Source organism: Chenopodium album, chromosome 22 (genome assembly GCF_948465745.1).
Source record: "Chenopodium album chromosome 22, dcCheAlbu1.1, whole genome shotgun sequence".
NCBI lineage: Eukaryota > Viridiplantae > Streptophyta > Magnoliopsida > Caryophyllales > Amaranthaceae > Chenopodium > Chenopodium album.
Genome location: NC_137855.1, coordinates 41,012,475 through 41,121,647, shown reverse-complemented (window position 1 = coordinate 41,121,647; position 109,173 = coordinate 41,012,475). Strand labels below are relative to the sequence as shown.

Genomic DNA, 109,173 nt, shown 5'->3' with positions numbered 1-109,173 from the left:
TTTAATTTCAGTTCAATAAAATTAAGTTCAGTTTAGTAAAAATAAGTTCAGTTCAGTAAAAATAATTTCAGTTCAGCAAAATTAAGGTGAATCAAACAGGGCCTTATCTTTAAAAGACTTCACAGTTAAGAGTATTAAGTAAGTATTAGACAATAGTAATAATAATAAAGATATTTGCGTTAAGTTAGACGGGGAAATGATTTTGGCACACCCTAAAGTGATTTTGGCACACCTCTATGTGAGAGCATAATTTTCTATGCTCTTCTCATATAGGGATGTGCTTAAATCAATTTAGGATGTGCCAAAATCAATTCCCGTTAGACAGCTTAGACCAAAAAAGAATCTGCGAGTACGGGGGACTCGAGAATCAAAACAATCAATCAATCAGATTTATTTCTATTTAATTATGTATTTGTATACTGAGACGTGACACTGTGAATAATCCTCAATAAAATAGTGAATAAAAATTGGTCGTAAGAAATTGGACGGACCAAATGATATAGTTATTGCTTAATGGGACCGTGGGAATGAGTAAAAGACTAAAGAGCAGTAATGCTGCCTGCCATACACCATTTTTCAATACAGGTGTTCGGTGGATATTTGGAATATGGTTCTTAAACAAAATTATTATTATTATTATTTTTATTATTATTATTATTATTATTATTATTATTTTCATTATTATTATTCCTTATTATTATACCATACCCCCAATAATAAGATGATATTTATGATTTGTCATCCTGATTTTGTACTCAATTGTCGTGTCTCCACGTCAGATTCATCTACATAGCAATCTAGTATAACTTACTAGTATTTGGTATAGCTAAAGCCTAATTGAAACTACTTATTCTAAACTCAATTTATGCTACTCAATCATGCTTGATTGTAATGTGCTTATGCCGCATGATAGATAATATTACCTTGTAGCTAGTGTCTATCATACCATAACCTAAGAAAAATATGGATACCCTTTGAAACATAAGACTAGTTTCTTAAGTAGCTTTTAAGGATCTTCATGTCTTCCGATACATTGTTTTCAACTATTGCAAGAGAAAATGATCGAATACGCGTATGTATAATTGGCTTATAGCTAAAGCTAGCCTTGTCAATTACTACATCTAACTCACATTAACGACATTTTGTGATAATACTAACGATTTTAATAATTGTTAGTTTGCTTTACAGTTTTTAAGTTAGGTTTCGAGTTAATCTAGTTTAAGTTGGCATATGTTGTTGGTCCTGTTGGACTTGGAGTTTGCTTTCTTGTGAGATAATTGGAACATATCATGGTATGACCAATAAATAATCTACATAGTCTATTAGTATTCATTATTCAATGATAGATCCTATTAGTACTCTCGTCAGTCTCTTGCATATTGACACATTATCTTTTGGGTTACAATTATCATGGGGCAAGACTCATCCTTTCTGGCCCATTAGGCCAATGCATGGGCCATATTAACATCAGACCAATATGACAATGTCCAGGCCCATATAGATGTTCACACAATTTGCAAAGTCGCCCTCTCATATTTAATTTCAAATTATTGATTGCCTATTGGGCTGATAGAATACTCCAAAGGAGTCCAAGCCCCCTCTTTTTCATGCTTGTGCATCATCAGATTCGTCCTTTTTTTTTATTTTTTTTTTTTATGTTCAATTTATTTTTATTGATTCTTTTGATATAAGAAGTGGGGTGTACATTATGTTTTTTTTTTTTTTTTTACTCCATATATTTGAGCACTTGGCCAAAAAACTATCTACTAGTACTACTTTCATTGCGAATTATGACAAAATAATACAATACTCTAAGAATCTTTTTGGAAATTTTAACTGATGAAAGGGTGCATAACAAAATATACTCAAATGGTAATTTGTATCTAATACCTAGTGGTTAAGTCTTCAAAAAAAAAAAAAAACCTAGTGGTTAAAATTGAGGGCATGTATATAATAGATCACAGGTATCAATTTCCCCTATCAGCTTGCACCTATTTATAATTTATATTGCCTTTATGGCTCGTTTGCACCAAAGAAAAATAATACAGAGTAGTAGAGTACTGATAATAATAAAATTTAAAAAAATAATACTTGCAGCTGCTTTTAGCGTATGTAAAAGTAGGCAATTACTAAGAGTGGATAAAGGAATGATTGTTATTTCATGTGGAGTGTTAGTCTGCTTTTTAAGAGATGCATGCACAATTCATGATATAATTATGAATGAAATTATATTATGAGTTTGGCAGCGGACCTTATCAATGTCATCCAGTTTTAAGCAATAAAAGAGTGATAAGATGAGACATAAAATCGAGCTGGAGAAACACTTGAACAGTAGGCCACATGCCATGCTAGCTTACATCCCCTGCCTAATTACATTATCCATCTATGATCTATCCCCTCAAATTATTAATATGTACGTTCATCAGTTATACATCTACATCATTTTATTTCTTATCTATTTACGTTATCATCTTTAACATTAGAGTACATGGAAATACAAATACGCGCATGCATTTGCTTTTTTCTTTTATATCATAAGTCATCTACAATATATTAAATCCTTGTGAAAACTAATTATTGTGATTGAAGCAAGTTAAATATAATTCATTTATTTTTTTTTTTGACAAAAGTTAAATATAATTAATAAGACTATGCATATATATTTATCTTATATATATGATAAAGGAAATTAAAGGGGTAATGATGTACAAGTAGTATATGATCTAGAAGACTGAAACAGGTGAAGGAGGAGTGGACCTACCAAAATGACATTAAGATGGAATGAAATAGAATAAGGCCAATAAGCTTAATTCCTTAAATGGAATTTGGGGTTCGTTGGATGATTACATTTAGATTATTGCTCCCAAGCTAAGCCAGCCAGCCAGCCAGCCTCAACCTGATCCAACTCATATTCAAGCATGGGCCCTTCTCCCCTGCCCCATTACTATGTATAATCCCATCAACACCCCTACCATTTACTTCTCTTCTACGATCTACTTTATATTATGGTCAATTTTAATCTATCCCTATTTATATTACCTCTATACTCTAGTTCAGCCATCTTCTTCACTCAACAGATACTCTAATTTTATGCATGTCATTTTATTTTCAACAATAATTCTTTGTTTTCTTTTGATACAAAATGAGGTATATATATATATATATGATATATCATCATATTGTTGGAATGATGATTTTCGCTAGTGGTCTTTCCTTATCATGATACAACTTTTTTATTTTAAACCTTGATAATCCCTTAAAATCGAAGTATGTAACAAGTCTTGCTCGCTAGTTATAAGTAAGAGTGCCTCATTTAGTATTTCCGTTTTGGTATAGATATTATGGTAAGCCGTAAGCCCGTAAACACACTTTCAATTTTTTTTATTTTTTTTTTAAAAAATTGTCATGATCAATGAAAATATGGAATATTCAACCTTGCGTGGCCCTGGGATTTTGAAAGAAGCTAGGTTTGGAATTAACTTCATTCCAATCAATGAGGCAATAAGAGTACGTGTAACCTAGCTACTCGATTAATATACTTGAATTATATACCATCCACAAATATATTTACAGAATATATATCTCCTTAGTCTTGATTATTAATTGTAATGAGCCCTTTTCCGTTAGAAATTAGAATAATGCAAGGCTCTAAATCAAAGAGCTAAAGTCATTGTGAAACTGCCCCATTCATACTACAATATTGCCACACTTGTCCTGTTGTCCATAGTCACTCTCATTATCATTAGGAATGCTACATACATTGCTTTTATTTAACCCTTTTCACTGTATTGTGTTGTTTTAAAAAATTTATATGTCCCTCACAATAAATACAATTCAAAAATTTAATTTTATTCTTGTTGTATATGTTTAGTAACATCCTTAAAAAATTCAGATAGGTCGGTGTATTTATTTATTAAACTCAATCCCTGATTAATCCACAAGTAAAGGTTTTAACGTTGATGCCAGGAAAAGAAGGATAAATTAAAATATTAATGTAAGTTGATTCTTTTTAAATAAAAAAGTAATACTTGTAGTTTTTTATTCCATAAACTTTAAGCCATAACTTACAATTCTTACTATTAAACAAACCTGGCCTATTAAATACCACTAGATTGTAAGGTTTAATTTGTAGCTCCTTAAAATTATTTAAAAAAGAAAAGTGACCGTCTTCAATTCATTAGTTTTCATATGGTATAAGCAGCAGTAGTATAATACTAATTGACATAAAGTACAATCATTTCGTAAGAAAAATGATCACTAGATGTAAAAGGGACAATACAAATAATTGTAGCTAAGATAGTGAGACTATTGTATTAGTGATCCAAATTAAAGTGATCCCAAATATCCCAATCGCAATCTGACAACGAATGGTAATCGAGGGACATGTATTTTTAAGGAATACATTTCAGTCAATTATAGCTCTTCTAGAACACCTTAAGGACCAGTGGACCAGACATACACACTCACACAAAACAAAAATGAATGTCGACCTAATTTTCAACTTGGCTACCAAAGTAAGCCCATTTTTTAGATTTATGTTTTTGACATCGATATTAATGTTCCATGTATAGTGGATGTCTCCTAACTGAATTTATCATAGATACGAGTATTGTATATCTGTAACTGTGATTTGCATTGTATTATTTAGAGATAATTATGTTTTACAGGTTATATCATTTTCACTTATATTAGGTGTAGCTCTAAAAAAAAGGATGAAACCATTATGCGAGAAATATTTAGATTACAATATATTTCATGATAAAATTTATTTTATAAGTTACAAAAAACAAAAAAAAAAAAAAAAAACAAAAAAAAAAAAAAAAAAAAATTATTCAAGCGTGTCAATTATTTATCAAGAGCAAAAGGAGTAATAAAGGAACACTTGATTATCTTTATATTCCTCTTTCATTACTAATTTTTTTTTTTTCATTACTAATTAAACTCACTTCGGGTCTGTTCACATTTACTGAACTGAGCTGAACTGAACTGCATGGAGCTGAACTGAACTGATTGGAGCTGAACTGAACTGAATTGAGCTGAAATGAATATTTTATGAGAGAGGGAAATTAGGAGCTGAACTGAACTGATTGGAGCTGAACTGAACTGAACTGAACTGAACTGATTGGAGCTGAACTGAACTGAAAATAAGTAAATATGAACAGGCCCTTTGTTCTCCATCTGACAAAGTATAATTTCTTATCTTAAGCAATAAGCTACGCATATGAGTCAATCCTATTATTGTTGATATAAAATATAGACCTACGGAGTAAAAATAAATAAATAAAAATAAAAAATCACATAAATACAAAGTCTTAGCTTGGTTCTGCAATTGGAGATTCTGGCTATACTGGAGGAATTCTAGGACTCTAGCTAAATGATTCTAATAACACACGTTGGTGTTTCACATGATACCAACAACAAACTACTTGTATATCGCTAAAAATAAAACATTTTTGCATTCGTTAGTTCATTGAATAAGGTTGTTGGTATTACGATGATACCATTTAAAGTATAATGAAATATCAACACATGTTATGATATTTTTTTTTTTCCCAAGTGCGTTAAAATGAATGGACGGATAGGTCCTTATTAGAGTAATTTATGACTCTAATAGCTAGTCCTAGAATTCCTCGGCTATACTGAGCTGGAGTTACGGAAGTATGGAAGATGATAAATGCAAGAGAACCATACACGTGAGTAATGTTGGTGGGGCCCATGGCCTTCTAGAAACCATTTACAAAACAGAAAAAGCCCGGAATTCCGCTTTAAAAATAATTGGCGCCGGTTGTTTAGCAATTAAAGCTCATGGATTTTATAAGCCTTATACTGTATCAGTATGATCATATGATGTATCCCATTTGTTGCCACTCTTGCCATTTGCCAAGCTTTATCTGCCTAATAAACTCTCATTTTGCCCCCTTTTCTTTTTGCCATACTAATAACTTTTACTGTATAATTTTTTATTATTTGACTTCTTTCGCCTTTTTAACAAGACTTCATTAAGACTTTCTACTTTGTAAGGAAATGATGTTTTATCATCCCTTTTTTTTTTTTTTTTTTTTCTAATAATTATAGAGCATGTCTGAGTGTCTTTTCATTAGAGCTGTTAATTGATTTGATATTAAATTGAATCAAATTGGGTTATTGTTAATTAGAGAACTTAATTTACTAGACCCAATCAGACAATATATCATTTTTCAAACTTTAATCTTTAAACATAAAATTATTCTATTTCAAAATAAAATGAGCATGTATTTAATAAATTGTGTTGCAATATAAGCTGTGTAATAGTAAAAAGTTGTCAAATTTTAATAAGCATAATGATTAAGACAATAGAGATAAAATTTAGTATGAAGTGGTTAGGGATAAGAAAGAGAAAGATGAGAAGATAATCCATGATTTCAAGAATTTTTTTAGTAACATCGTGGATGCGCCGTGAGAGCCGCCTTGAAGTACAATTTCTACCGAGCGGCGGGTTGAATCCGTTGTAGACTACTTAAATACTCGACGGGGTATTGCAAGTGGCAGAGTGGCCTTGCTGCCACGATCCATAGAGATTCAGCCGTATGTCGCTTCGATTCGTCCCTTCCCCAACCATATTCCCTAAAACACCTATATTTTGGAAAACGAGGTTAGCGATGCATCTCGTATGCTAAAAATGCCAAGTACAGGATTAAGACAAGTCACAAAGCATAAGTGTTGGGATGTTGGATGGTACAAAGGACCATATTGTTTTATGTGCACAAGACATGTGCACTTAAGGACAAGGCATACCGGATTCCGGGCACTATGTACGACTCCCAAGTCCCTTAAGGCATAATGATTAAGGATGAATAGGATGGTTCCAGGCACTATTTACGACTCCCAAGGCCATTTGGAAACCCATGGAAGTACTTGGATGCATAATCCCGCTATGTAAAAAAATAATATCCGGAAGCCAGATACTCCCTCCGTGTTTTTTTAAGTGTTACAGTTTGACCGGCACATAGTTTAGGCAATTTAATTGACGTAAATCAAATAAGAGGTAAGTGGGGTAGTCGGAGTATTAAAAATTTGTAAAAAAAGATAGTGGGGTTAATAGTTTATTAAAAAGTATTAAATGTGAAAATATATATATATATATATATATATATATATATATATATATATATATATATATATATATATATATATATATATATATATATATATATATATATAGTAGTGGGTTTAGGTGGGGACCATGAGAGGAGAGCGATATAATATTTTAATGTAGCTTTTTGCCAAAAAAGAAAGTGTAACACTTATTAAAACACGGCCGGATTTGGTAAATGTAACACTTATTAAAACACGGAGGGAGTATGAAGCCTATAATACGCGAAATCAGAGCAATTTAGAAGTTCTCGAGACCCGGTGTCGGAATTTCACGGGACATTACGGGATACATCATTAGGTCATATAATATTGTAGCGACCCATATATGACCATTATTCGGCTACGAACAGGCCCCTGTGAAATCTTATAGCCAATATAAGAGTCATGTACGAAAACGGGTAAATTGACCGTTTTAAGGCAAATTGGATGGTTCTACCCACCAAATTGGACTCCCGGAGGATATAAGGGACCATGGTTAACATCTCGGTAATTTTTATTTCCGGGCGAAAAAAAGGTCAAAAAATTCCCAAATTGAAGGTTATTAACCACGCATTTTGAGGAATTTTTTATGTTACGACGCTCAATGGCGAAAAGTCTTGAGATCCTAGGGATACATTTTAGGGTCATATAATAACTTTAAGAACAAAAAGGTCAAAAATAATCCATGTTTTTTGAGGAATTTTTGATGTTACGGGGCTTGGTGGCGAAAAGTCTTAAGATCCTAGGTGATACATTTTAGGGACATATAATGACGTTTGGAACCATAAATGACCATTATATATTGTCAAAAATGTCCGTGGTAGGCTTGAGTTCATGAAATCGGTGCAAGTACGAAAACGGGTAAATTGACCGTTTTAAGGCAAATTGGATGGTTCCACCCACCCAATTGAACTCCCGGAGGGTATTAAGGACCATGATTAAGATCTCGACAATTTTTATTTCCAGAATAAAAGTCAAAAAATTCCAAAATTGAAGGCTATTATTCACGCTTTTTGAGGAAATTTTTTATGTTACGGGGCTTGGTGGCGAAAAGTCATGAGATCCTAGGGGATACATCTTAGGGTCATATAATAAGATTTGGAGCCATATATGACCATTATATGTTGCCAAAAAAATGTCCGTGGTAGGCTTGAGTTCACGAAATCAGTGCAAGTATGAAAACGGGTAAATTGACCGTTTTAAGGCAAATTACATGGTTCCATCCACCAAATTGGACTTCCGGAGGATATAAGGGATCATGGTTAACATCTCGGCAACTTTTATTTTCGGGCGAAAAAAGGTCAAAAAATTCCCAAATTGAAGGCTATTATTCACGCATTTTGAGAAATTTTTTATGTTACGACGCTCGGTGACAAAAAACCTTGAGATCTTAGGGGATACATCTTAAAGTCATATAATGACGTTTGGATCCATATATGACCATTATATGTTTTCAAAAATGTTCGTGGCAGGCTTGAGTTCTCGAAATCGGTGCAAGTACGAAAACGAGTAAATTGACCATTTTAAGGCAAATTAGATGATTCCACCCAGCCAATTGTACTCCCGGAGGGTATTGACAGGGTAAAGTCGTATCCCCTAATCAAAAGTAATTACCTAAGTCCTCTAACTAAAGTAGATAGGGAAGTAGGGTCGAATCCACAGGGAAACTGGTCTTTCTACTCCTAATTAATTAATTTAATCTAAATTATTAAGGTAACCAATGTTGTTGTAATTAAAGACTATACTACGGAGAATATGAGTAGGGAAAATAAAGTAGGGAGAAATTAAATATTAAAAGGTCTAGGGCATAGGTTCACCAATAAACAATATTCCAGGGTAAAACATAATAATCAATCATCAATGCATCAATTAACCAGATTATAAAGGACTTTCGCTACGTATTACAATCACAGAATTAATCTACCGGTATTAAATCTCATCTCTCGAATCTCGACTTAACCATTTATAGATTAACCTGCCTATTAAATCTAGACCTAAACATCAATTCTCATCTCTCGAATCTCGAATCAATATTGTCAAACTCATGCATAAAAGATCAGGCCTAATCTAGTCACAGAGCATTAAATCAATCAATAGGAAATTAATATAGCATTGATAGTTAACAACAATAAATTACCCCTTCATATTATTCATGGATCCCCACAAACCCTAGAAAGAGAACTACTCACGCATAATTAAATCTAAACTAATCAAAACAATAAAAGAAGACATGATAGAAGAAAGAAAATAAATAACTGAAATTAAACCAAGAGTTGTAGAGAGAGAAACAAGAGAGAAAATAATACTAAGAGTTTAATTAAGAGGAGAGAGAGAAAAGTTAGAGAGAGAAAGAGAAAAGAAAACTAAATTAAAAACTAAAACTAAAACTAATTAATAAAATAAAACTAAACTAAAAGAAAACTAAAACTACCTAACCTACGGTACTACTACCTCCTTTTATAAGGAAATTATGGAGTTTGATTCCCCATAAATTACTACTCCTAAACCGACAAACATCAACAAACCAAAACCCGAAATTAGCGAGCCCAAGGTAGGCAGCCCATTCGTTGAAGCAGCCTAACGTCAATCGGGCCCATCTAAACTCGTGGCCTCCTTCTCTCGATTGGGCCCGGTTAGCTGAGTAATGAGATGGATCTTGACAGCTTCTTTTTCTTGAGCCCAAATCTTCATTCTTTCTCACTTGATCGACAACACTAGTTTGATCTGTGATAATACTTTAATATTGAAACTTTGGATCTCACTTGATCGAGCCCTTAATCATCAAACTAAACTTAATTAGCTTAATCTTGGGCAAATAATATTTGGTCATAAAATACGATCCGACTCCAATGTCTTTATAGTGTGGCTTAATAAGCTCGGGAATCGTCATAAATCTGCAAATTCCTACAAAATAATACCAACTCTACAAAAACACTAGAAAACGTATATTAGTAATAAAAATAGCTCCGTAGAGCTCAAATAAGCACAAATATGACCATGGGACGAGGAATAAAATATATATAAAATAGACTTATCAGGTATTAGGGCACATGGTTAACATCTAAGCAATTTTTATATCCGGGCCATAAAAGGTAAAAAAATCCAAAATTGAAGGCTATTATCCACGCTTTTTAAGCGAAATTTTTTATGTTACAGGGCTCGGTGGCGAAAGGTTTTAAGATTCTAAGGAATACATCTTAGAGACACATAATGACGTTTGGAACCATATATGACCATTATATGTTGTCAAAAATGTCCGTGGTAGGCTTGTTTTCCCAAAATCGGTGAAAGTATGAAAACGGGTAAATTGACCGTTTTAAGGAAAATTGGATGGTTCCACCCATCCAATTGGACTCCCGGAGGGTATAGGGACCATGGTTAAAATCTCGGAAATTTTTATTTCTTGGCGAAAAAAAAATCAAACAATTCCAAAATTGAATTCTATTGCTTTTTAAAGAAAATTTGATGTTACGGGGCTTGGTGGCGAAAAGTCTTGCTTTTTGAGGAAATTTTGATGTTATGGGGCTTGGTGGCGAAAAGTCTTTAGATCATAGGGGATACCTCGTAAGGTCATATAATAACGTTTGGAGCCATATATGACCATTATATGTTGTCAAAAATGTCCGTGGTAAGCGTGAGTTCAAGAAATCGGTGAAAGTATGAAAACGGGTAAATTGACCATTTAAAGGCAAATTGAATGGTTCCACCCACCAAATTGGACTCCCAGAAGATATAAGGACCGGTGGTTAACATCTCGAAAATTTTTATTTTCGGGCGAATAAAGGTCAAAAAAATCTCAAATTGAAAGCTATTATCCACGCTTTTGAGGAATTTTTCATATTGTGGCGTTTAGTGACGAAAAGCCTTGAGATCTTAGGGGATACATCTTAGGGTCATATATAATGACGTTTGGAACCATATATGACCATTATATGTTTTCAAAAATGTTCGTGATCGGCTTGAGTTCACGAAATCGGTTTAAGTACGAAAACGGGTAAATTGACCGTTTTAAGGCAAATTGGATGGTTCCACCCACCCAATTGTACTCCCGGACGGTATTAGGGCACATGGTTAACATCTCGGCAATTTTTTTTCTGGACAAAAAGCGGTAAAAAAAAGTTCAAAATTGTAAGCTATAATCCACGCTTTTTGTGCAATTTTTGATGTTTTGGGGCTCGGTGGCTAAAAGTCTTAAGATCCTATGGAATACATCTTAGAGTCATATAATGACATTTGGAACCATATGTGACCATTATATGTTGTCAAAAATGTTCGTGACAGGCATGAGTTCACGAAATCGGTGCAAGTAAGAAATGGGTAAATTGACAGTTTTAAAGAAAATAGGATGGTTCCACCCACTCAATTGGACTCACATAGGTTATAGGGACCATGGTTACCATCTCAACAATTTTTATTTCCGGGCAAAAAAAGGTAAAAAAAAGCTAAAATTCAAGGCTATTATCCACACTTTTTAAGGAATTTTTGATGTAACGAGACTCGGTGGCGAAAAGTCTTGAGATCCTAGGGGAAACATCTTAGGTTCATATAATGATGTTTAGATCCGTATATGACCATTATATGTTGTCAAAAATGTTTGTGGTAGACTAAAGTTCACAAAATCGGCGCAAGTTTGAAAACAGGTAAATTGACCGTTTTAAAGCAAATGGGATGGTTTTACCCAATCAAATGGACTCCCAGAGGGTATTAGGGACCATAATTAACATCTCGAAAATTTTTATTTTCGGACGAAAATAGGTCAAAAAATTCCAAAATTGAAGGCTATTATCCAGGTTTTTTGAGAAATTTTTAATGTCACGAGGCTCGGTGGCGAAAAGTCTTGAGATCCTATGGGATACATTTCAGGGTTATATAATGACGTTTTGAACCATATATGACCATTATATGTCAAATATGTTCGTGGTAGGCTTGAGTTCACGAAATCGGTAGAAGTACGAAAACGGGTAAATTGACTGTTTTAAGGCAAATAGGATGGTTCTGCCACCCAATTGGACTCCCAGAGGATAATAAGGACCATGGTTAACATCTAGGCTATTTTTATTTCCAGGCGAAAAAAAGTCAAAAAATTCCAAATTTGAAGGTTATTATCCACGATTTTTGAGGAATTTATGATGTAACGGGACTCGGTGGCGAAAGGTCTTGAGATCATAGAGATACATCTTAGGGTCATATAATAACATTTAGAACCATATATGACCATTAGATGTTGTCAAAAATGTCCGTGGTAGGCTTGAGTTCACGAAATCGGTTGAAGTACAAAAATGGGTAAATTGACAGTTTTAAGGCAAATTAGATGGTTCAATCCACTTAATTGGACTCTCGGGGGGTATTAGAGACCATGGTTAACATTTCGGCAATTTTTATTTCCGGTCGAAAAAAGGTCAAAACATTCCAAAATTGAAGGCTATTATCCATGCTTTTTGAGGAATTTTTTATGCTACGGGGCTGGGTGGCGAAAAATCTTAATATCCTAACATATACATCTTAGGGTCATATAAAAACGTTTGGAACCATATATGACCATTACATGTTGTCAAAAATGTCCTTGGTAGGCTTAAGTTCACGAAATCGGTGGAAGTTTATAAAAAACGGGTAAGTTGACCGTTTAAAGGCAAATTAGATGGTTCCACTAACCTAGTTAGAATCCTGGAGGGTATTGGAGACCATGGTTTACATCTCGGCAGTTTTTATTTCCGGGTGAAAAAGGTAAAAAATTCGAAATTTGAAGGCTATTATCCACACTTTTTAAGAAATTTTTAATATTACGGTGCTCGGTGGCGAAAAGTATTGAGATCCTATGGGATACATCTTATGTTTATATAATGACGTTTGGAACCATATATCACCATTATATATTGTAAAAAATGTCCGTGATAGGCTTAAGTTCACAAAATCGGTGCATATACGAAAACGGGTAAATTGACCGTTTTAAGGCAAATTGGATGGTTTCACCCACCCAATTGGACTCCCGGAGGGTAATAGAGACCATAGTTAACATCTCGGCAATTTTTATTTTCGAGCGAAAAAGGTTAAAAAATTCCAAAATTGCACGCTATTATTTACGCTTTTTGAGGAATTTTTGATGTTTCGGGGCTAGGTTGCGAAAAGTCTTGAGATCCTATGGATACATCTTAGGGTCATATAATGACGTTTGGAACCATAAATGACCATTATATGTTTTTAAAAATGTTCGTGGTAGGCTTAAATTCACGAATTCGGTGCAAGTATGAAATCAGGTAAAATGACCGTTTTAAGGCAAATTGGATGGTTCCACCCACCTAATTAAACTCCCGAGGGGTATTCCGGACCATGATTAACATTTCGGAAATTTTTATTTTCCGGAGAAAAAGGTCAAAACATTCCAAAATTGAAGGCTATTATCCACGCTTCTTAAGGAATTTTTGATGTTACGGGGCTCGGTGGCGAAAAATCTTGAGATCCTAGGAGATATATCTTAGGGTCATATAATAACGTTTAGAACTATATATGATCATTATATGTTTTCAAAAGTGTTCATGGTAGGCTTGAGTTCACGAAATCGGTACAAGTACGAAAACGGGTAAGTTGACCGTTTTAATGCAAATTGGATGGTTCCATCCACCCAATTGGACTCCCGGTGGGTATTAGGGACCATGATTAACATCTCGACAATTTTTATTTTCGGGCGAAAAAAGGTCAAAAAAATTTAAAATTGAAGGCTATAATCCACGCTTTTTGAGGAATTTTTGATATTACAAGGTTCGATGGTGAAAAGTCTTACGATCCTAGAGGATACAATTTAGGATCATATAATGACATTTGGAGCTGTATATGACCAGTATATGTCATCAAAAAAGTCTGTGGTAGGCTTGAGTTCATGAAATCGGTGCAAGTACAAAAACGGGTAAATTAACCGTTTTAAGGCAAATTAGATGGTTCCACCCACCCAATTGGACTCTTGGAGGGTATAGGGACCATGGTTAACATCTCAACAATTTTTATTTCTTGTCAAAAAAAGGTAAAAAAAAAACTCCAAAATTGAAGGCTATTATCCACGCTTTTTGAGGAATTTTTGATGTAACGGGACTCGGTGGCGAAAAGTCTTGAGATCCTACGAGACATAATGAGATCCTAGGGGATACATTTTAGGTTCATATAATGACATTTGGAACCGTATATGATCTGTATATGTTGTTTAAAATGTCTGTGATAGGCTTGAGTTCATGAAATCGGTGCAAGTACGAAAACGGGTAAATTAACAGTTTTAAAGCAAATAGGATGGTTCCACCTACCCAATTGGACTCCCGAAAGAAATTAGGGACCATGGTTAACATCTTGGCAATTTTTATTTTCGGGCAAAAAAAGGTAAAAAAAAAAAAGTCCAAAATAAAAGGCTATTATCCATGCTTTTTAAGAATTTTTTATATAATGAGGCTCGGTGGCGAAAAGTCTTGAGATCCTAAGGGAAAGATCTTAGGGTCATATAATAATGTTAGGAACCATATATGACCATTATCTGTTGTCAAAAATTTATGTGATAGGCTTTAGTTCACGAAACCAATGTAAGTATGAAAACGGGTAAATTGACCGTTCTAATGTAAATTGGATGGTTCCACCATCCCAATTGGACTCCCGGAGCCGGAGGGTATTAGGACTATGGTTAGCATCTCGGCAATTTCTATTTCCGGGCGAAAAAATTTCAAAATATTCCAAATTGAAGTCTTTTATCCACGCTTTTTGAGGAATTTTTGATGTTACGCGACTCGGTGGTGAAAAGTCTTGAGATCCTAGAGGATACATTTCAGGGTTATATAATGACTTTTGGAACCATATATGACCATTATATGTTGTCAAAAATATCCGTGGTAGGCTTGAGTTCACGAAATCGATGGAAGTACAAAAACGAGTAAAGTGACAGTTTTAAGGCAAATTGGATGGTTCAATCCACTTAATTGGACTCCCGAGGGATATTAGGGACCATGGTTAGCATCTCGGAATTTTTTATTTTCGGTCGGAAAAAGGTTAAAACATTCCAAAATTGAAGGCTATTATCCACGCTTTCTGAGGAATTTTTTATGCTACTAGTCTCGGTGGCGAAAAAACTTAATATCCTAGGAGATACATCTTAGGGTCATATAATAACGTTTGGAACCATATATGACCATTATATGTTGTCAAAAATGTCTGTGGTAGGCTTGAGTTCACGAAATCGGAGGAAGTACAAAAACGGGGAAGTTGATCGTTTAGATGGTTCCACTAACCTAGTTAGAATCCCGCAGGGTATTAGAGACCATGGTTTACATCTCGGCAATTTTTTTTCCGGTTGAAAAAGGTAAAAAAAAATTCCGAATTTGAAGGCTATTATCCACACTTTTAAAGGAATTTTTGATATTATGGTGCTCGATGGTGAAAAGTATTGAGATCCTTGGGGATACATCTTATGTTTATATAGTGACGTTTGGAACCATATATGACCATTATATATTTTCAAAAATGTCCGTGATAGGCTTGAGTTCACGAATCGGTGCAAATACGAAAACGGGTAAATTGATCGTTTTAAGGAAAATTGGATGGTTTCACCCACCCAATTGGACTCCCGGAGGGTAATAGGGACCATAGTTAACATCTCAACAATTTTTATTTTCGGGAGAAAAAAGGTCAAAAAATTCCAAAATTGCAGGCTATTATACACGCTTTTTGAGGAATTTTTGATGTTTCGGGACTCGATGGCGAAAAGTCTTGAGATCCTATGGATACATCTTAGGGTCATATAAGGCAAATTCAATGGTTCCATCCACCCAATAAGGCGGAAAATCTCACCCTAAGATCAATAATTCTGAACGCACATCCCTAGCCAACCCTGCTGGCCTTACTTCGTTATTAATAAATTGTTATCTATGATTTCAGGAATTTTTTTTAGTAATATCTTGATATGCCACAAACTTATACATACTAAAATTAGTTTTTCAATTAAAATCTTGCTAATCAATATGCATGTGAATTTCATGAATAGCAAATTTCACAGATTGTTGGTGTGACTTATGATTCACGAAAAAAAAAACTATAATATGAATAGCAGATTTAGATATTGAAAATAAAAAATAAATGAAAAAAAAAATATTCAACTTGAAACAAGAAAATCCATCATTTTAATTAGGGTGAAGTTTTTATTTTGATCGAAAGTTTTATAGAACTCGTTCCTGCAACTAAATATAAAGATATAAGTTGCTGTAAATGTACCTTTGAAAATGGTGTTTCCTTGCAGAGTTACAGTACCTCGCATATGGGTAATTGTCGTGGTGATAATACTACAAATGAAATTGTTGTTACTAAAAAATTAAAAAATTGTACAATGGAGTTCATGGCTGATTCTCCTCTGTTGGTGTTCATGGTGCATGGTTTTTTTTTAGTCGCCTAAAAGTTACCGAAGTTCATGGCTGATTCTCCTCTGTTGTTTTCACCAGTGTTCGTGGCTGATTCTCCTATGTTGATTCTCCGTTTTCAACGTTTTAACTTCACGTTTCTTTTCTTCTCAACCCTACAACACCACAACAATAATCTCTCTCTCTCTCTCCTCATTCAACTTTAATTCGCATCAATTTTTTTTCTCCAATTCCATTATTCCCTGTGTTTTCAGCTCATCTTCATGCCCAAATCCCTAATTTTCATGTTTTTCCACTTCCGATGTTTTCCTCTTTTTTCCAGACTCCGTCGCCAGGGCTACTGGCTAATTTTCCTATGTTGTCTTCACCGATGTTCATGGGTGTATGCTTTTTTTTTTTTAATTATAAATGTGAAGTTCATTGACAGTGTTGCCCAAATTTGATGGGAGGAGATGGCACCAAGAAGTTACCCGAGAATTCTCCCGCTTATTTTCTTCATGGCGCCAATTTGCCCACCTCCCCCCCTTTACCTATTTTCCCCCTTTTTTCGTTACTTTTGACGTGTCACACTCACAATAGTGTTGTATGTGGGCCTACACCATTGGACTCCTGGAGGATATTAGGGACTATGGTTAACATCTCGGCAATTTTATTTTCGGGCGAAAAAAGGTTAAAAAATTCCAAAATTAAAGGCTATTATCCACGCTTTTTGAGAAATTTTTGATGTTACGGGGCTCGGTGGCGAAAAGTCTTGAGATCCTATGGGATACATCAGAGGGTCATATAATGACGTTTGGAACTATATATGACCATTATGTGTTGTCAAAAATGTTCGTGATAGGCTTGAATTCACGAAATCGGTGCAAGTACAAAAACGGGTAAATTGACCGTTTTAAAGCAAATTGGATGGTTCCACTTACCCAATTGGACTCTCGGAGGATATTAGATACCATGGGTACCATCTCGACAATTTTTATTTTCGGGAGAAAAAAGGTCAAAAAATTCCAAAATTGCAGGCTATTATACACGCTTTTTGAGGAATTTTTGATGTTTCGGAACTCAGTGGGCCTACACATACTAGCATTGTATGTGTAGAATCACTCCTAGTTGTTTAGCAATTAAAGCTCATGGATTTTATAAGCCTTGTATAGTATGTATCATGTATCCCATTTGTTGCCACTCTTGCCATTTGCCAAGCTTCATCTGCCTAAACTCTCATTTTGCCCCCTTTTCTTTTTGCCATACTAATAACTTTAACTGTACAATTTTTTACCATTTCTTTCGCCTTTTTAACAAGACTTCATTAGGGTTTTCTACTTTGTAAGGAAATGATGTTTTATCACCCCTTTTTTTTGTTTCTAATAATTATAGAGCATATGTGAGTGTGTTTTCATTAAAGCTGTTAATTGATATGATATTAAATTGAATCAAATTGGGTTGATAATTAGAGAACTTAATTTGCTAGACCCAATCAAACAATATATCACATTTCAAACTTTAATCTTTAAACATATCCGTTACATATTATTTGCAACGATTTTACATAAAGTGGAGAGGAAAAATGTCTAATCATTGCAAATAATATGTAACGGAGGTAGTAAATTTATTCTATTTCAAAATAAAATAAGTATGTATTTACTAAATTGTGTTGCAATCTAAGCTATGTAATAGTAAAAAGTTGTCAAATTTTTATAAGCATAATGATTAAGACAATAGAGATAAAATTTAGTATGAAGTGGTTAGGGATAAGAAAGAGAAAGATGAGAAGATAATCCATGATCTAAGGTTGTGAAGGATGAGTATGAAATAAAGATGACAATGAAAATGAAAAGGACAATAGGTTCTAGAACACTTCCAATTTGAATTGAATACAATGAAAAACAATGACCCCACCACAAGCCAACATGGAAAAAGTTGCAAACCTATCCAATGACCTACACTACCCCTCCTTCATATTCTCAATTTAAAATAAAAATCAACTCCAATAAAAATATTCTTAATTCCTTGAAAAAAAAAAAAGGAAAAGAGAATCTGGCAAAGTCCTATAAATGTAAGAGAAGTCACACAAAAGAGGTTGCGACACACATCAATTGATATTTGATACACACAACATTTTCTCTCCTCGTTGTTCTCCGCCAATTTGGCTATTTCTCCTCCTTTCTAATTAAACCTCTCTTGTACTATTTCTATTTTCTATATATAGAATTACAGAGACTACTTCTCTTTCATATATTTACTTGCTCTTTTTCATTTTACTGGTATATGATATGATGCAAACCCTAAATTTCCCCTGCAATCCGCCTACGCCGACGCCATTGAATCATCGATTCCGATGTAGAGCCGCCGTCCAATCAGTATCTCCGCCGATTCGTAAATCCGGCAGCTTATACGAAGTTCTCCGCGTCAATCGCCACGCCTCCGCCGTTGAAATAAAGGCGGCGTATCGGAACTTAGCGAAGCTCTATCATCCAGATTCTTCTTCGTCTTCTTCTTCCAAATCGGACGGCGGTGATTTCATCCAGATCCATAACGCCTACGAAACTCTCTCTGATCCTGCTGCTCGAGCTCTCTACGACTTGTCGTTAGGGTTTGGAATTGGAATTGGAATTGGTATTGGAATTGGAATTGGAAATTCAAACTCGTCGTTTTATACAGTTGGTCGTCGCCCCACCAGAAGGTGGGAAACGGATCAGTGTTGGTAGGCATTACTTTTTTTTTTTTTTTTCTTTTTAAGACAATTGACAATTAGTATGAAATAGTAGTAGGTAGTATGAAATGAGCTATCAAGGAGTTGTATTATTAATTAATTACTCCTGTAAAAAAAGAAAATCAATGTATGATCTTTCTCTATGAAGAATGAAGATCAAACAAAAAAAATTGTAAAAACAAAAAACCATCAATGTACATTCTTCATCAATCATCATCTTTTCTTTTTTCTATAAAAGTTGTTAATTTTGTGGAATTCATGAATTGGCAATGATAGAGTGATTAAAGTTAGAAAATTTGGTTTGGTGGAGGTTAGGACTTTAGTTTAGGCCAATTTTTGGTGGATGACAAGATATTTATGGAAGTACAGTACTGTACTTGTTAGGAGTAGTACTAATTTCTAATTACTCGGATCATCAAATCACAATTGCCCATATAACTATAGCTGCCACCCAAATTTCCGGCTGCATTTTGTAATTATGGATTACTTGCTACGTTATTTTTAGATGCAATGTTTTAACTTGAAGTTGCAGCCTTATTAGTTACTCCGTGTTAGTTATTTTAGTTGTCAATGCACAACTTATGCCATAGATATCTTAAAATACCTCTTTGTAAATTTAAAAAAAAAAAAAAAAAAAAAAAAAAAAAAAAAAAAAAAAAAAAAACTACTCCGTGATATTTTAAAGTACACATTAAGATTTAAGACTTAGGGAAGTATTTCAATAAATATCTCTAGATAAGCATTATGAAAATCTCAGAATTAAAAAGTGCACAATGCAATATGCAACTACAAACAAGAGAGAAAATAATTGGCATTGGGACTACATGTTGGTAAGAAAGTAAATCAATGCGCCGCATGACCAAAGAAAAGTAATGCTGTAATGGAGCATTCTTTTAGGGACATCATAAAAACAAAAAATAGTGCAAGTTATTAGGGTTGAGGAAATATCTAAAACTGTATCAGCAAAACACCTATATTTTCTGACTAACATCCATGCAATTTTGGTGACCCAAAATCCTCGAAATATTGTTGTTGCGTGACTATTTTTATGGATCTACACAATAGATCGATCTAATGCACGCTCCTAAACAAAAGATACTGATTTTAATCTTCTCTCTTATAAGCTTTTGTCATTACTATTGTGTGATTTCAATCATAAACGAATCTCAGCTACATAACAACTAAAATCAATGCATAGGTGGCAATATGGCATAATTTTGCTGTGCTTCAGGTCCATGTACTGGTAAGGTTTTGTTCAGGACCGTTTATTTAGTAAGGTTATTAATTTATTGAGTAAATGTAAGAACAACTTTTATCAAATGGATAAAAAGATACTCCACTGAGAACTTCAATGAATAAAGATTCTGATGCAACTCTAATGAAGGCACAAAATCGGGATGGAGTTGTTTTCCATCTTACTTTTATTTCTCCAATTAATTATAAGCCTTAATCAGCAGCATCAAGTTCATCTTTTCATAGCATGTATAAAAAGTAAAAACTACTAAACCATACATCAATTCCAATTTCCAAGTTTCCAACCCTAGACAAAAGGGAGAAGATAAAACGCACCTATACATAATATCCACCTTCACAGTCAAAATCAACAGAATAACTTGAAACAACAGCTACATTGCATGGATCATTTACAGGTCAGCAACATGGCGTTGATGACATGCATGACAACCCGGATGCTCGACAACTCTGAGGATGAAGTAGTAGGAAGGCTACGTTGATGGTTCAATATCTGGTAAACCTGCTCCAAAATCGGACGCACATGCACTGCAATCATGGGGTCATGCGGATGTATGCATGCAGCGGCATCTGTCATCCACGCTAACTTCCTAGCTGTATCCTTTGTTATATCACAGGAAAGCTGCTGCAGAAGTGAAAGTAAGACACCTTGACTCAAAGGCAATGGCATCGTTGACAGAAGACGCTGTAGATCAACCTGGTAGCCACATTGAGCAAATAACTACATGAGCATCTGTCTTAATACAGTATCAAGCCAGCCAGTTAAGAGTCATACTGAACTGCAAATGATTAGGCAATTAATGAAAGCAATGACAGACTGCTGATAAAATATTTAAGATCAAGTTTCAAGCCACCACATTCAGCAATCCACCGAGATTATCGTCGAAACAAATAATCTAAGGTGCCTAAATGGTCTTAGCATAAAGCAAGAAAAACTAACAAATTACTCAATATTCATCCAACAAGGCAGAGTTCCCCAACCCCCCCCCCCCCCCCCCCCCTCTCTTATTTCTGCTTCCCAAAATATAGTGTAGAAAAGCGAACCCAGGTGCCATCTGACAAAATGCATCGGCCTCGTAAGGTGCAGTGCGTTCCAAAGACGCGCACCTTAGGCTGCTTTTTGTTATGATGCAAACGAAAGAATAAATCTATTTTGAGGGGAGAGGAAATCTGAATTTAAATGGAGGCGACACTTTTTTATTTGTTTAATACTGAGCAAAGTTCCCCTTCATGTGCCTCCAACTTTTTACCCCTTTCAGCCTCACTTCAGTCACCTTTTCTATTTGATTATTTTCCACCCTTATAGTTTCACTGTGGTGCCAGGTAGGAACCCCACCGCACTAATATTGATTGAAGTAGTCAAGTATCCTCTTTAAAGTTTTTAAAGTAATGTAACATTTTCATGTGCGCCTCACACCTTTTAAAACTAAGCCCATACTGTTATACACCCACAGTATAAAGAATTATATTGGGTATTAACAATTTTCCACATGGAAAGCAAACGCAGGAACCGTTTCTCCTATATAAATAGTACTAATTCACCCAATTATCATCTCCTATCAGGCTGAATTCAGCAGCAGCAAAAAGCTTTTCACATATTAGGTATTACAACATGGTATCAAACATAATGTCTAAAAAACAAATGAACAAAAACTAATACTACATTTCTCTGTATATGAAAAGAATCGGTATAAGATATATTTCTATAAATTTTTCCTTCCCCTCCTTTCTTTTTCTGTATCAAACTTTTAATCAACCCGTCCACTCAGGTTTCTCTCCCTCTTTCCACTCTACAGCCACCTCACTCAAATAGCCAATCAGAAATTTATAAGTGAAACCACAATTGAAGTCCCCTTTCATCAGGCAATTCACAGTCCTGTTACGCACTGTCAACATATATACTATATAAAGTACATCTAATATTCATTTTGTGGCATTTCCAAATCCCAAAAGCTAATTTTCAACCAAACATTTCCCCCTGAATAATTCCATGGTACCTAGACAGGGAAGCAGACACAGGACAATCAGAAATAATAGTACTCCGTATCTCACATCTAAAGTTGAATAACAACCTACATGCTCTATCGGCCAATCTTAACCAGAATAATGTATTAGATATGGAACTTCCAAGCTTTACTGGGATACTTGTGATGACAGTTAGTAGATATAGAAATTAACTCTCCAGACATCATTTGATATTAACTAATTTATAATCATTAATTTTCTAGTTTTACCATGCCTAATATCAGGAGTCAATTCAGCATTAACGTTGTTCCCGAAGATTGCATGAGATATTTGAGCTGTTTATGTTCAACTGATGGAGCAAAGCTTCGACCAAGATTCAATAACTAGTCCACAAATATATAAACCATACCTGTGAGCATAACCAGGAGACGATGGTTACATCACTTCTTTGCAAAGCTGCAGTAAATGCCTCCTCATACTTGTGTTCAGAGATGAGTCTAGATAGCTCTTTTGTTGGATCAAATGGCTGCTCAACCTATGACACACATGAGATTGTTCAATATCCAAAACAAAACAATCCTCTTAATAGACATACTTCTTCCTGTTTTTTTGTTCTAATTTGATATTTACGTTTGTCAAGCACAACTTTGACCATTAATATCTTTAATGGCATAATGTCAAGAAGTTGATGATTTGAAGATATATATTAAGGCAAAGTAACTCTTTGTAACAGTTTCCACAATAACAATTTCTTTTATATATAGTATAATAGCAAAAATAATATGGTCAAAGTGTGGTATGTGAACAGTGCAAAGGTCAAATGCAACAGATAAAAAGGCCAAAGTAAAAATTAAGATCTAAGAACCAACAAGGCCTAGAACTAGTAGTTAACCAATCCTTTAACAGGCATAAATTAATTAGCGGACCTTCTCATGTAGACCCGACAAAGGCCCATTGCTCAACTGGGTGACCAGCGTATTTCCTGCTTTGGAGTTTGCACCAGCAGCTGCAAGAGCAAACAACTTCCTCTGATTATCAGCCAATTCTCCGCTCAAGGTTTGAGTCAGCGATGAAGCTGAAGTTAGAGCGTCCTGCATAATAAAAAATGAGTGCAGTGTTAGCAACAATATGTACACAACATATCAAACAGAAAACAAAAACAAAAACAAAAAAATTTAAAAAATAATAATTAAAAATAAATCTTTTGACGGTCCTTCACCACCCTAAATTAGTGTTTTTAACCATTATAAAGTCCAAGTGAAACAGGAAAAATAAAGATGATACAGCAAGTGCAACATCCAACAAACATGAAACAGCGATATATAAATGCAATACAGTGCATAAACATTTACAGGTTGAACAGAAAATGAGAACAACGAATAGATTCGCCATCCATTCCTAAGAGATTTCTCACACGTGCCTATATGATTAGTTGAACAATCAGAGCATCACCTAACTGACAAACATCTCATAACACAATCATGTAAGATTATTTAGAACAGCTTCTATTGTCAATAATTAAAGAAAAGAAGATAAAACACAACAGAAAAGGCACTTCATAGCACTCCATAACTCAGAATTCTTCACCAAGAAAGATTGACAACATTCAGAAAAGAATTGTCAAAAAAAACAAAATATAAACGTAGCCATAAGCAAAATACCGGAGTTATTTTAATTATTATTAAAAGGAAGATAAAGCAAATTATTATTCTAAAGTCTAAACTTGAAAAACAGAATGATGCCACCTCAAACTCACAAATCAGACTTTGGACATCATTTGAAAGCTCATGACTCTATAGGGTTTTTTTTAGCAATTTTATATTGTATAATATACAAGCTAGCAGCATGGCAACTAACAGCACTATAAACCTTCATTCATTTTTATCAACACGACAAAAACATATTCCATGTCAAATAGTCATCATTAACAGTGTCAGATCATACCCTAAGGGTAAGGGCTAGCTGAGAATTTGTTGATTCAATTTGATGTTGTGCCGCTGCTGTATGTTCAGACATTCCCTTCTGGAATGCAGAATCAACTTGCTCAAACATTGCTTTGCAGGACATCTCAAAAGCAGGGATGATAGAAGCCTCCAAACAAGACCTCAATCCATCCTACAAACAATTACCATATTGTTATGCAGTCAAAGACAGCTGAAACAGTACACACCATATAAATTCCTTATATAGAGGAGTAGAGGACTATACATAAGTAAATCGACGAAGATAAGAATCCAAATATACCTGAAGTGCTTGTTTGCCAGAAGTCTGGAACTGAGCTTGGATTTGCCTTGCAACAGTAGTTTCAAGTTTTGAGGTTACAGATTTCTCCAATTGATTCACTGCCTTGTCACCCACCCCTCTCTGTGTAACAGTTAAAGAAAGCATTATCATTAGCAAATCGATATAATTAGTAAAATATACAAAGAAATAAATTGCTTAACCAAAACAAAGCTGTTTCAACCCAGCTCTGGCAGTAAGCAAACACATGCATAAATACTATTTGCAATTAGAGATCAAGAATTTGTAGGAACTGCATTGGGAATTGGTAGTGTTCATATAAGTCGACAAACATTATCATCAGCACCATTAAGACTTCAAAAATTAAAAATAATACACTGCTAGTCCTAGGGATTCATAACTTTCAATAACAACAAATTTTTTTAAAGATGGTACAAGGATAATTTGTATAAAAAATTGACATCAAATGGTGGAAATTGATACAGCCAATGCACTGCTTAATAAAATAGAACATGCAAGTTGTCATCGAATGAACATTCTATAATACAAGTAAGATCAACAATGGGCACAGAAAATGCATTTTGTACCGGAAGAAAAGATCACACCAATTTTCACCAGCCAAAAGTTATTATGTAAAAAATGAATTGTAAGCAACATATAACTGATCATTTAGACAATAACACAAAACTTTAAGTTAGGCTATCTGCAATAAGCCGAATACCTAAATGAGTATTAAAGAAACCTTTTACAATGTTTCGATGACTTGAAGGTATTCAATCTATCTCCTGAGTAACATTTAGGTCCATCCTCTCGTGTCTTACAATTTTTAATTCTTTTCCATTTCCTCCATTTATAATTGTTTTCAACTTCTTTTTTTATGTGGCCTGACCCACATGGCCCCACCTACCCCCATCATTACCACTAATTCAGATCTCCTTTTTCTTCCATATCGCTCAACAAACGACAGCTATTAGATGAAAGAGAGAAAGAAAGGGTTCGAATTCGAATGGAAAATGACATTTTCCCCTTCTGGTTTAACTTACTTAAACTCTTCAAATTTAGTGTCTTCTTTAACAATCCTCAATTTCATCTTTTTACGGTTTTTTTACTTATGTATTCAGATAGGGATACAAGCATACAGCAGAAAAATGAAAAATAAGGAGAAAGATATGAATGTAAATTGCAGGTCTTCTCATGACAATTTTAACAAAAAAGACACCAAAAAAATCATTTGTTTCGGTTATGATACATGTTTCTCTATCAAGCATTCCAAGATGGAGGATTTCAAGCTTTCGGCCACTTTATTCATTTAAAATCAATACAAGGACAGAAGTAAAGGTTATAGGTAAAAAGTAAGTTTAAAAAAAATGCATGTCTCATGACAATTTGACCAAAACTAAAACCACAAAAACAATTGTTTCTCTTATAATAGATCTTTCTCCAACAGGGTTTCCTTAAATAATATTAACTTTACAAAGATCATCTAAAAACAACCCTTTACTTTGCTCTATTTATAGGTTAAATTTCTCCGTCTAACTAAAATATACCAATAATTTTACTATCATAAACTAGATAAAGAGAAAAGCTGATTAAGATCTGGTTTCCCTCTGGCTATAAAAGGAACTGGAGGGTCCAGTACTTCCTCAGACTGACACATGTTACTTAGTAATAAAGAGCTGAGAATCTGAGATATCAGTATCTTATTACTTGATGCAATTCTTCCTGCATATTTCAATTACCATCTTCTACATAGACTACATGTTCTGTTAAAAAAATATTCTCCTTCATGTTGAATTGAGCACTACCCCCTAAATATCTTGATTTTTAATATTCAATCAGTTGTTGGAGAAAGTGGGTAATAAGAAAGGAACATAAGTAGAATAATTAGAGATTTTTTTTTTTTTACTTAAAATCAATATATCAACTTTTGATTCTCTTCCCCCCTCAATCCCTCATCCTTCAATCTCTCTAATGAACATATTTTGTTCCTAAAAAATCACTAAATCCCCAATAGGGTACACTACTGCCCCTATTTCATTGATTTCCCTTAGGATATTCTTAAGTTTTCAGTGACAAAGCCGCTGGAATGTCATCGTTTACAGAACATATAATGGCAGTAGGATGAGTAGGTGGTGGTGGTAAGGTAAGCTTTTAAATGGAGAATGCGAAAAGAAAATTTTCAGAAGTACACTGCAACTATTCCTTTCCAGGAATAGCATCTTAGCCCACCTAACAGTAAAGCAAAATATTACGGCTCAAAGAAACCTTATCAATTTTAAGGTGAGTACATGACCTACATGCTACAAATGTGAGCATCCTCAATACATGTGAGCAATTGAGCATCAAGTATCCATGCTCAGAAAAAGAAGGTAAAGAACGAAGATAGGCCATACATTAAGCATATAGTTATAATAACTCAGTGATAGCCTATCATTTTGCATTCAGGTGGAAGAACATTTTACCAAACCAATGAAGAAATGTTCTAATTTGCATTGAACAAATCAGGATTCAAATAAGTCCTAACAATATAAATAGTTTCAGTCAGACCACATTGACAAAATCTAATCTCAAGTTTTTTTAAAAAAAGGAGACCCTATCCCCAAAAGATGACTGAACAAAAAGCTGTCATAGATATATTAGCATCTAATCTCCATCAGGCATGAATTTCTGTTTTTCCTATACCACAGAGTTGGAAGGCTAAAACACACATGAAAATGAACTCCATTTCCTCTGCATATCCTCAGATGTTCCACCAGGCATTCCTACCGATTGAAACACTGCAACACTACCTTCTAAAAGTAATGCAGAACTCAACATTTGGACACATTGCTGACACTTATTTCGCTTTTCCATGCTTAAGCTCCAAATGCAAGAAACAGTGAAATGTCACTGCTTTATGTGCTTCATAGCTCTTCTCTTAATCAACATATTACACAATTAATACGTCTATCTCCAAAAGTATACTATATCAACTGAATCCACTTAACACATGCTACAATGTTATATTATGGTCGTCAAAAATTAATTTCAACAATTAAGGGACTAACCTGGAAAGAATCTGTAATAGCTGAAGATATTGTTTTTTCAATAACTGGACTTATTGTACGAGCTACATTTGTGCCAACAGCAGCCAATTCTTTTTTCAATGTTCTCTCAAGCACGGCAAGAAAGTCCTTGTTCACCATGTTATTTACCAAACCATGTATTTGCTGCATACGATCTCGTAATGACTTCTCAAGTTTAGTAATCTCCTCCTGTGTGCGAGCCCACAAAGCATCAGTATTGGCCTTTGAAGCCTTCTCTATGCTCCGTCCTAAAGCCGCCTCTAGCCTTCTACCTTCTTTAGTAATTGGTGTAGAAACAACTGTGCTCATCTGCTTCTGCATTTCTTTCTGCGTATTTAATATCTGCAGAAATGAATTGGGAATTGTGAGATGGAACAGAGAACCCAAAATACAGCCAAATATCAAGCACGCATTGACTCGTGGAAAGATTGAAGATAAAATGCAAGAAGCTGTTGTAATTGATTGAAAAGTAAAGATAACAATGTAACATACAAAATTGATTAGAGCAAAGACGACGGACATATCATTTACTTTTTATCTATATTAACACAAACATGTTAACATTAAAAAAAATCACCACGTCTAGCTCTTGGCCTTTATATCCCGCTCCTCCCAAGCCACAACTAAATGAAGAAGGGGCTGAGAGAAGTGTTATTTTCATAAACCACAAAATGCAACAAATTATGACCAAACTGCAAACCCCAAAAGCTGAAACTGTCAATATTGGTGATTCAGTTGGCACAAACAAGATCTCAACCAGCAAACTGATGAAAATTAACACGACCTTCAACCTAAAGATAACCAGGGTTCTACTGCACGTTTATTTCAGGATGACAGATTCACCCACTGTCAAAATCCAACAAAATCAGACCAGAGATGAAATCATCAAGATTAGGTCAAACTCCAATGAAATCAGATTTAGCCAACACCCCCCCCCCCCCCCCCCCAAAGAAAAAAAAATATATTTGTTATTAAGCATGTAAACCCAAATTTTAAATATTTGGACAAGGCAAATCAGATGATCTGCCTAAATTTGCGCTAGATTTTTGGTTGATTTAATTTACTTAATGCCGAGACATAGAGATAAGCTCCTATGTCAAACAAAATAGAACCATACTATCTATAGTTATTGCAGCAGAACTTTAGGAGATGCTAATACTTTCAGGAATCGAGATTCAATTTTGATACCTGTGGCTAAGGCCAAAGAGAAGCATAAAGTAATATCAGATAGTTCATATCAGTTGCATCATCCTAAGGAAACAGACAGCCTATTGCACTACGAGGGGTAAGGGGGTCAGACATACACAAAACACAAGACACAACCCTACCCATATGATAACACTCATAACAGATAGATTGTTTCCTACTTCCTAGTGACCATTGAATCTATATAAAATTATCATAAGCTGCTTCACCATAAATAATCACCACAGTTTACAAAGCCATCTAATATCAGTCCATTGTAATCCACCAGATGAAAAATTATGATGCAATGAAAAGTGTAAACAGTTTTGAAATTGAAATTCGAATTTTGACCTGATTAAGTGTTTCGTGCATAGCAAGCATCTGTGAACTAGAAGGCTCCACAAATTGCACACCCGAACCCGCTTGAAACAAATCAGCTGCATTTGAAACACTTGGTGAAGGAGATAATGAACCAGATGCTTGAGAGTTCTTTCCCTTCTGCTTTTTCCCTTTGGCACCTGGTGTAGGAGATTGTGGCACCGGTGTTGAAGCAGCATAGTCTGCAGCTTTCCTAGATACATCATTGTTGGCTTCATCTCCTTCGTCCTCACCTGAGTTTGAAGGTTGCGCAAGAGCCTCCATTATGCTATTTCTAGCTTCTTCCATTATAGATGTCTCAGATGGTAATGCACAACACTCTCGACTCATATCAGCCCCCAAATCTGACGCCTGTGAAAAGAAAGATTTTTCCTTTCTTTCTGGTATGACTTGAGGATCTAATTGCCGAGAAGACTCATCACTGTTACCAAACCCAGTTTCATCTACAACTTTGACCTCAACCTCCACATTTCCTGCATCTTTACTCACAACATCATCTTGAATTTTAGCCTCATTTTCACCATTTTCAGAAACACGGGTCGCGTCAGCTGAAGATGTAGCCATAATCTCAAAAGGAGTAACTAGATGAGTTGGGTGTTTAAACATGGTAGGGACAGCATCAGAAGTGTTCCCTTGTACAGTTCGGCTATCTTCACTTGAGGCGGGCAGAGCTGATGAACTAGGCTGTGCACTATCCATTTGCCTATCAACAGGATAATCAGTAACAGCTTGATCAGCACACAAATCACTGAATTTTTTAGATAACCTTGGACTAGGAGGAAGAGGAGGTGGTGCAACAGACACAACATCAGCATTGCTTGATGTTGGTAATATCGAAGTAGAGTTGGAATCCACATTTGCAGTAGTGATATCCTGAACTGATGTTGCATCAGAAGCATCATTCACAGGACACTTAATCTCAGGAGAGCTCCCTAGACCACTAATATGGTTACTTGGTTTGGCTGCAGAATAGGGAACCTCAAAAGATTTGCTTACAGATGGCTCTAATCCAGGAACGCATTCAGCTGCATCGCGAGAAACAGTGGACTCTGATTTTTCTAAACTCAAGTTTTCCAATGGTGGTGGCAAACATTGTGAGCGGTCCAAGGCATACTGCTGTATGGCTTGTGTCTGGACACAATAAACTTGAACTAGGTGTTCCCCATGAGGTAAGACATCACTTGTAGCAGTAAAGCTTAGGATAGGCATAGTGACTGTAAACCCTGATAAATAATCCATCCGGGTAGCTGCTGGAGTAGCACCATATTCTAAATGAATTGCATATATAGCATTCTTTTTGGCATTTGCGAGTAAAAGAAGTCCCCCTTGAGACAAGGTCACAACCTGATTGAAAAAAGCTTCCTCAGCTTCAGGTTCAGCAGAGCTTGTCAGCTCTAGTGTCTGTATGCACCGCCAAGATTCAGCATCACTAGGCAGCAACCATCCTTCTTCATCAGAAGAAGCCCAAAGCTTCACCTCTCGATTAAGTGGTCCCTGTATTAGGAATACCAAAAGTTAGATTAAGATTAGCAAACAAATAATCATTCTAACAGGGCAATATTAGCCATAGAACATCCAAAATTTCAAGCAAGATGTACAGAACTCCCCATTAACTGAGATTAAAAAATTGCATGTAAGAAGCAAAAGAAAATAAAATTTATACCAACTAAAAAGAATAACTGCATTCTAGAAGGTAACACGTAACCACAATGAGCCATATAAAGTAAAAATTTAAGAGGAAAAGATGTGGCTTACAGCTGTGATTAGCATGATATGGTCTGGCCGGTGTGGGGCAGCCAAAAACTTGGCTGCATCAACAGGATGACCATCATGGGGCCTCAATACTAGAAGTGGCGCTGCCTTGCGATCTTCCCAAATCTTAATCTGAAGGCCAAAGATTGAAAATTAAGGATGTCAATTTTATCAATCACTGATTAGTGATTACATATTAAAAAAAAAAAATAGCAAATTCAAAATCTTAGGAACAATTACTAAAAAAACAAGTTTTTTTTTTTTTTTTTCACAAGTTACTGGTCATGAGGACAGGTAAACATTATGCTTGAAGCCTTAGGATATATGAACAAAATAAGTGTTTTATAGTAATAGTATAAAATTAAGTATAATTCATTAAAGGATCAATTAGTTCTACTAGCAAATTAAGAGTTATATCACCAGCTTTCTCATTCATCATATAAAGAATGAAAAACAATTCACTCTAAAAGTACTTAGTAGCCATTAATCAAAGTAACAAGAGGGTCAAAAATTAATACATTCCCGATTATTGTCGACAGTAATATTTAGATTTATGAGCAAACAGAAACAGAGTCTCAGATTTTAAAAAGTGAAACACGGAAACTCGTTGAAAACAACTATAGATTCAAATGCTGATGCCTTAGGTACTACTAATTAAGAGAGCCTAAAAATCTCTTTTTCTGGAAACATAAATTTGACCTGAAAAGTGACATAAGTCCCAATTCTTTTCACTTGATTTTCACAGAACATAAATTTTTTAATAAAAATTTTTATTTAATCAGTATACGCGTATATTAATACAGGTTCCAACATCCACATAGTAAGGAAGCTGACTCACTGTTCCATCCTTGGAAGCTGAAACCAAACGAGTTGTCATCCATTGGCACATTGATAAATCTGTAACCTCCCCTTCATGTTTACCAACTAGCTGAACCCCGTCAATCAGCTTGTCCAAAGGACATGCAAGAGCCTCCTCTCCAGAAAAGTCAACACCCTTGCGAACCTTTGTGGTATCAATTTTAAGGACAGTTTTTCCAATGGCCACAACCAGAATTTCCTGCAAATTTAATAGTTTACAAAATCAATCAGCACAAAATACTACACAACACCTTACACCTCTTTGAAAGACGTTATATGATAAATGGGGTAGTTTAAAGGCATGTAAGATTAGAAGTTGATAATTACTTGTTTGTGACAGTGCCAGCAAACTCGTGGATGAACAGATCCTTCATTTCCAGTTATATGAATAGCTAGCACAATATTTCCAGAAATTTCCGGCTTATCTTCCTTACCTGGGCCTTCAGAAATTTTCCATACGTAAATGCGTCCCTCTATGCTTGCACTGCATAAATCTTGTCAGTTAACTCAAAGATAAAATTTGCATAAACATAATAATCAGTCAAGTAATACCTAGCAAGAAGATGAACGTCTTCCGCAAAGAAGGCCATATCTGTTACCCTCTACAGAACAAGAAAGGAGAAAAACATAAAAAACACAAGACATTCTAGCTGTTAAAATGCATAGCTGTTTCAATTTAAGCGAAAATGCAAAAGTGCAGCCAGCAAGCAATTTCACACTTGAACTAATTGAGAAGATGAAAAGTCTGCCTTTAATAAAGGTATATACAGCAACAAAAGCTTGTAAAATGACATACGGAGGGATTTACAACTGCATATGGTAATAATTAATACTCCGTACAATAGATTGATTACTCAAATGGAATAAATTACGTATGCAAGAGTGGTATAAGTTACCTATTATATCCTGATTAAAAAATCTAGCGACTGCGAGAATAATCTAACTTTATTTTCCTATTGTATTCTCTAGATAAGATGTTACAACACAATTGTATATATAAACCTAGTCCAAGTCAAAGATACGATTATACAAATGTTTTTTACATTTAGATATCAATTTGTGAAATAAACGACACCAATTTTGTAGTTTTGGTAATAGAGTATGAACTGGCAAGTAAGGTTTTTCACTAGTCAGTCACAGATGATCTTTTTTGCATTACCATGGATACAATGTCCATTAAGAAATCAAGATTTTAAGTGAGGATACCATACTTAAACAGGGCAAAAGCTAATGAAGAGCATATCCTGCCCCCCAGTCCCCCACCCCTTTTGTTAAAGTCTTAACAATGAAAGGAAAAGCTAACAATTGATAGTGAATTACAGAGCAAGTAAAACTACAAAAGCATAAAAACAATTCGGAAAATGTTAGGAGGGGAGAAGAAACCTGAGTGTGGCCTCGAAGAAGAGCCCTCAAAGCAGTATTGATGTTAAGAACACGAATATTTCCCAACTTAAGGCCGTAGCAAATATAAGTTTTGTTGACAGCAATTTGATGACCAAGGATGAGGCCAGGATCGGAGACATACTTGGTAATGGGAGTAACCTCCAACTGAGGCTGGTCCTCGCCCTGGGACCTAACATCGATATCGTAAACCATATGATCACCAACCAAATGTCTTCCCCTGGGAAGCTTACTGCTAGGCATGCGAATAGGGGCGGGCTGAACAACAGTAGGAGAGACAGGAACAGAAGGAGGCATGGAATACTCGGAAGAGGAGGGCATAGGAGCAGGTACAGGAGCAGGGTTTTGATGAGAGTAATTGAAATCAGGAGGAGGACTGCTAAGCAAGGCCATAAGACGGGCGCCGGGGCTGGGGTTGGGGTTTTGAGGAGGAGCACTAGGGACAGGCTGAAGAGGAGGAGTTGGGAAAGAAACAGACCTCTGGTGATGCATTTGAATTTGATCTTGAGGAGGATAGTGATGGTAATAGGGAGGAGTAGGGTTTTGAGGTGGGAAAGAGTATGGACCAGCAGTCGGAGGGGGATACGAAGCGGATGGAGTTGGAGCTCCGTAATTGTTAGGGTTTTGCGGCGGCTGAGGTGGTGGTGGTGCTGATGCTAAATTCGAGGGTTTGAAGAACTTATTCATATCGAATTGACCTCCTCCTCCGCTGCCGCCTTGTGCTTGTTGCTGTTGCTGTTGTTGATTTGGATTCCCAGTTGAAGCCATCTCTACCAATTCACAAACACAAACACAAACCCAATTAATCCCCCTTAAAATCAAATTAAATCAAAAATTAATTCACAAATTATACAAATGAAAAACAGATCTAAATAAAATTAAAAATTAGAGTACCAGGAGAGAGAAAGTAGTACTCTACCGTGAGATCCAATAATGGAGGAAAAACAAAAAACAAAGAATTGAAAAGGGCCACCGAAAATGAACCCCCGAGAAGCAGTTAATCGGCGAACACAAAAAAAAAAAAAAAATAGGGATTTGTTTTGTAATGAGAATTAGGATGTGAAAGAAAGGAGATTTGGGAAGATAAAATCACAATTACTTGCAAATTCAGCCCAGGCCACGCTCTTCTTCTTCTTTTTTTTTTTTTTTTTTTTTTTTTTTTCTCTCTCACTCACTACTTCGGACTTACGGAGTAGCTCTATGAATGAATAATACGAGTAGAATACTCAGATTGCCTTGGAATTACTCGTGTATGTTTCCTCTTCTTTTTTTTTTTTTTTTTTTTTTTTGTCCACCTATTAATGACTCATTTTTTTCATTTTTCAATGAGATACAATAAATTTGATCATATTAAGGTTTGTGATTTTCTATGCCTAATCTCTTGAGTTTGTCTCAAATTTCAAAATGATTCACATAATTATATTGCCATTCGATGAAACCCGTGCCATGCACGGTATGTTTGATTTATTTTATTTTTTTGTATTTATGAGGTAAAATTTGTTATATATTTAGATAAATTCATAATATTAAAAGATAATATTTAATATTTAATATTTAATTATTTTAAACTTAAAAATCTCATTCGCCACTTTTGCTTACGTGGTATTTGAATTATTTAATTCTAAAAGAAATTAATAATCTCTTATTTAATTGGCTATTGCTAAGATTTATAATCCTACATGGCGCGCTAAGAAAATTAGATCCTACGTGGCTCTCTAAAAACTCGGGAAAAAACTCCCCTTTATATATATATATATATATATATATATATTAGATAGATTTAACATCTTCTCAAAAAAAAAAAAAAACCTTGTTACAAGCAATAGGATACGGTTTTTTTTTTAATGCAAAAGCGATAGGATATATTTAAAACAACGATAGTGGATTGAATAAAATCTAATTGTATTTTCTCTTGTTTATTTGGTATGAATTGAATTTTTAAAATATATATACAGGTCTACTTGTCGCTCTCCAATGTCACATCCTCTCAAAACATAAGTTTCCCATATTAGATAGGTATTAATGCAATATGTCTCAACCTAGGGGTATAAATCAAGTGAAGCATCTTACAACTAACTTGAATTTTGCTAGGTCAAAATTTGCTTTAAACTCAACTTAGTATCAATAAGGAAAATATTTAAGTAATGATACATTTTCCTAATATCTAAGATCTTTAATCTATAATAACTCAAGTCAATACGCGTCGGGTGAGGCATTACCAAGTTCAAAAGTAGCAAGCGTGGGCATGAAATTTAAGAGTCAAGTCGAGCAATAAATCGAGTTAAGCATGTTACGGCTAACTTAGAGTTTGCTCAGTCAAAATTTGATTTAAACTCAATTTACTAACAATAAGGAAAATAATTAATGATATATGTACTTAATATTTAAGACCTCGTATCTATGATAATAATAATAACTCAAATCAATACGAGTCGAGTGAGGCATTAACAAGTTCAACAAGTAGCAACGTGGGCATGAACTTTAGGTGTTGAGTCAAGCAATATTCAACTGTCTCACGGGTAGCCACTAAGATGTTGTACCACTTAAGCTAATTACGTTTTCTTAAGCTAATTTCTGAAGAAAGATCATGAGAGAGAGAGAGAATACTCAATAAAGATCATTTAAAAAGAAATACCACTCAAGAAAAAGATTACCTAAAAAAGATCAATTAAGAAGAAAGGTAGCTTAAGAAAATTAGAGAGAGGGGCTAGGCCAGGAGAAAAGAGAAAGAGACCAAGAGGAAAAGATCACTTAAGAAGAAAGGTAACACCATAAGATTAACACCGAGGAGGTAGGCTAGGAGAAAAAAGAGAGGCGAGGAGGAAAATTGGGGGAGAGGAGTCAGGTAAAAGGAGAGAGAGGGTTAAGTGCAACCTATAATTTTCAAAGTCTTTTAGAGGATGGAACAAGGATAAGAAGTATTGGAAATTTTCAAAGCTTTTTTTTATGATTTTCAAAGCCTTTTAGAAGATGAAATAAGAATAAGTCATCTATTAATAGCACATTTAACATAAAATTAAAGTTCAGCGTTATGGTAGAATTGTGTTAGATTCAAGAGAAAGTACTTTTTATTTTTAATGTTTGTATAGCCGTGGGGAGAGAAAGAGAGAAATAAAGATAAAGGGGGAGAGAGACAGGACCAGTATAAATATATATAGATAAAGAGAGAGAGAGGACAACCGAAAGACTGACTAAGAGGGCAATTCAAAAGAGAGAGGAGGTAGGCCAGGAAATAAGAGAGAGTCCAAGAGTAAAAGAGCGAGAAAAAGTTGGGGGAAAGGAGTTGGGAGAAAAGAAAGAGGGGAATAAAGTGCAACCTATAATTTTCAAAGCATTTTAGAGGATGGAACAAGGACAAGAAAGATTAACAAGATGGCTACCTTATATATTTCCTCTAAAAACTACTTTGCATGCATATTATATTTTTTGAAACCACCTGCAGATTAAAATTAATAGAGATCAATTTCCGCCAAAGTTAAGAGGATTTGAGGAAAAGGATCTAAATAAACAAGGAATTCTTTACATCCTCTAGATCAATCCCATCTAGCTACATAGTTGAAGTCCGTACCTAGAATCCCAAGACATTTACTATTTTCCGATTATATTTTTTGAAAGTTGTATATTTTTATGAGTATAATATAGCAATAACAAAAACATAATATTAATAACAACAACTATACAGATTAATAACATACATACAGTTACGCTACATAGTAGTCACACCCAATTTTATCATATTGGGCTATCGCGCGCGTTGCGCCCGATTGCTCAACTAGTAAAGTAAAGGGTTACTCGATGTAATTTGCAATTGAAATAAGTTTTTAAATATAATAATTAAGTTTAAGTAAAGCTAAATCTATAAACCTTATAAAATATGCAAAACTAAATACTGTTCTTATGAACAGTTTACTGTGGTGCTATTACAAAGACACCCCTATATTTAATGAATTGCCGAAATTGCCCTTTCTTAGCCAATTGCATTGTGTATGACAGCTGTAATTGCTTCTCACCGACTTCCCTCTCTCTGTTGTCATCTCAGAAGGAAAGGGTCAGAGCATTTCTTTAGAGGAAACAAGGAGAGAGAAACCTAGAGAGAGAAAACTTCAGCAGCTCTTGACCACTAATCATCCCTTTCGATGATGGTGCTTCGAATTCTTCGAGTCTGCGGTTTTGGAAGACAATTTTTGGATCGTCACATCCATCAGGTTTGATCTCGTTTCTCTTTCTCGATTTAATTTCAATTTTTTGGGTTATACTTGTTCGATTGTCGTGGATTTATTGCATATATGTTCATGTTGATTTCGATATGTTATCGAATTTTTTGGGTTGAATCTTTGTGGGTGTATTTGTGCGAAATCGTTTCGTATTAAACGGGTTTATTTGATCGATTTGTTTTCGATTTTTTGGGTTCATTTGTTCGATTGTTTTTCGGTTTTTTTAGGGTTTATTTGTTCTATTTATTTTCGTTTTTTTGGTTGAATTTTAGTGTTTTCTTCGACTGTGTGGTTGTTTTATTTGGGTTGAATTTGAGTGATTCATCGTTTTTTTGGATTGATTTTTTATATTGTCAGTAGCATTATTGTCTGATTTTGTAACAAAATGTTGATCTCCAGGTACAATTCTATCTCCCCTTTCTCATTCTTGTTCTAATTGGTTCAACTTTCATCTATGTTTTAGGTATTTTTTTTATTTGTTATTTCTCCTTTTTTTTCCCCCCTCATCTCCAAGTTTCTCTGTTTTCTTTCTAAAATAGGCGGAAGGGGTAAGACATGGAGCAAGGTTTGGTGGATTCGAGTTTTTGAGGTGAAGAAACTCAGATATTATTGCATGGTCGATTTTTTATTCATGTTATTTATTTAATTTCTAGAATGTAATGATTTATTTATGATCTTTGCTGTGATTAGTGTGTTGTTGTTGATATTTGTTTGTGTTTTGTAGAATTGATGGAATTTTAGTTTGATTGATTGAGAAACAACCTCAGTTGATGTTAGGATTTTTTTTGTCAAATCTGAGGTGTTTATAGTAAACTGGTAAATAAATTGGTGAGAGTTTTGAGTGGTAATTTTACACATTGATGAAGTGTTTTGTTGTTCAAGAATCAAAATAATCAATTTGTGAAATTTGTTTTTGTATTGTTTAATATCAAATTTTTTTTATTTTGCTCTTGTAGGTTTTGGCTTGGTTCATCCTTTGTGATGGGAGGCTATTTTTTTAAATCAATTGCCGAAGAATAATATCGTCTTATTTGGCTGATTTTTCTGTTTGTTTTCCCGAATAATCTTACCTGGTTTGTTGTTTCAGGGCTGCTATAGCAAATGCGGAGGCTTGTTTCCGTGGATTATACATGACAAAAAAATATGTTTTAAAGAATTCTTAATGGTTAAGGCCTCAGCAAACCAGCAGTAGTTAAGAATTGGGTGGTAAGTGATCCCATCCATCTCTAATTTTGTTTTAATATTCAACTACTTGATGTAAGCTACGTAGTAGCTTATTTTGTCAAAGCACTTGCTTCCAAATTGAAATTTCTAAGGGGAGCAAGGTTGGCTAGCAAAACTAGGATAAAAAAATCTTTTCACAAAGAAATTCGATGTTAGTGGTATGTTTGAGAGTGGGTCACATTTTTTTGATGTTAGGTGTGAAAACCGAAATTTGAGGCAGGGCAAGTATAAGTATATGTATAATGATGGTTAATACATGAAGTAGGATTGTGCAATTATACTTTGCTGACTAATTTGGCTGGAAAACTGCGGCCTGTTTGTATTGGTCTAACCATAATTTTTTTTCAATGTGGCAGCATCACAAAGTCCAGTATGTATCAATTGTTGCAACCACGACTTGATGTTCTCCTTTTTGAATTAATTTTCCCCTGATGTGTTTTAACAACAACGATCAAAGACTTTGAGATGAAGACCCTCATGAGTATGTAAGAAAAGGCTATGGTGAGTATTATGGGCTTTTCTACAGCTCTAAATTGTTTAGCTTCCATTTATTTTCAAAAAAAAATTATGTTTGTTTTTGTTATATTGACTACAGAAAAAAAATGGTTATATATCTTTTTATATTGAGTAGATATTATAGAAGTTCTATATAGTCCAAGAACTGCAGCTATGGACTTTGTCGGTGAGTTGGTCAGAAAGCGTGCCAAAGAAATCTTGCAAAAGTTCATTCAATATGTTGTTCAGATTTTAAAGGGTTATATATTTCTTCGGTTTATGTTATATTTGTTTCATTATAGATGATTTATGCTGGTGTTATGAACTTACATTTGTTGTACCGATCACTCCACTTTCAGGTATGATGACTTCCTAGTGGAACAAAAGCCATATCGGCAGAAAGATGGTGCCCTTCTTGCTATTGGTGCACTATGTGATAAGCTGACACAAACTGCACCATACAAATCTGAGTTGGAGCAAATGTTAGTGCAATATGTTTTTTCCGAGTTCAATAGCCCTGCTGGTCACCTAAGAGCTAAGGTTTGTAGATTTTTTGCATCTTTTTTATTGGTGAGTTGTAGCTAATGTTTTGCGAAGATAGCCATCTGTGTAGGTTGTAGCTAATATTTAGGGGAGATGACCATCCTTGTATTTTCTTACATCTGAACCATGCGACCTGGTAGTTTTCTTAAATTATTCATTGTGGCTAATATGGACAAGCTGTAAGTTTAGTAAACTAAGTTTGGAGAGTGGACTATAATTGGAAGATAATCCAAATATAAGTGTGCTCTGTTATGTAGAGATGCAAGGAGTTATCTTTTTTCTATATGGTTTCTTTATTATAATGGATCCCCATGAATATGGAACCAAATCCTGGCTTGATGTCTGGGCTTGCTTCTAGAGATTCCTGCGGAACCTATTTATATAGACGCAGCAAATGGGACTCAACTTTCTACTATTTTTATCTCCTTCCGCCTATTTTACCTACACGCCCTCAGCAGAGTGGTCAGTATACCCTTTTCCAGAGACACGGACTCTTATTGCTGGCTATTTCCCTTTCGAAATATCTCGAAATAATCTCTTACCTCTCTCACAAAGTTAGTACTGTGTTTTTGAGTTAATGTGTTTTCCCCCTTATTAAATTTGATTCATTTTTTGTTATATAACATTGCTCAAGTTATCACTATTTACTAGGCTATTTAGCTGACATGGTTGCTTATCCAAATGCATTGGTTTTTGCTATAGTTGACATTTGTAACCAAGCATAATTAATTCATATTTTTGGGATTGTTCCGATTCAATTCCATCAGTTCATAATAGAAAAAAACTTTTTTATCCAATTTGTTCAAATTTTTTGTTGTTCACTGGAGTTTTATCATTATATGCATGTTTGTTGACCTTGTTTGTTATAATTTGATTTTGCTTCACTTGATTTTTTTGCAGAAATCTTTTGCTTTTACAATTAGGGATTCATTGATAAAATTTTGGTCCTCTGAAGCCTTTCTCATATGGTATAAGGATCAATGCAAACCCAAATGCCGCAAGAATGCTAAGTAGAGTAACTATGAAATGGTCAATTCTACTATCCGTCCTGGGCTGATTTGAAATAAGGGCTTTGGAATAAACCTCATTATTTTGGGGAGGGGGTGAAGGTAATAAGATCAGAAGGTCTCATGAATAGTCCTTCCAGTTATGGAAAAGTTGGATTTATGTATTATGTTACTCTTTGAGCAGATTTCCCTTGCCAATATTATTTGCTACTTATTATAGTAATGTTTTTCGTGCAGGTTTGCTGTTTTGGATTCAGAAAGAATGGTGCACTTTGCGTTATTCAGCGCTCAATTCGGCCAGAAACGATTAATGCGGTGTGTTCTGTAGATTTATATGGAATTTACTATTTATGCTTTCCTATCTGTGCTGGCACTTTTATTCAGGGTGGGATGGGATGTTTCTAGATGTTTGTGCTTGATTTATGAAACTTTGTATTGCAATCTCACTTAATATGGTAGTTAAGTCACTTAATATCGTGTTAAAATACTTTTGATCATTGTGGTAATTAATTCAATTTATTGTCACATGATATAACTCTTAAATTGGGGTCACTGGATTTATTGAATCCCATGCAGCACTAAGACTTTAAAGCCTTATATCGTCCGAAAATTGTGGTATCCTTTCCCTTTAATCATCCTTGTTGTCCAGTAATTATTTAGTTCGATCTTGAGGTTTCAAAGTGATCATTTTTTAAAAATGTGTAGGACATTCTTTCACGTAGGAACGTAGCTGCGACTGTTAAGATTTTGCAACAAGTATTTCCTGGACAATGAAGACATCAGTATATGCTGACTAAATAGATGGTGTGATCATCAAACCACTTTGACTGAAACAGAGCATGTTGCTTTTCGACAAAATCACATGTTTGATTAGGAAGTGTGGTTTTTTGGGCTTGAATTTTTATTAATTTGTGCATTTTTGTTTATTGATTATTTTTCTCATCTTTTATTTTAGTTGATCTGAATTCATTTTGGTCCTTAAATTGAGTGCATTTTTGGTGATTTTAAACATCAAAGTGCATTTCGGTGATTTTTAAGTCAGATTGGGTATGAGTCCTTCTAACTAACCCCATGTTTGATGGTAAATACTTAAGTATAATTTAGAATTTTTACTAAAATAGTTGTTTTCCACTTAACATATACAAGCATAGCCTGATTTGAGGTAGAGAGTGGTGTGTAATATTGCTGTTAATTTCGAACTTCCAGAAATTTTACATTTTTGTCTTCCAGCCCCAAAAATGGAGGAACTATTATATGTCTTTATGTATCTTTGTATCTTGTTTTTGCTAAAGTTAAAATGGAGTATACTCGATAGAAATTATAATCGCATTTACTCTCCTTGTTGTTTGATTAATTATGCTAATACTATAAAAGATTTTGACTATTTGACCTTTTCCAAGTAATACTACTATATATGAACATTGAATCTTTGATTGCCAAACTAAACTAATTAAAGATCATATTTGCAAAGTACATTCATGATTTAGTTAATACTGCTTAATTATGTGATACGTAGTATTTTGTTGCTGAAAATTGGCCAATGAGAGGGAGAGAGAGTGGGTGGGGGGGTTGTGTATATGTTTTCTAGAAATACTGTCTTAGTATCCCAAACTGATATGATTAGATTTTTGCTGTTTGTACAACAACATAATCCCATAGCTGAGGTGAGAGGCAAGTATTAATTGAAATTTTAAATTAAATATATTTGATTCAAAATTCTTTGCTCGTATCGTGTTGCTATTCTAATTTCTTCATATCATGTGCAATTTTTATTTCTTTGCGTTTGTTGGGAGCCATTAGGCAAAGAAGAGTGCAAGAGGCAATGGCTCAGCGCTACAGAGATGGTTCGATATAAATACTTTTGTGTCAGTTTATCGAATTTTCAAGCCTTAAATGTAATATTGGTTGTATTAATGTAGTATATATAGTCTTATGTTAGAGAAATGACTCATTGTTCTACAATTTTGTTTGTTCGCCTAAATTTTTCATATTTTGGCTTAATGTTAGAGATAGTGACATTCTTTTATTTGTCGTTAGTAGTATTCCAAGTTTTTTATGCTCTTTTGGCTTATATAAACATTCAATGAAGATAAATCTTATGATAGTCTAGGAAATGAGTGAATTTGTTGGAGGCTCATCCTACTGTGAAAGTGTGAATTACTTGCTACAAAATACATTAGAGAGAGAGAGAGAGAGAGAGAGGAATGACCAAAGAAAGAAGGGTTTGAGTGGGTAAATATTTAAGCTATCATATTTAATTTGTTTTTAAAAAGTAGAATTCAAAAGAGAGATTTAGGAAAGGAAACAGTGGTGCAAACCCTTTTTAGAGTATAAAATTAATAAAATTATAACTTTATAAGAGGGAGAGAGAGATCGAGAAAGAGAAAGAGAGTTTGAGGAAAAACTTTTTAGGGTGTAATTAAGGAGATGAAAATATTTTGTAGAAACTTTCTAAAATGCTCAAAATTATAACACATAAATGAAAGTTAAAGGAATAGAGAATCAGATTGACCAAGAAAGAGGGAATAGAAATCGACAATAAGAATTGGACAAACTTTAATTCTTTCAATAAATATTATTCGTAAACAAATGTGGTTTTGTGAAAATTATGGAAATGTTAATTAATTTGTAGAACTTTTAGAATAAAATGTTCAACTTTGTGGTGGAATTGTGCTAGATCCACAAGTAAATGTTTTTTTTTGACAAAACAAGTAAATGTTTTGTTACTACGTAAATGTTAATATAACAATAGTAAAAGAGAGAGAGAGAGAGAGAGAGAGAGAGGAAAAAAAGGAGTGGGACGAGAGATAGATAGATGGATATAAAGAGAGGGTGAGAAACAGAGAAAGAAGGGCCGGGATAGAGAAAGAGATATAGATGAGTCAGGAGGAGAAGGAGAGATTGAGAGGCTGGGAGAAAAACAGATCAATAAGGGTCGAAAGAGAAATAAGTAGAGCATTTAAGAGAAAGAGAGGCAGGGAGAGAGAGAGATGAGTCTAGAAAGAGAGATGGGTCGAGAAAGAGAGAAGGTTCGGGGGGCAGAGAGAGAGAGAGGCTTACTAATCCACTCAAACTATTAGGGTTGTACACAGTTTGGTCTGGACCGTAACCAAAGCAGACCAAGCCGCATTTTAGCGGTTTGGTTTGGTTTACGGTTTGGAAAAATATGGTTTAGTTTCGATTTTTGGGGAAATATGGTTTGCGGTTTGGTTTGGTTTGGTTTGGTTTGGTTTTTCGAAAATTACAAACCAAACCAAACCGTAAACCAGTAAACCGCATTTTAATATTTATATAATTTTTAATTAAATTAAAATAGTTATTATATATTATTAAAAAATTGAAAAAACAAAAAAAAACATGAAAAATCATTAGAAGACTATACGGTCAGTATACTACTATACTCTATGCTCATTATCAAATATCAATACTTAAAATTCAATAGGTGATATAACTCATATTGCTCTTATTGTATTAGCACTTGATTAGTTGGTTGTTATTTATATTAAAACTTTGTAGTAAAATTTAATCCCTTTGGGCTAATTATTTAAACTTTATTATAAATTTATTAATATTTGACAATTTTTTAGGAAAAAATGTCGTCTCATCATAAACCGCAAACCAAACCGCACCAAACCGCATTATTACAGTTTGGTTTGGTTTGGTTTCAATACTAATATGGTTTGGTTTGGAATGGAAAATTGACCAAACCGTATTTTGCGGTTTTGTTTGGTTTAGACGCAAACCGCACCAAACCAGACCATGTTCACCCCTACAAACTATACAAGAAGAGTGGATAAGGATGAGAAAAAAGGAACCAAAAGGAAAAAGAAAGCAAGGATGAATAGAAAAGGGAAATGAGATAAGACAAGGAAGAAATATAAGAGAAAGGTATATTATGAAGGAAGAAGAGATATGAAGAACTTAAAAACAAGTTAATGTTTACCACACAAATAAGATCCCCTAATCATAATGTTAATAACATCCCAAACAACGAAATACGATAACAACCAGGAATCTGACATATTTTAATCGGGGGGTACTCAATAAGAAACCATGTTGCGTTCTTAAATAGTACCTAAAACAATAGTATAACTTTTTATAAAAAAATAAATCTTTAAATTATAACAAATTCAAAATAACTTCACTTATAACCATTGTTTTTCCATATATATGTCCCCATAGAAACTTTATCCCTACTCCTTGTTAGTACTTACAAATTCATGTATCCTTGTATTATAAAACCCAAACACAACCAACGAGTATCTCAACAATCAAACACAACCACGAATTTTACTTATCTTACCAGTTTTTTTTTTTTTTTTTGGGGGGGGGGGGGGGGCACGCGCGATGTAAGAAAAGATGGATAGAGAGAACAGAATGAGTGAGAACTGTGGAATTCAAATAAAGATTAAATTTATAAAATTTGAAAATTATAAGGTCGGAAAGGAAAGGAGAGAGGGAGGGGGAGAAAGAGATGGTCAATTGTGAAATTGTTAAAAATTCAATACTAATTGATAATTTGTATAGCGAGTCAATCTGATTGATAATATTTAGAAAATGAATTTAACCTTAAGGTAGAACGTATTGGATTCATACGTAACCTTTTCTTTATTTTGCATATACCATGTTGTTTCTTTGCAAAGACATTAAATCCCATTATTTTGTTCATCTTTTACCTTCCAAAACTATCTCAATAATGTATAAAAAAACACACAAAGGATAAATAAGCCATAAAAATATCAAAAACATAAATAAAGACACTAAATTTTAAAGGAACTAACCTAAAATCTAGGAAAATGACTAGAAAATAAATATCAAAATGACACTCATCACATACAAGAGAGAGAGAGAGAGAGAGAGAGTTAGGAACGAGAAGGGCAAGGAGACAGAATGGGACCGAGAAAGAGGTGGGCTGGTAAAGAGAGAGAGTAGGCTAAAAGAGGACGAAAAGGGCATGTGAAGATAGGAGAGAAGATGAGAAAGTGAGGGGGAAGTGAAAGGGGCAGGGAGGGATCGGACGAGAGAGAAAAGGAGGGAGAAAAGGGATAGAGAAGGGGACGGAGTTGGGAAATAGAAGAGTCGAGAGAGAACGTGGGCAGAAAAAGAGACAAAGGGGGTTGAGGAGATAACGTAAAGGAGGATGAGAGAGAGGAGGTCTAGGAGAAAGTGAAAGAAATAAAGGCCATGAGATAGGAGCTAAGAGAAAAGAGATAGAGAAAGAGAAAGAGGACCTAAGAGGAAGAAAGTAATAGAAAGAGGCGCAGAAGAGGGAAAGAAAGGTCAAAAGAGGAAGCCATAGAACAATAAGATATAAATGGGACTATAGACATATATAGAGAAGGGGGAAGGAGGCCGAAAGAAAAAGAGAATTGTAAAGAAAAGCTGGGAAAGATAAGGAAGCCGGAGGATTTGGATTGGGAGAACAAGTGCAATTCATAATTTTCAAAGCCTTTTTAAGAAGGAACAAGGACAAGAGGGATTAGGAAAGAAAAAAATGAAAGCGGTTGAGAAAGAGTTTCAACCAATAAAAAAGAAGGAATGATTGAGAGAGGAGCAATTGGGGCTTGTAATTTTCAAAGCTATAAAAAAACGAACAAGGAGACAAGGCCAAGGGAAGAGAGAGAAAGAGAGAAGGCGGGATGAAAAGAGATCTAGAGGGAGGGGAGGTCGGGAAGAGAGCGAAAGAAAATTCATTTTACACCTTATTATTGAGAAACATTACGTTTTTTTTGCCAAGACAATTACTTTTGCCCAAATTAGATTGTATATTCACTCAGGAAAAACAAATTCCGAGAATAAAAATAACACTAAAATTCATTATGCAACTCGAAGAAAAAATATACAAATACAAAAACAAGCTTTGAAGAAGTGTAGATCACACCAATTATGTAGACTAATAACAAAGAAATAAACAATTTTTTCATATGTTTTGCATTTAATCCATTTTAAATAACTTTAACCTTTAAAATTGCATTTCTTTATTACTGTTCCTTATTATCACAATCATTGTAAGATAGAGTTGTTTGAAAATTATTAAGTTACTCAATAAGAAACCATATTGCGTTCTAAAATAAAATCTAGATTAATCGTTCCTTATTATCACAATCATTTTAAGATAGAGTTGTTTGAAAATTATTAAGTTACTCAATAAGAAACCATATTGCGTTCTAAAACAATATATAAATTAATCGGTTTTTTTTTTCCAAAATCTTTAAATTCTAACAAATTCTAGATAACTTTACTTATTAAAATTGTTTATCCATAAATATTTCTCCGTAGAAACTTTGTCACTACTCCTTGTTAGTACTTGTAAATTCTTGTATCCTTGCTACTACCCACGTTAACTTTTAGTTGCAACTTTGGGGTATTATTTGTGAGATATAAAATATTCCAATGTTGCAATTACAAGTTAACGGAGGGAGTATTACAAAACCCGAACACAACCACGAATATCACAAAAATTGAATATAGCAACGAAATTTACTTATCTTGCCGCCGGGGGGGCACGCGCAACGCGCGTGCTCCAACGACTAGTCAATAAAAACATGGTGAATGGAGCATGCCCTTACTTTTTTTTTAAACCCCTTCCCGTCACCCACTATATTATACTACTATTAGATAATTAGAACACTTTGCACTTGTTATCGAATCGAAAGCAACTTTCAAGTAACTCTTTTGACTAATATTCCTTCTTCTATAGAGATAATTAGTAATATATCTATCATGTATTATTTTTAAGTTGTGCCCAGTTAATTCTCCAGATAAACAAAGGGGTATAAACGTCTTTTAAGTTCAGTGGAGGGGTACATGCATCTTTTCATGTACTAGTTGAGGGGTACATGTGTAATTTCCTAAATGCAAGTTTCAAACAGTAATTAGACAGCTCACCAAAAGTATTGAATAAATGACCATACTTTTTCAATGTATTTACAGAAATGCCACCATATTAACAAAAGTTTGTTTATCTGGCACATAAACTTGTATTTGCCGATTATTTTTCCATGCTTATATTTATTTAAGATACGACCTTATTGAATTGAATGTCACATTGTTATTGGAATACAACTTTAGAATTGCAGAGTCAATTAACTACAATCCTCCAAAAGGCAAATTCTCAAATCTCATGCATTGGTTATTTTTATTTATTTATTTATTTATTTTTGCTATAACCTCCAATATAATAACTTCCACTTCACCATCATCCACTTCTCCTTTTTTTTCTAATAACTTCCACATTTCCTATTGTTGTTCTTTCTAAATACACATGTTACGTATAAATCGTGTGTTAGCACGGATACACTCTAGTAGTTATAAAAATAAAAGTTGATGATTGTTATATATTTAAGTGAAAGATGAAGATTGAAGAGAGTGTTATGAAGATGATTGTTTAGAAACAAATCACATGGAGGAGGGAATCTATACATGAACATTCATTGATTTTGATAATGAAAAAGTTGCGACCAAAAATTCAGCAAAGAAAAGATTTTTTAAAAAAAAAGGGGTATTGGGCCATGATAAGTGGTAGGATAATGGGTTGACCAACACAAGCATTATCCAATTCGAAGCCCTAATTTACAAAAGAGACGGAGCTTTAACGCAACGCCACAATATTCGTACAACTCACAACAAAAACGTAATGGTATAACAGTTTGGAAGGAAGTTACCATCATCAGATAATTACGGGAGTTATATTTCCATCTTCAACCCTCACCTCTACTCACCTCTCTGTATTCCAACCCAATTTCAACTGCTCTTTTCCGTTTTTTTTTTTTTTTTTTTAATTTATAAAAAATACTCCGTAATTCTGTTTATAAATAGTTATATTCCTACCTAATTACCAATCAACAATTTGGTATCACATCAATTGCAAACTCTTGTAATTCAATCTCAAACTCTTGTAATTGAATTTCTCTCTCATCTAATAAGAAAAAGAAGAAGAAATCAAGAAAGATGTGCTGCTGTCCGAGTAAGATTTGCATGCTCTGCACTTGTTTGATTCTGGTTGTTATTGCCATCGGTTTTCTCTTCGGCTTCGGCGTTTTCAAGAATGGTTTCCACAAATTGAAGCATACCATGGATGTTTCTCAGCCTTTAGGCGTCAATTACGATCGCAATTTGTATTTTGCTCCTCCTCCTTTCTTTTAACTTTTAATTACTATGTACTTATTTCGTATTTCTGCTTACAAGGATCTTTTTCAGCATTATGTTCGATTAATTCTTTTATTTTTGTATCGGATTCTTTTCACCATGGAGTAGTTGTTTTTATGTTATTTTAATTATATTATGATGATTGTTTCTTAATTTAGGCCTCTTTACTTGTTAATTACGATTTCAAAGATGATTAGTCTCAACATTAATTTCCTTGATTTTAATTATACTCCGTATTAGGTGTCACTGTTAATTTTATTTTTTCTCGGTTTTTGTGTTTCTTCTGTCCATCAATTTGCGTTTTACCTTGTGCGATCAAGATAATTGAATTGTTACTGATGTTCTTGTTTACGGATTAGTCATATAGATTAATGTTATTAATTTGTTTGAGAGCAAAATATCTGGCAACAGGAATATCGAGAGAACATTACTTGATTCATGGGAATGAATAATTTTAGACTGGATTTGTCGAACTGAATTTCCCCACCGGTTTCCTAGGAAGGCCAATGTGCAACACATGTGCAAATTATACTCCATAATAAGGGAGTCGATCACTTCAAACTACCAACAAACAAGCACGGCTTTTGCTTCAATACACTGCGATTTCCATACATATACCCTATGTACAATGGACATCGATTCAATTCAGATTACCTCGTGAATATGTGTCACTACCCACCCTAACATTACCCGTTATGCATGTATGTCCTTACTGTTCACTTCAACCCGTAAATTATTAATTTAAACCACAAACCTGCTCAGGGACTTGTACATTCCCTGTCGAAAATAAGCTCGTCCCAACCCCTCTCTCAAACAGCCAATGCATTCCTTAATCCTTATGCAAGCACCAACCTACGAGTACAACTTATTAGTTCCTAGTTACATTGCATGATTTTAATCTTCAAGTCACTTTTGTGCCAGCAGCCTTGATGCCAAGAATGCTACTTACGCATTGTATAGGCTTTTATTATGATATTCGTGATTACATTCTTTATTGTGAAGAGGATTTGAGGATATTGCCGTTGGAGTTACCCTTTTTTCAAGAAAATGGCACTTTCAACATCTATACTCTATTACTCTATTGTACTGTACTACACTACTACTTATACTATACAAGTATTTATAGTGTATCTCTTGTTTTTCTCTTCCCTCTTTTCTCGTGATTCTGTACTTTCAATTTTGTAGACTTCAAGGGAATTCTCTGCTATACTAGCTTTGGACTCATAACCTAAATTTCTCCTGGTTTGCATGTTTAAAATGTGTCTTAAGGTTCTATTGACCATGAGTATGTTTAGTTCACTTTATTTTTATTTAGGGATTATGTATAACGTTAGGTAAAATTTAATTTGTCAAAAAAAAAAAAAAGATAAAATCTAAATTTAATATTTCTAGCGTAATACGAGGAAAAATGTATCAATTGGGGAATTTCTTAGAATGTACTCCCTCCGTTCCCTTTTGTTCTTTATGTAATCTTCTTGAAAAAAAATTGTGGCAAAAGTTAATGAACGCTTTAGGAGCGTTTGATTAAAAATATAGGAAAAATTGACAAAAATAATCCCAACTTTCGTTCTTTCACTCTAAATAATCCCAATTATGAATTATTATTAAATAATCCAAACTTTGAGGGCCATTCGCTTTTAACAGACCCAACCGATCACCCAACCTGTTATAATAGGTTATAGGACACGTGTCACCACGTGATTGGTTGGAAATTTTAAAAAAATAAAAAACAAAAAACTAAAAAAAAAAAAAAAAACCCAAGCCAGCCACAACCACCCTCTCTACCACCCAACAACTTGATTCCGACGCTGGTGCTTCACCGCCGCGCCCAAACCCTAAATCCCTTGCACCAGTGCCGACGCTTCCTTTCCCTACTCCCTAAATCACCTAACCCCCACCCAAACCACCATTATCAACACCACAAACATACTTTAAATTCAAGTGGACTGACGCTACCTTACTTAAGTAAATAAGTGCGTGTTTTAGAGTAGACCATAACAAATATTTCTTCGTTTGTCTTTGGTTATCACTATACACTAGTATCTTCAATTATGTGATTAACAACAAAAAAACACAATTGATACTTTTTTTCCTCAAAGATTAGAAAACAAATAATCTTTATTGAGGATATATTTTGGGTGTGTTTGACGCTAGCTTTTGAGTAGCTTTTAGTGGTTTGACCAAGTTAAAAATATTAGCTTTTGAAGTTATAGGCAACTATTAAATATTGATTTTTATACATAACAACTAGTTAACTGCTACTTAACCAAACACTCATATCTAAATTTTCTATCTTCACAGCTAACGGCTTATGGACAACTAATTAATAGCTACCTGTAGCTAACAACTATCTTCACGACTATATTTTGGCGAACATGTCTTTTATCTATCTAGCAACAGTGCGACACCTTATATAGTTATAAGGCAACTTTGTTATGGACATAGCATAATGCTTGATCATAACTACGTAGAGTCTCATAATGTGCCAAACTAACTTTTGTATGAGTGAGGCAACCACCTTTTAATACCTGATTTGTTGATTTTATAGATTATCTTTATACATAGGCTTAAATATTCATTTTTCAAAAAGTCAAATACTCTTATAGTGCTTATCATGGACTAATAATATTGCTAAAAATAACTATTGATAAATACTAAGGGCCTGTTCACAATTCCTGAACTAAGCTAAGCTGAACTGAACTAAACTAAACTGAATAAAGCTGAAATGAATATTTATGAGAGAAGAAAATTAGGAACTGAATTGAACTAAACTGATATTACGCTGAAGTGACATGCCCTTAGTACAACGATGAGGCTTTTACCTTTTTTTTTTTTTTTTTTTTTAAGGGAATTGGATAAATCTAATATATATATATATATATAAAGGGGAGTTTTTTTCCCGAGATTTTAGAGAGCGGATCTAATTTTCTTAGTGCGCCATGTAGGATTATAAATCTTAGTAATAGCCAATTAAATAAGAGATTATTAATTTCTTTTAGAATTAAATAATTCAAATGTCACGAAAGCAAAATTGGCGAATGAGATTTTTAAGTTTTAAATAATTAAATATTAAATATTATCTTTTAATATTAGGAATTTTATCTAAATATATAACAAATTTTAGCTAATAAATACAAAAAAAAAAAAAAAAATCAAACAAACCGTGCATCGCACGGGTTTCATCTAGTTTATCATATACAGGTGTTGTAAGTGTTTAGGAATATGTTTCTCTATGGTAAATAAAAAAAAAGAACATAAGAATATACAAGTACTACTATTAATATGACTTTTATTGAAAAAACTTGAGAAATTATCCAAAATTAATTTAAGGTAGTTGAAAATTAAAGAAGTAATCTTGGAGAAGAAGAAAACAAAGCACTCGTAGACTTCCTGAGTAGTTGTGTGTTGGAACTCGGTACTCGTACTTGGAAAGTTGGAAGGGTGTTTGTTTTGTTTTGTTATTTTAAAAAAAGCAAAAGAAAAAAGGTTGAGTTTTAGGGCTTGTTTGGTTGACATGGGAATTAAATTCCCATAGGAAATTACATTTTATGGGAAGTTATTTCCCTCATGAAATTCCAAGGAATTTCCTAAATTTGTTTGGTTGGCAATGTGGGAATTTAGAAATCCCATGAATTTTGATTGACCTAGGGGGGGCTAGGTAATTTACTTCCCTTGTTTTGTAGGAAGTTAAAATTCCCATGAATTTCCACTTCCCCCATTTTTGCCTTTTGGTGTCAACCAAACAACTCCTCAATTTCTCAAATCCCATGTATTTTCACTTCCCTCATTTATGTTGTCAACCAAACAACTCCCTAGAGGTTGAGTGGGAAACTCAGAAAAAGAAAGTGTATGACAAGAATTAACAAGGTGAAAACCCAATATTTATACTCGTACTAGGATTAACTTTGTAAACTTCAATTCTTATTAGTAATTATTATTCAGGTTGTGAAATAATTTCAGATTTCGCAAAATTGACAACAGATTCAATTCGTTTGAATAACAACAACAAGTAGAAGAAGATGAAGATCACAGTAATGACCGCCGATGAGAAATTCATCTCCTTAGATGTCGACCCCGACGAAGCTGTAGTTTTCTCTTAAACCCTAATTTCTGAATTCAATTTCAATTTTTGCATTGAATTTCTGACTGATGGATCTTGATCGAATTTGGCAGGTCGAAAATGTCAAGGCTTTGCTTGAAGTGGAGGTACAATAACAATTGAATTGTAGTAGAGTAATTGTTTATTTTAATTTGATGAAATTGAATTGTTTTTGATTGATTTGGGGGAGCAGAGTGGGGTGGTGTTGCAGCAGCAACAATTGGTGTACAATGGCAAGGAGATGAATAACCATGACAAACTCAGTGCACTCGGTGTTTGCGATGGCGATTTGATCATGATGCTTTCTAATGCTGCTCCTCCTTCTCGGTACTTTTTCATATTATTATATCAATGCTCGTTTTACAACTACATTTTAACATTTTTGATCGACTTATTTGAATTGCCAATCCTGCTTTTGTTTTAGGACTAGAAACTCTACTCTAATCTTATGATGGAGTTTTCACTGTTATTATTTGTGGACCAAAAAATATTTAACAAATTTGGCTCTAGTTTTAAGCAATGTTTGATTGATCACAAATATGTTTAACTAATACTTGTCCTTTGCTCCTGTAGTCCATCTTCAAGTGACCTTGCCCTCAGTCCTGATGGTTCTGCTGTCAACCCTGCTGCTTTTCAGCAGCAAGTTCGTGGAGATTCTAATCTGATGGCTCAATTGTATCAGGTATTCATGTCTTCATATCATCTTTTTCCATTAGATAGCAGTTGCTACACAACTAGTGGACCAAAAAATATTTAACTTTTGATTGCTCTCTTATCATTGTGTTAAGTTGTGGAATTGGAACTACTATTCTCGTTTTTAATACTTTGTCCTTGTAAACTCCCAATACATATCTATATTATACTTGTGTAAGTTTCTTCCTTTTTATTTTTTATTTTATTTTTATTTTTTTTATCTTTGTGTGCTATAAAACTTGCAGAGTGATCCTGAACTTGCTCAAGCTATATCTGGCAATGATCTAAATAGACTACAGGAGATTTTGCGGCAACGCCATCATCAAAAGACAGCATTGCGGCAAAAAGAAGAGGAGGAACTTGTAAGTAGACTCTCTTTGTAGCTAGCTTCAATTATAATGTCAATTCATGTGATTTCTAATGAACTTTATTCAGTGGTATGAGGTTTAATATAGTACTAAGGAGATGTTTGATTTGTAGATTTTAGGTATGAGTAAAATAATCATATCCGAACAACAATCAAACGCATGGCGTTTTAATCAAATTCCAAGCTCATAATACCCTGGTTTCTTTCTTATCTCCAAACCCGTGCCACTTTGTGAACCACACACCTCGTAGTAGAGCTCAATTGAATAGCTATTCCTCCACAACTACTTGTCATTGTACTTTGCCACGTTGTGTTCGCTAAGATAATGTCTGATTTATAAGTTGTGCAGGCACAATATATAAGTGTAGGATATTTTCAGTTAGACTGTACCTATTCAATGAACTGGTGTTTATTACTACTGCCTTGATGGCTCCATTCCCTAATGTAAGGCACCTTGCGCGGTTAGTAATGCAATTTTAGATTTACATTTGACTACTAGTTTTTCATTATCTACAAAACAACATCAAATCCGTAATCCCAATAAAATCAGGTCGGCTCCCTGAACCAAAGATAATATCTCCACTGGACGTTAACAAGAATCCTCTTCCTCCTTTCACTTCTATCTAGTGTGCAATCCTATATCTCCTTATCATTCTCAACTCCCTTGAGTCCTCTCATCTTAACCATCTTTGGCCTCACTAAATTATTTTTAATCCCCATAATCTCAATTCTGCACTTATCTTCTGGTGGACACATACATGCCCTAAAGTTCTCTTGTATCTAATCTTCAATGCTCGCAACTCCAACCTTCCTCCATATTTCTTTATTCCATATTGTTTTAGATGCTCCCACACATCTATCCAATTTGATCCTTCCTATATGCCCAATCTTCTGACTTGTACAACAATGCTGGTCATATGGATTAATGTTTTTCTTTCAACACCTTTAAATAAGCTTTCTATATAGGTCTATGAAATCCTTTGTAGAACTTGAATCTGTCATTAACTTTTTGTAATAAAATGTACAATTTGGATTCATATTGGAGTAAGGGGTAATCTCATGCTACTTTGTTTTTATAACTTTTAATGTATTATGAGAGTATTTTATTGTCAAAGCTCAAATTTTCTAAGCAAAGTGCCTAGGAGTAAAAACTATTATGAAAGAATATATTTGCACGAGCTTTTGCTAATTACATTTTCCCTTTTTCTGTGTTCGTAGAGTTTTAGCCAATTTGTCAGTACGCCTAAGTTTAGTAATGTTTTCTTTGGTCTTTTGGTGTATCACTCATCTTGTAAGGATGATGCATGATACATTCTACATTACTCAGCTTCAGGTTATGGTGTCTGGTAGGTGTCTGAGGGTCAGACTAAGGTTTCTAATGAAATTTCCATGTTTTTGGGCCAAGAATGAAGTGTAAATTGTCCATACACATGTCTGAGGGTCAGTTATTCAAATTAGGTGCTCTAGGTAAAATAAAGAGTCCAAGTAACATAGCTTACACTTATGCATTATACTATTTTAGTCACCTACTCTCAGTTCCTGGTTACCTCTGGAAAACTTAATTAGCTATTGATGCTGAGTATGCTGAACTTTCTGCCAGTCCCTACTGAACTTGAAATTTTTCTTCTAGGAGAGTATCATGTATCATGACTGAGGTCAAGTGATGGGTAATTCCTTGCTGCATTAAATTTTTATTGTTTACTGTATTGATGTTGCTTTAGAGCAAAAATCCGAAGTATGGTAGCGAATTACATATTATAGCAGAATCTAGAAATTCTGTAATGAGCATTATGGTTGGAGTGAAATATCTTTCGTCATTTATAGCTGTAATCTTGCTAGGTTATTGTGTTTGGACATTGATCAGCATCTTGTTGTTTTGATAGGCTTTGCATTATGCAGACCCTTTCGATGTGGATGCACAGAGGAAGATTGAAGCTTCCATTCGCCAGGTAAGATGGAGTATTTGAACTTTTCTAACTCTATCTAGCATAATTTGTTTATAAAGGCTTTTATGGATTCTCGTTGTGACTTTCTGCAATTTTGCTGCCTTCTCTCGTAGAAAGGAATTGACGAAAACTGGGCAGCAGCCCTTGAACACAACCCTGAAGCTTTTGCTAGAGTGGTACGTTGTATATATTTTATCTCTCTTAAGATTCTATCGGGATATAATTAAATACTTCATAAATACTCAAAAATCCTTGTCTAATTTTACAGGTTATGCTGTATGTGGATATGGAAGTAAATGGTGTCCCAATAAAGGTACTTGCTAGGTACTACATGGTGTTTAGTAAGGTTTGGGTTTGGGGGGGGGGGATGTGTAATGAGTTCTGCTCATAAAGTTTAAAGCTGATTCAAAGAGAATAGTGGGAAAAAAAAAAAAAAAAATCCCAAAAGCATCAGTTAGATTCAGGTCCTGTTTTATCACTGCCTTTTGTTTTAAAACTTTTGCTATTAATCTATTTTGTGCAAGTTTATGCTGATTATGTTCACCACCCAACCATAGCTGTGATTTTTAATGTGTGAAAGAGGCTAGAATTATCATATAAAATTGAAAAAGACCTATATTTTTGAAGGGTTCCTGTTTATCTATCAGATAGTTTCTCTCGTATCTCTGTGCTCTTTGGAGTATCTTTGGTGTTCTTAACTTGACTACAAAATGTTCATAAGCAAATATTGATTCTGTTTCAGGCATTTGTTGATAGTGGAGCCCAATCAACTATAATATCTAAACGTTGTGCAGAGCGTTGTGGGTAAGTTTCTTCTACGGTTGTATTAACTCCTGCTGGAACATGGTCGTGCTATGTTTCTAGTATTAGCAACACTCCTCTACCAATATATCTCTAATTAATATTAAAAACCTTTTTGAGGTTTGTATCAACAAGCACCAAGCACAAGTACCATACTGTAGAACGTATCAATACCCAAGTGCTTCTGTTGGGATGCCTATGGTTGTTTTGATTGCATGTAGGGCTCGTTGCTTAAAAGCATTCTTGTTAGGTTAATTTTATTGTGTTTGCATTGTCTTCAATTATTCATGATCAACATTATAATTATTCTCATCCCAAGGGTCTTGTCATTAAGTGTATTATGCATAATGTGTGGTGATAGGGAATGCGAATTCCTTGTATGAGATTTTAAGACTCTCCAGACTTATGTTCGTTCTGTACCTTTATCTCACTCCAGTTTGTTGAGGCTGTTGGATGAACGATACAAAGGTATTGCTCGTGGAGTTGGTCAGATGGAGATACTAGGTCGGATACATGTAGCTCACATCAAGGTAGTGGAAGAAAAACTTTCTATTCGAGGATTCCCTCATTGTTCTTATTATTTGTGTGTTGGTGGCCTTGGTGCACATCTGTGCATACCCTATGCTTTTACTGTGAATCCGTATTTAGCTTTGTAGAAAAAATTGTGGAGGTGGTGGGTATCTTGCTTATGAAATGTGTGCATGGAAGTTGTTCCCACACCACCCTCCATAGCCATTATTCTAGAATTTAACTAATTATGTCGGCTATTAAACATTTGACATGAACTGCAGTTATCATCTGCTTTTGTAAGTTTTATTCTGTATATTTACGTTGGTTGCTTAATTTAATTTCATTGTTTATTTCCATTCCCTGTGGTCTTTGGAAGATTGGGAATGTGTTTTACCCTTGTTCATTTACAGTCCTTGACTCAGACAACATGGAATTTCTCTTTGGTTTGGATATGCTTCGCAAACATCAGGTAATTTTCTTTGGTGTGTTTTATTTTCGACGTTTCTTCTCCTTAAGCTGAATAAATCTGACTAGGCTTTCTTTGCAGTGCATAATTGATTTGAAGGAGAATGCGTTAAAAGTTGGTGGAGGAGAGGTTTCTGTGCCATTTTTACCTGGTTAGAATTTTTTGTTCAATTTACATTAAAAGTTTAGTTAGATGATATGTGGTTTTTATATTTTTCTTATCCTTTGATCTCTCATACTATTTTCAGAAAAGGATATTCCTTCTCATTTTCTGGATGAAGAGAGCTTTGCCAAGCAGGCTTCTAGTTCAGGGGCTCCAGTAATGATTCTCTCTTTGTATTCTATTTGCTTCTAGTATTCTTTGTGTCAATTTTATTGACTACTTTGGGATCTTGTAGGTTTCTTCGGGAAGCAAAGACACTAGAGATGTTCCAAGCGCTCCAATTGGAAGTCAATCTTCCGGTAAGTTATTCTAGTTAGCTGTATAATCTGTGTCTATGTTATTATCGTATTATATTAAAAGGCTTTCTCTTTCATATCTACCTCCTACACGGTTCTCTCCTACTACCAAAGGGCCACCTTTTGCCACGTGATATGCACACATACTCGTATAAAAATAAGACAAATGGGAGCCTTGCCTACTAATACTTGAATCCCCAACTTCTGGTACATCAACATCTACGGTCTAATCAATTTAGAAATTGATGGCATTTTATATCATCTACAGACAAAACGTTTTTGTGAAAGAAGGAAAAAAAAGGCATAAGAAACAAGATATAAGTTAATCACAATTTAAATACTTAATAAGGTGACCTTTTCATCCTTTCCTATCACTATAAGAAACAAGATAGTATCTGTAAGACTTGCAACTTATGTATTGAGTTATCTGTGAGTTAGAACTTGGGAGAGGAACCTTCTGATGGTAGATGTATTTCTTAGAACACGTCAAATTGAAAGCCTTTCTGCAGATCTATATCGGAATATATTTAATTTCAAGTCTTGAGCAAATTTGAAATATATTTTATGAACTTTAAATGCAAGAGCAAGTCTTTAGAGTCAAACACACATCAGTATTTCAAATTGATAGCAATCAGATATACAATGAGTATGCTGTTGTGCAGCTTATCTTGGTTTTTTTGGTGGCTTCAGTTAGCTATGTGCACAATTATCTCTTTTTCGAGCTGGGGTCTTTGAAACAATATATAGCTTGTATCTACTACCTCCGTTACATATCATTTGCAACGATTAGACATATTCCCTCTCTACTTTATGTCAAATCGTTGCAAATAATATGTAACATACACACAATTTATTTCTCTCTCTCTCTCTCTCTCTCCATTTGTCTTGCTTACAAGTATCTATTCGTGTCCATTTATTTATATATAAATTTCTTCTCAGGAGCTGCTGGTGGGAATCCTGCTCAGGTATGTGCAGAAACCTCTCTAACCCTACCATCTAGTTATTGAAGTTTCACATGATCGATAACCATAGGTCCTTAGCTGCTGCTAAAGTGTTATGAGCTTCTATAGACTATAGTGCTATTCATCAAACATTTAGTCCTCTTTTCTGGTTTTTTAAGGCCCAAGGCCATTACCACAGGTGTACATGTTTGGGGCCTGGGGTTTGTTCTACATGGTGTGAATACATAGCAAGAACCCCATTGTTACACCTCTACATGTCTTAAGCATGAGTGTAATCTCATTTTAGGCTATTTTGATTGTTAAATCTTGTTGAAATGTTTATCAAAAAGCCTGTTTGTGACCACATATCACCCAAATTCATCTTTTTCTTCTATTTGTACATTATCTTCTACAGTGAGCTATATTGCTATGTTGATTGAGTCTAAATCTGCTATGATGCTTGAACATGTCATGTTACAATTTATCTATTTAGGATAGTTAGTAGTCCTCGGTACACTTTAGTATGTCAACATGAACTGCATTTAAAGAATCAGTGACATGGTAGTTTAATTCTTAGATAAGTATTCAAAACAGTCTCACTTGGAATATTAAAGTATCCATTAAATCTCTCTCTCTCTCTTTTTCCAAAATAGTATTCTGACTCTTGGACAAGTATGTGAGGGTATAGAAAGCTGAATCTGAATGACTTATGTCTCTGCTGCAGGGTCCTGATTTCGAAGCCAAAGTCGCAAAGCTTGTTGAGCTAGGATTTCCAAGGAATGATGTTATACAAGCTCTCCAGCTTTTCAATGGCAACGAAGAGCAAGCAGCCGGATTTCTTTTTGGAGGCTGACAAGAATTTAATTCTTAAATCAATACAAAATTGTGGTATCTAAGACAATAGAAAATATACTCTTGGTCTTATTGTTCAAAACATTTTGCAAATCAACTGAGTACGATTCATATTTATATAATTTATAATAGTTTTGTTTTATCATAAAGCGATAGCCGTCTTGTAATGGGTGGGGGATGATGAAGAAAAACAAAATGATGAAATGAAAACATACCATTGTATGGATATGACAGTATATGCCCTATTAGTTGCCATATTACCAAAGTTATTTCTATCAGAAGAACGATAGTAGTAATAGTTTTGGATCAAGTCTCTTTAGGTTGGATTATTTTCGGATTTGACTTGTTCGGGTTGATTTTGGGTTTGAAGCTGGTCATTTTTAGATCTATTGTTGAGCTACTTATTTTAATAATTAGATATAAAGTAATTATTTATAAGAACATTTGTTTTTGGATCGGGTGAGGTTAGCTTGGGCCAATAGTATTGCAAACAAAAGCATTCTTAGCACTGCAATGTTTAAATAAAGAAAATAAAGACATGAAAATGAGAATAAAATGGGTAAGTAAATAAAGGCTAGTCAGTCTTGGAAAGATTAGCGGCAGCGAAGACGACCAGTCCTCCTGGCGGCAATAAGACCAACCTTGTGGCCTGGTGGTGCATCTCTACGAACAGTACTGGCATGACCAATATGGTGGTGGTTAACTCCTCCGTGAGGATGCTCAACTGGATTCATAGCAACACCACCAACCTTAGTCCAGCAGTTCCTCTTCACTCTGTACTTGTGGTATGCATTTCCTGCCTTAAGAAGTATCATTATCAGGGTTGTGACTTGTGAGAGATAACAATAGCGTAATCCCCAGAAGCACGAGCAAGAACACCACGATCACCAACATGATGTTCAACATTACAAACAACAGCTCCTTCAGGAATACATCTCAAAGGAAGAACATTCCCAATTATAAGATTAGCCTTCTTCCCACAATAGATGAATTGACCAGTGTACAATTGACCGGTGTACATACCCTCAGCAGCAACGAAGAGCTCCTTCTGGTGCTTGTACCTGAAAGGGTGTCGGAAAGTGACGCGAGCAAGGGTACATTTATTTATTTAGGAAGACCAATAACAATAAGGGTCTTTTTGAATTTTGATGCCATAATTAATTGAATATGTCTTCATATCTTTTAAGTTTTCTTCTTTATTTATCTAACGATTGTGATGTACTAACTGCGCCTCTAACATGTCTTCAATTTTAAAATGCTTGAAAATTATAGAGCATGGTATAAAGGAGGAAGGTACTCACACTTTTTCGTTTTTCCCAAATCAATACTCATACAATTTTGACTCTTCAAAGAAGTAGTATTATATACAGTAACTGTAAACATATGTTTACATTCGTACCAAACACAAAGAAATCAGTACTCGAATTGGAATTGGGTTTAATTAATATGATTCATTCAAGATCAGACATGTTGTATGTACATCAACACATGAAACAATAACTTAATTGGAGTATGTTATACTCCATCAGGCATTACCAAAGAATCAGAAACCTTTCCAGGTAGCAAGAATTTCTTGGAAGATTTCGGCAATCAATTCCCTATCAGCACATTGAAGAAACACATTGAATTCATCGCGAAGATCATAAATCTTTCCAAACTGGACCAAATACCTCATACAGCTACTCTTAAGCTCAGCCAGCTGGTATAGAGATGCATTTTGTAGTCTTTCTAGTACATTATTCGCGTCAATGTCCTCAAGGAGGCTGACATGGCATGCTTCTTTCAGATCTGCGATGTCGTACTTGTCAGCTGCACCAAGGAGGGAAAGACGGTGGTGCAGAAAATCCTTGTGCTCTATGCAGCCGTACAGGTAGCTGAGCAAGGCTTGGCAAGAATCTACTGTCATGTCTGATATGTTTATGGTGGAAAATTCCTTCTCCTGCAGGTCGTGAGAGAACATGCTTTGAAACACCGGGGACCGTGCAGCTAAAACTGCCCTGTGGGCTCCGACACACCCATCGGACGTGTTGATCGTGATGTCTGTGTAGATGCCCTCTGTCAGCATCCGTCTCAGGCCGCTGAGAGCTGAGCTGTTAGACCTCCTGCTGCTTGACCCTTCTGCCCAGATGGAACAAGGCTCCCCACCCTGACCCTGCAGTTTGATTTTTCACCTTAACAAACACATATCTATATGTACTATACAGAACATGACATACTTATTTGTGCTGTTTCTGATTAATTGAAATGCTTACTTTTGGAGACCAAGTCTTCAAGTCCAGAAACTCAACATCAATGATGAATTTCCCAGTTAGTGGAACGTCGATAGGCCAAACAAAATCGTCGTTGCTTTTGAGCTGCTGGTCTGTTATACCTGCACTAGCATCGCAGACAAGATTGATGTAACTCTTATAAATCGAAAGATCATATATATATATATATATATACGATCATCACATTAAGATGGAAATGTGCATGAATAACAAACATACCAGGGTGAACGAGGGGCTTGCGATCACCAACAGAAGACAAGACACGGATAGAAAAAGACGCGATGGGAGGATTATCTCTGGTGAGATTGGAAACCTCAGGATACAATTTTAACATCAACACCCTATTCTTCTCTAAAGCCAAGTGCCAATTCCAAAGGCCAATCTTAAAAGGATCAGAACGACGGTAAGTGCAAGAAGAGAGGTTTTCGATACGCCATTGAGCGAGGCGAGAGGTGGTATGAACACGGTAAGCAGAATCCTTCATCCTCCACCCAGCAGATGAAGAAGCAATGACAGCAGTGATGTCATGGATGCAATCAAATATACCATCCAACAACTCTCCACCGCCTGCCTTACCCAGCTTTTCTATTTCTTCTTCTTCCGCCACAACTGCTGCTTCTTAATACATACTCAATCTCTTTCTAACTCACATACCATTACTTACTCAACCTTCTCTGTTATAGATTCTTTATTTATTCACAAACAAAAAAAAGATTCCCTGATTAATATTATTATTCATTGATTAAGGTTATTGTTGGACCCATAATATTAATCCCCACTTGGATTGTGGTTTCGGGCACGCAATCATTCATTTTGAGATACCATTTTCGTTTTTTGCTTTACGTCACTCTTCTTCATACCCTTTTCTTCCAGGCAATAGCCTACCTGAACCAACCCCCTCTGTTTTTCAGACATAACAGTATGGGTTGTAGCTACTTTTATCTATGTATTTTTCTGGGGGTACTATGGTAATCTCACAAGTTTATTATTCACTAGATATTTTTTCCTAACTCAATTTAATTATTTGTCTTAAACATCATTAAAAGCTCATTCCATTTTAGAGACAAACAAAAGATGGTGTAAGAGTGCAAATTTACACCCGAGTGTAGGATAGACATTAGATACCTTGTGGATATAAGTTATATTTAAATGAGATTTATGCTCAACTTTTGAAATAGTAAGCCTCAAGTTGCAGTTAAAGGAAGGTAAAGAACTTTGCTTTATTTGGTTTAGGCCTTTGGTGGCTTAGAAGCAAAGTATCATACAATTAGCTTTATCAGTCTTCATTCTAGAAATCCAAACCTCGTTTCCATCTTATTAATGAAACTAATTGAATGAGCTAATAGTAGAATTACATTAATACTCCTTACTTCCATCTGACTAAAGTAGTAAAGATTGAGGTTGTAAACATCAATGGTTTGATAGATGAATGTAAGGTAAGGTTGCATCAAAATGGCTTGTGAAGAAGGGTTTAACCAAAGTAGAGTGACATGTGGAACCATGGTATGATATCATAATAGTCAGGGTAAAGGGTAGCTCACCTTTTTCTTGACAAACCAATAGAAAACGACCATTGAACCAACCAAAATCTAACACTTTCTTCAGCAACAACCCATTAATCAATGTGGGCCATCTTCTTTAATTGACTAATTGCTGTTTAAGTTTAGTGGACCAATTCTCTTAAGCGTGTACATAAAGACATTTGGAGCTCAATACATCTTAATCAATCCAAACCATTCATATATGCATTTTTCCCTAATACCTTTATTACCTTCCCTCCATATTTTCATTTACTATTTGTTGTTAATTTTGACTTAATTCACATACATATCATCAAAAACAAAGGTAAACATAATGAACTACTCTGCTTATATTTAGTTTAGACAAAAATTTGTTCAAAAGATAGGAAAGAACACATTCTTATGTTCACATTGTTTAAATTGGATTTTGGCTCTCTAATTTTGATGACTTTTCTCTCTATATCTTCTCTAGAGTTGAGAGTATAATTTATAAATTTAGAGAGCTTAACAATTTTTTCTCTCCACATTTTTTTTTCAAATACAGAAAAAGGAATTCAATGTTTAAGATTTTGGTAATACATTGCATTGAAAATACGTAATCTAAAGTTGAGATCTGCTCGTACTACTTTGGACATCTCTATCACAACATTTAAGACCAAAATTACACATGAAATTCATCGTCACTCACTCAAACCTTGATACAATCTTGTACCAAATGAATTGTGAGTAGTATTGAGACAACATATATTTGCTAATCATCACCAAGACCAACTCGTTTAATAAGATATCATACTTGTTAGTATTACCATAATCATTGTGTTTAAAGAAATACATTTCGTATGATTTAAGTTCTCCATTATATGGATAGAAAATTGATTAGTAAATATAGTACGCCATATACAAAGATTTGGAATCAGTGAGAATCAGTGGCGGATCTAGGATTTGGGTAATGGGGGTACGGAATTATGTTTAATAAAAAAAATTTACAAAATACAAAGTAATATGTGGAGCATAATAATTTTTTCTTAACTAAATTTTGAGTTAATAAACCTTTTAACTATTGTATTAGTATGTACAAATCTCTTGGAAAAATAAACAATATCACCTAAGAGACCTGTTATTGTAACAACAGGTCTCTTTGTTCAAAGTGGAATATATAATCTAAGAGACCGCCTGGGACCAGTTTTAAAATAGGCGATCTCTTAGATTTAAATACTTAACAAAAACCGCGCTGATTAGGTTGTTTTGGCGAGCTACTGATAACAGTACCTAAGAGACCACCTATTAGATACAGGCGGTCTCTTTTTCTATCAGATTTTTTTTTTTTTTTTTTTTCGCGGAATGGGGGTACAGTTTTAACTCTATGTACCCCCTAGATCCGCCACTGGTGAGAATCTTCTCACCACTTTTAGAATTTAAAAAATACAAGGCAAATTCCTGATTGGAGAGAAAAGGCTGCTGCATAAGCAAGTTGACAAAAGAGAGGAATCTGTGAGTGCTAAAATACAGGAGTACACAATACATGTCCCTGTCTCTGAATCCATCAAACCTACTACGAGTAGTATATAAAATCTAATCTATCAGCAGATTTTTCTAATCTATAAAGGTGATCAAAATCAGCCAGTAATAGTACTAATTAATATAGTGCACTAGTCCATCTAATCAGATCTTCAATTTCAATTCATAGACCCCAAAATTTACGACGACAATACATCCATTCTGAAATAAGTGATGCCAAAACATTGATTGCATACAATTATAGAGTTTATTACATAAGTCTTTGTTTTCAATATAAGTATTGATCGACATACATGTAGTTTTCAACTATATAATAAAATATCATCTTATCCTTTGGAAATGTAGTATGGGTACAACAAAATCATGGAGAAGCTTAATGCCAAATGTATGCATAACATTTCACATGTCATTTTCAGCACCAAAATAAGTATGGCTAATACTTTGAAATAAATACATAAGATTATTTGCCAAAATTACTGTGAGATCATCTTATTTGTCATTTTACCTGTTTTCCCGTGATGTGCAGAAAAAGTGAGATGGATTGAAATGGCAGAGCAAGTTTATATAGCACTCAACTTCCACCAAACTTCAACAAGACTTTCTATTCAACTTAAAAGTTCAAAAACAGACCTTAAATGACTAACCAAATGCAGAGTGTCTCCTCCTAGATCGGAGCATACCATACTTATTCTGGACAGTGGACTCCTGAATCATGATATCAGCAACTGTAGTACTGTAAATAGGTAAAGAGAGCACTGCCCAATTTAGTGCTTTTTTAAGCTTGGACTGTAATTGGCCTTGCCATTTACCTGAATAGTGAATACCCTATCCATACTGGAATGGTAATCAACTGGCCAAAATAGTCCTTGTCACATAATATCTCTGTGTCAATCTCCCAAACTTCTCTCATCTTCTTTGCATTTGCTGATTTTCATTACAAAATTAATCAGCAAACAAATCAGACACGCAACCAACTTTAGTACAAATTTTAAAGAAAGAAAAGAAAAGAAACACTATGTAGGAAACGAAAGCAAAATAAGATAAAAGGTAGCCCAAAACACAAGGCCAGAACTTCAAGGATGAGGTTTCTTATTCAATTCAGAACTGGCTACTCAGCACCTCCATCATGATAAAGAAGCTTTAATCTCTATTCTGATTTTTTTGCTTTTTCAGAGACTTTGCTTCAGCACTTGAGCGTAGAGGTGGCCAACATTCCATAATCTGAACTACAGAAGCATATACTTGCGATGTAGTGAGTTAATGTTTACTAATGTGTATATTACATGACAAGTAGGATTATTTAAGGTCTCTGCCACAGTGCTACATAAACAAAAAAGATAACTTTTTACAGGATATTACACATTTGCTAGCTTAAATTTTCAAGTGAAAACAAAAAATTTTACATTCAATATCCCTCTAATATCTGAAACACAGAGAGCCATTTAAAAAAAATATAAATGCATGGAAACATCTAGACTTCTTTTAAGGACAACACTGGAATCTATTGCCATTACGCTTCTTCTTTTCAACAACACAGTCACCAGTCACCACTTACAGAGATATACAGACAAGGTTAAAATGAAGAACACAACAGATTCAGGTCACGCAGAATCTTTTGCACGTAATATCTTTGAAAGCTCTTTTACAATGGGCCTTTCTTTTATATCCTGCTCATTCTTGAGGTGCCACTTCTTTGAAGTGTTTTCAGCCTAAAATAGCAAACTTCTAGTTATTAGTCTTATTACACATCTACACAAGCATAAAACAAAAGGTTAACAAAATAAACTCATCAAGCAAAGCTAGTATGTACCCAATCTTTCAGGGGGTGCAATTGCTCTTTGATATTCTCGAATTTTGGCCGGACTAAATCCCTTCCCTTTGTCCGAATATCATCAGTCTGTGATGTATTGATTTCATGTAAGCAAACAAATCAAAGAAACATACTACTCTATATCTCATAAGACCAGATTCCAACAGGTTCAAAACTCAAGTCCAACTTGACTAATTGACTTGGCTTTAATGTAAAAGATCTATGTACATAATCAGATATAAACTACAACATTAATAAGGTTCAAACTATATGAATTTTATGGCAGCGCTAACCTAAACAGGCATTATCCATAAAATATTCACTAGCAAGCTTTTTTCATATTGTGTCAATTGTTGCATCAGGCTCTAAAATGTACCTATTGTGATAATAATAAATATTACCCTACACTTATATCCCTGATCACGGACTCCTCAAAAGCCCGGATCCGCAATATTGGATATGGTTAAATCAGCACAAACTCTAAACAGTAAGCACATCTAATATGAAGTCTACATACAAAGGCTCTCATTTAAATGATTTAGTAGCCGACAAGATAAGCTTTTCGACTATAAAAAAAGGATGCAAATATGCAATCTTTCCAAAAGTTGGTGAGCAATTGGATTGTGCTATATGATCTTTCTTAAGTACCCTTAATTCCTGTCAGAAATATTATTATATTAAATTATTTCAGTCAATAATATGATTTTGTTTAATGAGCCAAGCATCAATACATGCGAAAAATTAACCATACAAAAGTCACATCAAAATCACCATTATCCTGGTACTTGTTCAATCTAACTTGTATCCTTGGAATAGTTAGAAATATCAATATCAAGGGTTTAGGAAGGACATAGAACATGTTCAAGATACAGAAATGATTGGAAGAAAGAGCAATTGATTGACTTACATTATGAAGCTCTAGCTGTGATGCAAAGAATCCGAATGTGAGCGCAGCACTACCAAAGATAATTGCAGTGGCAATAGCAAAGGCTTTCCCAACTAGAAGCAAAAATAATCAACAATATTACAAAACAAATGGGGAAACAAAGTTTAAATGAATAGAGAATGAAGGCAAGGAACAAGGAAAAGAATGCATACTGTGTGCAAGACCTTCGGCTGCAGCTCTGGCTTTATCAGGATTGATGTGTGTTTGATGTTGGAGGCGCAAGTCATTGGCTGTTGATGCTGTAACCGATGACTGCGCAGTCGGCAACTGCCACCTGCATCCACACCATGACATTGATTATGATCAACTCTATATCATCGCCCTTTGCAATTCTCTCTACATCAAAAACCTAGACGAGATCACCTCTATATCACTACCCTTTACTACTCTCTTATGTGGCAATGCGGGATAGTGTAAGATACTACTCAATAATTTTAAAGCTTGATAATTGAATAGGACAGCATATTCAATTCCTTCCATATACAAATTCTAGTAACCAGTGGTTAATATTCCGAAGTTTATCTAATTAAACTATCCCCGAATCCCAAAAAAGAGATGAACACATGAATAAAAGAGAAAGCAGACCTCTTGGGACCAAAGGTAACTTGGGGAAGAGAGAGAAAGCCAGTGAGAGGATTCAGAACATGAGGGGAGACAATGGAGTGAGGGGCATTTGTGGAATTGGGAAGTGCCCATTTTGCCGAAGTTGAGAGTGATGAATCAGAACAAACCTCCGTCCGATAAATCTTGGCCGGTAAAGAATGACGGAGAATCTCCGGGAGAACATCCGGAGATTCCGAATTAGAATTTGAATGAATTGGGGTTTTGGCTGATTTCGTGGTTTTCCCAGCCAGACGACTTACGGCGTGTTTAGATTCTTCGAAGAAATAGGCTGCTTCCTTCCCCGCCAATCTCCCCGCCAGAAAACTCATTTTTTTTTTTTAAGGATTGATTGAATTGAATTAATTTGATGATCAAAAGAGAGGTTCCGGTTTTAATGGTGGAATTTCCGATTAAGATACTTTTTTTTTAATTAAGATAATGTAGGATGATCTTTCTTCCCAAGTTATTTTTGATCAATATTTTTTTAACCTTCAAAATTCCACTTTTTCTATAGAGCTTCTTCCTTCCCAAGTTAGCTTTGGTCAAATTTCAATTATGTCACTCTATCACTGTCTTTTATTGCATTTGGGTAGAAAATAAACCAAAAAAAGTATATTTGTAATTGTTAGTATTTGACCACATAAATTAGGTAAAACTTTGGATGGAAGGGTTACAAATTATGAATTTAATTTAAATAAGGAGTATAAATTAAGGATCTTTTCGCCGATATTAAAATTTGGAATATGACAACAACTAGGAGCATCAATTATTTTAATCAAATTCTACATTTGTTAGTTATTTTTATTTTTAATATTAAATGTAATGGTATGTAAGAGGAAGGGTGAGGGGTCACATGAGGAAGAGGAGATAAAGGATATCCCTCAAATAAGTCCCATAAGGTGAGGACTGAGAAGCAATGCCACTACTCCACCACCTCAAGCTTCATTACATTTGTTGGGTAATTTTAATTTGATCTAGGAGTTGATTCCATTCTATTCCTTCCCTTCACAATATGAAGACTACTAACAAAAACAAACATATATGATTATATGAACCTTCTTAAGTTCACTTATACCATTATACGTTTAAGTTGAAAAATAAAGGCAACAAAATACCACAATTGTTATTTTGTATTTTTCATTCTGAGAATTAGAAGGTTTACATCATCGGTCCTTTTATTACAAGGCAAAGGCCTAAAGCATTTGCTTATAGCGCTAGTAGTTAAGAGTAATTGGAAGTACTCTAGGCTCTAGCTACCTAGTTAGAATCTATATTAGATTCAATTCTAGCCTTGCAAATTAAGTGAGTTTGCTCAAGCAATTAACTAATGCATTTGGTGTTCAATTCGCGTTAGAGTATGAAACTTAAAAAATTTACATGTATGATTAAGTTGAAACAATACTCCAAGAAAAAAGGCAACAAAATATATATATATTTTTTCATTTCTGAAATTATTAGAAGTTTACATGCTAAAATCTGCAGATTAGCTATTGGATCGTACTAATAGATTGTCCTCAGTCCTTTTAATACAAGGTAAAGGCCTAACGCATTTGGTTATTGCGTTGGGACTTAGAATCTTAGACTCTAGCCTTGCAAATTAAGTGAGTTTGCTCACTCAATCAACTAACGCATTTGGTCTTTGCGTTAGAGCTAGACAAGTAGATAGGTTGATCAAAGCACCCTACCATGAGTTTGGGATCTCTGTTCCCAAACAAACCATCAATCGAGTTGATGATAGTGTGCGCACGCAGCTTCAATTCACAGTACACTTTGAGAGCGAAGTAAGATCACTCGACCAGTTCACTAGTCCTGACTCCACATCAAAGTTTTCCAAACTTAAAAGTAGAGGAAGCACCTACAGGGAAAGTCTTGTTACATCTAATTCCATGGCCTTCCCCCTTTTTGTTATGATAACCGGGGTAATCCCGCTTATCAAAGCAAACTTCATCAACCAAGTGCAGACCTGCTTCAGTAGCAAGTTCCTTTATATTCCACCGATCAAATGGTTGACTGGTCTTGTGAGTTATGTGTATTTCTCCATTTATCGCCAAGAGCTTGTAAGCGCTCTTGAAGAATCCAATCACCAGTTCCTGGTGAAGTCTGCAAGAGAAGTCATTATAATATAATTAGTTAAACACGTACACTAACTTTTAAAGTAATATTTTAGGAAACATAAAAAGATATACATACGTTATTTGGTTTTCATCATGCTCGCGATAGAGGAGATCAGCATGAGGAAAATTGAACACTATTCGATCAAAGCGTTGATTTCGTAACACAGACCGTTTGCTCATTGTAAGAGCATCCACTCCGTACAACAAAACGCAACCCTTCTCCTCGAGGAAGTCAAGGTTGCTCTCTGCATCTGTATATCTCAATTCCAGCTTCTCTGCATTAATTCAGTCCCAACATTTAATCATTATACATACATACATTGCTACTACATGCATAATGTATGTTCGTCTAAACAAATTAAACAATAAAATAAGTTCCAAATTAAACAAACTCAAGTATACCTTTGGAATCGCGGGAAGTAGCAGTCATGTTCCCGGCATTTCTGAAAGATTTAGCTAGGCAGGCGGCGAATGAGAAATCGCCCTCACCAACTAGCAGTATCTTCTGCTTGTTGCTATAATGTTTGATCCGTCTTTCTTTGACCATATGTTTTTTTTATACTAGGAGATTGTTTTTTTTACTTTATGTTTATTTAGCAAGTACACTAACAAATGGTTTTTTAACATTCCAATATGCTTGAATCAATCAGGCCCCTCTCTATATATAATATGGGGTGGGATATGAAAAGCACTCAACCAATTCCTACTTATTCCGATTCTCTGCTAAGTATTGGAAGTATCTTTGTCAACTTTCCCTAGGCATTCATTTGGAGTATAACTGTTTCCAATTTTTTGGTACTTAGTTTGGATAAAGCATTAAAGATCTATCTCACATACTTGTAATACTACTTAATTTCCAATAAAATGTCTCTTAGTTTCTCTCAAACATCATTATAAAGAAGTAAACTTGCATGCTCTTTCATATTCTTATGACTGTATTATGTTACGGAATGGAAGGCCACATTCAATTCCTCAGTTCCAGACATACAAAAGGTCACTACAATAATCGATCTCCTAGTAATCTAGTGTGTATGTACGCACGTGTTCCTCTCGACTGCCCCAAAAATTTCTCATCTTGGGGGTGCATTTTGTGCCGTAACAAGCTATGAGTATCAAATTCTAGCAAGCTCATTCACAGAAATTTGAAAATTAAAGTAAAAATTGCATTACCGTTAAATGAAGATCAGAATACCTTAAGTGCAAGTATATGTTACTCAAACTCTTCATTTCAATTTTTTAATTTTTATATTTTGACTTCAACTTGTTAAAACATTGACTATAAAAATTCGCTGCATTTGGGATCTTGTTAATTTTACCTTGAAATGAGGGCGATAATTGAGCCTCGAAGATGGATATGTAGAAGTAGCATTGCCACGTTCAATATTAGTCTACATTTGACAGGGTTTGCCCCTCATTTGCAAGCGTGCCCTGCGCACACACAAACACAAATCTTCATCCCAAAGAAGATCAGATAACAATCATCTATGAAGCTCAGAGGTTATTCTTCACCAAAAGAAAGTCCCTCTGGTTGAAGACTTTTCCATGTCTTAGCATCAGATAGGTTTATCATCTTATTAACAAATCACAAAATCGCAATGGTTTATGCCCTCACAGGTGCCCTACTAATATGAGAAATTCAGGGGTTGCAGTGGAAACGTACAATAGCTGTACAAATGCTATTTCATCAGCAACCAGTAAGAAGAGATCAGTAGAATTGCTCATTTGCTCTAAAATGGTTCAAACATTACACATACTTGAGTAGCTTCTCTTTACAAAAATTTGCAGATGCACAGCACGATCATAGCAGCAGAATCCAAGCTGTGATTTGGAATAAAGTGGGTTAATAAAAATTTTGTACACAAAAACCATCAGACACCATAATTTGCCTCTATTCTTCACAGCAGTCGAAACTAAGAGTGACAAATATTTTCTAAGCTATGTTTTAACCACTCTATCCTTTTAAGACTCAAGCGATGGAGCTCTTGTAGATAGATAATGAAGTCACTTGAAGGTCTGCCAGAAGCCATATTAGTGAATCTCTCATAGCCTCGACTTACTGCTTCATGGACATGGTAGCTGATTCTTTCCTCACGACTCCCAAATGTATCCTCCACATAAGTAAAATACCAACGAAATATCCTAGCAAAATCTTCTCTAAACCTTTCATTGACTGGAGACCTCACATTCCTGGAGAAGAGAGTTACTGGTTTATATCGTGAATCAGAGTGTTTAAGACCAATACTAGTTGCAGGGTTCCTCTCTTCTTGATATAGATGGTGAGGTATAGTTTTCTCTGAAGTCTTTCGACTGTGATTGGTGGACACTTTCTTACGTCCAAGTGATAAGATGAACTTGAATGTGCTGCATTTTCCCAAGCGAAAAGGCTCATCACATCTTGAACCGTCTCCTCTCTTGTTGTTATAGCCAGGGTAGTCCTCAATTTTAAACGGGACACAGCTGATCAGTAAAAGTGAGTTCTGAGAAGCAAGTTTCTCGAGATTCCAGAGACAATATGGACCAGACGTTTTGTGGTTAACATGAATTTCACCATTGGATCGCAGCATATGACTAGCATTGTTAAAAAATCCATCTACAAGTCTCTTGTGCTTGCTGAAGACACCAAAACAACGCAAATAAAAGCCAATAATTATTGCTAAGCTAATTATAACAAAACTTCCAAGAATTACCATTTTCTGCCTCATATAAGCACAACTCAATTTATAAAAATCCTTAATAGTTTAGTGTGGTTATACCATGAGAGTTAATTACATGCAACGCAAGGAAACAGAAATTTAGCAATATATAAACAAAGTGTTTCAAGTTCCATATTTTTCTTGACAATTGAAGATTTTAGGACAATAGCATAGTGTCTCAAGCATGAAAGATTTTCACTTGATAAAACATCAAATCGTCAAGTAAGATATTGTAAGATCAACATGTAGAAGTGAAGGCATGCAGTAACAATATTATCTCAGCAGTTTGTATCCTAAGCTACCTCAAAGTCTCAAACCAAAAAAATAGGTACTGAGCTTACTTGATTAGATGCAGGCTTTGTTCTGTTCCATGAAAGCCAGCGTGGGGAAAGTTGAAGACAATGCGATCAAACTTCCTCATTTTGAGATCAGTGTGAAACTTCATCTTGGTTGCATCAACCCCATGTATAAGAGATGCTCCTAACTTCTCCAGGGAATCCAAGTTTGATTTTGCTCTTTTGTACTTCTTTATCAAAGAATCTGTTTCAGGAGTACATACTTATAAGTTTGGAGCCAATATAAGTTGTTAAATGCAATTCCTTAGTGTGATAAAATTGAATATACTTGACTTAAGATGACTAAAACGACAGATTGCTAGAAGATAATCCACATCACTCCAAACATTCAGCAACTCAGTGTTAGTGAGATCAACAAATCAACACTTTCAAATGTTATCAAACCAGTATTTTTAGATTTTCAATAAAGCCGCTAGTCTTTAAGTCCTTAAAAGACAAGTAGATTAGTACTTAATATAGTATAATTCAATCATGAATAACTTGCTAAGTGCTTCCACCAACACATTAATAAAAGAAATTATGAAAGCAAAAACAACTAACTAGAAACAATGTACATATGTTAGAACATAATTCAAGGGTAACAGGTATTTGGACTCATTGATTGTTGCAATGAAGTTTTAAATTCTCCTAAATTATAGTATATGTTACTTAAACTCTTCATTCCAAGCTAGTTTGGACTCATAGAGGTCAAAGAAAAAGTAAAGAAATATATATGATTATATGAACATATGTCGCCTACTAGGTAGGACCATTCAAATTCTTAACTAAATCCAATAAATGCTCATAACCATTTGAGAAACAATCCATCCAAAATCCAATAATCAAGACACTAAAGTAGATGATCTTGACATAATACTCAAAATGTGATTCAATGAACTGTGAATAAATTTAGCTCTCAACATATTCAGATTAAGTATATATATAAGCTAATAACCAACAATTATGATTCAAGATTGCACAATATTAAAAAGATTATGACTTTATACTAAAAAGGAGATAAACAAGGAGCATAATCCTCAAGGATAGATAAATAAAGTCAAACCCTAAAAAAAATGGTGACAAATATATTACTTGATCAATCTATTTAACACAACAATGTCAAAGCCTTAATCCCAAAAAGACGGGGTCGGATTTACCGAACCCCACACAAATTAATAATATAGCAAGTGGAAAATGATGTATGGATGTTGACCCATGAGGAAACAAAAATCCAGCAAAATTCAAAGTGAATAAAAAAAAAAAGAAAATGAAGAAAACCCAACTATCAGCAAACACTTCCATATAATGTGCATTAAATAAAATAAAGAAAAGAAAGAGAAACCCTAGAAAGAGAGACCATAAGAGTCGAGTGAAGTAGCGAGAATGTTAGCAGCAGAACCAAATGAAAGTGCCAAAGATAATGCAAATGAGAAATCTCCTTCACCCAGAAGAAGGATTTGATGTAAAGATGAATACTGATTATTCATCCATTTCTCTGTTTCGTCATCTCCTTCTCCCATCACTAATTAATCACACTACAACTTCAATTGTGCTCTTCACTGCTAACTCAATTCTATTTTCTCGCTCATTTATTTTCAGATTGTATTCTTTAGTTATTCTCTCTCTTAATTTTACTTACTTTTTTTTTTTTTAAAGGTGACTTCTTGTATTCCGTATATAAACTTGATCCTCTTGTTTTTTTTAAGCGCTCAATTTTGATTAAGTTTATAGGTCAATCTAAAACTTTGACTAATACGAAGTATATTTTAAGATATTGCTAAGGATGTCTCGGGTGGGTGGATAAGCATTTAGACCTTGTTCACTTTACCTTACAGAAAAAAAAAATTCAATAAAAATAATTTAAGTTCAGTTGAATTAATTTCATTCCAGTAAAAATAATTTCAGTTCAGCAAAAATAATTACAATTCAATAAAATTAGTAAAAATGAAAGAATATAATAGGAAAAAATATAATAGAAAATATAATAGAAAATCAGTTAAAATAATAGAAAATCAGTAACAATAATTTCAGTTCAGCAAAATAATTTCACTTGGAGAAAAAATATAATAGAAAATTAGTAAAAATAATTTCAGTTTAGCAAAATTAATTTCAGTTCAAGAAAATTAATTTCAATTCAGTTAAAATAATTTATGTTTAGCAAAAATAATTTCAGCTCAGCAAAAATAAGGTGAATTGAACGGGACCTTAAAATAATACCTAAAATGGTATTGATTTGAGAAAGCATGAAAAAATCACCCGTCGATCGGTGTAATTAATGCTCATTTTAATTTAATCTTTCTACTTTTAGCTATCCTATCCAACGCCCCGGGACGTTTGTTAGCTTTTGTAATATAAAAATAAGTATAAGGGCCTGTTCACATTTACTTAATTTCAGTTTAGCTCAGCTCCAATCAGTTCAGTTCAGCTCCAATCAGTTCAATTCAACTCTCAATTTCCTTCTTTCATAAAATATTCATTGCAGCTAAGTTCAGTTCAGTTCAGTTCAGCTCCAATCAGTTCAGTTCAACTTCAATCAATTCAGTTCAGCTTAGTTCAGTAAATGTGAACAGACCCTAAATTATAACTATGAAATATTAATCATTATTAAATAAGAGGATTTTAATAAGTTCTCAATTACTAATTTTAAAACATGGAGTAAAATGAATCTATTCCTGTATTAATATCACTAATATGCGTGTAATCGATAATTTTATTTTAAGAAACTAGAACAATTTGTACAATATTTAACATTTTTTTATAAATTGAACTTGGATCACCTTGCCTTATTAAAACATAATTGTACTTTTTTTTTTTGAATTTATTTATCTTCAATTTTTTTGAATAATTTCTTCAAATAATTGATCCTATGGTAAAAACAATATGGTCTAACTTCTTCAATAACTATGAAACATTTAGCTCTTCGTTAAGATTACTCGTATGTATTGAGCTAATGTACGAATAAGTTCTATTGAGAATAAATTACAATTCCAAATGTCTAAATAATAGGACTAATAATAACGGAGAAGGTAAAATCAAACATAAAAGGTTTTTACCATCATATCAACGCATTTTGAGTAATTTTTGATGTTACGGGGTTCGGTGGGGAAAAATCTTGAGATCTTATGGGATACATCTTAGGGTCATATAGTGACGTTTGAAACCATATATGATCATTATATGTTATCAAAAATGTCTGTGATAGACTTGAGTTCACGAAATCGGTGCAAAAACGAAAACGGGTAAATTGATCGTTTTAAGGCAAACTAGAAGGTTCCACCCACCCAATTGGACTCCTTGAGGGTATTAGAGACCATGGTTAACATCTCGGAAATTTTTATTTACAGGCGAAAAAAGGTAAAAAAAAAATCAAAAATTGAAGGCTAGTATCCACGGTTTTTGAGGAATTTTTGATATTATGGGGCTCGGTGGCGAAAAGTCTTGAAATCCTAGGGGACACATCTTAAGGTTATATAATGACGTTTGGAACCCTATATGACCATTATATATTGTCAAAAATGTCATTGGTAGGCTTGAGTTCACGAAATCGGTGCAAGTACGAAAACGGGAAAATTCACTGTTTTTAGGCAAATTGAATGGTTCCACCCTCCCAATTGGATTCCTGGACGATATTAGGGACCATGGTCAACATCCCGGAAATTTTTTTTCCGGGCGAAAACAGGTCAAAAATTTCCAAAACTGAAGGCTATTAGCCTATTATCCATGTTTTTTTAGGAATTTTTTATGTTACGGGGGCTCGGTGGTGAAAAGTGTTGAGATCATAGGAGATACATCTTAGGGTCATATAAGGACGTTTGGAACCATATGTGATCATTTTATGTTGTCAAAAATGTTCGTGGTAGACTTAAGTTTACGAAATCGGTGTAATTACGAAAACGGGTATATTGAATATTTTAAGGCAAATTGGATACTTCCACCCACCCAATTGGACTCCCGGAGGGTATTAGGGACCATGGTTAATATCTCGGCAATTATTATTTTTGGGCGAAAAAGGTCAAAAAAATTTCAAAATTGAAGACTATTATCCTCGCTTTTTGTGGAATTTTTGATGTTACGGGGCTCGGTGGCGAAAAGTGTTGAGATCATAAGGGAAATATCTTAGGGTCATATAATGACGTTTGAAACCATATACAACCATTATATGTTGTCAAAAATGTCTGTGGGAGGCTTGAGTTCAAGAAATCGGTGCAAGTACGAAAACAGGTAAATTTACCGTTTTAAGGAAAATAAGATAGTCCCAACTACCTAATTGGACTCCTGGAGGGAATTAGAAATCATAGTTAACATTTCTGAAATTTTTATTTCCGGGCGAACGTAGGTAAAAAAAATTCCAAAATTGAAGGCTATTATCCCTGCTTTTTGAGGAATTTTTTATGTTACGGGGCTCGGTGGCGAAAAGTCTTGAGATCCTAGGAGATATATCTTAGGGTCATATAATGACGTTTGGAACCATATATGGCCATTATATGTTGTCAAAAATGTCAGTGGGAGGCTTGAGTTCACGAAATCGGTGCAACTACGAAAACGGGTAAATTGACCCTTTTAAGGAAAATTGGATGGTTCCACCTACCTAATTGGACTCCCAGAGGGTATTAGGGACCATGGTTAAGATTTCGGCAATTTTTATTTCCGGACGAAAATAGGTAAAAAAATTCCAAAATTGAAGGCTATTATTCACACTTTTTGTGGAAATTTTGAAGTTACGGGGCTCGGCGGCGAAAAGTTTTGAGATCCTAGGAGATATATCTTAGGGTCATACAATGACGTTTGGAACCATAAATGATTATTATATGTTGTCAAAAATGTACGTGGTAGGCTTGATTTCGAGAAATCGGTGCGAGTACGAAAACGGGTAAATTGACCGTTTTAAGGCAAACTAGAAGGTTCCACCCCCCCAATTGGACTCCTAGAGGGTATTAGAGACCATGGTTAGCATCTCGGAAATTTTTATTTCCAAGCGAAAAAAGGTCAAAAAATTCAAAAATTGAAGGCTACTATCCACGGTTTTTGAGGAATTTTTATTATTACGGGGATCGGTGGCGAAAAGCCTTGAGATCCTAGGGGATATATCTTAGGATCATATAATGACATTTGGAACCATATATGATCATTTTATGTTGTCAAAAATGTTTGTGGGAGGCTTGAGGTCACGAAATTGGTGCAAGTACGAAAACGGGTAAATTGACCATTTTAAGGAAAATTGGATTGTTCCACCTACCTAATTGGACTCCCGGAGGGTATTAAGGACCATGGTTAACATTTCGGCAATTTTTATTTCCGGGCGAAAAAAGGTAAAAAAATTCCAAAATTGAAGGCTATTATCCACATTTTTTGTGGAGTTTTTATGTTACGGGGCTCGGTGGTGAAAAGTTTTGAGATCCTAGAGGATATATCTTAAGGTCATACAATGACGTTTGGAACCATAAATGACAATTATATGTTGTCAAAAATGTCCGTGGTAGGCTTGAGTTTAAGAAATCGGTGCTAGTATGAAAACAGATAAGTTGATCGTTTTAAGAAAAATTGGATAGTCCCACCTACCTAATTGGACTCCCGGAAGGTATTAGGGACCATGGTTAACATTTAGACAATTTTTATTTCCGGGCGAAAACAGGTGAACAAATTCCAAAATTGAAGGCTATTATCCACGCTTTTTGAAGAATTTTTGATGTTACAGGGCTCGGTGGCGAAAAGTCCTGAAATCCTAGTGAATATATCTTAGGGTCATATAATGACGTTTGGAACCATATATGACCATTAGATGTTGTAAAAAATGTATGTGGGAGGCTTGAGTTCACGAAATCGGTGCAAATACAAAAACGGGTAAATTGATCGTTTTAAGGAAAATTGAATAGTTCCGCCTACCTAATTGGACTCTCGGAGGGTATTAGGGACCATGGTAAACATTTCGACAATTTTTATTTGCGGGCCAAAATAGGTAAAAAAATTCCAAAATTGAAGACTATTCATACTTTTTGATGTTACGGGGCTTGGTGGCGAAAAGTCTTGAAATCCTAGGGGATATATCTTAGGGTCATACAATGACATTTGGAACCATATATGACCATTATATGTTGTCAAAAATGTGCGTGGTAGGCTTGAGTTCAGAAAATCGATGCAAGTACAGAAATGAGTAAATTGACCGTTTTAAGGCAAATTGGATTGTTCCACCCAAATTGGAGTCCCGAAGGGTATTAGGGGTCATGGTAAAATTCTCGGCAATTTTTATTTGCGGGCGATAAAAAGCATAAAAATTCCAAAATTGAAGGCTTTTATCCACGCTTTTTGAGGAATTTTTTATGTTACGGGGCTTGGTGGCGAAAAGTTTTGAGATCATAGTTGATACATATTAGGATCATATAATGACGTTTGGAACCATACATGACCATTTTATGTTGTCAAAATGTCCGTGGTTGGCTTGAGTTCACGAAATCGGTGCAATTACAAAAACGGGTAAATTGACCTTTTTTAGGCAAATTGGATGGTTCAACTCATTCAATTGGACTCCCGAACGATATTAGGGACCATGGTTAACATGCTGGCAATTTTTATTTTCAGGCCAAAAAAGGTCAAAAAAAATTCAAAATTGAAGGCTATGATTCCCGTTTTTTTGAGGAATTTTTGATATTACGAGGCTTGGTGGCGAAAAGTCTTGAGATTTAAGGGGATACATTTTACGGTCATATAATGACGTTTGGAACCAGTGGCGGATCCAGAAATCATAAGCAGCGGGGTCACTATAAAAATTATCTACTATTCAAGCAAATTTTATAACTATTAAAAATTAAAAATTCCACAAAAAAAATTATAAGTCATATAAGATTCTTGAAAAAAAATCATGTAAAGTACAGTACATAAATAATTCTAAGGTAGTTGCCCTCGACGAGGTTTCATATTTTGAAAGTGGTACATAATAGTTTCATTGGAAATAGTCTCACAAATATCCCTTTCAATGTATGCCACCAAACAATCATTCAAAAATTGATCACCCATCTTATTACGCAATTCGGACTTCACATATTTCATGGCAGAAAAGGCTCTTTCCACACTTGCAGTCGCAACTGGTAAAAACAATGCTAGCTTTATGAGAATATGTACCGATGGATATATCACATATTTCCCTGTTTCAACCATCACTTTACAAAGATCACCAATTCCAACAAGACCTTGAAACTCATCACGTTGTCGCACATCAATGATAAAGTTTCTCAACTCAGAAGAAAGTCCCCTAATATCATTTGAATCAAAATCATAGGGATATAGTTCTGCCATTCTTACCAATTTCACCACATCAAAATTATGGAATGAGTTCTTAGGACACAAGCAAGCCACACAACGGAGCAACTCCGTATTGATTTCATTGAAACGGTTGTTAAGCTCTTGAAGTTGTAAATCAATAGTAGCATAAAACACCTCTACACGATAGTGATGTTCATAAGTGATTTTTGGAGCATTTCTCTTTGGTCTTCCTGGAGTCATATAAAAATAATTCATGTTAGGAACATCAATATCATGACCATAACAAAACTGATTTACCTTTTCTAACAAATCCTCAAACTCATCATCTCTCATCAATTGGAGGCGTTGCTTGGATGCTCCGACCAAAACCATTGCATTGATAATATCTTGATCCTCCCTTTGCAAAGCTAATGATAACTCATTTGTGATACCCAAAAGATCAAACATGAGGTGCAGTATGAATGCAAAATCAAATGAGCGTAATGAAACCAAAAGACCACGTGCATTCTTTCTATGTCCCGAAAAAGAAGCATCACTATAAATGAAATCCAATACATCAATCACATCTGGGTACAACTCAATAAAATTCAACAATGATTTATAATGAGATCCCACCTTGTTTCCCCCGGTCTTTTTAGACCAAGTTCTTGGTTTAACCCCTTTCCAGTTTCAATCTCACCATTATTTATTTGCTCTGCAACTCTCATGGAACGTTTTTCTCGAAGAATATCTTGCCTCTTACAAGAAGATCCAACAACATTGAGTATATCAGAAACGACATCAAAGAACCAAATTACATCAACATGATTCTTAGAAGTTCCTACAAGTGTTAATTGTAACTGATGGGCAAAACAATGAACATAATAAGCTGACTTATTTTCATTCAAAACCAATGTTTTAAGTCCACCAAATTCACCACGCATATTACTTTCCCCATCATAACCTTGTCCTCGTACACTTGTCATACTTAACCCATTTTCCAACAATAAAGATTCAATGGCAGATTTGAGAGATATGGCACAAGTATTAGGAACATGCATAAGTCCAAGAAAGCGTTCCACAACCAAACCTGACTTATTAACAAAACGCAACACAACAGCCAATTGCTCTTTGACAGAAACATCACTAGATTCATCAACTAGTATGCCAAACAATTCACCTCCAAGTTCTTCAATAATAGCTTTAGTTGTTTCTTTAGCACATGCATGCACAATATCTTTTTGAATACTAGGAGCAGTCATTTGTAGATTTTTGGGAGCATTGTTTAACACAACTTTATCAATTTCACCATTTAAAACAGCAGCAACTTTTACAAGTTTAATGAAATTTCCCCGATTACTAGACTCATCAGATTCATCATGACCACGAAATGCCAATCCCATCCGCAACAAATATCTAATACATACAATAGATGTATTTAAACGAGTCTTATAATCATTTTTCATTTGAGGTGTTTGCAATGGATTGAATGCTGTTTCAATGGAAGCATGGACATTTTTCAGATTTAAATATTTTTCAACAGCTTTACTGTGTGAGCTTTCAAAATCACCAACATGCAAATCTAACCTATCCTTTTTATTCCAAGATGAAAATCCATCAACAACAAAAGCATCACCCCCACCTTTATACCCCTCAGGTTTGAACAAGTAGCAAGGAAAACAAAACAATGCATCTTTTTTAATGCTATATTCTAACCAATTGCTATAATCATCATACCAACTAGAGTTAAATCTTCTCAACTTATTGCCAATCAATTTTTGGGGAAAGATATGAGTGCGAGGTTGGATAGGACCAATGGTAATATATTTTTGTCTTACCGCCTCTTGGAATTTAGAAGGATAATCTGAAATTCGTGTTCTTTCTCCTGGATCAATTGGAAGATTTTCTAAATCAACTTGCTCATCACAATTAGGAACGGGTTTAGACGATTTTGGGGTACTCCCATCACTTGTACCTTCATCCTCTCTAGCCTTTTTCCTTATTACAAATTTGTCCATAACTGAAAAAAATATGAAATATACATATATTAATTTGAGTCTATACAATAACAGTAAAAAAAATCTTGTCACTTTCGAACATTCAAGAAGGTATATTAACATATTGTATAGGTTAATACTTAAAAGGTATAAATCTAATCTAACTATTAACAAATATTAATAATTTGATACTTAAATAATTCATATAAACTAAAAGGAAAATTTGCCAAGAATAATACCACCTTTCAGTGGTCTTCCATAAATAGAACGACATTTGAATTATTTCAAAATAGAACCACCTTTGACACACATTTGCCAAAAATGGAACGTGACCTGTTGGTAACCTGTTTAATAGGTTACATGTGACACATGTCACAATATCATTGGTCAATTTTATTTTACAATTTTTTTCAACCTTAAAATAAAAAATACTTAAAACTAAAAAAGCTGAAATTTTAAACAAAAAAAAAAAAAAACACTCCCCCTATCGGCAGCCACACCTGCACCACCTGCTCCGCCAGCAGCACCCTCCTAACCCTGACCCGACCACTGCACCCAACCACTACCCTTCCCCTGAACCACCTTACCCCCACCATCTTCATCAATCATCACTCCAGAAAACCCCCTTTCTCTCTCCTCCACATACCACCACCATGGCTAAAAACCACCCCACTTTCATCCCAAATCGAAACAGATAATGATGTGGGTATTGATTCCAATAAGACAGAATTGCATAATTTTGACATTAAATGGGATAAAAATGGTGGTGAAATAAGGAAGCTTGATATGCAGTTCGAGTCGCGTAGTAGTGGAGGTGACGAAATTGGAGGAGTTGCTAGAGAATTGGCAGCGGTAGAAGATTGCTTGGCTTTGGTTTTAGGGTAGGGGGAAGGTGGTTCAGGGGAAGGGGAGGGCTTGGCTATCCGGGTATAGGTCAAAAGGGTGCCGCTGGAGCCAAGTAGGGGGCTCAGGCCGCCGACAGGAACTGGTTGTACTGGGGTGGTTGTTGGCGAGGGGAGGGGAGGGTTTTTTTTCTTTATTTGTCTTTTTTAGTTTTAAAATTTTTTTAAGCTTTTTTAATTTAAGTTTTGTATTTAAAATCATTATTATTAAAGAAATACTATATGTTTAAAAAAAAATAAAAAATAAAAAAAAACAAATATTTTAACCTATCACACATGTAACACATGTCAAACGTAACCTGTAAAATAGGTTACAGGTTTTTTTTTCCATTTTTGGCAAATATGTATTAAAGGTCGTTCCATTTTGAAATAAACCAAAGGTCATTCCATCATTGGAAGACCGCTGAAAGGTCATATTATTCTTGGCAAATTTTCCAAACTAAAATTAAAATTAAAGAGCATAAAAAATTAAAAACCAAAAAAAAAAAAAACAATTACCGTCAGCAGGTCGCAGCCGCACAACCAAAGTATGAATATTGTCTATTGATTGTATTCTTCTTGGATGAATGGATTAAAAAAAATTAAAAAAATAGGTTTTGCTTTTGAAGGTTTGACTTTTGATTGTTGGGTGAAATTAAAAAGTGTAGTTTTATAATGATATTAAGAAGAAAGAGAGTAAAGAAGTGGAAGAACAAACTGTAGAAAAAGTCTACATTCACTTACAGAATTAATAAAGAAAAATAAAAATAAAATAGGATATACATAATAGGAAGTCTTGGAAACGTAAATTAGGGATATAAAATTTATCTTTATTTTTTTTTACCTTTTATTTTTCTAAGAATATGGAAAGTCTCTTGAAAGTGGTAAAATAGGGGTCACTTTTTAGCTATAAGTGGGGTCATCTTTGTATATATAATTTTTTTTTTCCCTGTACTAGCTTTTTTATTAAAATTTTTTCAACAAGTGGGGTCCAATGCCCCCCCTTATTTCCACATACATCCGCCACTGTTTGGAACCATATATGCTCCCTCAAGCATCCGTTACTTTTGATTTTTGCATTTTGGCCATTTTTTCTCTCGTGAATATAGAAAATAAAAGCGGAATAATAATGGAAGGTGTATTTGGTATACACTACATACTATTATTAATATAGATGACCAAAATTTTCACTTATTTCTTGAAATTGCAATGATTTGAATTTTGCATTATTAGAGAAAATTTTTGAAATACAATATTCAGCTTTATGCATTACAAATGCCCCGTATGTTATGTGAGTATGTGACAATTCACAAATTCCATAACGTAATATCAAACAAATTTTTAAGATACTCTTAATTCAATAATTTACAATCAACAATCTCATAAGCATAATTGCATAAACTTGCTCATTTATCCAAGTTGAACCTTTAAAGACACCTGCATAAACATAGAGGATACGAAGGATAGTCAATGTTCCACCAAATTAGAAATTGAATCAATAAGACCACACTAAACTAAACAAGACCTTCAGAAAAAGGACCAAGATAACATGACCCAATGTATGCAATATACCAAAACACATTGAGGTGGATTTCTCAAGACTCTCACAAGGCTCGCAAGCTATAATAACATTGGATTTTAATAAGAACTAAAGAAATTACACAAAAATTAAAAGAATAGTACTCTAATTCTCACAAGAATAGAGGGTCTCTTTCTAATCGCAACTAGAAGATGATCACAAGTCGCAACAAGTGATGTTTTTAATTAACAATCAAACGAGCAACGCGCAAAGAATTAATTCCCATAACAAATCACTCTCATTCTTCAATTATTATTAATATAAAATCATATTTATAGGATGACAAATCGTGCAATGATAAGATAGAAAACTAACAATTATATCCTAAAATAAGATAGAATAAATCCCAATCCTAATCCTAATCCTAATATATATCCTAATCATATTCGGTTCGGTTCAGTTCAGCTCCTAATTTCCTTCTCTAATAAATATTCATTTCAGTTTAGCTCAGTCCCGTCAATGAGAACAGACCCCAAATCTATCCTAACATAAATAAATTAAATAAATAAATATCCTAATGGCTAAAACTCTTAAAGCCTAAAAAAAGGAAAAATCCTTTCAAGTGCAAGGTAAAAACCCATAGGCAAAAATACCCATATTGATCTATTGCTCCCGCATCACACATTCACCTACAATATTCTGATAAAGTACAAGTGATCCCGGGTACAAGAAGCACCATGGTATCAGGCTATTAGCAAGGGGCGCAGGGTGTGTTACATGATGCACACACAAGTATTATGAATTTATGAGTGCAATAGTCTTGCACATTCCAGGTCAGCTGTATAATTTTGTAGAGTCAATCCAACAACAAAAGCAAGCTTTTCTTATTTGCTTAATTTCAATCTGGTATATTCACACATATCCGTATAATATTTGATCCAGCAAACAAATACTGTAATGCTTTGCATAAAGCTTTTCAAACAGATAACAAGCAAATTACAGGAATGATGGCTCCAAACACTTTCTGTGACATTATTAATATTCTAATGAAGCAGAACATCTTAGAACATACTCCCTCCGTTCCCATTTGTTTTTTACGTTTTCATTTAGGGTGTTCCTTTTTATTCTTTACATTTAGGATATTTCCTTTTTAAGTCATTGATTTTAGACAAAATTACCCTTGCTTTACAATTTAAATACTCAATTGTCATTCACTTTTCATGTGCAAATGTACCTTTTATAATATTTTAATGAGTTTTCAATGCTCACTATTACTTTCTCTCTCATCTATCTTCTACTTTTTGCCAACTTTTATTACTTTCTCTCTCCTCTCTCCTCTACTTTCTTCACCCCACATGCACTACATTGTTTTTTTCAATATAATTGTACTTTCAATCATTGGAATATTCCAATATACCTCTACTTTACACAATTTCTTAATAACCGCGCATAATTCCAAACGTATAGAACATTAGGGAACGGAGGGAGTACCATTATTTATATCGTTATATAGAAGATCCTGAAGACAATCTAAACCGTCCGTTATGTCGATCATGAGATCAGAAATTCATCACAAACACAAACATTACTAACACCTTTAAAGTGAGCCCCTCCACAGTGGATCAAGAGTGGGTCAAATTTCTTAAGGACTAATTAAACGAATTCAAAAAACAACTGATTGCATATGAGGCTAACTTTATCTGCCTACCAGTTCCCTACTTTTGTCCATCTAAAAAGCAGCACTCTTGAGCCACTTACTTCTCCCCTCTTCTTAATATCAAATAACATTATAAATACTACTAAATAAAAAAGTTGTTTACTTTGTTTCACTTTTGCCTGATCCACTAATACTTTAGCTTCTTCAACATAAACCATTCCAGATCTCCTTCATTTCTAGTCTCCATCTGAGAGATTTCTGCTCACAAAACAGCTAACACTAAAGCAAATTAATGGTTTAAAGAACAAACCCCTTCTAGCTTTTTATCTTGGAGCGTTGATATCGCCCTGGTATAACAGCAGTTTCACCTCATGTCTAACCACTCTGAAACAATGCAAACTCTTCCACCTCCTCCCCAAAGACAACAAAACACACCAACTCCAAGCCATTTTTCAATATCAAAGCAACCTGTAAACCAAAAAACTCCCAGAATGAAAAGCTCACCAGCGCCTTTTGTTAGGCTATTAAGTAATGACCCTTTAATCCACCAGCCTCGGCGAACTCACCCATTAGTTTGGTGCATTGCAATCATATGCCTCGTGTTCTGTCTCCTCGTAATCTTCCTTGGGATCACAACTCTGATCATCTACCTAGTCATCAGACCAAAATATCCATCATTTGATGTTCCCAACGCAAATCTCAACACAATCTACTTCGACTCACCTGAAAATTTCAATGGAGACTTCACTGTGCTAGCTAATTTCACCAACCCAAATAGGAAAATCAACGTTAAATTTGATTACCTGGATATAAAGCTTTACTTTGTTGACAGGCTGATAGCAACTCGAGCACTTGAGCCATTTAGTCAAAGACCAGGAGAAGCAAGGTTGGAGATGATTCACTTGATATCGAGCTTGGTTTATCTGCCACCAAATCCTGCAGTTGAGCTCCAAAGACAAGTGCAGAGCAACAGAGTCACATATAATATCAAGGGGACTTTCAGGGTCAGAGCAAAAGTGGGTATTGCTCGCTTCACATACTGGCTGCACACGAAGTGCCAATTAGAAATGACCAGTCCACCTCTCGGAGTTCTCGTAGCTAAAAATTGCAGCACTAAAAAAAGATGAATATGAAGAACATCAAGTATTCTACTTATTCTTTGTCCTTCCATTTTTTGTCTATCTTAATTATTTTTCTAGGCAATATTACCTCTTAGTTGTGCTCAAGTTGTCTTGGTGTACAGAAGTCAGTTTTTAAAAAATCCAGCTACATACATATAACGATATAAATCACTACAGAGTTGTATAATTTTGGTACCGGACTATTTCATATTGTCACTTCACCAACGAGAATCAACAGAATCAGCTCAGCATTTTCCCCTTGGTTTCAATTATTGCAGCAATTACCAAAAAAAAAAGATAATCAATAGGAGTTTATACATACAATTAATCACTACACAGTTGTATAATTTTGTAATGGGATATTTCATATTGTCACTTCACCAGTGAGAATCAACGGAATCAGCTTGGCATCTTCCCCTGGGTTTCAATTATTGCAGCAATTACTAAAAAAGATAATTAATAGGAGTTTATACATACAATTACCACAAGTCATCTTCCCATATATTACACAGGAAAGCACATCTAATAAAGATAGCTACTTTTCACACTTTCTCCCCCAATCAAAATAGAAAATCCACAAAATTGTCAATTTACAAACCATGAAGGGAAGAGACACAAATAAGTGGAGATGACATGGTCTTGTCATGTAGTCAGATAGCATAACAGAGAGAAATCTGCAATTTACATTATCTCAGCAGTGGAAAGCAGACACTTTCAAAAATACAATGGATGTGAGATCCAGTATTTACTATTTAGAAGAGGGAAGAAAAAAAAGACCTAAGAGACACAGAGCTTCTCATGACTGTCAGAAATCAAGATTGGTTAAGGTAGTAACTCCTCCAACCTATCACCCGTGTGACAAGGGATCGCTTCATACTTGAGGTGGGGAGTTGTGTGGTTCGTGAACTGAGATAGAGAGGCAAGGCCCAGGCCCAGGCCAACCCCCGTGTACCAGTAATACAAAATTAGCAGATAACAGTCAAGTTAGACCTTAAGTTAAATAGTGGAATTTCAAAATTCCATATTGAAGTGCATCAGCAGCAGTTCTTTGAGCTTAATTAGCTAGGATGCTTTAACAAGCATTTAGTGGCTTTATTTTGTTGTAATCACAGCCCAAAAGAAAATTGTAATAACCAAGGGATAGACCAATCCAATAAATAGCAGACAGCTAGGTGGTTGAATACAAGAGGAATTTTTGTAAACAGATCCACACTTCTTAGGAGAGGTAAGCAAATGTCTCCATTCAGTGAGAAACAGAGCTTCTCATGTAGTTTTATATTTTATGTTTTGGTTAGCCAAACAACTTTCCACTTCACTGTTTCCTAGGATGCATTATCTTATACGTCAACAAAATGACCACTTAAGCTACCAAATAGAATATCGTTATAGATAAACAATAAACAAATCTCCTAAACTCTCTGTCCTTGCAAAATGTTATCACCATGCACAAATTTCTCTACTCAACATTTAACAAAACCCTTTTAGCCTTATGGTCTAATGTGAGCCTTAATCCCTGTCATCAGGGTTGTCAATCTTGCAAAAAAGAAAAAACTTCATAAACGTTACGAACTAGTGATTTTCAGGCTCAGCAGCAGAATTAAGTTCAGAAGTTCATCTTCAGATGTACACCTTTCACATATTTGAAATTTTGAAGTTGTACCACCACTAGTTTTTAAAAGTACATCTAGAGTGACAACAATTAACCGGGTCTGGTATTCAACATCAAAAAATTGGCAGCTAGACATGAAGAATAGCATCTAAATAAACCTTGATTGCTGCAAGCAAGTATATAGGAATTTGGGGATATCCAAGTTCCATAAGAAACTAATTCCAATAAAATATCAATATCCACTTCTAGGAAGAGATAAACAATTTTTGATTTTATAATTTTAAAACATGTCTTACATCATTACCTTATAGCAAACTTTATTATAAATAGTTATATGTGTCAAACAGAATTTATGGAATGAGACCCATGGTTCACCACATAAGTGCAAGTTTCATAAATAAACTGCTAGGAGATGTTATCTTTATTTATTAAAAGTTTAAACCACACGCCATAGTTCAGCCACGAACCTTATATGTTCAGGATTTTGAAGATATATTTCATAAGAGAGAAGATGACACACATTCCATTGTCACACCAGCTCAAAGGAAAGGGTCCTTCTCTGTGCTATAATGACCCCCTAGAGCAAACGGGAGAATTTCAAAATCACTTGCTTAAGGAGATCTATGAGAACAGAAAAGGACTAAGTATTTGATAGAGAATTCCATAGAATGAGAACACACATGAGAAAAGATCCCAGGGATCATATGTTCCAAATCAGTTCAAGTCACTAGCATAGCAATAAAGAAATGACATCAAATAATTAAGCAAGCTAATGATTCATAATAGTACTCAAAACTATTAAAATTTGGAGCAGCAGAATCTGGAAACAGTGCAATTGAAGAAGTTACATTCCAAACTACAAAAACTGCATTGTCAATATAGATCCAAGCATCAAGTCTGTACCAAACAATAACAGCAAGTGAAAAATCATTCCAACAAGGTCCATGATAGCCATGCTAGGCAACAGCATGCCCAAATTGAGTATGCATCAATTAATGTCAATATTAGTCAACATACTAGCATAAGCTACGCATTGCACAAGGTTTAAGAACCAATAGAAGCAATTGAACTGAGAGTGCTCCAGGAAACCAAGGCACAAACAAATATCAAATCTCAAGTATCCAACAAAATTTTACCATTTATTCATTTCATAATAAATTCTCATATGGTAAGTAATAGCGATGAATAAATCATAAATACAATGTTTAGCTATCTGGGGAAAAAGGTTTAGCACTAAGTTCAGAATTGACAAGTGAACAAAAAAAAATCATTTTTGTGCAAACTAATACTCCCTCTTCAGTCTACCTTCCCTCACCCACTTCAGCTGGTGTCTTAGCAATGATTGACAAAGCATGTAAACCTCCTTCCAATTCATCCTGCAGCAAACCGTAAATCATCCTATGCCTCTTAACCAAGCTCTTTCCTTCAAACTCATTGGAAACTATCTTCAAATTGAAATGGGTTTCCCCATCACTCCCCTTTACTCCAGCATGTCCAGCATGCTGATAGGATATATCCTCAACATCCAACTCAACAGGCTTCAATTCTCTCTCCAATTTCTCCCTAATTCTCTCTCCCCTGCTCCCCAATCCAACGCCACCCGAACCCAAATTTGAATTGGACTCATTTGCAACAATTTCGCTCCTACCCACATCAAGATGAGAACTCTCCACCCCAGAAGAACCATTAAATTCCAGTTTAGGGTCCAAATTATCAGCACCCAATTGAGAATCCAACCCAGAAACCTCATCTCCTTGTTCAATTTTCTCATCCTCCAACCCTAAAAGAAGAGCCTTCCGCTGCATCAACTTCAACATATTCAAAAAGCCATTATTCCTAGAAGGGGTTAAGTTCTGATGAAGGCCCAAAAGGGTGACAAAATCAGGAGAAACCCTTAAAATTTCAGGAACAGGACGACCAGATAAACCCAAAACAAGCAAAGCAGCAAGGCCTTTAGTCATAACAGAATCAGAATCAGCTTCAAAATAAACAAGTTTAGAACCAGAATCAGAGTCTAAGAAAGCTCGAACCCAGACCTGAGAAACGCAGCCCTCAACCTTGTTTTCCTTGGTTTTGAACTTCTGTTGAAGAGGAGGAAGATTGGTGGCGTAGAACATGAGCTGCTGGTACTTGGCTCGTGGGTCTTGAGCAGCTTGAAAAAGCTTGACGATTTCCTGGAGTTTTGGGGGGAGTTCTTCAACAGGTTGAAGAGAAGAAGAAGAAGATGAGGATGAAGATGAAGGGGAGGAGGAGGAGAGAGATTGGGGTTTAGTAGGAATTGGTTGGAAAGAGATGGATTTGAAGGAGGAAGGAAGAGATGAAGAAGATAAAGGGATTGAAATAAAGGGTTTAGAAGAAGAGGGGAAGAAGAGATTGAATTGGGGAAGTTTAGCGGAGATTGATTGAATTGATGAAGAAATCGACATTTGATCCTGTACCTGTACCTGTACCCTGCAAGATGAGCAAAGCTTTCTCAGGAATCGCATTTACAAGTTTCATCCTTTTTCTGTTTTACTACTCGTAGTACTTATTAACACAATCAAAATTGCAATGAATTGAAGTAAAGTATCTGATTTAATTTCAAAATATAAAAACATCGGTAAATTATTGACGAAGAAGAAAGAGAGAAGAACAAACCAGTAGTTGTTATCCCAAGGGTGAGAAGAATTTGTGAGACAAAGTATTCGAGTTTATTGATTTGTATGGGAGTGCTTGGACTATCACAGGAAGGAAAAAGATGGATTATATTTATGGTTGCCAAGTTTATCAAACTCAGAAACTTGTACAGTACTTCACTTTCGCAGTCGCAGTTCCAGTTCGTGCTTTAGTTACTAACCCCACCCATACGCGACCGTACTTTGTTACAGTAATTAGATTTCAATCATACCTATTTGTTTGCCTCTATATTAAATTATATTATATTAAATTCGTATTAATATCTTTACAAATTGTAATAGCAATATAGCATAACTTTATAAATGTCAAATTTTACAGAGTTATAATTTTTTTACGTGTAAAATTGGAGGTATTTGTATTTTAAGGTATATCTTGAAAATAGTTGGGCAAATAATTAGGGATTTAGGGATAGAGGGAATTTTGGATTTTACTTTAAAATACAGAGTATTTACTTATTGATTTTTTTTTTTTTTTTTTTAATTGTGTGTTTAGATAGCCACAAGGACGGAGGTGAGAATTGATCCCAGAATCTTGCAGAATTGGGAAGCAAAAAGAAGAAAAATGAGATATACATGGTGCAAACCAACTCTGCTTCTCACACAAGATAAAGGAAGAAAACGATGTATACAAAGTGAAAACCACCTCTGCTTCTCACACAAATCCAACAGCAGCTACACAAATTCGTATGAGGCATAAAATTACATTACTTCAAACCCCGACATTGAGTTGGTCCATGTACCACAAGAGATGAGCAAATTTGTGGGTTGGTAAGGATAAGTGCCCTACCGGGTCTAAACCTCTCACAGGTCCTCTAGATCCGGGTTAGCGGGCTAGGCACTATGGGAGTGGGGGGAAGGGTAAAGTGCCTCTTGTGGGGTTTGATCCCCCTCTTGGCAGTGAGATACACAAACTTTGCTTGGTACAAGAGATTAGTAAATACAAGCAAAATTTATACAGTAAATTTCCAATATGATGCATACAAAATACGAGCAACATATACACTGTTAATTTCCAACACGATACATACATCTATGTAATCGGATTAGCAAAATTGAAACTTTATATATAGTATACAAAATAAGAAGGCATGGGTTTTTTAAGAATCAAGTACAATCCTAGTATTTGTAACCCTTTTCAAACAAGCTCTCACTAGCAGCACCAGCAGTGGAACTTCCACTGGCAACATACTTGCCTAGGGTGGCATCAGAGTTGGCTTTGCACCTTGCCAAGAAGACCTCTTGTGCTTTTATCACATTTTCTTTCTTTCCACCCCATATCTTAAGTGTGCTTTTCTGCAGTGCTCGCCCAAACGAAAAGGATAATGTCCATGGCTTCAGTACTTCCAGCTTGTTCATTGCATTCAGGTTCACTGTTGCCTCTTCCTCACTCTGTCCTCCTGACAAAAACACAATTCCTGGGACTGCTGGTGGGACTGTCCGCCGGAGTGCTGTGACAGTGTACTCTGCAATCACTTCTGCAGCAACCTGACCATATGACATTGAAACAAAACCATCAGTCTTGTTAGGTTAGTTTAATAGCTTGTTATAATTATAGGAAACAAGATAATTTACTGTTAAAGCAGATTGAATGCAAAAATTTTACCATGTATTGAGCAACTAGGAAAAACTTAGATAAAGTAATCAAAACAAAGCTGGAGAGCTAAAGAAGATGTTGGTTCACCTTGGGGCTATCTGAACCCGGGGTAACCATGTTGGGCTTGAGAAGGGTGCCTTCAAGGAGTACATGGTGATCATTAAGAGCCTTATACACCGCAGCAAGCACAGTCTCAGTCGCAGAAGCGCACTTCTTTATGTCATGGCTCCCATCTGTCAGTATCTCAGGCTCAACAATAGGGACAAGCCCATTCTCCTGGCATATGATAGCATAGCGTGCCAAACCCTGGGCATTCTGCTGAATTGCAAGCTCAGAGGGCTCTGTAGACCCAATCTTGAGCACAGCTCGCCACTTGGCAAACCTTGCACCAGCCTTATAGTACTCCTGGCAACGGGCACCAAGGGAGTCAAAGCCTTGAGTTGTTGTCTCTCCATTGGTTCCTGCCAACTCAATGACCCCCTTGTCAACCTTGATCCCAGGAACTACACCATTTTCCTGGAGAACCTCAACGAAGGGCTTCCCTTCAGAGGTCTTCTGATACAGCGTCTCCTCAAAGAGGATGACCCCAGAGAGGAAAGTAAGAGCTCCAGGAGAAGTGAATAAGAGCTCCCGGAGAGTTTGGCGGTTGGACTCAATGTTTTCGACATTGATGCTAGCAAACCTTTTCCCAATAGTCCCTGTGCTTTCATCTGCTGCTAGGATCCCCTTCCCAGGAGTGGCAATGTACTTGGCAGTCTTGATCAGCTCATCTAGAAAACAAAAAGGGGGAAAAGTTGTTCAAAGTTTACAATATGTTGTTGAGTAAATATTATCATATTGGATGTACTGGAGAGAAGCAAGTACCTGCATACTTTCCTACGAACGCAGACATGGTTCAAAAGTTGAAGGAAGGAGTGAATAAAAACTGCCACGGGAAAAAATGCAGTAACAGATTTACCCAAGTATGGCTATATATAGAATCAGCTTAATAGCTTGGAATATACCAATAGGATTTCTCTCCTTGCACCATGTCTTGACACATGCTCGACGTTTTATCCAACGCAAGTCTATCATACATGGATAAAGGAATGAGTGATCATTTCCTCAGCCAAGTGGACCTGCTTTGTGCTCTTCTTATGTGTGGAACGGCTTCTACTTCTTATCCTCTTTGTTTTTTTGTGAGTAACTTCCACAAAGGAGGGAATTAAGCAGAAAGCCAATGTTTGTATTCTTCTGATAAAACAAATTTTCAGTACCTTCTGATATCCATCACAAGTTCACAACAAAAATATCAAGACCCTCCATGGCTTTGATGGAAAGCAAAGGATGCTCTTTTTTGAGAGCACCCAAGCATCGTTGCAATACCACAATGATAAAGCTATTAATCTGACCTTGCGTGTGTCAGGATTAAAAAAGTAAAGGGAAGGGTTGGGGGGGAGAAGATAACACCTCAAAACCAATATGCACTGAGAAAATCACAGGACTTTGAGCAAAAAATTAGACAAAAAGCAAAGAGAATTTGATTCAGATGTTTAATCAGTGACAGACACCTCAAGGGGTGTCGAATTGAGTTCCTAATAAAAATTAAAGTTGGCTATGACAAAATTTACAACACGATATATGCCATTGTTAAGATGCGCACTTTGCGCTCATATACCATCATTGCTATCTTCTAGGGCCTCATTGCTCTCTTCAGCTACATATCTAACCACAACATGGTGCTGAATGCATTGCTCGTAACAAAATTGAGGTGTATAAGTACAAAAAAAAAAAGGGTTTTGAAGTATAATGGAGGCAATACATTAGCTAGGTTGAACCTCCCACGCCAAACTGATCAGCAGGCTACCAGGCAATCTTGATTATTATTATTTGCAATATTCAATTCAGCTTGTGATTATTGAGATCCACGATGAATAATGCTTCCCTCCCCTCATTTATTCATCATCTGTGCCAAAATACCTGTCTCCAAACTCGCCCATGCCCGGAATGACACGGAAATCTTTATTTAAGCCTGTTTCTATTTCAGAGGTCACAATCTTTATTCTTGGGAAGCTTTTACAGACCATATGCACTCCTTGGGGTGCCTGGTTAAGAAAATTGATATTGGTTTAGATCAAAGAATAGCAAAGCAGTCCTGCTAAAGAAGAGCTCTGTACGCTGATTGGAGCAAAAGAAGCAAAAATAACATTACTCACAGATATGAGATTGAGAAAAATTATGTTTCCTTCAGGCACACCCTTCTTTATGAGTAAAGATATAGCTTGAACAGCAGAATTGCCTATAGTAACACTTAAAAAATCAGTACCCTGTACAAGACTCATCCAGTAAAATTTGGCATGATATAAATGAAACATTTCAAAAACAACAAAATAATGACCCTCAAATTATTTCTCCAGCTTGTAGAAAACACGAGCTTCAAGAAGGTAAAATATGAATATAATTGTAGGTTTTGCACCCATTAATGACACATTGACACCAACCCTTAATCCAGAACAAAAACAGTGGGGAGTGGGGACTCTGGGACTTTCTAAACCGATCTTTCAAACAAGAAAAAAATGTTCCTCCAAGGATTAACCAAATACAAGGGAAACAATGTTCTATACAGGTCAACAAGTCAATCACTATTGACTTCTCTAAATAAGATCCACTAGGACTTTTAAGAAGTAGCCTCATGAAGGTATGACTAGGACAATCCATGGATACTACTCCCTCCGTCCCTTAATACAAAACCTCTTTCTAGCATTTATTACTCACATAATAAACCGAAAGAGGCTTTCAATTTAGAGACGGAGGGAGTATTATATTTGAAAACGGATAATTAAGAAAATTTCAAAAATAAAAAAAAAAATAATAAAAAAAATTAAAAAAATAAATTCAGACATCTACTTCAGCATAGAGCAAGAAGGGAAGCCTCCTAAACTGTACTACGTATACTCTTTGCAGTAAGTTGTGAAGAGAAGAAAACCTGTTCCTAGGATAGGATCCAAGAGCAATACATGTCGATCAGCAATATCTTGTGGTAGTTTTTCATATATCAGCTGCTAAAATAAATGTGACCGAGATTAGTAGAAAAATAGAGTACAATAAATAAATTACAATAAACAAGCAGTTCTAACACAAAATGATGAAACAAAAGAATCCAAGCTAGAGATTCATACTTGCTGTCCATTGTCACCTTCTCTATGTATAAGAATTTTTCCAATTTTGATTCCTTTACAGCATGCACGTAAAGCATTCTCCATACTTTCACCACTGGCAAATTTCAAAAAAAATCCATGAGATACAAACATACTTACTGAAGCAGAGCAATGATAAGAAAGTTTCTTTACGGAAAAAAGGAAGAATTTCAACAAAAAACTTATGCTATAACCTTAAAGTAACAGAGACCAAACATTTCTACTACGAAAGATCATTCACCAAACTTCACAAAACAGATAGTTTAATTTAATCTATAGATTGACTACAAAGCTTGTATTTAAGAATCAACAATTCAAAGAAACATGAATGTCACTATCATTATTTGCTGACAAGCAAGCAAGATATACAATCATCTTATTTTAGTTGATCTCCTTATAAGAAACTGAAAAATAAATCCAATGAAAGGCAGATATATTAGAATATATCCATAGGTGTTGACGAACCTTCTAATAATGGACACCCCACATAATCTCTTGCAGAAATCTACACCAGTATATACAGAGCCTGCAAATCATTTCCAAAAATTTTCAACGCAATAGCACAGAAAAGAAAAGTAATCAACCAGGCTTGTGGATGAAATTCACCGTGGTCATACATTTCAAAAACAGGGTATCCAGAGATGAATACAGTAACTTATTAAAACTGACATTGAATGTGATTAAGTGGTGAAAATCTGAAAACCATGCAAAATCACTGGCAAGGAGCTTACCAGTAGGAGTGATAACCTGCTTTTCTGTGAATGGAAGATGTCCTAGTCCATGCTCAACAACCTAAACAAAATGTAGATTATAAGAGCACAGCAAATAAATTCATTGTATATAAATAATAAGAGGGAATGAAATTTCCAACGTAAATCAGGAAAAATATTGTCCGTGTGTCCAAGCAACAAACCAGATAAATGCTCAACCAGTTGTAAGAAACAAAAGACAACTGAGGAACCATGACGTGCTGCCATGCTCAAAAGACAATATCAAGAGCCTTTATTCATCAGCCTTAACATTTATAATTATCATTTCTATATTATACTCTTATACATAATTCTTTCCATCCTTTTCTCATTCATTCTATCAAAATGCTATAACTGAATGTTACCATCATCTAATATGCAGAAGACAGTAATTCAGAAAGCAAGTCAGCATAGTCATGTGAACTTTGAAAATATGTCAGTGGTTGTTTGGTTGACATATAAGCATATGGAAAGTTGACTTTAGGCAATAATCTAGGAAATTCTACATACCAACAAAATTGAGGAATTTTTTATTGGGGAGAAGAATTCTATATAGACAAAACAAATCTTCACATCTCATTCATATAAACAAACCATTCAAAATATCTCCTTGAAACAAATGACAGTCAAAGTTTTGGTCAAGAAGAAGTACTTACCAAGCGAATCAGCCGATCAGCATAAAAAACAAAATCATGCTTGGTTGTTTGTGCATCACGAATAAGTGTATGCATGCCACGTATCTACAAAGGGAGGATAAAAGTGCATTAATTTTCCCTAATATAAAACTGTATACAAATTATTACTCATTATAATAAAATAGTAATAGCAATTACCTGGAAGGTTGTCTGGATAACATATAAGTTAGGATAGATTTTGCAGAGATCGTGCTGACCAAGTTTTGTTCGAATATGTTGGACAATAAGGTCAACAGCAACATGGTTGTCACCTCCACGGGGAATTATAATATCAGCATACTTCTTTGTTGGAAGTATGAAATCATCAAAAGCAGGCTTCACAAATTTTGAGTACTGCAGCATTGTTCAGAAAGTTTGTCAGTAATCAATTTACCACCATGGTACTATGCTAGTAATAATGTCATGAAATTTTGAGTACTGCAGCATTTTTCAGAAAAATTAGTTAATAACCAATTATCACCATGATAATCTGCTAGTAATAATGTCATGAACAGCTCCCCCCCCCCCCCCCCCCCCCCCACCCCCTATTGGCTTTTGGAGAGCTAAGAAGCACCAGCCCACACAAAGTGCTTCTCTAATTCCAAAAAGTCCAATATTAATGATGCTAGTCCTAATGTTTGAACAGCTATGAAGGGTGAATTCAAGGGCATACCAGATAAAAGATGCCAATATAGATATTAGAATATGTTGCAGGGTCTAACTTAATTAGTTTATCTGAGTAAGTCTATTACGATGTTATTAAGAAGTCTTCTAGTAGTTTACTTGCAAATCATTTCCTTTTTTGTCTCTTTTGACAACTTTGCTAGTTTGTTACAGATTTTGAGGTTGGTAATTGATAAATAACTATAATGCTGAGTTGCTGACATTTACAGAGATCATGAATGAAAAAGATACTCCTCCCTCCCTAAAAATCTCACCTCATCCTCGAATGAAGACTTGGAGTTACTCAACATAATAGAGTCTGAATATCAGAAATCAGACCTTGTATATCCGGTGCAGAGAAGTACATTCACAGAAATTAATAGATGATGCTCACATGAATACACAGTCAATAACTAACCTGATCCAATACCGTTGCAATATCTCTAGCCTTCTCAGCAGTATCACGCCTAATTCTTCTTGCCAATCTTACATCAGCATCTGCACTGGAAACCAGCATTATGAGAATTGAGAAAAAGAAATTTGAGCTTTAGTTTAAACCTATAAAAATTCCAAGCATTGACCCTATAAAATTAAACTTCAAAGACACATAACTAAGAAGATTAACAGACAAACAAAAATGCATTTGACTTTTTTAGCAAACATATATCAACAAGATAAAATTTTCCAACAGAGGCTAATCCAGAATTCTACAAGGGATAAACATGGAGCATACATCTATGATGTGCAGACCCAAGGATGTCATGTTAAACAATGCTGTGTCAGTTATCTTGGTGACAAACAAGTAACTTTTAATTACTCCAAAGAATCTACAAGGGTTTTACTTGAATTGGTCAATTCAAAATTTTACACATGACATGAACCTCTACAGAAAAACAGGAAAATACTAAGATAAGTAAAATGAAAGAGGATGGACCTGTATCAACAAAAATTTTCATATTCATTAGTCCACGAACACGAGGATCGTGAAAGATAAGTATCCCTTCCAATATAATTACATCTGATGGGTTGACCTGCCAAGATTTTCATATCAATATGTTATCATTGTTATGCAGTGCAAATAATTCACTCTATCATTTTATAAAAGAACAAAGAGGCCAAAAAATAAGCTGAAGTGCATAACAATATTTTCTTGTTCTCCTAAGTAAATAGGAGATAGACAGATTAAACAGAACAGATTTAACTGTGACTATAACTTACCCTTCGAGCTGGAAATACATTGTTTTTGTAACTCTTAAAATCGTAATTTGGAATATCCACTGCTTTCCCACGCCTTAGATTATCCATGATACAAAGCAACTCTTCAGTGTCAAATGCATCTGTTGAGAGGGGGGGGGGGGGGGATACTTCATTGTTAGCATCTTTCTGCACATAGACTAACTTTTATCCCAGACAGCAAATAACAAATTAAAAATTAAAAGGGGCCCTAAGATCTAGATAGAGTAATATTTTTTTTAGGGTGAAGCATGGGCGAATTACTATAGAAGGATAATTTTTTAGGAGAGTTATAATGAATGACTCATGCAAAACTGCAAACAAATTGCCAGTTAACCATCAGTGTGTCAATCTGGTTAGGGAATTTAGATAATACTACCTCCATTTCCAAGAATTCTTAATATTTACTGTTTGCACACATATTAAGCCAGTCGGAGAGAGAGAGTGTTTATGTGGTGAGTGGGTGTAAGAAAAAGGTGGAAAAAGTAAGAGAGAGTGAAATTAAAACAAGGGTGGGTGTAATAAAAAGGTAGAAGTGAAATTAAAGGGGTTAAATGGAATAAAGTGCAAATGTAAAGAACTTTCTAAAATGGAAAGTGTTAAGAACTTCCAAAATGGAGGGTAGTATGATATATCATGAGGAAAAAGCTTAATTTTGAACATAGGAGCAAGCAAGTGGAAGTGTGGAACAGATGAGCATACAATTAAGTACTAAACATGCATCCGACCGACATGGAGCTCTTTCCAATAAATAAACGCTCTGGCCTTTGTGGGACAAGATAGTTATCCTTATCCTAGAAGTGATCTAAGTAAACTCACCAGGATGGTCAAAGTTGCATTCATGAACTCGTAAAAGCTCCTCCTCCGTCAGATTATGATAAAATGAATCCTGTCAAACCATTTAACGCAATTGATGGAGTTAGGACCAAGGGTTGAAATTAAGCATTAGAAAAATGATAGCAAAACACAATCTGTGTGTAGACTCCAAGCTGGTGCTTTGGTGAAAAGGAGAGCCAATAGTCTAATAATCCAAACACATACAGTATGTTACCAGCAATGAAACCAATGGACTCATGGCTACAGGCCTACAATTTTCAAGTATTTCAGTGACAAGGAGTAATTAATAAATCATGAAAAATCCCACTCATAAATTATTCATGGTAAATTAAGTAATTCATTAGAAATTCCATAGGGAACTTGTAGACACCTCCAGCTCAAAGCAGATTTATACCACGAATTATATTAGATCATTAATGATTTATTATGCCTTCTTCCACTAAAATTTTGGAAGATTGATTCATTGACCCTAAATAAAATGCTACAAACAATAGAGAGTAGTAGAAACTTCACAAGAATAGTGAGGAGATCAGGAATTATGGGGAACTTATTTTAAACAAAACATAATAACCAGTTATCCAATTAAACCAATAAAGGAACCTACACAACCCCCATCATATCCCCCTCTCCACAAAAGAGAGAGGAAATATACCTTACTCATAACTTTTATGTTTTGGTTTGCCTATACTTACAAATTGCCGTTACTACTTGACAAGATTTTTACCTGATTAACAACAACCACACGCTGGTCATGAAGCTGCTGAATAATCATATCACAAACAGTAGTCTTTCCTGATGCTGCACCTCCTGCAACTCCTGCTCAGGGAAATGTCTGATTAACCAACAAAATCAACCGAAAGGAAACATGTGAAGAAAATAGTCAAAGAAAGCAAGTGACCAGGCATGCAAATTCAGGCAACTAATGCTTAAATAAAAATAAGCAAACAAAAGAAAACCAAAGGTAGTAAGTGAGATACTACACGAACAACGCATTAAAAGGTTTCAGTGAAAGGGTAATGAGTGGCATATCGGCCAGCCTCTATGCTAGCTTCACTCAACTACATGCAATAGCATTTCAGGACTTTATGGAAAAGGCAGAAGTCAGAAGAGTTAACAAATGACAGATCTGTACATACCAATGACAAAAGGTTCATTGTAAATATTTTCAGTAGATGTCGTTGGTTGTTCAATAACAGCTTTCCTGGATTCTATGCCATCCACGTGAAATCCAGAAAAATGGGCTCCTGATGAAGCCTCTATCATATCTAGGACTGACTGGGAACCCATTCAACAAAGCTGCACAAACAAGGCATGAGGACATGTAAGGAGATTAAAATTGAACAATACTGCAAGCAGGTAATGTGCTGCTCCCACTAAATGCAAGGACTAAGAACCACATAAAACTTCAGAAGTATCTCCACATGCAAAATTTTGAAACTGTAGTGATTCCAGTAATTTACCACAACATGTATAAAAGTTCAACGATCATTAGTGTTAGCTCAACAGAACACTATAAGAAGCATGCACAAATGTATTATACATGAGTCAAGACACACATCTAATCTAACATTGGGGGACAAACCGACAAGACATTTCTAGAATCCTCTTCCCGTATTAGTTATCCTGAACAATCAGGTTGAAGGAACCATATCAAGACATGACTTTTCCTATTACTTAATATCTTCTACGTGAATTATTGACTACTAGAGTTAGAGTCTTCTATAGATGGCCCCAACTAAGTTTTATAATACATTTAGCTACCTAAAGCAACCTTCTTGACAAAGTGGTCAAATGCTCGAAGGAATGACAATGCCTAACACTCTAAGAGAACCACAATAATTGATGTAAGGATTCTTTCAGTGTTTTTTTTTGGAAGGGGGAGTTATACTTGTACTTATTTTAATGAATTTGTATCTAAATTTGTTAGGAAAATCCTATACTAATGCCCGAGGGGTTTTTTTGGTTGAATCTTCATTTATTTCCATTACCGCTTAAGGAGGTGGAATTGGAAATACATGGTGATAAACACATATTTGGGTATGGGGTGCCATTACCCTGGGCATTAGAATGAAACTCTCATTTGCAAAATTACATTCAAACACATTCTATCTACAGCTAGACAAGCTAGTAAGCTAGTCCGCTTATTATTATTATCTACCCAAACAGATCATAAGTACACCAATCTTTACCACTAGGCCAATACCTTAATGGCGATTATTTTTCCGACATCAGGCATCTCTATACCGACTCCAATTGAACAATATATAATCATGGCATTACAGACGCGGAATCAAACCCATGGTGCAATTATACCTACAGAATTCTGCCCCATGAGTACACTAAACATAAACTACAATTAAAAGAATGTCAATGCCTCCAAGTCAAATAATTAAATAAAAGGGTGCTTTGTTCAGGAATAAATTACATGTTCCTTAGATTTGGTCTTCCACCAACTTATTTTATTCAACATTCAAACAAGTATGCAAGCTATATATCAATGTCATTAAAACCTTAAAAATTCAAAATATTTACATCAACATCAATAAATATCATTCCCTTTAGGCTTTAGCTCTAAATCCCATAAACTTACCACTAGTAACAATAAATTTTTAAAACTTTTTTTTAAAAAAAAAACAAAAAAATTCCTTTAAAATCAAGACATTAAATCTAAATTGCCCACATTGATCTGACGCAAGCTGCTCATACATCAATTCAAACAATGGAATTATAAAAAAACGACAAACAAAAATCCAATCATTCTTTAAAAATAAAAAAAAAATTCAGCTTATTTATCACGGATCAAATCTGAAACCAAGATACAATTAAGTTAATAATCTTTCTACTAGGTCAATTTTATTCTTGAAACAAGAATGCAGCAAAAAAAATTCGTGACCAATAATTTAAATTATTAATCTGGGGGAAAAACTAAAAGCAAAAATAAACAAAAGGGAAATTAAAAAAACAATTAGAAGTGAATATACCTTTGATTCGATCTGATACTTTTGCAGAAATTGAAGAAATTAATGGGAATGAAAAAGAAAGAGTATTTATTTATAATTAAAAGTGAAAGAGATGAAAAAATAATCAAGAGTTACGTTGTTAAGGAGAAGAGAAGATTGTTGATATTTATAGTGGGCGCACCGATGAGAGAGAAACACCAAATACGAGTCCCTATTTTTATTTTATTAAAAGGGCTTATTCTTTCCTTTATTTACCACCGACGTCTCCTCATTTTCATGTTTATTATGCTCTATTAATAATTCTTACATTAGATCTTTTTATATTTTTTTTTTAGGCAAACATTAGATCTTTTATTAAACAAATCTTTCATCTTTGTATCCCGTACAATGCACAATTTTTTTACATAGAATGATTAAGAAAAGAAATGACATCATATATTGTGATAACAACGTTTGTATGTAATTGTAGAGTTTTAAGATATACCACAAATACTCACTAATTAGTCAGGTAACTAATGAAAACTAGCAATGTCAAGATTGCCCTTAATGTCTACTTGTAGATGGAAGTGTATACATCAAATACTCACTTTTAATAATGAATTAGAAGTTTAGAGCGTGTATAGTTCACAAAAGAGCATGTTACGTACACCCGACTAAATGATCAATAATTATTTGCTCATTTGTTGATTAAATAAGCGAATGACAGTGGGTGTACATGTACACCTGGGTATATAACAAGTTTTAAATTCACATGATTGTTGAGTACTATTTAGCCATATCGGAACTTCTTTTATTCCATTAGATAAGTGAAAATAAGATAAATAAATAAGACGTTAATTTAAAATTTATTTTTCAAAATGGATTTATTATAGTTTAAACTTTTAATCCTACATAGAAATTAAGATATACAAGACTGGATACTCTATATTGATGGAATACTCCATACAATAGAACTTTGACATTGATGGAAGAGTTTGGAATTTTGGATTATATAATAGAAATACAATTAATTTGCTTTAAGATGAGAAATTAAAAGTATAGAAAATGAGAAGGTGATTGATAGTGATGGTGTACTAATCAGTAGGTTAGAATAGATTGGAAGGGTGCGCTAAGTAAAATAAAAGGGAGTGATGTTGGTGGCGGGCGAATTGTACAACGACTTGATCGGAGCTCCACGTAGATACTAGATCAAATTATGGCCCACTTCTATGAATAATTAATTTTCTCAGCCATTCTTCTTCAATGTGTACCAACTTTTTAATGATTTTGAACCCTTAAAATTATTGCAATTATCATTTATTTTCCCATACATAGATGTTTGGAGAAGATGAAATTTTACAATGATTTCATGATTCATATATGATTGGCTTCTAGTAGATTACTTTCAAAAATGGTGTTAAGAGAATACATAGTGCAAAACCTAATGATGAACACAATTGGATCATATTGTGATGAGTAATGTGACCTTTTTTAGCACCTTAAAAATTTATGAGTGACCTTTTAATTTACAATGATGATAAAATTTTGTTGGGTTTTAAAAAAATAATGGTCTTTTTTAAGCATTTATAAAATTTACGAGTCAAAAAAAAAACTTAGGTGAGCCGCATATACAATAGAGAATAGATTTGTTTATAATATACATAGAATGATGTGTTTAAAGGATTTTTTTTAATCTTTTGAAAAATATATACATGAATCATGAATGCATTAACTTTTTCTTTTTCTTTTTGAACATTCACGTCTTAGCTTAAATAATAAATAAATAAATACATAATTGTTAAAAAAAATACATTAAAAAACTCAAATTTGTAAAAAACAACTAGAGGTAAGATTGGAATGTTTGATAATACTTCCCCCTCTCATTTTTAAGTTTGTTTTATTATCTATTAAGATTGTCTCTTTGAGTTTGTTTCATACAAAGTATTTAATTCTTACAAACATTATTGTTATTGAGTTTGTTTCATACAAAGTACTTAATTCTTACAAACATTATTGTTACTGTTACTCCATATTAACATCAGTACTTAATTGTTACAAACATTATTGTTATTGTTATTTTTAGTTCAACACAAACTTTACGGATTTCTCCGTATTATTGATTGTTGGAAATAATGCAAAGGAAGGTTTCTTATTTTTGGAGGAAAACTCTTTGTCCCACATTGGTGGGATAAGGAAGGTTTACTTGGTTTAAATATGTGTGTTTGTATTTTGATGTTTGAAGTGCTTTCCCTATTGTTGTGGGCTAGAAAGGAGCATCCCCACGCGCGCCGCCGCCGCCGTCCGTTCGGTTCGTGGCACGTGCGCGGTGTGGTTGTGCTACCTTTTTGGGCCTAGTCGTAACACTTTCTCCTTTCTCTCTACTTTTCCAGTTTTCCTCTAAAATCGTTCTGAGCATATTGTGAGTTCCTAATCTTTCTTTTTGAGTGCACATTAAGAGAGATTGCCGTGTTAAATCTTGGGGGGCAACGCCATCTCCGATTGCATCATAGTCGGGGCGAATTTTGCTTCTAAGACAGTGTTCTAAACACGTCACAGCTTTTCACCTACATTAAATAAATTCGGCCCACATTTTAATCTATATTTTCTTTTTTCTGATTTTACAGTATCTCTACTTACATTGATCACACCAACATTCTATTTAATTAACGTATCATAGCGAACATACTCCGGTAGTGGCGTAGTCCCAGTCCCACAGAGCAAACAAAAGAAGATGGATTGACATGTTTGTAATTGTAGCGCACATGGTTGGGCGGAAGCAAATGAGCTGATAGAGCTGGGCCTAAAGTTGGATCAGGCCATTGGTTGGTCGGTTGGTCCATTGCTCCTTTATAATCAAAACTTGCTGATCTAAATTAATTTGGATCATTATCTTCTAATTAGTTGTTGAACCAAATGGACCAGAATTCTACCTTTTTGAAAGTTGTCGCTTATTCATCAAATATTGCATGTTGGGCTGTTACTCAATTACTGTACTAATTTGATAACACTACGTGTAATACTAACTCCAAGCACTACACCAAAGTCTTGTTTGCTAAACAGAGTTTGGTCATTACTGAGCTTATTTCATCAAAATTAGAGGCTTGTCTACATAAAAACACCTATTTTTGTTAAGTAAAAATGAAATTCCACTAGTGTTAAAATTTAAATATTGAGTTCTTTTTCAAAAACCTGATTGAGGAATTTTAACCAAATGACAATTTTATCCTACATTTATTATGATTTAAATCCTTATTCGATCCACCAAAATTTCAATGTCCTTATATGTCATCTCACATGCTCAATTAACTAAACATGTACGAGTGCAAATCATCAACTAAATTTAATTTTAGCAAACAAATTTATACATATAGTGAGTATTAATTAGCTAATCAAAACATATAGTGCAATGAACTTCTCATATCAATTAATGCAACTAGCTCTTGACAACAACTACCAGTTAATTACCGATCCGAGCCTAATTTGCAAACTATTTATTTTGCGACACAAACCCTTATTAACACAATAACACATAGTTTAATTAATTATTCTCATATTAAATTTACATTTGTTATGTTAGCATACAAGAAAATGTATTGTGTATAAACTTTTTACTTTGGTTTATTAATACCCCTTCTAACATCATGAAATTTACACAACCTTTTCTTTTCGCGCATAACCTTGACAATTTTCATCTTATTGAATCTTTTCGTTTAGTCCATGGCTTTATGTAACCCTTAACAGGTTTGGTTCATCAGCATTCAGCAACAGCATTGTCTCCTACCTTCTGTGTATTGACTAATAAGCTAGGTTGTGTCACTGTGTACTTTTTAAAAGCTACGATGCAGGGCAATATGAGTTCGCTTTAAGCAATCAATTTCAATTCTTTCAAATATGAAAAATTTTAAACTTTTGTTGTTGTGTTTAATTTATTTTGTTGATATGTAAAAGATGGTTTAGCTCGTTTAAGTCTATTGTTGAACTTTTTTGTTAGTAATAATTGATTAAGCCTTTGTCAATTAAAAAATAAAAAATAAAATAAAATAAAAATAAAAAATCCATGAAAGGAAAGAAAAAAGAAATATGTAAAGGAAAAAAAATGTACTCTATAATTTATATGCAAATTAAGGAAATAACGTCGCGTGCAGTGGCATTTAGAGGAGGGGTCAATTTTGATAAATTGGTCGGATAAATGGCGCAAACCATGGCAATTTTTTGGGCATTCCTAAGTGCAATTGCAAGTAGAAACTTTGCAGGCATCCTAGATAAAAGGATCCCACCAACTCAACAAATTAAGAAAGTGTAGTAAAAGGAGTAGGAAAGTTGCATGTAATAACAATGAAAAAGGAACTGATGGACCCTCAACAATCATCATCTAAACCCATGCTACATATAACATACTTGTATATAAACTTCTATTAGTGAACCCATTATATATGTCAAATTAATTATGATAGCGAGTTGATCAAAGTTAATTAGCTAATATCCACATCAACCCTTACTCGATCTTAGAAGTTGTTGTATCATTTGAAATGGTGTATTTAAGAACATTTATGAGCATAAGTTCGTGTATTAGAACTTTTTTGTCCAAATGAGCCAAGACATTAATCACAAATGATGAGAAAGAGAAGCTTTGAACCTGGGGACTTTGACTCAATTTTAGACTTTTAGTCACTAGCTACATCAACATATGAACAAAGCTTAGTCGTCAATATATCAACATATGAACGAATGATATATATTAAAA

At 34.7% G+C, this 109,173-nt stretch overlaps 9 protein-coding genes, 1 long non-coding RNA gene and 3 pseudogenes across 20 annotated transcripts; 4 read left to right on the top strand and 9 right to left on the bottom strand.

Moving 5' to 3' along the window:
- The first annotated feature begins 18,760 nt into the window (after positions 1–18,760).
- Positions 18,761–19,195, top strand: LOC145604484 (chaperone protein dnaJ 11, chloroplastic-like). The gene has a single exon (XM_081660366.1). It carries the CDS (start codon positions 18,761–18,763, stop codon positions 19,193–19,195), a length of 435 nt encoding a protein of 144 aa, XP_081516492.1.
- A 1,384-nt stretch (positions 19,196–20,579) lies between these two features.
- On the bottom strand, positions 20,580–34,446 carry LOC145605929 (enhancer of mRNA-decapping protein 4-like). 2 transcript variants are annotated; one of them, XM_081661993.1, is made up of 13 exons: positions 34,191–34,446; positions 33,279–34,066; positions 32,448–32,497; positions 32,223–32,379; positions 31,876–32,094; positions 31,041–31,169; positions 29,259–30,779; positions 27,705–28,064; positions 24,661–24,780; positions 24,361–24,531; positions 23,343–23,507; positions 22,826–22,951; positions 20,580–21,148 (listed from the first exon to the last, which is right to left on the bottom strand). In XM_081661993.1, the coding sequence occupies exons 2-13, from the start codon at positions 34,062–34,064 to the stop codon at positions 20,840–20,842; spliced, it is 4,113 nt and encodes a 1,370-aa protein (XP_081518119.1). In that variant the 5' UTR covers positions 34,065–34,066; positions 34,191–34,446; the 3' UTR covers positions 20,580–20,839. The 2 variants fall into 2 exon arrangements, with proteins under 2 accessions (XP_081518119.1, XP_081518118.1); XM_081661992.1 differs by having other exon boundaries at positions 34,216–34,446.
- A 2,897-nt stretch (positions 34,447–37,343) lies between these two features.
- LOC145605940 (uncharacterized) lies at positions 37,344–42,797 on the top strand. Of its 6 annotated transcripts, none has more exons than XR_014105166.1 (8): positions 37,344–37,501; positions 38,050–38,099; positions 38,598–38,716; positions 39,091–39,235; positions 39,589–39,769; positions 40,673–40,881; positions 41,017–41,094; positions 41,485–42,797. It is a non-coding gene; the product is annotated as an uncharacterized LOC145605940 (long non-coding RNA). The 6 variants fall into 6 exon arrangements; XR_014105165.1 differs by having other exon boundaries at positions 41,017–41,394; XR_014105161.1 differs by having other exon boundaries at positions 41,017–42,797.
- Positions 42,798–52,349: 9,552 nt separating this feature from the next.
- LOC145605934 (protein DNA-DAMAGE INDUCIBLE 1-like) lies at positions 52,350–60,209 on the top strand. 2 transcript variants are annotated; one of them, XM_081662000.1, is made up of 18 exons: positions 52,350–52,425; positions 52,744–52,794; positions 52,909–53,012; positions 53,101–53,133; positions 53,220–53,353; positions 53,600–53,708; positions 53,965–54,081; positions 55,970–56,035; positions 56,146–56,208; positions 56,301–56,345; positions 56,775–56,836; positions 57,270–57,363; positions 57,720–57,812; positions 57,891–57,960; positions 58,057–58,127; positions 58,207–58,270; positions 59,207–59,232; positions 59,933–60,209. In XM_081662000.1, the coding sequence occupies exons 3-18, from the start codon at positions 52,947–52,949 to the stop codon at positions 60,059–60,061; spliced, it is 1,242 nt and encodes a 413-aa protein (XP_081518126.1). In that variant the 5' UTR covers positions 52,350–52,425; positions 52,744–52,794; positions 52,909–52,946; the 3' UTR covers positions 60,062–60,209. The 2 variants fall into 2 exon arrangements, with proteins under 2 accessions (XP_081518126.1, XP_081518125.1); XM_081661999.1 differs by having other exon boundaries at positions 52,367–52,425; positions 52,888–53,012.
- A 444-nt stretch (positions 60,210–60,653) lies between these two features.
- On the bottom strand, positions 60,654–61,156 carry LOC145604482 (large ribosomal subunit protein uL2 pseudogene; annotated as a pseudogene).
- A 249-nt stretch (positions 61,157–61,405) lies between these two features.
- LOC145605935 (BTB/POZ domain-containing protein At1g55760-like) lies at positions 61,406–63,282 on the bottom strand. Of its 2 annotated transcripts, none has more exons than XM_081662001.1 (3): positions 62,550–63,282; positions 62,313–62,431; positions 61,406–62,212 (listed from the first exon to the last, which is right to left on the bottom strand). In XM_081662001.1, the coding sequence occupies exons 1-3, from the start codon at positions 62,812–62,814 to the stop codon at positions 61,604–61,606; spliced, it is 993 nt and encodes a 330-aa protein (XP_081518127.1). In that variant the 5' UTR covers positions 62,815–63,282; the 3' UTR covers positions 61,406–61,603. The 2 variants fall into 2 exon arrangements, with proteins under 2 accessions (XP_081518127.1, XP_081518128.1); XM_081662002.1 differs by having other exon boundaries at positions 61,406–62,206; positions 62,550–63,279.
- Positions 63,283–66,664: 3,382 nt separating this feature from the next.
- Positions 66,665–69,162, bottom strand: LOC145605938 (uncharacterized). The gene is made up of 5 exons (XM_081662006.1): positions 68,710–69,162; positions 68,277–68,398; positions 68,086–68,177; positions 67,179–67,265; positions 66,665–67,077 (listed from the first exon to the last, which is right to left on the bottom strand). The coding sequence occupies exons 1-5, from the start codon at positions 69,054–69,056 to the stop codon at positions 66,970–66,972; spliced, it is 756 nt and encodes a 251-aa protein (XP_081518132.1). The 5' UTR covers positions 69,057–69,162; the 3' UTR covers positions 66,665–66,969.
- Positions 69,163–70,547: 1,385 nt separating this feature from the next.
- On the bottom strand, positions 70,548–71,271 carry LOC145604481 (heavy metal-associated isoprenylated plant protein 41 pseudogene; annotated as a pseudogene).
- A 9,480-nt stretch (positions 71,272–80,751) lies between these two features.
- On the bottom strand, positions 80,752–83,123 carry LOC145604480 (uncharacterized). Its single transcript, XM_081660365.1, has 2 exons — positions 81,806–83,123; positions 80,752–81,692 (listed from the first exon to the last, which is right to left on the bottom strand). Exons 1-2 carry the CDS (start codon positions 83,121–83,123, stop codon positions 80,752–80,754), a joined length of 2,259 nt encoding a protein of 752 aa, XP_081516491.1.
- A 4,145-nt stretch (positions 83,124–87,268) lies between these two features.
- LOC145605707 (uncharacterized) lies at positions 87,269–89,390 on the top strand. Its single transcript, XM_081661779.1, has one exon. The coding sequence runs from the start codon at positions 87,531–87,533 to the stop codon at positions 88,284–88,286; it is 756 nt and encodes a 251-aa protein (XP_081517905.1). The 5' UTR covers positions 87,269–87,530; the 3' UTR covers positions 88,287–89,390.
- A 1,619-nt stretch (positions 89,391–91,009) lies between these two features.
- LOC145606131 (sufE-like protein 1, chloroplastic/mitochondrial pseudogene) lies at positions 91,010–92,736 on the bottom strand (annotated as a pseudogene). Its single transcript, XR_014105220.1, has 2 exons — positions 92,527–92,736; positions 91,010–92,340 (listed from the first exon to the last, which is right to left on the bottom strand). The product of XR_014105220.1 is annotated as a sufE-like protein 1, chloroplastic/mitochondrial pseudogene (transcript).
- Positions 92,737–93,494: 758 nt separating this feature from the next.
- Positions 93,495–95,215, bottom strand: LOC145603761 (fructose-bisphosphate aldolase 5, cytosolic). Its single transcript, XM_081659745.1, has 3 exons — positions 95,023–95,215; positions 94,246–94,928; positions 93,495–94,049 (listed from the first exon to the last, which is right to left on the bottom strand). Exons 1-3 carry the CDS (start codon positions 95,048–95,050, stop codon positions 93,681–93,683), a joined length of 1,080 nt encoding a protein of 359 aa, XP_081515871.1. The 5' UTR covers positions 95,051–95,215; the 3' UTR covers positions 93,495–93,680.
- Positions 95,216–95,655: 440 nt separating this feature from the next.
- On the bottom strand, positions 95,656–104,624 carry LOC145606130 (uridine kinase-like protein 3). 2 transcript variants are annotated; one of them, XM_081662182.1, is made up of 15 exons: positions 104,472–104,624; positions 102,627–102,786; positions 102,215–102,306; positions 101,473–101,542; positions 100,639–100,757; positions 100,355–100,451; positions 99,839–99,918; positions 98,917–99,111; positions 98,740–98,823; positions 98,066–98,126; positions 97,800–97,860; positions 97,317–97,410; positions 97,124–97,199; positions 96,354–96,436; positions 95,656–96,242 (listed from the first exon to the last, which is right to left on the bottom strand). In XM_081662182.1, the coding sequence occupies exons 2-15, from the start codon at positions 102,775–102,777 to the stop codon at positions 96,093–96,095; spliced, it is 1,413 nt and encodes a 470-aa protein (XP_081518308.1). In that variant the 5' UTR covers positions 102,778–102,786; positions 104,472–104,624; the 3' UTR covers positions 95,656–96,092. The 2 variants fall into 2 exon arrangements, with proteins under 2 accessions (XP_081518308.1, XP_081518309.1); XM_081662183.1 differs by having other exon boundaries at positions 97,124–97,196.
- Between the last annotated feature and the right edge of the window lie 4,549 nt (positions 104,625–109,173).

What these genes read in the sequence shown, in the direction of transcription:
- LOC145605934 (XM_081662000.1), top strand. Translation starts at nt 52,947, where the DNA reads ATGAAGATCACAGTAATGACCGCCGATGAGAAATTCATCTCCTTAGAT. An exon ending in AAAAAGAAGAGGAGGAACTT is followed by an intron (nt 54,082 to 55,969) that starts GTAAGTAGACTC and finishes TTGTTTTGATAG; the next exon opens with GCTTTGCATTATGCAGACCC. An exon ending in CGTTGTGCAGAGCGTTGTGG is followed by an intron (nt 56,837 to 57,269) that starts GTAAGTTTCTTC and finishes ATCTCACTCCAG; the next exon opens with TTTGTTGAGGCTGTTGGATG.
- LOC145604480 (XM_081660365.1), bottom strand. Translation starts at nt 83,123, where the DNA reads ATGGACAAATTTGTAATAAGGAAAAAGGCTAGAGAGGATGAAGGTACA. An exon ending in TGCAGAGCAAATAAATAATG is followed by an intron (nt 81,693 to 81,805) that starts GTGAGATTGAAA and finishes AGTTGTACCCAG; the next exon opens with ATGTGATTGATGTATTGGAT.
- LOC145603761 (XM_081659745.1), bottom strand. Translation starts at nt 95,050, where the DNA reads ATGTCTGCGTTCGTAGGAAAGTATGCAG. An exon ending in GTTCGTAGGAAAGTATGCAG is followed by an intron (nt 94,929 to 95,022) that starts GTACTTGCTTCT and finishes TTTGTTTTCTAG; the next exon opens with ATGAGCTGATCAAGACTGCC. An exon ending in CGGGTTCAGATAGCCCCAAG is followed by an intron (nt 94,050 to 94,245) that starts GTGAACCAACAT and finishes TCATATGGTCAG; the next exon opens with GTTGCTGCAGAAGTGATTGC.
- LOC145604484 (XM_081660366.1), top strand. Translation starts at nt 18,761, where the DNA reads ATGATGCAAACCCTAAATTTCCCCTGCAATCCGCCTACGCCGACGCCA.
- LOC145605938 (XM_081662006.1), bottom strand. Translation starts at nt 69,056, where the DNA reads ATGAGTTTTCTGGCGGGGAGATTGGCGGGGAAGGAAGCAGCCTATTTC. An exon ending in GTTACCTTTGGTCCCAAGAG is followed by an intron (nt 68,399 to 68,709) that starts GTCTGCTTTCTC and finishes GTGTGGATGCAG; the next exon opens with GTGGCAGTTGCCGACTGCGC. An exon ending in TGCACCCCCTGAAAGATTGG is followed by an intron (nt 67,078 to 67,178) that starts GTACATACTAGC and finishes TTGCTATTTTAG; the next exon opens with GCTGAAAACACTTCAAAGAA.
- LOC145606130 (XM_081662182.1), bottom strand. Translation starts at nt 102,777, where the DNA reads ATGGGTTCCCAGTCAGTCCTAGATATGATAGAGGCTTCATCAGGAGCC. An exon ending in GGGGTGTCCATTATTAGAAG is followed by an intron (nt 97,411 to 97,799) that starts GTTCGTCAACAC and finishes GAAATTTGCCAG; the next exon opens with TGGTGAAAGTATGGAGAATG. An exon ending in AAGGTGACAATGGACAGCAA is followed by an intron (nt 97,200 to 97,316) that starts GTATGAATCTCT and finishes CATTTATTTTAG; the next exon opens with CAGCTGATATATGAAAAACT.
- LOC145605929 (XM_081661993.1), bottom strand. Translation starts at nt 34,064, where the DNA reads ATGGCTTCAACTGGGAATCCAAATCAACAACAGCAACAGCAACAAGCA. An exon ending in CAGCTTCCAAGGATGGAACA is followed by an intron (nt 31,170 to 31,875) that starts GTGAGTCAGCTT and finishes TTTGGCCTTCAG; the next exon opens with ATTAAGATTTGGGAAGATCG. An exon ending in AGCTAGCCCTTACCCTTAGG is followed by an intron (nt 23,508 to 24,360) that starts GTATGATCTGAC and finishes TTTATTATGCAG; the next exon opens with GACGCTCTAACTTCAGCTTC.
- LOC145605707 (XM_081661779.1), top strand. Translation starts at nt 87,531, where the DNA reads ATGTCTAACCACTCTGAAACAATGCAAACTCTTCCACCTCCTCCCCAA.
- LOC145605935 (XM_081662001.1), bottom strand. Translation starts at nt 62,814, where the DNA reads ATGAAGGATTCTGCTTACCGTGTTCATACCACCTCTCGCCTCGCTCAA. An exon ending in CAAGCCCCTCGTTCACCCTG is followed by an intron (nt 62,432 to 62,549) that starts GTATGTTTGTTA and finishes ATGCTAGTGCAG; the next exon opens with GTATAACAGACCAGCAGCTC. An exon ending in TGAAGACTTGGTCTCCAAAA is followed by an intron (nt 62,213 to 62,312) that starts GTAAGCATTTCA and finishes ATCAAACTGCAG; the next exon opens with GGTCAGGGTGGGGAGCCTTG.